The 119,336-nt window shown below is 39.0% G+C and overlaps 5 protein-coding genes, 6 non-coding genes and 2 pseudogenes across 13 annotated transcripts; 3 read left to right on the top strand and 10 right to left on the bottom strand.

Moving 5' to 3' along the window:
• The first annotated feature begins 5,602 nt into the window (after nt 1-5,602).
• On the top strand, nt 5,603-8,452 carry LOC143550839 (transcription factor bHLH63-like). The gene is made up of 7 exons (XM_077041422.1): nt 5,603-6,131; nt 6,247-6,450; nt 6,525-6,659; nt 7,004-7,075; nt 7,164-7,367; nt 7,491-7,593; nt 8,205-8,452. Exons 1-7 carry the CDS (start codon nt 5,835-5,837, stop codon nt 8,240-8,242), a joined length of 1,053 nt encoding a protein of 350 aa, XP_076897537.1. The 5' UTR covers nt 5,603-5,834; the 3' UTR covers nt 8,243-8,452.
• A 3,784-nt stretch (nt 8,453-12,236) lies between these two features.
• LOC143550814 (universal stress protein PHOS32-like) lies at nt 12,237-17,133 on the bottom strand. Its single transcript, XM_077041400.1, has 5 exons — nt 16,873-17,133; nt 16,267-16,346; nt 13,860-13,978; nt 13,648-13,724; nt 12,237-12,256 (listed from the first exon to the last, which is right to left on the bottom strand). Exons 1-5 carry the CDS (start codon nt 17,057-17,059, stop codon nt 12,252-12,254), a joined length of 468 nt encoding a protein of 155 aa, XP_076897515.1. The 5' UTR covers nt 17,060-17,133; the 3' UTR covers nt 12,237-12,251.
• A 1,459-nt stretch (nt 17,134-18,592) lies between these two features.
• On the top strand, nt 18,593-29,172 carry LOC143550815 (putative pinoresinol-lariciresinol reductase 3). Its single transcript, XM_077041401.1, has 5 exons — nt 18,593-18,904; nt 18,979-19,113; nt 27,385-27,622; nt 28,551-28,754; nt 28,840-29,172. The coding sequence occupies exons 1-5, from the start codon at nt 18,701-18,703 to the stop codon at nt 29,004-29,006; spliced, it is 948 nt and encodes a 315-aa protein (XP_076897516.1). The 5' UTR covers nt 18,593-18,700; the 3' UTR covers nt 29,007-29,172.
• Nucleotides 29,173-30,218: 1,046 nt separating this feature from the next.
• On the bottom strand, nt 30,219-45,762 carry LOC143550840 (adoMet-dependent rRNA methyltransferase spb1-like; annotated as a pseudogene). The gene is made up of 10 exons (XR_013138394.1): nt 45,299-45,762; nt 37,150-37,197; nt 36,902-37,084; nt 36,549-36,787; nt 36,251-36,446; nt 35,641-35,730; nt 35,428-35,567; nt 35,235-35,349; nt 34,861-35,147; nt 30,219-30,917 (listed from the first exon to the last, which is right to left on the bottom strand). The product of XR_013138394.1 is annotated as an adoMet-dependent rRNA methyltransferase spb1-like (transcript).
• A 1,041-nt stretch (nt 45,763-46,803) lies between these two features.
• On the bottom strand, nt 46,804-59,645 carry LOC143550817 (SNF1-related protein kinase regulatory subunit gamma-1-like; annotated as a pseudogene). The gene is made up of 7 exons (XR_013138390.1): nt 58,680-59,645; nt 57,741-57,925; nt 48,198-48,314; nt 47,933-48,086; nt 47,766-47,848; nt 47,499-47,690; nt 46,804-47,417 (listed from the first exon to the last, which is right to left on the bottom strand). The product of XR_013138390.1 is annotated as an SNF1-related protein kinase regulatory subunit gamma-1-like (transcript).
• Nucleotides 50,245-50,440, bottom strand: LOC143550853 (U2 spliceosomal RNA). Its single transcript, XR_013138400.1, has one exon. It is a non-coding gene; the product is annotated as a U2 spliceosomal RNA (small nuclear RNA).
• Nucleotides 51,180-51,375, bottom strand: LOC143550854 (U2 spliceosomal RNA). Its single transcript, XR_013138401.1, has one exon. It is a non-coding gene; the product is annotated as a U2 spliceosomal RNA (small nuclear RNA).
• On the bottom strand, nt 52,116-52,311 carry LOC143550855 (U2 spliceosomal RNA). The gene has a single exon (XR_013138402.1). It is a non-coding gene; the product is annotated as a U2 spliceosomal RNA (small nuclear RNA).
• On the bottom strand, nt 53,052-53,247 carry LOC143550856 (U2 spliceosomal RNA). The gene has a single exon (XR_013138403.1). It is a non-coding gene; the product is annotated as a U2 spliceosomal RNA (small nuclear RNA).
• LOC143550846 (U2 spliceosomal RNA) lies at nt 53,924-54,119 on the bottom strand. The gene has a single exon (XR_013138397.1). It is a non-coding gene; the product is annotated as a U2 spliceosomal RNA (small nuclear RNA).
• On the bottom strand, nt 56,499-56,694 carry LOC143550845 (U2 spliceosomal RNA). Its single transcript, XR_013138396.1, has one exon. It is a non-coding gene; the product is annotated as a U2 spliceosomal RNA (small nuclear RNA).
• A 4,727-nt stretch (nt 59,646-64,372) lies between the features above and the next one.
• Nucleotides 64,373-67,507, top strand: LOC143550818 (phosphatidylinositol/phosphatidylcholine transfer protein SFH12-like). Its single transcript, XM_077041402.1, has 13 exons — nt 64,373-64,463; nt 64,548-64,812; nt 64,892-64,991; nt 65,069-65,335; nt 65,453-65,530; nt 65,600-65,701; nt 65,823-65,872; nt 65,950-66,049; nt 66,137-66,199; nt 66,304-66,360; nt 66,449-66,551; nt 66,628-67,001; nt 67,172-67,507. Exons 1-13 carry the CDS (start codon nt 64,373-64,375, stop codon nt 67,265-67,267), a joined length of 1,746 nt encoding a protein of 581 aa, XP_076897517.1. The 3' UTR covers nt 67,268-67,507.
• A 432-nt stretch (nt 67,508-67,939) lies between these two features.
• LOC143550841 (phosphatidylinositol/phosphatidylcholine transfer protein SFH8-like) lies at nt 67,940-73,277 on the bottom strand. Its single transcript, XM_077041423.1, has 15 exons — nt 73,127-73,277; nt 72,955-73,040; nt 71,858-72,188; nt 71,614-71,713; nt 71,256-71,522; nt 71,108-71,185; nt 70,925-71,026; nt 70,793-70,836; nt 70,613-70,712; nt 70,432-70,530; nt 70,214-70,324; nt 70,002-70,131; nt 68,381-68,784; nt 68,188-68,262; nt 67,940-68,095 (listed from the first exon to the last, which is right to left on the bottom strand). Exons 2-15 carry the CDS (start codon nt 72,986-72,988, stop codon nt 68,072-68,074), a joined length of 1,899 nt encoding a protein of 632 aa, XP_076897538.1. The 5' UTR covers nt 72,989-73,040; nt 73,127-73,277; the 3' UTR covers nt 67,940-68,071.
• Between the last annotated feature and the right edge of the window lie 46,059 nt (nt 73,278-119,336).

Here is a 119,336-nt window from a genome sequence, read left to right on the forward strand (position 1 = left end):
CGCTAGAGTTGCATAGAATTTGGCCCCCATGAACCTAAGGATGTCAGCATGTCATTGAGATTTTGACTATCCAATCACCTACCATTGATTTTGTTTCACTATTATTGCTACAATTCTATGATTACATCCTTGATTCAAATTCACATTCATCACTTTATTGTTCAAATCTTTATTCTTGACCATTTTGAAAGAAAAAATGATTAGATAAAACACAAAGTTCATACATAATTAACGTGATTTAAGGAGAGAAAGATATTGATTAATAGTGGTTAAGGGTCATGTTTATGTCTTAAGTACATAGTATTACTTATTTACTTAAACCGATGGGTGTGTGTGGGGAACCTAAGCATAGCTGATGTGGCATGGAACACCGCTCCAATGTGCGTGTGCGAGTAGAACCATGCCCCTGGCCCCCCTTGGCTCCGTATGTGAGTGGTGTGGAAACGATTAGGCGTCTACGTGGTAATACGTTTCACATCCCATGAACCACACCGCATACCCCATAGTCTTAGTTCACATCATTTTTTTAAAGTTATTTTTGAATATATGTGTAGATTTTTTAATTCTTACCTTTTTTCACACTAGATTTTAGGGGTATTCCTAAGTCAAAGACCGAACCCGGTGTAGATCAGACTAGTTAGGTCTTGAACGCTTACAGTCAGGATTACGCTTAGAAGGTCCACTGACCTTTTCTATTTCGAGGTGAGCCATAAAGGTGGGGATGGTAGCTAAACAAGTACTGTTTTAATACATGAAGAATAGTGTTCATGAAAATAGTTTTTTTTTTTATTTATTTAAAAATATATTATAAAGTAGATATAATATATATAAAACCACTTTTAAAACGTAAAAGACTACAACTACTTAAAAATTGCATGCCTTTTTAAGTGCTTAAAATTTAGTTTTTTGACCTGATGAAATATAACCGAAAATATAATTTATATATGTACTAGAAACATTTGGTTAAAATCAAATACCGAGAATATAAATGAGAATCTGAATGATTATGCAGGAGAATGGGAATCTAAATGATTACTCATAACACATCATACATATCAAATCTATATTTTTACCATCCACGATTTTTATCATGCAATTGTTGGGAAATTATTGAGAAAAGAAGTTTGAAACTAGACGAAAATAAATAGTTGTACATGCATGTATAAATACCACGTGATATGATGTACACAAAGAATCACGTAACATGTTAATTTTTAAATGCTTAATTTTATAATGTATTTTCTTTAAAAGTATTAACATATGAAAATGTTATAATGGTTTGACTATTTTAATGTCGTCATTACCTTCTTTGTTTAACTATGAAGAGATGTAACATCCTAAAAGTTGTCAGTTATGACAACTTTAAAAGTTGGAGGGCCAATTGGTAATCATGCTAAAGTTAAAGTCCATGGTTTAAATTGAAAATAGACAACTTTTAGTTTAGATGAACCGTCTAAAAGGTTTGCGACGGGCCGTATTAGAGCACCCACAACGAGGCTCCGGTTGTTCTTATGTGGCCGCCTTGTTGGAAGAGAGAGGGATAGAGAGAGAGAGATTGAAGTCCGACAGAGCAAGCTTCTTCGTCCGACTGGTGTGACGGGAAGGAGTGAGAGAAATAAATAAAAAAGGAGGAGAGAGGTAGGCTGTGGCGGTGACATAGCAGTTCGGTTTCGCCGACACTATGGGCGCTCTTTTGACTTGGGTTAAAACTGAAAATAGGTAACTTAAGTCAATATGGTTAATTGAAGAGGTAGGTCCCAGCAGAGCCCAGTTGGACCCGCAAGACTCACCTCAAAGAGGGACGTCTGCGCAAAGGCTAAACTCGCAAGACTCACCTTGAAGAGAGACGTCTGCGCAGAAACCAACTGGATCCGCAGGACCCACCATGCTCAGAGACGTGACGTCCTTACGCGCTGTACGCAAGCTGTTCCCGCAGGAAAAGCCTCCCAATGGTCGACGTACTCCGCCTGTTCCCGCAGTAACGGATACTAGCCATCAGGGAAGGCTACCCGCGCAGCAAGGCTACACGCACAAGGCACTTAACTCTTAAATAATTCAGTAATGTCACCTGAAGAAGGAGTGAGCAAGCCGGGAACACTCCCGCCCAAAGCCGGGAATACTCCCGCCCAAATGAGCCAGTCCGTACGCTACTGGAGGACCTTTTGTACTGTACCTGACGAGGTATGGACAAAAGGTCTGACCAAAGCAGCGACAGCTCACTGTGACAAAGGAATAGTACACAGCCGGCCTGGTCACTATCAGCCGCTGCCTACTCACCAACCCCTGTCACTATTAGCCGCTGCCTACTCACCAACCTGTCGTAGCACGTGCATAGCCTGCAGTTGGTGGAAAAGAATAGTACACAGCCGGCCTGGTCACTATCAGCCGCTGCCTACCCACCAACTACCAGCATGGCATGTGCGTAGCCCACAGTTGGCAGAACAGGAATACTATTCAGCCGGCTGTACCTTCTTGGAAACCTACCTTCGGCTATAAATACTCCAACACCTTGGAATGGTATTGACACATTACATTATCTTACATTATCTGATATCTCATTATCTTATCTTCTCTAGCAATCTCTTAATATACACTTATATTCAAGAGCAATCTAGTCTGATTCTCACGCCGGAGGGTGGTCACAAGGAGGTACCCCCCCTTCTCAGTGACGAGCTCACGGTGTCTGTTTTGCAGGTCATCAGAAGAACCATCTTTGTCGGACCTAACCCCTCGTGGGAAACATCTATTTAACCCCCAGATTATCCGTAATCTGCCTGGGGTCTATTAGTGTTTCTTCATTAATGAAACCATTCTAGCGCCTTGACGTAAGAGCACCCACAACAAGCTACATTCTCTAAGATTTGAATGATATGACATGAGGCAAACTAGATGCTCGTATACTCCACCCATTATGGAGCAAAGTCTATAAGTTAAAGTTTGTTTTTGCAAACTTAATTCAAACCTCAACGGTGACCCCAAAGTCATCCCCTCTCACATAGTCACATACTTATATACATATATACTTTTAATAATTTTTATAAGGTTTGTGTATGTTTATTGCTGTGAAATAAAATAAGGTTTTAATAATAAAACTGATATGACGGTTTATAAGGTTTATCGTTGTGAAGGCTACGATGTTTGTTAGTTAAAGTTAGAAACAAGTACACGTAGCCATGAGAGAATCTGCAAGCAAATAACCACGAACCAATAATATTATGTACTTTTTTATAGTGTTTGACTGATATTGTATGAACTTCATATGCATCTTTAGTATTCTAGGAGATAGCATCCAAGCATGGATGCGTGTGGTGGAAGAAGCCGCAAAGGATGGCATCTTTCTTCTCAAAGATCATTCATCAGATACCATGTAATTAATCTAGCATCACCCACCAATATCCTTCTGCCACGTGTACATTAACCCTCGTCCCCCATGCTCCGGGTGACCCATGGACGTTGAGGAACCGGAGCCACCCGCCATCCTTTATGGGCCCACTTCCCCACAACTTTCACTTCACTTACCGGATATATTAACTTATTTTATATACTAGTTTACGGGTCTTTTTGATGGACTGCTTAATTATTTCTTTTTATTATAATATCTTTTTATATAAATAGCTATTATACATTTATTTATCTTTTTTCAAACGACAAGTTAGTTTACTCATGATAATACCACATCAGTTCTCCATAAAACTCGCTTACTCGAACACTTGACCTTTAAGATAGGGATATTTGTATGTAAATAATACTATACAAATTTCTACCACAAGACTCGAATCTCCACCGAGGAGTATATATTTAAGTAAAATTATCATTTTGGTATAGCTATAACAGTATGCATGAATGTCCTTTTTCAGTATTGCTAGTAAATTTTAATGAGATATTTACGGTCTTAAAATTCCTTTTTCTTAGTGACCAATATTTTCTTATGTATTTTCATTTAAAATATGGTTGCATTTAATTATTTTTAATATGTCTCATATAATTTTGGATAGTTTGTTTTGATATCTTATTTTTATCTATAATTTGATTTTTTTTATTATTTAACAAAACAAGACGTATCTGATGTAAAATATGTTGACAATACCACTTGGCTGTAGATTTATAACGGTATTGCCGAGTTCATATACATTTAAAGTTACAAGAGAACAAAAATATAACTTAGATTAAAAGAGTCTAAGAAAAAGTATGGGAAACAAAGCATTCACCAGATGAAGTCTAGGGTTGAAAGGGTTGCGTGAGAAGTCAGGAACACCATCACGACTGCCACCATCATGTTTGATGGGATCATTTGGTATCACTTCCGAGTACAAACCCGCTCTAGATGAGAGGAAAATAAGGAGAAAGGGAGCTGATTGTCTTGGGAAAGGTGGGGTGTTCAAAAGATGAGATGGAACACTACCACAAGTGTCAAGTAGTATGAGTTCGTTTGACTCACACGGGTTGGGATAAGGTGGCTACATCCTATTGATTGATGACAAGGTTCACAAGATGAGTTCTTTGAACGCTCCATTCTCCTTGGCCCCTTACATCAAAAGGTGCATTCGGTAATTTTAGGATTGTAAATAGCAAAGCCCATTTCATATGTCATATATATATATATCAACCTTTTTCCAGGTTAAATCATGGACTAAATAGTAAACACCAAAAGAAAAAAAAAACCCACAACTCTTTGAAAATAGATCTATCAAATCATAAAGTGTTCCATTATAACTTTATAAAAACAATAAAAGAGAAAATAAAAAGTGGCGTGAATCATGATATTATTGATAGCAATATATTACATAAGACTAACAAAATTTATAAATTTTAAATTTAAATTAATCATACCGTTACTTTATCCAAGTATATTTAATAATATATATATATATTCATGACTATCGTTTTTTTGGAACGACCAACAAACATAAAATGATTAGGTACTCTGTACGGGATGACTTAATGGCTAAAGGCCACCGTCAGCTGGCCAACCTAGCCTTACGGAACCATTAAGTGCCTCTAAGTTATCTCCAGTTACAGGGAAAACCACCCGCCCAAAGGCCCACTTGTGGTAAAACTCGGATGCCCTTAGAATCGAACTGAAAATCACAAAGATCTTAATATTAATTCATTGAACCACCCATGTCCCCCAAAATATTACAAGTGAGAATTAAGTTTGAGTCTTTATTGAGAAACCCAAACTCCCTACCATTACACCAGGTAATGGCAAATAAAGGGGTAATGTTGGGATTTGATGATAGGCGTATGAGTACACTATACACAACATTATTAATCTTATAGAAAACTAACATTATGAGCTCGGAAATTGATAATTTGAAACAGAAAAGAAATAAAGTGGTAGTGTTGGGATTTGATGATAGAAAAGGGGCAGTCTATCCAATATTTTTATAAAAAAAATAAAAAAATAAAGAAATAATGTGAGTGTTGGGCAGGACATACCCACGTGGCAGTCATGTCACAAAAGGGCCCACGGCCCATGGCCACTACATTCGATGGGCTTTGGTTTGTTTCTCTCTCATCTATCTATCTTATTTAATTAATTTATTTATATTTATTCCGGCCACTTGTGTCAGAGTCCGGCTCCTTCTATATATACTTATACCAACCCACCCCCACCCCCCCCTACCCCCCCTACTTATCCTTAGTAAGCAAAAAGAGTAAAAAGATATCACTTTGACGTACCAAAAGGTCTTTTTACATCAAATTAGAGAAGCAATCCCATTTTGGGTTGGGTTTTCATAGGACCTTCGGTTTGGCATGTGTTTGTACAATCCTACTTCTACCTAACATCCCTTAATATTATTATTATTATCATCATTATTATTAACACCACCATGAGTTCCCAGTTACCAAACACCCTACAACAACAACAACAATGTTTTTTCAACCAAGATGTTATTAGTGATCATATGTTCACAACCCATGTAGTGAAACCGGACCCCGGTATGGACGCGTATTGGGCCGGGCTAGACTCGGGTGCATTTAGTGATCAATTGAGTAATTATGGTTACATGAATATTCCAAACACGGGTTTGGAGTCTGATCAAGCATTGTTTCAACAAGGGAATTTAAATTCCGCTTCGGTTTCGGTTTCGGTTTCGCCTAAGAAGAGAAAGAGTCAAAGTCCACAGGTTTATTTTTTTATTTTATTTTATGCTGTTTTAATGTTAAGTTTCCTAAAAAGGACATAACTATAAGTTTTATTAATGTTTATTAATATTCATGTTTGATGTGTGACACTTTCAGGTTGTTACTGATAAGGAAAAGAAAGTAAAAGGGTGTTGTGATGGAGATTCTAAAATCACACATCAAAATAGTAGCAGCAAAGAAGCTTCTAACAACACTTCTTCTAAGGACAAGTCTAAGGTCTCCGAGGTTCAAAAACCGGATTATATTCATGTTCGGGCACGTCGCGGTCAAGCCACTGATAGTCATAGCCTAGCTGAAAGAGTACGTGACACAAATAACGGTTAAAATTTAATTATTTGTTTTGCTAAAAGATTAATGATTGTGATATTAAATAGGTGAGAAGGGAGAAAATTAGTGAGAGAATGAAGTACCTGCAGGATTTGGTACCTGGCTGTAATAAGATTACAGGGAAAGCTGGAATGCTTGATGAAATAATTAACTATGTTCAATCTCTCCAAAAACAAGTAGAGGTAATTAACACTTCAAATAATATGTTAATATATTAATATATCTTTTTATTAATATTTTTATTCGAAAAAATTACCAAAATAGCCATTTTAACCATTCACTTTGACAAAATGTCGTTTCGTTTTTTGGTTAAGAAAATGACTTCAAATGGCACATGCCGCGTTATTTTTTATTGGTAATTTTAAAAAAAGTTACGGTTATTTTGTTAATTATTTCGGACAAAATGGTTATTTTGATGATTTTCGCTTTTATATTAGATATTACTATTACTATTTCATGAGTTACCACCATTTATAGAATTAATAAATAATATACTGAACATTTGTATAATTTGGACTCTTTACAGTTTCTGTCCATGAAGCTTGCTACAATTAATCCAGAGCAAGATTTCAACTTCGATAATATACTCGCGAAAGAGGTGAGAAGATCGATAATTGAGTTTTGTAGGAATTTTAAGTCATTAGTAATATTAATAATAATGGAATTTATGGTGTTACTGTCATCAGATATTTCAATCCTCAACAAGTGACTTTCCAGCACTCGGGTGTTCTTCGGCTAATTCCGCATATTTTCAGTTAAATTCATTGGATCAAATGGTTTCATATTGCGGACTAGACATGGGAATTAACTCAGCAGAAATGGCAATAAGAAGAAGCATTAGTGCTCCATTATCGGTCCCGGAAACATATATCGATTCATCTTGTTTCAATGTAATTAATTTCTTCCCATTCTTTCAATTGTAACTTTTGTTGACTGTAAAAATTAAGTCAAATACATTATACATGTACTTTTGCATATGTCAATCAACTGTAACTTTATTTTTTTTGTTACAGCAACTCCAGTCAACTGTTAATTGGGATGCTGATTTACAGAATCTGTACAAAATGGGATATGAACAAGAAACATTGATACCATTTCAACCACATCAATTTACAGGTAAAGTGAACTGAACTAAAAATCTTAAAAGTCATGATAAAATGATACCAATACTAGTCTACTGCTAACAAGATAGTGACCATAGAGAGAGACCCACAAAAGTTGGAATGATTTTATAAAAGAATAAATGGGTCCAAAGCTCAATAGCCAATAAAGTTGCACAGTAGGTATCTTTCTTTATCCCTGTCTTCCACCAAAAATGATCAAAACATTTGGTACTTTAAATAACCATAAGTTACCCATTTTCATTTTTTTAGAAAAAAAAACTACTTAAAAGATAATGCACTTATTCAAGAAGTTGATTCATCTAGGGTTCATCTAGATCACTATCTAACACTTTATTTGCTAACTTAAAATGGATCCGAACGAGTGAACACCACTTGACCCAGCCCGCCAGTTTTGTCAGACTTATAGATTTTTGGTATTAGGGTTTATTTGTGTTTAGCCCACGAGCCAAGTTAGGTTTATCTAAGGTTTGTTTATGGTTATTTCCTAATATATTGAGGGTTTTCCTCTATTGAAGTTACGAGATTCGGTTAAAATGTAGTTTGTTATTTTTACATGATAAAGCAATATAACCTAAAGGAATATTACTTTTGTATGTTTTTCAGGTTCAAATGAAGGAATCAATATGAAGACAGAGACATGATTATTGGAAGGAAGTTGATTTATGTATCGAGTTGAAATGTTACCGATCCTTATTCTTTATGAATTGTGCAAGTATATATATCGTTTATGCAAGTACGGATACTGGCATTGTAGGAGCAATAACTAGAATATAGAATGTATATTACAAACAAGATTTCCACCTTATGTTGCAGAATATATTATGATATAGATAAGGTTTTTCCATATTTAATACATCAAGATCAAAGTCCAAAGATGGAAACACAGGCAGGGATAGACGTGTACAAAAAAACCGGTTCCGGAACCTAACCGGTGGAACCGAACCGGAACCGGTTCCAGTTCCAACCCGGTTGGAACAATACCCGGTTTGGGTATTTTTGTACCCGAAAATCGGGACCGGTTCTACTATATATATTTCAGTACCGGTTCCAACCCGGTTCCTACCCGGTTCTTATTTGGAACCGGTTCGGGTCGTACCCGGAAAAACCGGTTCCACCGGGTTTTTTTCAAGGGTCAAACAAAAAGTCAAACTAGCCGTTGGAACCGGTTTTTTAGACACCAAGTAGCCGTTGGAACCGGTTCCAACGGTAATATAGCCGTTGGAACCGGTTTTTGAGGCAATATATCCGTTGGAACCGGTTCCAACGGTAATATAGCCGTTGGAACCGGTTTTTGGGCCAAACCTATATATAACTTGTTTCCATTACTTGTTTCACCACCAAACTCAAAAACAAACTAAAATACTACTCCTTTAGCAAACCCGTTCCTTTACCCGACCATCCAACAAAATATTATTATGGCACCCATCAAAAAAACTAACAACAAGGCTAAGAAGGGTGTTTTTGTTGCCCCCGTTCCTGTTACGGAGGACCCAAGGGTTGTTATGGAAGAATTGGGATTTGATTGTGGATGACGAAGGTTATCAAAAGGCTCGTTGCAAACTATGTGGTTCAATATTAAAGCAGGATTCCAACTCTACTTTGAGAAAGCACATCGAGAAGCCATATTGCAAGGCGTTGAAAGGGATTGGCACGACCGATCAAATTGACTTGGGTAAAGATGGTACACTATTTCGTTACAACACGACTCAAGTTCAAGATAGAATGGCAAAGTTCGTTATTCAACGAGGTTTGCCGTTTAACCACTTTGATGACCCGGAGTTGACGTCGTTGATTCGCGAAACTCTACAACCGAGATACACACATGTAAGTCGTACTACCTTAAGACGTCATTGTGTCAAGTTGTGGGAGTGTGCTAAAAAAGAGTTAATCGAGTCTTTTCATTCTTTAGAAGCCATGGTTAGTTTAACTACCGATGTTTGGTCGGCACCACACGGGTTGCCCGAATCATACATATGTGTCACCGCTCATTGGGTTGATCCGGTGACATGGCAATTGATGAAACGCACCATCGCTTTTGAAAACTTCCCGTTCCCACATACCGCCGAAAAATTGTTTGAATTACTTGATGAAGTTATAACGACTTACAACTTGAGAAATAAAATATTTTCGATTTCGTTTGACAACGCTTCAAACAATACTAAGGCGGCTGAAAAATTTATCATTAAATATTCACCACCTTGTTTCGGGGATTTTTTTCATGTCCGATGTGTTGCACATATCATCAACTTGGTTGTTCAAGTAGGTCTTGACAATGAACACATTTGTGATGATTTAAAATACTTTAGACTTATGTTACAAGATGTCTTCAAAAGTGGTAAAAGAAGACATCTTGAATATAAGAACTATTGCAAGTCGGTGGAAAGAAAGTATTTGGGGCCGAATTGGGACGTTCCAACCCGTTGGAACTCAACTTGTCATATGTTAAAGTGTGCTTTTGGCCAACGCCAAACTTTACAAGCTTTTCATAACAATCTTGTTGAACAACGCGAGGCCGATATGTTTCCGGAAAGTGTTTGGGTCCAAGTCGGTTATATGTTGGAGTATCTTGACGTGTTCAAAAAGTCAACAACAAAATTATCGGGAGTCTATTACCCTACTAGTTGTTGGGTTTTGCAAGAATTGTACTATATGTCTTGTGTTTTTAAAAGCTTTGCGGAGAAGAACAAACTCTTCGAAAATATTGTTGCGGTGATGAAAGAAAAGTTCATAAAATATTTTGAAATCATACCGCCGGTCTTTACTTGTGCCGCCGCATTAAACCCTATTGGAATGTTAATGGGGTTGAAACAACGATTGAGGAAATATTCGACAACTTAGGTATGCACGAGATTGACCCGAAGTTGTCGACGGAAGCGAAGGACAAGTTCAACAAAAATCTTCAAGACCTTTATGACCACTATTTTCAAATGTACGGTCCAAGCACGAGATCGTCTTTTGTGAAAAAAACAACAAGTGGTAGGCCGTGCAATGACCCACTTATAAACTTGATGAATGGGATTCGTGAATCCGCATCTAAGAGGCAAAGAGGAAACACACAAAGTAGCGAACTTGGTCGATATAGTGGAGCAAACTATGTTGAGGGCGCAACGGTAGACGAAATTCGCAATATTGATTTATTGGCTTGGTGGAAAGGTAAACAAAACGAATTTCCCATTCTATCCGCCATGGCTCGTGATTTGCTTGCCGTACAAGCCTCAACGGTTGCTTCCGAATCGGTTTTTTCTCTTAGTGGGAGGGTGTTATCTATGCGAAGAACAAAACTAACTCCCGAGTCTCTAGAGGTTTGCATTTGCCTAAAGGACCATTTGGATGCGGTGGATCGTGTACAACACAAGTCGAACTTTGAAGACGAAATACCAATAGAGCGTCATATTCATGATGAGGAGGCGGAGGACGGGGTTTCTTCCGATAACGAAGACGAGGGTGAAGAGAATGAAGACGAAGAAGAGTTGTAATTATTTGTTTTGGTAAAATTATTTGTAACTTGTTCGACTAATTATTTGTTTTGGTAAAATTATTTGTTTCGACGAAGAAGAATTGTACTATTGTCTGTCAGTCACGTGTTTGAACGGTCAAACGGTCAAAAACGGTTAAAAAACCCTATTTATAGTTAAAAAACCGGTTCCAACGGTCAAAAACGGCTATATAGCCGTTGGAACCGGTTCCTAACGGCTCTAATTTATAAATTTCAAAAAAAACCGGTGGAACCGGTTTTTACGTAAAAACCGGTTCCGGTTCATACCCTACCCGGTTCTTAAAAGTTCGCATATCTGGGCACCGGTTCGGGTCGGGAACCGAACCGGTTCCTGACTGGAACCGATGTCATTCTCTACCCGGGTTGAAAAAAACCGGTTCCGAACCGGTTCGGGTTTTCAAGGTGTACCCGATTTGTGCAGCTCTAGGCAGGGACCAAGAAAATGACACACAATATGAATTAACTTCAACCATGATAATAACTATTCTAAATAAGGTGGTCCAATATCACAATTGGCCTACAAATATCAACTTGCAAAAACATAGAAGCAATTGACCACTCTCAATATTATACAAAAGTAGCCCATAATTGAATTAAGGTAGAATTGGTTAGTGGGTTTTATAATATAAACACATTCAATGTATTCAAAATGGGCTTCAAGTGCATTTGCCTAAGACCATCCTCTACGGTGAGGGGCTTCGAAGCCCCTCCAACGTGACACGTCAGCACCACGTAAGCACCGGGGGGCATCGAAGCCCACCCCGCTATGATTTAATGCCCCCAAAGGCGCCATCGTTTGTATATATGTGTGTGTATGTATGCATGTGTGTGTGTGAGAGAGGGGGACCCCCAAAGGCGCTCATCGTTTGGACGACCCTTGGGTCCGCGCCCCACCACCAAGGGCGCCCGCCACATCAGCTGACCACGCCCCATAGTGGGTGGTCTAAGTGTTGTTATTTTCAATTTATTTAATAAAAAAAGAATCTAGAATCATAAGTTCATAACCCTTAACCAGTCACCTATTAGCTATAACAACTCATCCAGAGGTCACAATTTCAGCCCATGTCCTCATGAATGAAATTCTTCGGGCTGTGTTGCATCTCCAACTTGCCGAATGAATCGAATCGGCTAAAGCACAGATGTTGTGAATGATTTTAACCTGTAAATTATAATTATGACTAGTTAATATCGAGAGTTTCCCCTTCACTGTAATCACAACTTACAACTATATTATTAGTTTCAGTCTCTTTTACATATTCAAAAACTAAGATGATCATATTTTTCATAATATAGTTTTTGTAACATAACTACTAGCCCATTTGACCACTCACGAAAACGATTCGTCTACTATAGTTTTTGCAACTAGCACATCTATTATTTAAATATAATAATGGACAAAACAGTGATAGGAGGCGAACTTACCCCACATAGCTCATTTGACCACTAACGAAAACGATTCGTCTCATCCTGAGCTTGTTTGCCCCGCTACTTAATCCGCACATCCAACCCCTACTCTCATCCATAGGGCCAGAGACTACAGGGCACCTAAATGCCTCTAGCCAACAATATGTCAAAACTAAGAGACAGAAACCAGCCAATAAACCACAAATGGGTAGGGCTTTTGGGACCGAAAGAGACGTGCCGTGCAATAAATAACAAGAAATCTCATTCTCATAGGGGCCACAAGTGTAACCACTCATTCTCCACTCTAACCAATCAACAACTTTCAAAATTAATTATCCCATAATTATCAGATCATTCTTACGTCAAACCGAATTACCCTACGCAAAAAATGTAGTTAGCAGCCGTGAGTATAACATTAAAGACGAATATCCTTCTTTTGTTTATTGTTAATTCCATTGCTTTTAAATCAATATAAAGACAAAGGGGACCATGAAAACTTCCTATGAGTTTCGCTACATATTTTGGTTTTAAGGCGTCTAAGAGCCGCAGCTTTCTTTCTTTTTCAAGCCATATGTAACAATGACGGGTGAATCCGGCCTCATCTACAACAAGATCTTGTTGATTTTGTTTGCCTCACCCCGATGGCGATATAAAATGCTACCTTTTTGCATTAGGCCCACTTCAAGCAGGCACTGATTTATTCTTTCTTAAAGCCCTTCAGTTTTCCACTTACAGCAAAATACATAAGAAGATTCTCTTGCCAAAATGTGGATATCAGTCAACCTCTTCAGAAAAAAAGATGCAGACAACCTAATCACTAATCACTTCCTAATGTTACTCAGTAATAAACTCATAATATAATACAGACATAGAGCAATAATTTATATATAGATCCTTAAATAATAATAGCATACATAATACATATAATTAAAATACTACACACATAATATACAAATGAAGTAAAACAATCAATTTCAGCAAGCAATCACCGTCTACTTCTAATCCATACAGACATATATTGCACTCTTCCCCAGATTCTACTGTTCTCGTATAATACATAAATTTAGAACACATTTATCTATGATTAATTTATAACAGAAAAAAAAATAAACAAATAAATAAATAAAGAAGATGCAGATTTCATACCTATTCCAGGAACAATTATGATAGGCGCTGCTTTGCAGTTGTGGAAGCAATACTCACTCACACTTCCTTGCAATACACTGAATACATGAAGCAAAAAAGAAAAGGATATAAGTAGACTAAGAGTGGGAAAAAGAATGTGTTACGGGTCAACCCGATCCAACATTGACCCGAATCCCTTACAAACCCACCCATTTAGTCACCTCTAAGAATACCTTTTCATCAAGCTCCGGCCTCTTGTACCCATCACAACTGCTATAGGCTTCACTTTTTCTGCTTCCTTGCAAATTGACTTACCCGCATCTCCTTCCACTATCCGTGTCACTATTTTTACCTGTTTTCAAGTAAAAGTATAAAATTTATTAACAAAGTCAGAAAATTGTCAAATTAGAATCAAGTGCTTTGAGGGTGGAACTAATTACTTGGTTAGAGAAATTAAATAACGTACTAACTCGGTTCATATACAACTCACATAGACACATAGTCTTCATGTAGCAAATTGTCTTATTCCAAAAATCTAAGTAAATTATACATTAGTTAACAACTTATATTTCTTAGTTACCACTAAGCCTTATTATCAGGACATGAGACTCTAATGAGTACAAAACACTCTTTGTTAAACAAAATTTATAATTAGACCCTGGAAATCAAGAACATATAACGTGACATGGGAGAAATTCCTTATATAGCTACAACAAATTTGTAAACCAAATTACCAAAGTCAACAAGAACATATAACCAGGGACATGGTACACTACTAGGTCATCAATATGCAGAATGGTCATTAGAAGTAGGGATGTCAAAGATGTTCTGGGCAAAATTTGTTAACCAGCAACCGGAGATAGAAGCAACGGTGGTGATGATGGCGGTGAGTAGCAGTGAGGTGGAAACGGCATGCCCATGTTGGTGGCGATGGAGTGATGACAACAACGATGGAGTAAGTAGTGGAGACAACAATGGTCATGGAGTTGTTAACCCATTTGGACTCTTTTTAAAGTTTTATAAAATCACCCGTTTTGACAGTTTGCCCCCATCACACCCTCTTCATACCCTATCAATAGCTTATGCTATGAGTGGAACTATACAGGGTATGTATGTTTGTTTGTTACCCATTTTAACAGTTGACTAATTTGAGCAGACCCAAATTGACTCGTTGACTAATTTGAGGTCGCCCAAATCAACCCAATATTCAAAGAATGTGTCACGATTGCCACCTCTAGTAAAGAGTCTTATTCAGAAACATTGTGTTCAAAATAATCTACAGTGGAGCAGGCTATGAAAGAATAGACAGGTTCACTACTTCACTTGAAAAGAAGCAGCCGTATTCAGGGTTTAAGAAGAGAATGATGGGAGCACTATTGTTATTTGAAGAAAATGCCATCCCTCTTACATTATAATTTTGTTGTATCATGATAACATGTTGATAGCAAAAGCAAACATGAAAAAAAAATCAACAGAATAAAGAGGCAATTATCACAGTATCTTGAAAAAAGACCTTTTGGGGCTGCAAGGAAGACACTTGACATGTGCGTCACCATAGAAAGAGCATAAGGTACTTTAAAGCTATCTCATGAAAAGTAAAATGGGAAAGTACTTGAGAACTTAGAAGATGCATGTCAAATTTCAGGCATGAGCCATGAAGAAGCATTAGGAGGCAGTTAAGTGGTTGTTACATTACTTGAAACTTGAAAGGAAAAGGAAACTCTAAAGTAGCATTATATTACAGACAAAAAAAAAGTTATCTTTGAAGGTTTCATTGATGCAGATTTGGGTGGTTATTGCAGAAGCAAGCGAAGTGCTTATTCCATTAAAAGTTTCCTATCAGAGTTAGGCAGAGAACAAAATAACAGTGTTTAATTATGACAAGTTGACAAGTAAAGTGCAACAGCCAACAAGATAACAAAGTTTCCTATCACACGTTTTCGTTTTCCCAACATTGATCACATTACACACTGTGTGAGGCACATAGTTCTATTAAAATGCACGCATATAAAACGTACATATGTGCCTCTGTATTCATTGTCTTTAGTAAAAAAATGCAATAAAGTCCATAAAATAGATCACATAGATTAAAAATAGACGGAATTGGCTTAAACTCTAGCCACGTACTTCAGAACTCCAAGGTTTGCAACAGGATAGTGTTCCAAGTCCCGAATCGATATGAAACACCAAAGAAAAACATGAACAAGAATTTACTGGATAATTCCTAGTATTATTATAAAAAAATTAAAACTCAAAAACCTTGATTACAACTCTCCTATGAATAGCCCTAGCTTACTAAACATATATTTATAGACTCATCCAAACCTGTTGAGCAAAGAAACTAAAAAAACGCAAATTACCCCCCATAAACTCTAAATCCACCTGTTATTACAGTTAAACAGACCCCGGCCCACCAACTTGTGAAGCATCAGGTAATTATACAGGACATATGGCCAACAGGTATCACATTTAAGCCTTGGAAAATACAGCTAGATAAAAGAGTGATTGTCAACTATTAATTTGTTATAACATTATATAAAAAGTATTTTTGGTTCACCAGAAGCTCATGAAGATCAAATTAAATAGAGAAAAAGCAGAATCATCTTGAGCATAAATAAAAAAAATAAATAAATAACTGACCTTAGAAACCTTCAAAGCCTCAGCAGATAGTTTATCCATGAGCGTCTGTGATGCATCACAAACAATATTGTTTTTTAAACCTAATTACAACGGAACCAGACCCGGCTATAAGGGAGGGCCGGGTGGTCGACGGACCCGGCCCGACACCTCGATAGGCCCGGATTTTATTTAAAAAAAAATTATATATATATTTTAATAAAAAACAATATCTATATATAATGTTTAAACTTAATATCACAACCGCTAGCTTGGTTTAGTGGTAAAGGGGTTGACTTTCAACCAAAACATTGTGGGTTCTAACCTCACTTGAGTCATTTTTACTATATTTTTATATAAAACCCTTTTTTACACGACCAAATCAAGCCCAAAAAATTAAGGCTTTTTAAAAAAATTAAATTGTAAACCCAACAAGATACCCCTTTTTTTTATTAAGACCCAAAAATTTTTTTTTGCCTTCGACACCAAAATTTTTAACCGTTCTCGGAACCGAGCCTGAACGGAACACGTATAAAATATATTATTATTATTATTATCTGAATAATAATAAAAATTATAATAACAGTGATCAATTGGTGCAGTATATTATTCAGCTTGAACGGAACATACTGGAGACAGAGTGCAGAAGATGAACGGTGTCACCGGGGCGGCAGAAGTGAAGGAGTGCCCAGTCGAAGGCGTGTTTGGATTTGGGGCCGTGATCGACGGCGATTAGGATTTCACGGCCGTCCGTGGAGTCCTTCTGCGTCCAGCTGTAGTCTTCTTCTTCGTTCAGAGTTTGCATTCGGAAACTCATTCTGTTGGTTTGGTACTTTGGTTGGATCTGTAGAGAAAGCGTGTTGGGTGGGTTTAGTTATATTTATATGACAGCACAACAGCCACATTGACTAACTGTAACTAGTTTATTCATTAATTTTGACCAACTGTGACTTGGTGACACCCCTAATTTTTATTTAAGATTCATATATGGTGCATGTGGTTTATAAATAATAAAAATTAAGGATCTTTGGATTCTCTAACACTAGACCACGTGGAGTCAATTCTATTCTTATCCTTTTGTAGTTGTTTAAAAGGAAGGTTAATGTCAAGGAACGTTTTTGACTTTCGAGTCATTTATATTTGACTTAAAAAGACACGGTTATTTTATGATTGAGTTTGAAAACAACTTATTAAAAAGTGTGTGGCAATAACAATAGTCTTTTTCTACTTTAATTTTTTGATAAGACTAAAAAGTTTTGTAAGACGCATAATCGTTTTTAAAATCCATCACGTCATATTTTTTGTGTTTAGAAAGCAATTGAGGAGTACATGTGAGGGTCAAGATTTCAAATATATGTAATTGTATTTAAAAGAAATTAAAATGTTAATTATATTAAAAACAACAAATAAAACTCACGTTACCACTCCACATTAACATAACAAAATATATATAATTTTTTTAATTGAAACAAAAACAAAACATTTAAAACATATAATTTAATAAAATATAAAATTTAAGTTACTTAATTGAAACATTTATTAAACTTAAATGACTTAATTAAAACACATTTGAAACTTAGTTATTATTCTACAAAATTACTATTTTTATGGGAAAATTTTTCAAAATAGTCAGTTTTGACCAACTTTTTTCAATTCTAGTCAGAGACCAAAACAAATTTCCAAACTAGCCATATTTTCCAGTTTGATCCAACAAAAGCACAAAGTGATCCGACGGAATTTTTAACCGGTCACGACGCACCATGTAGCCTCATATTTGGTCAGATCCGACATTTTAAGCTTTTGGCCGACCGATTAGCCGGGCAAACTGTCGGAGGAAAAGACAGTCGAATCCAACGGTTCAGTTCATGCTTCCATCGGATCCGAATGTTTAATTTGTCCGATGAATCCTAAATTTTTCAATTCGGGTGTTTTTTATTTTGAATTATATAGTGAAATTGAATACTATGGTTGTGTTCTTCTCGAGAAACCAAACGATTTACACTATTAAATTGCTTGATTTTGTGAAGAAATAAGAAAGATAGAGGTTTAGGGTTTGAGAGGTAGAAGATGAAAATTCAGTCGGATCCGACGAAATTTTAATAAATTCGGTCGGATCCACTAAAACATTGACAGGTGGCGCAATTTTAAAATTTCAAAAATTCAGTTGGATAAGAAACGGTTTTAGTCGAATCCGATGGAATTTTTTGACTAGTTTAAGTATTTTATTTGGTCTTGGGATATTTATGAAACACCATGGTTAAAAATAACTATTTTGAAAAATTTCCCTTTTTTAATGATTTTACGTGTCTAAAATTATATATAACCATTTTAGCTTTATGTAAATTGTTAATAGTATCTAGACATACCAAGATATTTATCTATCTGGATTACTTTATCAATCCCTAAGCAACCATAATTACACACCACCTCAGCTCGCCGCCGTAGACGTCAGTCAGAAATGGCAGACTCACCGGAACCAAATAACACAAAATCCAGCATACTAATAATCGGCGTAACCGGCAGATTAGGTTTCGAACTCGCCAAAGCTAGTCTCGAAGCATCTCACCCTACATTTTGCGTCGTCAGATCCTCCACCTTCTCCGACGCCGCCAAGTCCCGGAAGCTTCAAATTCTGACCGATTCCGGTGCAATTGTTGTCCACGTAAGCTCCACCACCACCGTCAGTCGATGCTGAGGTGTTTGAATGTGAAATTGTAATGATAATTTGATTTGTAGGGTTCGTTGCATGATGAAGGTAGTCTTGTTGAGGCGTTGAAGCAGGTGAAAGTTGTGATATGCGCTGTGAATTCGAGACAAGTACTTGATCAGAAGCCTCTAGTTTCGGCTATTAAGAAAGCTGGATGCATTCAGGTCTTATTATATTTTCATTTATATTGTTTATGTTGTGAATTCATGTATTTAATATAAGAAACTAGAGGCTTCTGATCAAGTACTTTTTATTAAGTTTGCTACGTGTCATAGTTTCATTGCACCTTCGATTTCTCTCTCTTCCGCATTAAATTCATCGCATTAATTGCGATTAGTATATAAAGGGGGAGAGGGTTCTTTGTAATCCACACTTTCACTCTTCTCTTCATCTTCAAAACGATTTCCGGCGAATACTCATCTTTTCAGTCGAGCATTCCCTTGAAATCGTTTTCTTCTTTCTGCAAGATGTCTTCACGTGATCTCGAATCTACAGCCGATGACAAGAGTACTGCTGGCGAGTGCCAGTGTGCTCTGCCTGTCGATCTGTATCAGTACATCGTCAGGAAGTTCATGCTCGAGTCTCTCGAGCCTGAGTTTCCTGAACCCCACCAGACGGTGTATGATGCCCCCAGAGGCAAGATCGGGGTTTATGCTGCATTCTTTGTCTATGGGAATCTTAGGTTCCCATTGACAAAGTTTGTTTACCGTGTCCTTGAGAGACACGGTGTGCACCTGACCGAGGTGCATCCGATGGCGATTGCCAAGGTTCGCCACTTCGAGTGGGTGTGCCGGATTCTGGGCATTGAGCCCTATGTCGACCGCCTGATGACCTTCTACACTTGGAGGTGCATCCAGGGGTGGTATACCCTGATAACCCGGATTAAGGGTTTGAAGATTTGCGCAACCGAGCGCAGTCTTCGCTCGTGGAAGCGGGAGTTCTTCTACATTTCCGCTCGCGCCATCCCCCTTGCCATGAAATTCAAGAATGGGCAAGCACTTCCCAGCCTTCACGCCTCCAACTATCAGGAAGCGGAATGGTTTTCGAAGATATCCCGAGTCCAATCTCCGGTTTACCGGTTTGCGGAGTCCGGGATGGTGATGTTGGGGATGAGCCGGGTGTGGAAGGATGCGGATGCGCAAAAGATCCCAATCGTCCTTGAATACGGTTCGAACTCTGTTCCTTACGGTATGCTTTGTTTCTTTTTGTTGATTTAGAATTTCTTCTAACTTCTTTCCTGTTTATTTCAGAGGGGAACGACTTGCAGTCGCTCATGTACCCGCGGGAGGCTGACGGTCCCGCTCGGATGGGTACTCGCGCTCTAGACGAGAACGAGTTGCCCATCCTAGAACAAACGGCGGATCGGTTCGTGGAGGTCTATCCGCTAGGCCACGAGATCCTTAGCGCCAGGCGGCCAGGTAAGGCGCTATTCGACCCTCGACCCCTCAATGTTGAAACCTCTGCTGGAATTCCTCTAATCGTATGTTCTGATGAGGAATCCGCAGATGGTCCTCCGTTGGTGCGGAAGAAGAAGGCTGTCGGAGGGAAGGGGAAGGAGAAGGTGGCCTCCACTGCCGATCCGGTGCCTCGGTCTGACTCGGAGACCGAGAGCGAAGAGGTGGCGGGGAATCCCGGTGGTGATAAGACCACCATTCCGGAGGCTGTGACAACTGTCACCGGAGAGCCCAGGATGACAATGGTGAGCGGCGTGAAGAGGCCGGCTCCATCGGGTTCATCCCCGCCTGTCCGTACATTTAGGCTCAAGAAAACCCGTAAGTACAAACTTCCTTTATCTTTAACTTCATAGCTTAATATCATTAACACTTATCTTCTTTGTGCAGGCGTGGATGTTGACGCATTCCAGGGTGGAGCGCAGAGTATCCTTCCGCCCATGACGGTAGGCTTGGTCAGCCTACCTGAGGCGACGACCCAGGCGCCTGCGCCTGCTTCCGCTGGTTCAGTTGCTCACTCCTTTGAGCCGACTGTTCCAGCTGTGATGACGTCACCGCCGGCCGTCAGTGCGATATTTACCGCATCTTTTACTGAGCCGGCGGTTACTTTTGCTGCGGATTCCGCGGCGGCGACCGCGGCGGCTTCTACCATGCCTCCGTCATCGGCAACGACGGCCGATCCGTCAGGTATGCATGGGGCTTTTCGCCAACCTCTGCCTCCTTCCCATCTGCCTGACCTCTTGGATGGATTTCCCTTGGGTTCAGGTGATGGGTTTGGCGGCTATCGGCCTGTTATTGACCCTACAGGTGCGTAGGGTTCTTTTGGCCTATTTTATATATTTTTATCATCTTTTCCTAACTGCTTTATGTTTTTTGCAGTGTCGGATTCCAATGAAGTGTATGTTCCACGATGGAACATCCGCCGAGGAACAACCCTTCGCACCCCTGTGGAGTGCGTGGAGTGGGCTCGTCACGCTGCTCCCAGTGGTGCGTTGGGGGAAGCCATGGCTAGCTACCAGGAGGGTAGGCTAACCAATGAGCTTCGGGTTCTCCTGGCCCGGATGCAGCCGCGCGTCGAGCTGCTTTGTCGTGAAAACAACAAGTTAAAAGCAGCTCGCATTAAAGAAGTAGCTCAGGCGCGGGCTGTCCGGGAGGAGAACCAAAGGCTTACCGCAGCTGCTGCGGAAAAGGAGAAGGCCTTCAAGGCCCTCGAGGTTGAAGTTCAGGCCCGGCTCGAGGCCCGTTCCAAGGCTGCCCAAGCTGTTAATGAACAGCTTCGGCTGGCTAAGGAAACTGCAAGGAACGCAACCGAGAGGGCCACCAAGGCTGAAGCTGTTGCTGAGCCTCTACGTGTGGAGAATGAAGAGCTTAAAGCCAAATTAGAGGCTCTCCAGCAGGCTCATGATGCCTTGGCGATGGAAGACGCCAAAAAGCTCCAGGAGATCTTGGACCAGAGGGGGGTGCTTGACCATACTGAGCGGAAGCTAAAGGGCGTCGAAGAGGCTGCGGCTAAAGAAGTGTTGCTTGCCAACCTCAACAAGAGTGAAGCCGAACGCGCCCGTAACGAAGCTCAAGCTGCCCTCCAAGAAGCTCTGGTTACCAAGGAATGGCTTCTTCGAGAAGCGTTGTCTCAGGTATGCTTTTCATGTCTTTACGCTTTTCTTTGTAAATAGAAAAGGTTCTGATACTTGTATATTTTCTTGTAGGTTGTGCATCGGGTCTTCTCAGAGACGTCTTATGATGATGCTATGAGCGCAGCCCTCAACGCTTCTCATGAGGATGGGGAAAAGGCCGGCTTCCTGCTTGGTCTAGGGTTCGTTGAGAAAGGCATCCCGCCTTCCAACTTCCCTTTGTATAATGTTGATACTGAAGCTGTTTACGACCAAGCAGTGAATCAGTATGCCGCCTTCCCGCATCCGGTGGTGGAGAAGGTGAACCAAGTTGCTGCTGCTGATGATGGGCTAGCTATCCTTAAAGTTTTCCTTGAACTGCCACGATCTACTGATGGTGCTGGTCCAAGTGGAAGTGGCCCTGAAGCTTGATCCTGAAGATCCCTTCCCACTGCTAGGATAGATTTAGCTTGTATAGATTTATTTTCTTGTAGGCGGGTAGTTACCCGGCCATTCTTGTAATGAATCATTGTGAAATATAAATCTTTGTGCGGGTAAGACCGCTACTTTCTCTGGATTCCTTGCTTTATAAACGTTATATGACTTGCATACTTTAGTTTAAATTAGCAATTTTCCAAGTGTAGAATAAGTTAACCTTTGAACGTGGTAGATAATAGGTTGAAGTTTTGCTTCCTCTTTCGTGATTGTGCGGGTAGGACCGTCACTTACACTTAGTAGGATGGCTAAACTTTACCTACATCTGACCTGCGTGGAGGTTTTCCTCATCTTTTTTGAAATTTCTAAGTGTTTAGGATAAGTTAACCTTTGAACGTGGTAGATAATAGGTTGAAGTTTTGCTTCCTCTTTCGTGATTGTGCGGGTAGGACCGTCACTTGCACTTAGTAGGATGGCTAAACTTTACCTACATCTGACCTGCGTGGAGGTTTTCCTCATCTTTTTTGAAATTTCTAAGTGTTTAGGATAAGTTAACCTTTGAACGTGGTAGATAATAGGTTGAAGTTTTGCTTCCTCTTTCGTGATTGTGCGGGTAGGACCGTCACTTGCACTTAGTAGGATGGCTAAACTTTACCTATATCTGACCTGCGTGTAGGTTTTCCTTATCCTTTTGTTAGAAATTCTGTTTTGAATAAGTTAACCGTTCGACGCGCGGTTGTCAATAGGTTAGTGTTCAGTTTCCTCTCATGATTCATGCGGATAGACCGGCACTTTCATTTAGTAGGATGACTGAACTTTTCCCCTTCAACTGACCTGCGTGAAGGTTTGCCGTTTTTTGGGTTTATGCGGGTTTTGCCGCCTTCCCCACGCAACGACTTTCCACGTAATTATGCGGTGAAAACCGGCATATCCGTGTTGAATAAATTAACCGTTCGACGCGCGGTTGTTAATAGGTTAGTGTTCAGTTTCCTCTATCATGATTCATGCGGATAGACCGGCACTTTCATTTAGTAGGATGACTGAACTTTTCCCCTTCAACTGACCTGCGTGAAGGTTTGCCGTTTTTTGGGTTTATGCGGGTTTTGCCGCCTTCCCCATGCAACGACTTTCACACTTATGTATGCGGTGAAAACCGGCATCAGTGTTGATAGTTCATAAAGTATAAATGTAAAATCATCAGCGTCGATGTTCTAAGGAGAATCATTTCCATTAGAAGTGGCTCTGGGCCTTTTCTTTACAAATTTGGAATTGATCTACATGCAAACTGTGTAATTGAGCTCCCTTCCATGTTGTTGGGATGGGAGTACCATCGAGCCGATATGCACCTGGTTCGGGATCTCGTTGTTTGCGCAGTATGTAGTCTCCAACATTGAAGCTGCAATTAAATTCGTGTTTTCCCCAACTGGGGTTCTACACGCATCAGCCTACTCAGCGTTCATTGCGCCACGAGGTGCGCGAGTGTCCCATCTCTGACAAATGCTTCGACCATGTCTTTTACGTCTGTGCATTCTTCAGTGTTGTGGCCTTTTGTCCTGTGAAAGTCGCAGTATTTGCTCCGATCAGCATTGGGACGATGTCGGATTATTGGAGCCTTTGGCCATGGGAGCTCCTCAGTGGCGAATATCTCGGTGACGCTTTTGGTGAGTGGCGTCCATCTGGAGTTCTGGTTCGACCGTACGTTGTCCCTTCCGCCTAACCGATGTTGCAAGCCGGATGAGGTGTCAAAGTTTACCCTTGACTGCCAAATGCCTAGCTTCCGCTTTTTGTTTAATCGGGCGGTAAGTACGTTGTCTTCTCTTGTTTTCTGGGTGTAGAGGTTTGTGCTCTGTGGGAGATCTCTACCCAGTTGCCTCTCAGTTTCCGCAAAGCGTTTTGCTGCTGTCATGATGGCATCCCATGTGGATGGCATGCCATCTTTACCCGTTAAGGTGCGGATGAGCTCTGGGTCGTTCGCGCCCTGAATAAAAGTAGCGCGAACAAGATCTTCGCTAATGTTACCCAGACTTAGCTTCTTTGAGTTGAAGCGAGTGATGAAGTCTGGCAAAGATTCATCTTCCTCTCGAATGCATTTGAGGATTGTCCATTGCTCCTCGGTATACTTTCGTTGTTGGCTGAAGTGTTGGCTAAACTTCTGTTGGAAGTCTGCCCAATCGTAGATGTGGTTGACCGGTAGACGATCGAACCACGCTCTAGCTGGCCCAACAAGCGTCATTTGGAACATGTAACACCACGTAGGTTCCGTCCAATTGCTGACGGTTGCCCCCGCTATGAATCTGTTCAAATGATCATCTGGGTCAGATATACCATCATATGTGCCTATGTTGGACATTTGTTTGGCACTTTTTGGGGCAATTGCTTCCGCAATGTCCCTTGCAAATTTGGACGTTCCCGCATTTGCAACAGTTGGTCTAAATGTTTTGGAGAAGTCACGTGGGCTTCCACCTGTGTTTTTTGGTTTGAAGGCTTCTCCAAAACGCCTTCTCGGTTGGGAGTCCGTTTCCTTACGCTTCCCTTTTGCCCTATGGCGAGGGTTCGCGTCGGTGTCGGATTCCTCCGAGTCATCGTCCAAGTATTCTTCGAATTCGTCAGCCTGTTGGACGGAACGCAAGCGTTCGTCCAACTCAGCTTGGAATTCCTTCTGACGTGCCTCCGCCCATGCCTTAACTTCATCGAGTGTTTGGCGGGGGAGTCTTGTTCGTTTCTCTAACTGGGTATCGGTGAATCCCAGTGAGCGATTATTTACTGCACTTGCCCCAGCTTGGGTAACTGGGGTAGTGTTCGTAAAATTTACTTCACTTGCCCCGGCTTGGGTAACCGGGGTAGTGTTTGTAAAGACTGTGTAGCCGGTATTCCCCCAGTAGCTGGGGTTGTGGTTACCGGAATTTCTTTAACCATATTTCCAGAAGTTTGAAAAAACTGAAAAGAAATGAAGTTCTAGCTTTATGCACGGATGGCGCCAATGAAGAAACACTAACCGGACCCCGGGCAGATTACGGGTAACCTGGGGGTTAGATAGATGTTTCCCACGAGGGGTTAGACCCGGTAAAGATGGTTCTTCTGATAACCTGCAAAACAGACACCGTGAGCTTGTCACTGAGAAGGGGGGGGGGGGTTCCTCCTTGTGACCATCCTCCGGCGTGAGAATCAGACTAGATTGCTCTTTAAATATAAATGTATATTAAGAGATTGCTAGAGCAGATATCAGGTATAATATGATGATAATGTGATAAGATATGATAAGATGAGATGATAATACCATTTGGGGTATTTATAGCCGAAGGTAGGTTTCCAAGGAGGTGTGGCCGGCTGAATAGTATTCCTGTTCCACCAACAGTGGCCTACGCACGTGCCCTGCTGGTAGTTGGTGGGTAGGCAGCGGCTGATAGTGACCAGGCCTGCTGTGTACTATTCCTTTTCCACCAACTGCCGGCTATGCACGTGGTATGACAGGAGTTGGTGAGTAGGCAGCGGCTAATAGTGACATACAGTACAGGAGCATGCTGCTCGCCATACTGTTGTCAATAAGCTGTCGTATCTTTAGTCAGATCTTTTGCCCATACCTCGTCAGGTACAGTACATAAGATCTTCCCGTATCGTACGGACTGGCTTATGGGCGGGAGTATTCCCCCTCCCGCCTTTGTGCGGGATTGTTCCCGGCTTTGCTCATTCCTTCAGGTGACACTGAGTGATTGAGAGCTAAGTGCCTTGTGCGTGTAGCCTTGCTGCGCGGGTGGCCTTCCCTGATGGCTTGTATCCGCAGCTGCGGGAACAGGCAGAGTCCTTCACCATTGGGAGGCATTTCCTGCGGGAACAGCTTGCGTACTGCGCGTAAGGACGTCACGTCTCTGAGCATGGTTGGTCCTGCGGATCCAGTTGGTTTCTGCGCAGACGTCCCTCTTCAAGGTGAGTCTTGCGGGTCCAACTGGGCTCTGCTGGGACCTACCTCTTCAATGATCAAATATATTTTATTCTTAACATGAAAACTGTGAAAACCAATATGCTGTTATTATTAGGTTTATTTTTATAGGTGTTTGCTATTATTTTTTGTTCGTATTCGCTAATTTTCGATTATGAGATGTTATAAGTATTTGCAGATTGATATTTTGTTGTTATTATTAGATTTTTTCTTTTGCTGTTATAAGTATTTGCTGTCATTATTTTGTTCTTGATTTTGATTCTTTTGTTGCAATTTTTAGGTTTTTTTCTTTGTTATTATAAATCATTGTTTATGTAGATTGGTATTGTAGTTGGTATTGTTTCTTACGTTCTCATTTTTTATAAATCAGTATTATTTTCTACGTTCTCATGTTAAGATTAAAATGTACATGAACCTTCCCCTTTAATATAATTTGACCATTGTTCTGAAAAGGGCAAATAATAATACTAATAATAAAATAGCAACCTACTTTCTGTTTTCTTACATTGTTTTAAGTTTGGAGAATAAATGTTTTCATTTTTTCAAATATGTATTAAGGATTAAGGATATACCTAAATCAACTAATTTATATCCATATTCACTATAGTGACTTGTGTAAAATGCATCAACCCGAACCCAAATAAACTTACAATTGTGTAACATGAACACGACATGTAAACATGCTTACATGTTGTAATAAGATGTAAACGGGTCATATACGGGTTGGCGATTTGACCATATAGAGGTTATTTTTTTTACTTTAATTTTAAACAGGTTGACAGATCGACCATATAAAGTTACTGTTTTTATTCCATATTTAATCAGGTTGACGGGTCGACTTGTTCCAATTAAAAAAGGTCAACCTAAACGTGACGTTTTTATTAAACATGTTAGACATGATAACCCAAAACATTGTTATTTTGTTTAGTGTTTTAATTATGTTGGGAACTGTCGCACCTAATGATAGCCACTTGTTACTAACAGTTTATATTATTGTTGTAGAGATTTATTCCTTCAGAATTTGGATTAGATCCGGATAAAACTCATATAACCGAAATGGATCAAGGGTTCTATTCAAGGAAATCTGAAATTAGACGACTTGTAGAAGCCGAGGGCATTCCTCACACATACGTTTCTTGCAACTTTTTCATGAGTTATTTGATTCCTTCTTTAGTTCAACCGGGCCTCAAGTCCCCTCCAAGGGATAAAGTCACCATATTTGGAGATGGAAATGTCAAAGGTATGTCTTTGGTCTCATTTTTCCTTGCAAATTAGAGGTGACAATTTCAGTACATTAACTTATAAACGGTAGCTAAAAAGGAAACTCATCAAATGAGTTGAAGGGGTCAAATCAAATCGCAACTCACTCAAAACTGTTTCTTTTGCCACATGCATGTTAACTTGCTTACAGTTTTTTAATAAGATATAATGCATAAGTTATTGGGGTAACTTTACGCAATAGTAACCAAGTTTCCCAAAAGTCACTTTTTGTTCCTCTAAGGTTACTCAATTTTCAGTTGGTATTACAATCTTGTGAAATTGTGTTATAAATGTTTACCTTTCTAAAATTAAGTGAGGCAATGAAACACATATGAATCTTGGTTACTATTTAGTGATTATTTTATCTTTTTCAATTTTCAATTTGACTTAGATTGAATACTTATGAAAGTTGGTTATTGTTTTGTGAGTTTTTCCTTTACTGTTACCTCCTACTTCAAATAAATTTGGAAAAAGAATCACTAAATAATAACTAGGATTCATATATGTTCCATTTAGGTCACTTTTTTATTTTTATTTTTTTTAAATCACAGGATTAGAATAGTTATTTTTTTTAAATCACAGGACTGTAAGTGGAACACTTGAAAAACTTGGTCACTATTGGGTGAAGTATTCCCTTAGTTTTAGTTAGTGATTTGTATTAAAATTTAAATAGTTGAACAAGAAAGGTTTACTAATTACTATAGTCAGACCCTTCAGCCAAATATCTATTAATAGGGGTGTCAAATGCTGTCATTTTAAGTAGTTTAAACTTGAAGTTTGTCACTTGTAGAGTATTTTTAGTGCATGTAGAAACAACACCTAGTTGAAAAGTTGTGGTTTATCATTGTCTATATTTCATGAATTAAACATATAAAAGAATTACACCCGTATTTTTATTAAATCTGTAGGTGTTTTCATAAAGGAAAGAGACGTTGCTGCATTCACAATTAGTACAGTGGATGACCCGCGCACTCTTAATAAGGTTTTATATTTGAGACCACCAGGAAACGTATACTCCATGAACGAGTTAGTTGAGATATGGGAACAGAAGATCGGGAAGAAGCTTGAGAAGATTTATGTTTCTGAAGAAGAACTTCTTACGAAGATTAAAGGTAATGCGATTCAAAAGAAGTTTATGCATGCTTTATGGGATTTAAAAGATTGTATGTAACCGAAAGTGTTGTGTTTTGTTTTTAGAAACGCCTTATCCAGAGAACATGGAAATGGTTTTCATATACGCGGCGTTTGTGAAAGGGTTTCAGACATGTTTTGAAGTGGAGGCAGCTGGTGGTGTTGAAGGGTCAGTGTTGTATCCGGAGTTGAGATATACTACTATAACCACCTATTTAGACACCCTATTATGATTATGATTCTGTTAATTTTAAGTGTCAGGTGGATTCTTAATATCAAAACATTGGGTCTTGAGCTTGAATACCATAGTTTTAAAACCCACCATTTGTTTGTTTATTCATGAACTAATGTATTGTATTGTTATCATTAGTGCTAATTCTGGCACGCAATTATAAATGCAAATTTTCTATTGAGGATAAGAAATAAGAATATGCGATGAAAATCTTACTTATAAGAGCATTCAAAATAGCATGTTTTTGAGGAGTTGTTTTTTTTTTCTGTCATTAGTTTTTGTCTATTGTGGGAGTCATTTGTAGTGCTTACTTTTCAAAGATGTTCTTAGACAAAAACCGGAAAAAAAGAGCGATTTGTGCATGTGGTGGGGGATGTTTTTAGGATTTCTTATTAGGTGAGTTTTGGATGGTTTTAAAGTATGGTATTTTGATGATGTGACAGTCGACTATAAATGTTTTTTTTTATGTTTTCGTGGCTCCTTATTGTTGATGCTCTAAGTGATTGTTCACGATCTATCGTTCTAATCTCCTAGGCTTAAAGCTATGAAAAATGACAACACTTTGATAAATCCATACACATGCCTTAAAACGTCCTTGTCATGATCTCCAGACGTTTTGTATATGCTTTAAAGTTACACATGTTTGCCTTAAATAGATTTAATCCAATTAAACAATATTTCATAGAACTCTGAAAGATACGTTTAAAAAATTAAAACAATAAAATATATTGTGACAGTCATTTTCAAATTAACACGACCGAGACATATTTGAAGTGACATGCACAATGTACTTGTCAGAATTTACGGAAGTGTACTTTTATTAATATTCATTCGAATCACTATTCATCCAGAAACTTAGTTGATTGTTTTAACTTACACCAGAACTATCAAGGATATACAAAGAGAAATTATGTATCATAAGTTGTTAAGATCAATATCATGTTATAATGTATCATCACAAATATAAAGAAACCAACTTCCATTTGTTAGATTTTAAATTGTAAAAAAAAAAAAAAAAACGAAAACCTATCTTGATATCCATCAAACAAAATTATCTCACAACCAAAATTTCAAATAAAGAATAATCTCCATGACTCAAAACCAAAACCATACCTTCGTTTACTTACAGCTTCACTTTCTTCCTGTTTTAGACTTTTGCAGGCGGTTCTTTTAGCGACGCTTTCTTCCCATTTTATACCTTAACCGGGCTGGATCACTTTCTTCCCATTTTACCCTTAGCCGAACCGAATCCTTTCCCTTTTCCTCACTTCATTTTCCCTTTTTCCGTATCCTTCTTCATCCCGTGTTTTCTTGCATCCTTTTTCATCCTCCTATCAACCAATACTTTCCCCTTACCCGGTTTCACTTGCACCCCTTTCTTTGCAACTACCAATTCTTTCTTCGGTCTCTGTGGGGTCGCCTTCTTATAAAGCGTATTAATCATTTTCATCTTAGACCGATCATTTATATCCTCTTGATCAGCAATACCGTTCGCCTTCTTTCTGACCTTCTCCATTTTCCCCATTGCAACCCGCTTCTTCCTGGCCTTCGCTTGGGCCACCTTCTTAGCAGGCCGGGCATTTATCTCTTTAAACCGGGCTTTCATTGCATTAACCTCTTCTTCGTTATGGGCTTATTCAGCTGCATGTGTTTCTTCTCTTCATATATGAACCATTTTGGTAACCCTTCATCATCATGAAACATGTATTTATTATAAGCATCATCATTCATTTGTTCCCTTTGTTTTTTCCTCAACATTTTCTTAGCACAAGCCAGAATTTCAGCTTTTGTTTCCACATCATCATCTAACGATGATGAATCATCACTCGAGTCGGTTTCCGGGGCTGGAATTACCTCAAAATCTTCAGTAGCAGCAGACTGAGTGAATTGAGGTTTCTTCGCAGGGGCGGATCTATAGAGGTCTCATGATACAGGATATCTCCTTATTTGAATATCAGATATTTAATATCTTTTATTATTCGTTTATAATTCAAGTTTCCTAATATTTATCTTTCTTGTTTAGTAAGATAGTCTTTAGTATAAATTGGATGTTATGGTTTATTGTTTTAATTAGTTTTTTGATTAAGTTTATATAAAAGAACATTGTTCTTGGAACCTATGGTTCAGTTTATCAGTCTTTGATTAACTAAAGTGTCATGAGCCATTTGAATGCTTCCGTTCCTGCATCATTTGGTATCATAGCTTTTGGTTCTCAAATGGCTCGACGTGAGGAAGAATACTTGTTTGCTCGTAGATTCGCCGCCCGAGGCAACGACACAAGTATGGCTGATTCACGCGCCCACGGTAGATATTGGCATTCTACTAGCAGAGTCGCCGCGAGAGGCAGCAGTGGAATCCATCCCGACCTGCGGGATCTTGAAGAGATCAAACGACTCCGACAACGAGTTCATGATCTTGAAGAAATCAAACGACTCCGACAACGAGTACGTGATCTTGAGGAGATCAAACGGCTCCGAAAACGAGTCCGCGATCTCGAGTTACAACGGGAGATGCGCAAGGCGGAAACCGAGTCGAGCACCGTCGTCTGGGACGAAGGTGGCGACGGAGAGCAGCATCCGTTTGGCCGTCATCCACCCCGGTTCTATGAACCGATCTATCCAGAGTGTTTATTAGAAGACGGACCGAGGCTCGATGAAGAGGGGTCGAGGTTTGATGAAGACGAGGTTGATTTTGATGATGATAACTGTTTATTTGCGTATCCATCCGGTAGTGATTTTAGCTGGGATTCGCCACCCGTGTTTGATAACTACGATGAAGAGGAAGAATATATGGTGGTTCTAGATGGTGCGGCGGCTACTATCGGATCTCAAAGTCCGTCCACGATGATGCCTATGGTGTTGTCTGATATCAAGGGAATTCAAATAGTAGGTAATTTGACTTTTGCTCCGATTTTAGTGGAAACTCAAAATCAAAGTGAAAAAAGGATTTCGATAATTGGTGATAAGGATTCTGATGTGGGTTTGCATGTCAATAAAATTTGTTTAAATAATACACAAGATATGGTGAGGCATATTACTAAAGTTGCATACATGGAAATAAAATCTAGATTGCATGAAAGTTCTGTACGGGAATTATTAAATGTAGGGTGTAAGAATAAAGTTGGAGCAAAACCATGGATTCAATATGGGTTCATCACAATAAAAATAACGGAAGTGGGAGCTGAACTATTTGAGCGAGTAACGTCGGCGGTGGATAGGACGCGAATCCACACTCCCTTTGACCCGGGTGGTACAAGTTTAAAGTTGGGCAATGCACTCCATCACGTTGGAATGTTTAAGTGGGTCGTGATAATAATAAAAATAGATGAGAAGCGGGTTGATGTTCCGTTTGACCCTGGAGGCAAAACTCGAGAACGAGTTTTTTCGAAGACGGGGAGTATGATACAGGATATCTCCTTATTTGAATATCAGATATTTAATATCTTTTATTATTCGTTTAAAATTTAAGTTTCCTAATATTTATCTTTCTTGTTTAGTAAGATAGTCTTTAGTATAAATTGGATGTTATGGTTTATTGTTTTAATTAGTTTTTTGATTAAGTTTATATAAAAGAACATTGTTCTTGGAACCTATGGTTCAGTTTATCGGTCTTTGATTAACTAAAGTGTCATAAGCCATTTGAATGCTTCCGTTCCCGCATCATCTCAGGGGTAACCCGGGTTACCCCTCAACTTTCTTGGTGAAGTGCAAAATTAGTGTATTTTTTTGTTTTTATTTGTTGTTTTATGTTATAGGATACCCCTGAGCAAATATTAGGTTACCCCTGCAAGAAAAAAGATGGAAACTGAAGAAATTTATTCGTATATTGACGACTTATTGTTTTCCGGTGGTGATAACTTGCAGCGGCTCTGTTTAGGTAAGAGATGACAGTGAAGATGCTTTTTTATTTGAAGGTCCTTTATTTATTTAATAGTTACTAAAAAGGACAACAACAATGCATTGTGCATTCATTCCAACCTTGCCTTTTATTTAAAAATTGAAGACAGAATTACAAATTTTGTCCTTTAAAATAAGACGAATTACGGTTCGTGTCCTTTTCTAAGTTTCCTTGCAGGCGGTGTACTTTAAACTTTTTTTTCCTACAAGTTTTGTCCTTTACGCTAACTGGGTTAGAAAAAATCAGTTAAATGCCCTCACGTGAGACGCATGTGAAGGCATTTTTGTCTTTTTGCCTACCCTTCTTCTTCCTCTTTTCTTCTTCCCCCTATCTCTCCTCTCATGTGCATCCACCATCACCACCCACCTTCTTCTTTCAACATCCAAAACCCCACCACCACCTGTTGCCGACTGCCACCACTACCCACCACCTACCGCCGCCACCATCACCTTCAATCTCACCCACAAAATCAAACCATCATCATCCCAATCCAAATTCATTTCAATTCAATCGAAAACCCTAAAAATGATCGGTTCCGATCACCACAAACAACAACCCTCAATCTACAACCGATCTTACACCATCAATTCAACCTCAGCCATCGATTACCCACTAAAACCCTCACCTAATTCCACCCTTAATCGCTCCGAATCCGTCAAGAAACCCTCCGATTCAATTTCAACCTGAAACCTGTTTTGACCTGGAAAAAAGAAAGAAAGAAGAAAACCCTAAAATCACAACCGTCTTGTAACCGCAACAATCGAAATCAGAACCACAATCGGACTACTGCCACCGTCACACCGCCGCCTAGGGTTTCCCAAAGATACCCGGCAACAGTAGATCAGATGGAAAATAGGCGATGATAGCCAGGCAAGATAACAGTGGTGGCTAGAGGTGCAAGATGACGGTACGGGGGACAAATACAGTTGTAACCCCGCATCAGTAGAATCGAAATCGATTAGGGTTTGTATGTTAAAACCATGCGATAGTAGAACCGGCGATGGTGGAGGCATCGATTAAGGTGATGGAGAAGAAGAGTGGGAGGTATGGTGATGAAATGTGTGTGTGTGTTAATAGAAGAAGAAGAAGAAGAAGAAGAAGAAGAAGAAGAAGAAGAAGGGTAGGCAAAAAGACAAAAATGCCCTCACATGCGTCTCACGTGAGGGCATTTAACTGACTTTTTCTAACCCAGTTAGCGTAAAGGACAAAACTTGTAGGAAAAAAAAGTTTAAAGTACACCGCCTGCAAGGAAACTTAGAAAAGGACACGAACCGTAATTCGTCTTATTTTAAAGGACAAAATTTGTAATTGGGTCAAAATTGAATACTATTAAATATTTGATTGACAGTCACCTTGGAATTATCACTTGCTAAAATTTATTAACTTTAGTTCGTTTTTATTTAATTATTACTTTTGCTTTATTATTGTATTTATTCATGTTTAAATTTGATAAATACAATATCAAAGATAAAAAGTATATAATATGGCACAACTAAAAGTTTTTGGTTACGACTCGTACACCCAAACAACATTAATCCTAGTCAACTACATATTTTATATATGTTTCATATTGTGCACAAGTATGTTATACAAGTAGTCTATTTTATACGTATAATTAGTTACATATTAAATTATATATAAAACTTATTCATATTTTATTGTCTATGTAAATCATTGGACTTTTACTTTTTGAATCTAGCCATGTCATCATGGTGCCCCTCACGATTGGCGTAATCTTGTTATCTATTTGGATTTGTAATACAATTTATTTTTATCTTTTGGTTATGTGATCCGACCCGATCTAGATGGGCCGAAAAATATTTATATATAGTGGTAGACAATTGACCTCTCAGACCTTCCAACCGCCATTTTAGAAGTTCCTCGACGGGGGCGCCACTTATCCGCTAGGTCCAAAAAAAAATTGGGTTACACCTGAAGTTTTTGTCTAGATCCGCCACTGTTTCTTCGGTTTGTGTTTTGAAGTCGAGTTTTTTGGGATCATGATTTGATCATCGGCTTTTTTATCCACTTGCATTTTGTCTTCATCGTCTTCACTTTCATCCATTTTTGACGTTTCGTGATCATCGTCATCAAACACGTCTTGACTAAACCATAGTGACGTAATTTGTGCCTCGGTTCGCTCTTCATCATCAAGCGGCATCATTAACGGATTGGATTCTTTATCATGATTATCATAGTCAGAATCTTCATCTGGATGGATATCATCATCAGCAACATCATCGCCCTATATGACAGAAGTAGATTATCAATTCATCATAACACATCCTAAATTGTTGAACATTATTATAACTATGTTAAAACCATAACAAACCTCGAGAAGTTCACCATCTTTAGAATGTTTTTGCTTCATTCGCTTTCTCTGCTTTGTACTACCTTCTTTCTTGGCTACATATTGTTCATAAGCTTCTTCCATTTTCTCATCATACCTGAAACCAATATGTTTAATAAATTATTACTCGTAATATCTTTTCATCTATAAAATATACAGAAAAAAACACACTCGCCTCCGGCGTTCTTCCTCAGAGTCCATGTCTATTTCATCATCTTCAGGATCCATTTGGCCTCCCTCATTATCACAGTCCATTACTTCATTATTTGCACCATCATCTTCAGTGTTGTCAACAACTTCCAGATCTTTCTTGCCCTGAATTATTATTAACAAAGCAAACTTAATAAAACTGCATATGAAAAATAGAGGTCATGAATGTCAATTTGACCTTGATAGATGATAGAGAGAATAGTTCAATATCCGTATATCCGTCATCCATTACATCACTCTGCATCCCAGTTGCTTTCCTTGCTTTATCCTAAAATTCCATTAAATAAGAAACAAGAAACCTTAATACATAATCTTTACAATTTAAAGACCTAGAATTAAAATATGGAGTAATCAAATTTATAACACACCTTCTAAGCAATAAATGTGGAAAATTATCGGTTATCGCAGTGAGATATCGGTAATTTTAATATCATGTAAAATTAATATATATAGCAATTTAACACTAATAATTCAATATAGTCTCATACCATTAACAAATTAACCTTTTGCAAATTCCAAAACACTAACAATCGTAGCAAGTAAGAATTGATTAACACTTAAAACACTAACATTCAACACTAAAAGTTGATAATTAAGACTTAAAACACTGATATCGGGAATATAGGTGATATAAAGGTCAAATATTAGTCCAATATTGGTCAAATATCAGTCAATATCGTCGATATTATCGGTACCGATATTCTTATTTATATATCGTTAAGGGACCGATAACTGATATATCACTGATATATCGGTGATATATCGGCGATATCGACTGCATATCACACCTTAGCTCGTCTTTTTGCAAGAATCTTTTTCGCCTGCTTTTTCTTCCTAAGCATATCATTTGTCAATTCCTCCATTTCTTTTAATCCATCTTCTTCTGCATCATTATTATCATCAACCTTACTCTGCGGTTCAACATCTTCAGGTTTAGAAGTTACCTTCTCCGGAGACAATGCCTTTCTGATATTAATCCGCCACCTAATACAACAAACGAAAAAACAAATTTTCAAGATCATGAAGCGTGTTTGTTTGTGCGTGTGTATATAACAATAAAGAAAAAGAAAACAGGGTGTTTCTTACTTCAACAGATGCTTAAAATCTTGCTTCCCTAGAACACGCAAGTCATCACATAATTCTTTAACTTCCTCAGTAGTCAACTCGTGATCTTTGATAGGCAGAGACGTGTCATCTTTAAAGTTTATAGATGTAACAGTGCCAAGAACATCAAGAGGCGCACTTGACCAAATAAAGTCAGTAGCTGAACATGTTTTCCTCAAAGTTGTGTCACCGTCTTCATACCCATCGCGATGTCTCTTCTGCTTTGTCCCTCTTAAGTACATCAATCACCTAAATTGCCCAATTCACACAACTCAAAGATCACATACAAAACTAGTTCTATAACAAAGTCCCTCCATATATGATAATGCACAAACTTGTATAAACAATATTAATTAAATTACCTTTGGAGGTTCTTTGCCTTCTTGGAACAGGTGTCTAATATCAAAAAGACAAGGATCAATCTTAGCAGGCGCTTTATACTTCAAGCAAACGATAAAAATCTCAGCAGACGTTGACCGACTTGCAGAAGGTTTATCCACCTCAACCTTTTCAAACAACTGCCAACAAATCCAAAGTTAACCCCTTAACCAATTCCATCACAATCAAAAACAAAATCCATTACCTGTCTTAGACAATACAGCACAGCACTGTAATCCCTAGACCTAAAAACCTGATACACAAAACAATATTATTATTAAGTTAAGGCTAAATGTTCATAGAGAAAGGATCATGAGAGAACTCATTCTTCATGACGGAACTAGAGAATTCCGTAAGTTATATATGCGGTATAATGAAATATATATACTACATCTATGCAGCATATGTGGTAGTATATACCACATATATATATGTAGTATAAACTACATATATGTAACATATACTACTGCATATGCTTCATAGATGTAGTATATATATGTTGGATTAATTTCTATTCCGGGTCACAAGTCGGTGAACCGGGCCTAGAGGTTTTAACAAGTCGGTTAAAGTCTAAGGGATATTATGAAACATTCCATATGCTTGGTGGCCAAGTTCACCTTGTTGGCCAAGTTGACCTTGTTGCCTGTAACATCCTAAAATATTATAATATTAAATAAAAGAAGATTTCGTTAAGTTGTCGAGCGTTAAATAATATTAGCTAGTGTTTAATAAAGAAAAAGGGTCATGGACTTGGAGTAATTAAGATGGATTAAAAGAGAGTAATGGGTCTTAGGTCCATGGGCTTTAAGGGATATAAATAACCCTTAAACTATCCTAAAACCCTAAATCCTCATTCTTACCATATTATTCTCTAACACACTCATAACACACACACACCCTACACCACCTTACGGCCGAGAGAGAAAGAGGGAAAGCGAGGTCGAGCGAACATTCGCTTTGGTGGATCTTGACTATTCAAGCCATACACGAGATTTATAGTTCATAAACAAGCTAGCCTAGGCCAAACGAAACGTAAAGGTATGATTTCGATCTTAAAGTTTATGTTTTTATAGACGGTTAGCCTTGAAAGTTGAGTCTAGAATAGATCGGGTATGAATGAAACGTAAAGTTGTAAACTTGATGTTAGAGACGAACTTAACGAACTTACGGCTGCTATGGCTCGTTAGAAATAAACCCTTAAACCTAGTATTGAACGTTTTAATCTAAAGGTCCAAGCTTTACGCACTTTCGGGTCGTGTTTTACCCAAAAACGGCTAAAGGAATGTTTGCGAGAATTATTAACATCTTATCGATATATTACACCTTGAAAACCGACTGGTTACAGAGGTTTTGGGACGAGCCGTAGCTGCTGCTGGGTAACTTCGCCCATAGCAAGTTCGCCCAGCAAGTTCGCTAAGCATACAAGTTCGCCTACTGTGAACTTCGCCTAGTATAAGTTCGCTTGTATAAGTTCGCCAAAGGCAAGTTCGCCGAACACTAACCTCGCTGAATGTTAAGTTCGCCGAATATTAAGTTCGCCAAAAGTTAAGTTCGTTTAGAAAATAAATTAAAATCCTAGTGAAAAATGTGTTACGACAGTTAAGGGAAATAAAATGTTTCCAGCTCGACCCCAGCCAGGGGCTCTACCCCTTGGACCCTGCTAGGGGCTGCCGCCCCTAGAACCCCGCTGCCAGGGGCGCTGCCCCCGGACCCCCGTTCGTTGTGGGGTATAGTTGAACTAGAGACGCAATATAGATAGCGATAGTTTATTGATACGTGTAATTGTTATACAGTTAGCCGTGCACAGCTCAAGAAGGGAATAACAATTAACGGTGAACGTAACCGTGTTCAGGTGAGTTTCTAGCCTCATTTCCTTGTTATGTTTTCGGGGCTGTGTGCATACTCGATGTGATTAGTTAATACACTTACCTCAAGTGGTAAGTGTATGCCCTATATGATTTATGTATGGATGAACGCTTGACGATGCATGAACGATCTTCGGATATTGCATGTGCCGTCAAGGGATAGTATAAAGATATGATGTATAGATAATGTATGGACGTATGAAAGTTATAATTATGAATGTATAGAAATGTACGAAAGGTATAGATAGAACGAGGGAACCGACCCTAATAATGTCGGCGAATGTAGGGAACCGACCCTAATAATGTCGGCGAATGTAGGGAACCGACCCTAATAATATCGGAGAATGTAGGGGACCGACCCTAATAATATCGGCGAAGGTTATAGGATGTAAGGCTCTTTGAAATGTATATGTATGAAATGAAAGTACGTATGTTATTATGAAAGAATGAATGAAAGTACGCAAATATGTAAGTATGTAAGATAGTAGGAAGGCATGTACCTTCGGGTGCATAGGTAAATATGTGAATGTGTTGTATGTTGCCTGATTAACTAGAACTCACTCAGCGTAGCTGACTTTTAGTATGCACGCAGGCTAATCAACTGAGACAGCTGGCTTGAGGGAGACACATGGCAATACTGAAGAGGCTGGCATCTAAAGATTTGCCGTGTTGTTTTAATACTATGTTTTATGTTATGCTTTTAAAAGACAAGTTATGGATGTTTGTAATGGATGGTTGACAGTCTATATTATTCCGCGAAAGTTTTTAATTAACTCTGATTTTAGAACTGCGTTCATGAGTAAATCCAACACCAAAGTAAGGCTACCGGTGACGGGGCCTTACATTGCCCAAGTTCACCTTGGTGTCCAAGTTGAGTGGTGACCACATATCATGCTTGGTGACCAAGTTGGGTCACTAGTATATATACATGCACAAAATTAGTGTTAGACACAACAACAACAACAACAAACACAACAATCACCACCATCACTAATTCACTACCAAAGTTATTGTAATCAGTTTTTTGAGTTATATTTTTTGGTTATAATATAAGTCGGTTATTTATAAGTTGTGCGTTAATTATCGTTTATCATTCTTGAATTGGTATCAGAGCTCGGTTCAAGAATGCGATAATTAACGGCCAAAAAGAAGGTGTCTCGATCGAACAAGTTGGTTTGATATCCTGAAGAAGTTGTTATCGTGGTTGACCGAACAAGTTGGTTTGATCTCCCAAAGAAGTTGTTGTCATTGTCGATAGCATAGTTCGTTCAATTGTTACTTTATTCAAACAAGTTGGGTTTGAGTAGCCATGGGTGACACGAATCCACCGCCGCCGCCAAAAGGGAAAGAGAACGGGCCATCCTCCGTTCAATGTCCAATGTTAACTGCAACGAACTATACCGTGTGGGCTATGAGGATGAAAGTAGTCCTAAGAGTTCACAAAGTTTGGGACACCATCAACTCGGGTGTCTCTGATGAAGACAAAAATGACATGGCTATGGCCTTGTTGTTTCAATCCATACCCGAAACCTTGATCATGCAAATTGGAGATTAAGAAACTGCTAAAGCCATGTAGGATTCAATTAAAACCCGACACTTAGGTGCCGAACGGGTTAGAGAAGTACGTCTCCAAACCTTGTCAATGGAATTTGACAATATGAAGATGAACGAGTCAGATTCCATAGATAACTTTGCGGGCAAGTTATCGAGCATTGCCTCGAAATCAGCGGCTCTCGGAGAAGTTATAGATGAAGCAAGGTTGGTAAAGATGTTTCTCAAAAGTCTCCCAAGATCGAAGTATATTCAAATGGTTGCTTCGCTTGAGCAAATGTTGGATCTCAATAAAACGGGATTTGAAGATGTTGTAGGCCGACTCTGAGCCTATGAGGAGCGAATCCGAGAAGAAGAAATTCAAGGGGGTGACCAAGGTAAACTTTTATTCGGTAAATATGATTCATTAAGTCATAGAAGTTTTGAATATAATGGGGGACGAGGACGAGGAGGTCGAGGTCGTTTCAATGGCCAATACCGAACCCCTAGTACCGAACAAGGGTCATCAAGTCGGGGAAAAACAAGGGTGAAGAAAGATCGGTCAAAGATTTTATGTTACCGATGTGACTAGTTTGGTCACTTTGCATCCGGTTGCCCGAACCGAGTTCAAAAGGGTCAAGAAGCAAACAAAACCGAAGCCCGTGAAAATTTTGATGATGCAGCGTATATGCATCAAGTTGTGTTCTTAAATGAACAAAACCTAATACCAAAGAAATACGAGACCGAGCGGGTCGAAGATGATGTATGGTATTTGGATAATGGGGAAAGTAATCATATGACGGGAAACCGGTCGTATTTTTTAGAGTTAAACGAGAACATAACCGGGACTGTTAAGTTCGGAGATGGGTCATTTGTTCAAATCAAGGGAAAAGGCTCAATTCTTTTCCAAGGAAAATCGAGTGACCAAGACTTGCTAACCGAGATTTATTATATTCCGGAGTTAACAAATAATATAATAAGTCTTGGTCAAGCAACGGAGTCCGGGTGTGACATTCGGATGAAACACGATCTTCTGACCATGTACGATGAGAACGGGAGGTTACTCATGAAGGTCAGCAGATCCGAAAACCGACTCTATAAAATACGAATGAAAATTGGAGCTCCCGTGTGTTTGCAATCAAAGATTGAATATGATGCATGGCGTTGGCACGCAAGACTTGGGCACATCAATTTCGAGTTAATGAAATCGATGGCTAAGAAGGATCTTGTACGAGGTTTACCACATGTTGAACACGAAAATCAGTTGTGTGAATCGTGTTTGGTGGGTAAACAAACGAGGCGTTCGTTTCCGGCTACATCCTCGTTTAGAGCATCTCAACCTTTGGAATTAGTTCATGGTGACTTGTGCGGTCCAATAACCCCATCCACTATCTCGGGTAATAGGTATGTCTTTGTTATTATAGACGATTACTCACGATATATGTGGACGTTTTTATTGAAAGAAAAATGTGAAGCGTTTGAAAGTTTTAAGAGGTTTAAAGCCCTAATCGAGATGGAGCCGGGTTTACCAATGAAACTCTCCGAACCGATAGGGGAGGAGAATTGATATAATGCTAAATATTTATATTTCCCGTGTATATTTTAATTAATATTTTATTAGTTTTTGTTCGTTTTTAGTCGAGATTTGTATACTACTAACGTTTTTTTGTTTCGTAGGTTCCGGGATTTGATCGTGATTAAAAAGGGCGAAAAACGAGCTAAAACGAGCCGAAACAGAGATCCGAAACGCGTCAGGAAGAACCAGAGCAGAGAACCGGTCTGGCCGGCCCCCATGGAGGAGTACGCCGCGCCGCGCGAAGGCAGAAGGCCAAAAGCCCTTGGCGCGGCGTCTAGGCACAACTGGGCTAGATTATTTTCGTTTTTTGCTTCTTGTCGGGCCTTGTTTTGGGTATTTAAACACCTTTAACTTAATCCTGATATAACCTGAAGCCACCATCCGATTTTGGGAGTCTTTGGAGCCATCTTACGAGTCTTGTGGTGATTTTGAAGGCAAGAGAACATCCGGTGAAGAGCTATACGTTTAAGATCGAAGAATACGGGTTTTATCGCCTTTAATCTTTCTTTCTTCATTATTTCACCATGTTTTCATTATTATTTGTTTTGTTTGATTTAGACTTTAAGATGCTAGGCTAGACTTCATGTCTACCTAGGTTTGATGAACATGTGTTGACATGATTCTTGCTTTGGATATTGTTTTGATTATGGATTTTGTTATTTAGTAGTAAAGACTTGATTTTGCTTTCATGATGCGTATGAGTATTTGTTATCTTGATTGATTGTTAACTATAGCTTCACATAGATCTTTTATCTTTTGATTGTGTTCTTTAGATTTAGGGTTTATGTTTAAATCATTACTTGGTGTTTTGATTATTGTGATTAAATGGGCCCGTTAGATCATAGAAGCTTGTTGATAGTTGGTTAAGGTTTTAAATGTTTTGCTAAATTCCAATAGCTGTAAGGTGAGGAGTTGTTCATGTGTCTTGGTCAATTGCATGCTAGGATAGTTAGTGACAATATTCTTGCTTATTGTGTTGATCCATGTTCATGATGTCATGTTAGCTTATCAAGTTATCTAGGGTTTAGTGTTTCGTAAGATTGCTTGCTTTAGATACTATTAATTAACCCTAATTGATTACTTTGCGGAAATCAATTCAACTGATTGCTTAATAATCTAATAATTGTTCTTCGGGATTTCATTTGATTTAGTCAAATGTCCTTAGGGTTTGTTAGATGAACACGTTTAGAAATCAATTTCCATAATCATGTTATTTGTCCATTGCTTGATGATTGTTGATGCATGGGATTCTTACCTAGGTAGATTCCTTCTCTGATTGGTTTCGATCTTGTGTTTAGTTGCTTGTTTTTCGTTAACTTGTTTATTTACTTTCTTAGTTTAATATTAGTTTAAAATCCCCCTTAAAACATTAATAATAAATAATCGTGTCGTAAGTCGAGTCTAATTAGTTAATTAACGTAATTTATAGAGTCCTGTGGGTTCGATATTCCGGACTTACTTAGCTTTAATACAATTGACCGGTTCACTTGCCGGTGTTTTGTTTAGTTGAGTCTTAGGTCTAGTTTTTATTACATGTTTAATTTAGTTAATATTTAATTGACTGTTTTCACTACATCAAGAATTCACTTCACGTGATTTCAATCAGTCCTGCGATGAAAGTTGAATTATTCGGCATTTAACCGCTCCGTACACGCCGCAACAAAATAGCGGGGTAGAAAGGCGAAACAGAACTTTAATGGGGATGGTGCGGAGTATTTTAAAGGCAATGCAGGTACCAAATTATATGTGGGGAGAAGCGGTCCGACATTCAACCTTTTTAATCAATCGGGTCCCAACCCGGGCCTTGGTTGATTAAACTCCATATGAACGGTTCAAGAAAAAGAAACCGATTATTGAACACGTTCGAGTATTTGGGTGCATGGCGTATGTTAAAGTTGATAGTGTACATCTAAAGAAACTTGATGATAGGTTAAGATAGCTCGTTTATCTCGGGTCGGAGACGGGTTCAAAAGCATACCGTCTTTTCGATCCGAACACCCGGAAAGTTGTTGTTAGTCGGGACGTTGTGTTTGACGAAAACAAATGGTGGAATTGGGTAAAGAAATTCGAGAAGAATGACTATGAGCCGGGTATGCTTTCTATTGTTTGGGGGGTGCGGTTGACAATGGAACTGGTCAAATCAAACCTACCATTGAAGAAACCTCTAGAAGCAACCCGGGTAGCCCAAGCTCTGAACCTGTATCATCGGTTCAACCCGAGTCCAACGACTCAACCGAACCAAGTCATATCGGGCCTAATTCCTCAACCTGCTCTCAAGTTCAGTCGACGAGTAGGTTATAGTGATAGTAGTCACAATATAGATGAGGATGATGGTACGGGAAGAACGGGTCTAAACGACTTGTAGGTTATAGTGATAGTAGTCACAATATAGATGAGGATGATGGTAGAAGTACCACTGGCCACGTGTTTTATTACGGGCAATCTCCAATTACATGGTGCTCACAAAAGCAAGCGACAATTGCTCTCTCGTCGTGTGAAGCTGAGTACATGGCGGCTTCAGCAGCCGCATGCCAAGCTGTATGGCTCCGAGAGTTGTTGAGTGAGTTGACTGGAGAAGTATTGCAGAAAGTTATGTTGAAAGTTGATAACACGTCCGCAATAGCCCTTGTGAAAAATCCGGTTTTTCACAACCGAACAAAGCATATAAAGTCTCGCTTTCATTTTATCCGAGATTGCTACAACGACGGCGAGGTCAATGTTGAGCACATTAGCGGGAAAGAGCAATGGGCTGATATCCTCACTAAAGCACTCGCAAGAATCAAGTTCACGGAGATGCGCGAGTTACTTGGAGTTGAAGACCTTTCTAATCTGAATCAGAAATTAGGGGGGTGAATGTTGGATTAATTTCTATTCCGGGTCACAAGTCGGTGAACCGGGCCTAAGAGGTTTTAACAAGTCGGTTAAAGTCTAAGGGGTATTATGAAACATTCCATATGCTTGGTGGCCAAATTCACCTTGTTGGCCAAGTTGACCTTGTTGCCCAAGTTCACCTTGGTGGCCAAGTTGAGTGGTGACCACATATTATGCTTGGTGACCAAGTTGGGTCACTAGTATATATACATGCACAAAGTTAGTGTTAGACACAACAATAACAACAAACACAACAATCACCACCATCACTACCAAAGTTATTGTAATCAGTTTTTTGAGTTATATTTTCTGGTTATAATATAAGTCGGTTATTTATAAGTTGTGCGTTAATTATCGTTTATCATTCTTGAATATATTCCATTATACTGCATATATAAAGTACGGAATTCTCTAGTTCTGTCACGAAGAATGAGTTCTCTTGCGATCCTATCCTCACGTAAATAATAATGATCATAATTCATAAATAAGTAAATTAGAGCATATGCTTATACTTTAGTAATAAATACGCCTTTCGGCGCTAACAACTCCGAAGCAAGCTTAACCGAATCAATAACCAACGCGTTCTGACTCATGGCCTCCTGCGCCCAGGCGCCACCGTGATTGGGAGAACCGTCATGAAGCACCACATCAAAAGCCTTAACTCCATATTCAGACATTATTCTTTTGACAGTGGATTTACATTTAGGCGTTGTAATATCTTCCTGAATGGTATTGGGCGGATAGGGTGAATGTCAACGCCGAGTACGAGGCTTCCGACTGGTACGCGTTCGACGGCGGCTTGCATCCAGCCGCCGGGAGCGGCGCAGAGGTCGAGAACGGCGTGGGAGGAGCCGAGGAAGGAGAATTTGGAGTCGAGCTGGAGGAGCTTCCATGCGGCGCGAGAGCGGTAGTTGTGTAGTTTGGCTAAGTTGTAGTATTCGTCTAAACGATGCTTTCCTTTGGCTTTTTTACCCATTGCTGCTGCTATGATTAGGGTTTATGCATGGGAGGTCTGTGTTTATGCTTTTATAGTTTGGGGTTGCTTATTTTAGCCCATTGTAGCTTGTTTGGGATTTGCTTTTAGTGTCATAAGTTAACGACATTTTGTAACTTATTAATATTAACTTATTGAAAAATTATATTACCTCCGTCTCATTAGAAGTTTCACATTTTCTTTTTTATTTGTCCTATTACAAACGTTCACTTTCATAATTCATTAGTCAATTTCCAATTTTACCCTTAAACACACACAACTAACATTAATAAACGATATTTATGGACCCAATTTTCAAGAGCATTATTGTCATTGGGTAAGCAAAAAAAAAACAATAATTAAATCTACCTTAAACTATGTGTTTTTCAAACTTAAACACTTTGACCGAGACGGAGGAAGTAATTCACCCCCAAAAACGGCTTTTTTATGCGCGAGACTTTTGGTTCTTTCTATGTTAACCAGAATTACAAGCACACACCTCACTCTCTTTTATTTATTTATTTTTAATTCCTTTGTTTAAAGATCAAGTGGGACCATTATATACATACTAAGGCTAAAAGTTATGGTTCATTTCCCTCATCATCCGACTTGTCAGCTTTTCATCCGTCGTTCAACCTTATCCCTTAACCCATGTTATGGTTCATTCCCCTCGTTATATTATTTAGTAGTAGAAACAACTGAAAAACAAAAAATAAAAAAAAAGTTATTGGCTCTCTTCCAAAATGAGGAGCGTGAGTATGATCAGTGAGATCATTATAGTTGTGAAATGAGGATGAGGGGGTGTTGTTCAAAGGGTCTCACGCGAGGGAGGTGTACCGTGTCGGAACAGTAGATGATACCCACTAATCCATATCGTTTATCATGTTTTGAGGCATAATTGTTTTTAGGTGTGCATGATTTTTGTGGTTATGGTTGTATTTGGTTTGGGCTCTTCTCCAGCAACCTGCTGGAGTATTGGCTTTTTGTTTTAATGAATTTCATAATTGCTTCTTGTTCAAAAAAAAAAAAAAAAAACTAATCCATACCCGTCTGCCTAAGTGTGAAAAGTGATCGCCTCTACTTAAGTGACGGTGGCATGACAACACTTTTTACTCACCTTAGTAATACCATTACACATAGCCTAAACTATGTTTTTTCTTTACAATTTTGTGTAGTTACAATCTTAAAAATTTGGATAAACTATAAAGCTCGGTTAGCTTGTCAAAACATACAAAAGATGGATTCGGATTCACCGATGGTCAACGGTTTAACCGTTTCATTTAAGTTGAACCATGGTCCCATCTTTAATGGCGCACCCAGACTCCTTCAAAGCCATGTCAAAGAAACTACCACCATCAATCCTAGAGTCCATACAAGGAGGAGCAAACTCCATAAGTATATCCCTTCATGTTATCATTCCTTTCACCCGTCCGCCCTTGTCTACAACAAAACTAAAGTTGCTCTTCTTTTCTGCTAACTTCTTCATCACTTGCTTCAATGTATCGGTTCCCATGTTTGTAACCGGCGAGTTCATTCTCGGTTCAAACTTATTGTTCAGTACAAGAGTCCCAGCTGATATAAGAGCCCCAAACTCATGGTTCACCTCATCGTTGGTTGTACCCGTATCTCTGTGTATGAACCGATCAACACTTGTATCCCTGTATATTAAAACACCAAAATGTTGTTATAAGTTATAACTTATAAATGGCTATAAATATTTGATAAGAATTAATGCATACTCTCGTTCATTAAATATGTGATCATCATCCAAAAGATGATGGATGTCACTGAGTCTAATGCATCCAATGAGCTTATCCGTTTGTCGGTCCACTACTGCAATTGCACAAACTTTGTTATTCCATAATACATCAACTGCTTCTGCAATGCTGTGATCATTGTAGACCGAAACAATTTGGCCGTTGTGTTCGAACCTAACAAGTCGCTTTCAAGATTAGCTTTTTGATGGTTTTAAAGTAAGTTAAGAATTTGCATATTGGATTCGGAACCTGAAATCGGACAATGGTTTATCTGCAATGCTGTCAAACCACTCGAGCCCGCTGGATTGTAAGAGTATATGATTTACTGAATGCTACATAAACAATTATGTGAACCTTAATATTATGAAAGAATTGGTACAGATGGACACATGCGGGTTGTGAAAATGATTAGTTACCTCGGTAACATAGCCAACAACCTTTGAGCTAAAAGACTCGGTCATGGGGACCACACTCAGGCTGTGTTTAGACAGCAACAAAAGAACATGGGCTTTGGTCCGGTTTTACAGGGAATACAGGATTCCATAAAAATAATGCGGCTAGTTCGCTTATCTGGACCACGTTAACAATATCAAATAAGCGTTGAATACATTTTAATAAGAAAACTTGCACATTCAAGTTCAAAGCAAAAAATGGATTATTTTTACAGTTGAGAGAGATCACCTTAGCCTCGGAAACAGAGGGTATTTTAGCAAGCAAAGAGAAGAATCCATGCGGCTTAATCTTCTTCAAACCTTTATCATGATCAATCTTGGTTCCTCTTTGATGTTTTTGAAATTCCTAGAATTGAATTCATTCATCTGTGAACACGTCTCAGATAAAAATCCATAACCATGATAGATGTTTAACGGGCATGTTTTAAGATTCATAAGATAACTAATTGGGAAGAGCTAAACAAACACCGTTAACAGACCATACAAACACCAGTGACATGTACGGGCCAGATGACATGGAGAAAATGGCCATATGATGTTTTTGACTGACAAAGTCATACGCCGTATGATGTGACAAGCTCTGATGTGCAGAGTTGGTTTGAAATCATAAAGGTCTATGATTTGACAGGAGCTCTGAGTATTAACAACAATCATCATCATAATTATATTTCAAATGTTGAAACTTCCAACTGAAAACTAATACGTCAAAATGGGTAATTTCTGTATGGCTCGGGTCAGGTTGACCCACAAAGGATTTTCTGTCCATGTCAGTTTTGTGGGTATTTGTATTACATATGATTTCGGTGTTATCGTAGAAGTAATCTACTAGAACCCTTTAGAAGGCTTAATGCTTTTGAAACTTGAATATACTTTGGTTGACTTTCAAACCATTCGACCCATGTGATCCGTTTCAAATTTAGCAAAGTGTTTTTAGTTTTACATGTTTAACTAACATGTAAAATCTCTGAAACCTTAAAAAAAATTCCCTTTTTTTGCAGGCATTAGAATTTGGGCTCATTAACGGAATACTCGACTTGATCGGTTCCGCTACCAACGAATGCAGAAATTATAGATGATTTGGCAATCACCACTTCAATGACATGGCATACGACCTGCCTGTGTTACCAATGTTGCAAGCTACTTTTAGCCAAATAGTTATCACTTAAATGATGATTCTATCTAGTGGATCTTTGTTCTCATTTTAGATTTTAATGTTAAAGGTGTTGTTCCTTGACATAATTTACTGACTGTTATTGATACCTATGATCATACAAAGGACAGCCATGGAGTAATGTGGTTTGTGATATACATTCGGCTCTTATTCTTTCAGATTATTTTCTCCATCAAAGGTTCGGGATGTAGGACCGGTTAGGAATGGTCCAGAACCATCCAGGACTGAGATCGGTTGGAACCTTGTCAGGACTATCAGACACAAAAGTAGCCTGCTAACTTCAAAGAAGCACCACCAAGATATTGGAAATTTGCTTTAACTCGACCACTCTTAAGATTTGAATTTGAAACAAAAACCAGTCGATCTAAATATTATACGTTATGAATATGCACAAAATGCCAAATGGTAACTTGCAAATAGAAGATTTTTGACATGAACTTAAAGTCAGACAAGTTGCGACTGATATACACAAGCTCCAGGAGTTTCAGTACTTCCTGCTAACTGCTAAGAGCCTAACAGTTAACTCTCCTAATCAGTATAACAACTGTTATGATTTAGATTATTTAGAAATACGACACTTTGTACGCTGCAGTAGTATATACAACACAGTATACCAAAGTTATTGTTTAGAACATTAAACCACAATTACCAATATACAACAAATTGAAGAATATAATTGGATCATAATTTTGGCTTCATCGGAAATGGTTTAGTGAAGATTACATGAATACGGATTGGATGTGAATACAACGGGTTCTTCACTGTTCAGGCCTAGACCACCAACCTCAATGAGTCTTACCTGTTCAGGCCTAGACCACCAACCTCAATGAGTCTTACCGCCAACCGCGAGATCATATTTTCACATCAAACGAGGTCTACTGCAGTCAACACCAAAGAGTCTTGTAGAAGAGAAAGTGTTGACTAATAAGAATTTTGTAGGAGTATAACTAATACATAAGGTACTTGGAGCTCAATTTTAAACTACCTTGAAACGAGTTTAATTAAACACTCTATTTATCTAAAAGTTTTATAATTTATACTATATAAAACTGCAATATTAACTGATATAAAACTGCAAAAGAAATTAAGCTTAGACTAAAGATTGGAGGGGTGCGCCAGGCCTTAGTGGTAGTGTAAGACCAAGGCGACGCATGAAGACCCAAGCAGCAAGCTACTTTTGTGGGTCTTCCCCCATAAAAAATAAGATTAATATCGAGTGAGCCGATGGCTCACATATCAGATATTAAACTGATAAGAACAGATACTACACTTGATCTTAGCCAAAAGGCCGAGAAAGGTATGCTTCTTCCATCCCAGGGCTTTCGCTTTTATACTAAAATCCCCTTGTCTGTAATTTCACTCAGCCGATGTGGGATACAGAAACCCATCCTTGTTTCTTGTAAACATCAATCTATCAATTTGATCTTTCTTATGAATAATCTATTCTGTATCTACTACCATATAATTATAGCAAATTTATTGGAGATTATAGACAATATACAACAAATTGAAGAATATAACTAGATCATATTTACAACAAATTGAAGAATATAATTGTGGTTTAGAACATTAAACCACAATTACCAATATACAACAAATTGAAGAATATAATTAGATCATATTTTTGGCTTCATCGGAAATGGTTTAGTGAAGATTACATGAATACGGATTGGATGTGAATACAACGGGTTCTTCACTGTTCAGGCCTAGACCACCAACCTCAATGAGTCTTACCTGTTCAGGCCTAGACCACCAACCTCAATGAGTCTTACCGCCAACCGCGAGATCATATTTTCACATCAAACGAGGTCTACTGCAGTCAACACCAAAGAGTCTTGTAGAAGAGAAAGTGTTGACTAATAAGAATTTTGTAGGAGTATAACTAATACATAAGGTACTTGGAGCTCAATTTTAAACTACCTTGAAACGAGTTTAATTAATCACTCTATTTATCTAAAAGTTTTATAATTTATACTATATAAAACTGCAATATAAACTGATATAAAACTGCAAAAGAAATTAAGCTTAGACTAAAGATTGGAGGGGTGCGCCAGGCCTTAGTGGTAGTGTAAGACCAAGGCGACGCATGAAGACCCAAGCAGCAAGCTACTTTTGTGGGTCTTCCCCCATAAAAAATAAGATTAATATCGAGTGAGCCGATGGCTCACATATCAGATATTAAACTGATAAGAACAGATACTACACTTGATCTTAGCCAAAAGGCCGAGAAAGGTATGCTTCTTTCATCCCAGGGCTTTCGCTTTTATACTAAAATCCCCCTTGTCTGTAATTTCACTCAGCCGATGTGGGATACAGAAACCCATCCTTGTTTCTTGTAAACATCAATCTATCAATTTGATCTTTCTTATGAATAATCTATTCTGTATCTACTACCATATAATTATAGCAAATTTATTGGAGATTATAGACAATATACAACAAATTGAAGAATATAACTAGATCATATTTACAACAAATTGAAGAATATAATTGTGGTTTAGAACATTAAACCACAATTACCAATATACAACAAATTGAAGAATATAATTAGATCATATTTTTGGCTTCATCGGAAATGGTTTAGTGAAGATTACATGAATACGGATTGGATGTGAATACAACGGGTTCTTCACTGTTCAGGCCTAGACCACCAACCTCAATGAGTCTTACCTGTTCAGGCCTAGACCACCAACCTCAATGAGTCTTACCGCCAACCGCGAGATCATATTTTCACATCAAACGAGGTCTACTGCAGTCAACACCAAAGAGTCTTGTAGAAGAGAAAGCGTTGACTAATAAGAATTTTGTAGGAGTATAACTAATACATAAGGTACTTGGAGCTCAATTTTAAACTACCTTGAAACGAGTTTAATTAAACACTCTATTTATCTAAAAGTTTTATAATTTATACTATATAAAACTGCAATATTAACTGATATAAAACTGCAAAAGAAATTAAGCTTAGACTAAAGATTGGAGGGGTGCGCCAGGCCTTAGTGGTAGTGTAAGACCAAGGCGACGCATGAAGACCCAAGCAGCAAGCTACTTTTGTGGGTCTTCCCCCATAAAAAATAAGATTAATATCGAGTGAGCCGATGGCTCACATATCAGATATTAAACTGATAAGAACAGATACTACACTTGATCTTAGCCAAAAGGCCGAGAAAGGTATGCTTCTTCCATCCCAGGGCTTTCGCTTTTATACTAAAATCCCCCTTGTCTGTAATTTCACTCAGCCGATGTGGGATACAGAAACCCATCCTTGTTTCTTGTAAACATCAATCTATCAATTTGATCTTTCTTATGAATAATCTATTCTGTATCTACTACCATATAATTATAGCAAATTTATTGGAGATTATAGACAATATACAACAAATTGAAGAATATAATTAGATCATATTTACAACAAATTGAAGAATATAATTGTGGTTTAGAACATTAAACCACAATTACCAATATACAACAAATTGAAGAATATAATTAGATCATATTTTTGGCTTCATCGGAAATGGTTTAGTGAAGATTACATGAATACGGATTGGATGTGAATACAACGGGTTCTCCACTGTTCAGGCCTAGACCACCAACCTCAATGAGTCTTACCTGTTCAGGCCTAGACCACCAACCTCAATGAGTCTTACCGCCAACCGCGAGATCATATTTTCACATCAAACGAGGTCTACTGCAGTCAACACCAAAGAGTCTTGTAGAAGAGAAAGTGTTGACTAATAAGAATTTTGTAGGAGTATAACTAATACATAAGGTACTTGGAGCTCAATTTTAAACTACCTTGAAACGAGTTTAATTAAACACTCTATTTATCTAAAAGTTTTATAATTTATACTATATAAAACTGCAATATTAACTGATATAAAACTGCAAAAGAAATTAAGCTTAGACTAAAGATTGGAGGGGTGCGCCAGGCCTTAGTGGTAGTGTAAGACCAAGGCGACGCATGAAGACCCAAGCAGCAAGCTACTTTTGTGGGTCTTCCCCCATAAAAAATAAGATTAATATCGAGTGAGCCGATGGCTCACATATCAGATATTAAACTGATAAGAACAGATACTACACTTGATCTTAGCCAAAAGGCCGAGAAAGGTATGCTTCTTCCATCCCAGGGCTTTCGCTTTTATACTAAAATCCCCCTTGTCTGTAATTTCACTCAGCCGATGTGGGATACAGAAACCCATCCTTGCATATCTTGGGTAAAAGATTGAACAATTTGGTTTCATTTTCTGTTGGGGAAACTAGTTTAAAAAATGAAGCATTTAATCTATATACTGTTATGTTCTAAATTTTGGTTCTAACGATAAAATTTAAAGTTGGTACGGTGTGATTTGGAGCTCTGCAAGTGAAGGGACACTTTTTCTTGCTGGTGTAGAGAAAGGCATGTGGGATATGGTTAAAATTTTATATTTCACAGATTGTTCAGTTCAAAGTCGAAACTGGATGGTTTTTGATGCTAGAATCAATTCTTATGTTGGTGAACTTTTTATAGGGTCATGTTGAAGACTGGTATGTGTACCAATATTTTTCACAGGTTCTTCACTTTTTAGGTTTGGGCTGCCAGAGACAAAACACCATTAAACTCAGTAGTAAAGCCTCCTAAGTATTTCATGCATGATTTACTTAAAGCCTCTATTTATTCCATACATGATTTGCTTAGAGCTATTGAACATATCTTGTTACTGTGTTCAGATCTTAGCATATTACTAATAACCATTTACTTGTTAGGGTAGGTTGTTTCCATAAGTACACTAAAGTTGGACAACATATTGGAGGGGTGCGCCAGGCCTTGGTGGTAGTGTAAGACCTAGGCAACGCGTGAAGACCCAACCAGCAAGCTACTTTGACGGGCCTTCCCCCATAAAAAATAAGATTAATATCGAGTGAGCCGATGGCTCACATATCAGATATTAAACTGATAAGAACAGATACTACACTTGATCTTAGCCAAAAGGCCGAGAAAGGTATGCTTCTTCTAGTCCAGGGCGTTTGTTTTTGTATTGTACTCGCCCCTTGTCTGTTAGTTCCCTTAGCCGATGTGGGATGCAAAAACCCACCCTTCCTTCTATCAATAGAATTAGCTGCCTTGTTTCTTCTGACCATCAATCACTCTCTCCATAATCAAGGCATATTTCTTGTTGATATAACCGCAGGAACGACACCATAATCTAACTAAATAATCCTGGATGAATGAATGTGCTTGGATCTTAAATCTATGCTTGCGAATTCAGAAATTAAATCAGGTACAGCTCCACAAAGGTAATCTATACCTATCAATGATTCTACCAACAATGTAGGACACACTTAAATTATATAAAACAGTAAGTACAGCAAACTTAGGAAACGGTCTTAATCATTAACCAGCTAGCAGCAGCTGTTTCTCAAAGGGGAAGTAGTCTTATGACACAATTATTCTGAAAATAATATTTTCTCAATTTTCGGTTGTTGATGTTTATTCTTTAATGTTTCAATTAAATTTCCGGGGTGTATCCTACTTGTGTAAAACATTGCAGCGTGGAAAATGTATATTGTAGTCAGTGTGTTACATGATTTTCATTTAACATTCTGTTGGTATATTTGCGTTATTAGTACAAGTGGACTTAGCATGCACTTTATTCATTGATTTCTTTTAACATATGGACTTGTTGGGTTTTATTTATTTATTTGTTTTGTTTTAATTATTATGCAGAAAATCGACATGATGTATGCGGCATTTACTGGCCAACCATTGGAGAAAGTGCAACAATACACCAAAAGGGATCGTTTCCTATCTGTTTCAGAGGTACCATTCAGTTGCATTTATAGATCTTGTCCCGGAAACAGATTCAACTTTATTTATAGAGCGCTTTAGAAGGTATAATTATAGAAAGCTTTAGAGGGTTTTATGCATTTGAATACACTTTGGTTGAATGTTTGGCATATGTGATCCGCTTCTATTTTAGCAAAGTGTTTTAGTTTTACGCATTTGACCCTTTAAAGATAACATATAGGTGTAACTAACAGCAACCAAAGCTCAGAGACCTTATATTTTTTCCCTTATTTTTGCAGACATTAGAGTTTGGGCTCATTGATGGAATACTTGAAACTGAATACTAGACTTGATTGGTTCCACTATCACCGCATGCCAGCAATTATAGATGATTTGGCAATCACCACTTTGATAACGTGACATGCAACCTGCCTGTGGTACCAATGTTGCGAGCCAGTTACAGTCGAATAGTTATCACTTAAATGATCATTCTATCTAGTGGATCTTTGTTCTCATTTTAGATTTTTTTTAATGCTAGATGTTTGACTGTTAATGATACCTATGATCTTATAAAGGACAGCCATGGAGTAATGTCAAATGTGGTTATATATTAGGCTCTTATTCGTTCAGATTGTTATCTCTATTAAATGTTAGGGATGTAGGACCGGTTAAGAATGATCCAGGACCATCTAGGACTTCCTGCTGCTAATTGCTAAAAAGCTTCCCATCATGACTGTCATTGTCAACGCCCGTAAACAGTGTAACTGTTATGATTTAGAGTGTTTAGAAACATCACACTCTGTACGCTGCAGTAGCATACAAGACAGTATAACAAAGTTATTATTCAGTTATATCCTAAAAGCCACAATTACCAATATACAAGAAAGGCATAGGTTATTCCCACACCATACAAATTATTTGGACACCATATGCGCCTATACGTATAGGGGCTATACGAGTTGTATAGGTGCAAAATTTTCTCATTTTGTGATTGAGAGTGTTAGATGTTTGAAACCTATACAGGCACGTATAGGGGCTATACGACCCGTATAGACTGGAAAAGTTGCAATCCTTACATTAGTTAGTCATGTGAGGGCTATACGACTCATATAGCCCCTATACGAACCGCATAAAGTTGTTAACACACCATGGAGGTGGTGTTTGAATATAACGACCCTACAAGAAATTGAAGAATTTAGTTATCTATATTATAGATCATGTTCATGGCTACATCGGAAATGGTTTAGAGGATTAGATGGATATGGATTGGATGTGAATACAACGGGTTCTTCACCGTTCAGGCCTGGGCTGCCAAAAACAAAAACACCACTAGTGGTTGTAGGAGGTCTCCTGCAGTAAGCCTGCAACATGAGATTATGTATTTCGTTTAAGAGTGTAACTACCATTAAGGGGTAGACAGTGGCATAAGATGATAGATTTGATGGATTGAAATATACTGTCCAAAAGGATAATTGATTGGAATCTCCAAGAACAATACTTTGATAAACAGTACACCTGTAATTAGGAATTCCATTTAACCATGAGACCAGTCTTAAGAATTCTAAACCACTTCAGTGCTAACTTTTAAATATATATTGGAGGGGTGCGCCAAGCCTTGGTGATAGTGTAAGACCAAGGCAACACATGAAGACCCAAGCAGCAAGCTACTTTGACAGGCCTTCCCCCATAAAAAATAGGATTAATATCGAGTGAGCCGATGGCTCACATATCAGATATTAAACTGATAAGAACAGATACTACACTTGATCTTAGCCAAAAGGCCGAGAAAGGTATGCTTCTTCCATTCCAGGGCTTTCGTTTTTATACTGAAATCCCCCTTGTATGTTATTTCACGCAGCTGATGTGGGATGCATAAAGCCTTTCTCTGTATTATAAAAATAAAACTAACAAACTCTTCATTCTCTCAATTTGATCTCCCCCCATTCATAACTTTTATTGAGTCTACTCTCCCTTTCTCTCTCTGTAGAAACACATTCATTGAAACATAATCCTCTCACTAAAACACAAAACGGTACCTTTTATTTCCTTGAAAATCATATACTTTTACTACCAGCTTGAACCGAAAAAGATAAAAGAAGAGTCTTTTGTTCTCAACTACCATGTTTAGAGTCTACCTTCATGGTTTGTAATTGATAAGTTGTGTTTTTTATTTCATAGAATATGACATACACTTAAACTGACTGTTCTTTCAGAATAACACAAGAAAAAAATTGTAACTTAATGGTGGTTTCGGCAATCTGGGAGTGTTTGGTGGTACCAATTTTCATTTTCATGAACTAATGAGTTTCTGAAGTGGGTTGAATATCTTTGTTGGCCAGCCAATCAACTCGCAGGTTGCTCAGCGAGTTATATCACTTGTATACTTATTTCTTATCCGTTTCAGAGGTATCATTCAGTTGCATTTGTAGATCTTGTTCAAGAAACATATTCAACCTTTTGTTCTCTTTGGTTCCATAAATTTAAATTTCAAATTTTAAAACTTTAACAGAAAATTAATGGATCAAAATGGGTAATTTCAGTAGGGGTCGGGTCAGGTTGACCCGCAAAGGATTGTTCGTTCATGTCTCTTTTGAGTCTTGTGAATAGTTATTGCGTTAATTTCGAGTACGATGTTATTACAGAAGTAATCTAACTTTAATTATTAGAAATTGCGCTTAATGATTCAAAGTAATAACCACCAATTTGCCATATATGTTAACTTTAATAAAATGAACAACTGATGCATGGAAATGTATATCATATAACTGGTAAATCAAACACAATGCATATACCTATCAAAAACACAAAAATCCAAAACCAAACAGAGGAGTTAAAATTACCTGGAGAGACCAAAGAACCATATTAGAAAAACTGATGAATCCAATATACGGATGGGAGAACGATGCAGTGAAACTGGTGGTTGGATCCGGTTCTGAACTATCATCAATAAGAGCTCCACTCACATTCTTTTCATACAGCATCTTAATCCCATCCTTCATACACGTATGCGTCTTCACCACCAAAACTGCCGTACATCCAATTCATCACGTCAATCATTACGCCACATATATGAAGTATATAATAAGGTCATCTGTAGCGGGGCATCAGCTCACTACCAACTATGACCCAAAACGCCTCAACACCGCTACGACACAGGCGCTTTTGGGCAGGGCATCGGCCAAAAACAACGTGCCATTTTCCACATTTTGTGGAACCATTACGGACAATGGCGAAGCTTGGACTAAGGCACCGCGGGGGGGGGGAGCTCAAAATTTCACAAAGGAGGGGGGCCGGCCTCAAATTTTCGGCCGGAAAAGGCTAAACTTACACTATGTATACAAAATTTCGGCCGAAAACGGATACATTTACACTGCTGTGCACAAAAACAGGGGGGCCGAGGCCAACCCGGACCCCAATTAAACTTCGCCAATGATTACGGATGCCCTAACTAAGGGTGTGCATTGGTCGGTTTTGGCCCAAAACCATAACCATAACCGAGATGTTGGTTAATGGATAACCATAAGATTCTGTTAATTGGCTTTGAAGGCTATAGCCGGTCAGTTAACCATGAATTTGAACTTAGCTAAAAGTAGCTCAATACAAGCCTTTATTTTGAGCATGAAAGTTTGGGCTTAAAACATTTTGAGCTTGGAATAAATTGTTACACGCATTTGTATATATTAACATATCATATAGTATTAAATATATTCATAATATTAAAAAAATACATATAATAATTTCAGTTCGGTTTCATCGAATGGCGATGGTCGAAATAGTACCTGTGGAAGGGGAATTGTGGATTCCAGGGATGGAGGAGATCGGAATGTGGTCGAGGAAGAGTTGGAGAGCGGTGGCGGAATCAACCGGCGGAGTCGGCGTCGGAATTGGAGAAGGTTGAGAGGATTGCGTCTTTCTTCTCAATGATCCCACCTTTGGAATCGTTCACTATTTCTTCAACCTTTCGAAGATCCATTTCTGTTCTGTTTTTTTATTATTTTCTTCTGGTCTTGGTGGTTTGGTGTTCCTTATGGAATGGTGTTCTTGGGGAAGAAGAAGAAGAAGGAGGAGGAGGTCCACGTGTACTTTTGTTTTGCCACGTGGCTTTCCAGGGATGTGTTTTGAGTTGTGACGCTATCAATTCTATTTTTTTAAAAAAAATTATTTATACTTAATAATAATAATAATCTACTTTTAAAACCATATAACCCGTCTAGTGTTTGATTTGAACTATCGCGTATTGACCTCCTAAGTTCTAAATTTCTAATAGAGAGAGCACGTATTACATCATCAGATAATCATATATCATCACGAGTCACGACAAATGTCTCATAACTTTTAAAGGTATTTAATTTAATTTACATTAATATATAGCTCGATAAAAACTCGCATGTGTATATCATAAATAACTTGGTTTTAATCCAAATCAAAATATAATATCCAGATAATGTAGCTTATAAAAAGGTTGGGGACGGAATCAAATAATGATCGATTATTCGGCAATAAATTGTTTATTGCTTTGTAATAAACATGAGTGGATTTGATGATTTTTTTTACCTCCATCGGTTTCAAAGTTCTTTTATTTGTTAAAAAATGTAATTTTAGTCAGATAATTTAAAATTTATGATTTAAGACCATGATCTTTTATTTTCATTGCAATTAACTTCAAGCCATCTAATTTAACTTCATTTACATATTTTGTTAGTGTTAAGTGAAATAAAACTAATGTAAAGCTTAATATATTTGTTAACAGTGACTGACTGGATGTCAGTGTGACAAACAAATATGTACAAAGTTTAGTTATAGTCAAATAACTAAATGATCTTTTAAGGGTCATGCTATAAACACGCCATTAACACGCTATACACACATCACTTTATTTGGTCTTAAGATTTGTTTAAAAAGTGAAATACAAGTTTAGCTTGATTTGCTAGAATTGTCAAAACTAAACGCTCATTAACTAAGATTTACGAAACTAAGGTACATTTAATAGGAATCGCCAAAACTAAACGCATGTTTAAGCGAAATCATTATAACTAAATGTCGTTTCAAAAGTAAATCAACTAATTATGTGAGCAAGTCCTAACTCCTACGGGTGGCATGGACTATAAACTAAAAAGTGGTGAATGTTATTGGGTTCGTAAGCCTTGTTTGGGCCCGAATTATTAGTTGAAGTCAAAAGAGGAGATGGGTACGAGACGACCGACCCTAATCCCAACTCGGTTGACCTTTTGTTGTTTAATAAGTTACAATATCTAGTTTAGTCTCAATATATATTAATTTATGCATTTGTAACCGTTGTCACTAGAGATGGCCAAAAAAACCGGTTGGGGAACCGGTTTACCGGTTTAAACCGGAAACCGGTTTTTACGAAAACCGGTTTTTTAAAAACCGGTTTGACCGGTTTAGAAACCGCCGGTTCGTCTTTCGGTTACAAGTTCTAGATCCAAAACCGGTTAACGAACCGGTTAATGGAAAAACCGGTTTTTTTTTATTAACCGGTTATGGAAAAACCGGTTAACCGGTTAATGGAAAAACCGGTTTTTTTTATTAACCGGTTATGGAAAAACCGGTTAACCGGTTTATAAAAAAACCGGTTTATAACGGCTATATGCCCGTTTTTTTTGTTTTTGGACCGTTTTTTTTTTTTACCATTTTACCCCCACAAACATCTATATATAGTTTAGTTGGGTATTGGTTAGATCACACTCGATTATACAACTCCAAACGCTCTAAACGTTTATTTCATACGCGATTATTTTGTTATCTCACGCTCAATTATACCACATTACCACTCCATACGCTCTTATTTCGTAGTCGTTTATTTCATACTCGAGTATACCACTCTTATTTCGTAGTCGATTATCATGGCCTCCCAAAGTGCTGCTTCATCCGTCAACATGGGTGCCTCGAACACGGGAGAAACGGTCGTTCGGGTCATCCCCACGAAACGAAACCATGATGTTTGGCAACATTTCGACCTATGCGAAATGTCTAACGGTAGCCAAAAAGCTCGATGCAAACATTGTTTGAAGTTTTATGGCAAAGATGCAAACTCCACTTTAAAAGCGCATGTACAAAGGCCCTTTTGCAAGGCCTTGAAGGACGATTCGGGAAGTAGTTCGCAGCCGGAGATGACGAATCAAGGAGCGGTGTTTACGTACGACGTTGAAGCGGCACGTCAACAGTTTTCAAACTTTGTGATTCAACAAACACTTCCTTTCAACCACTTCGACAACCCTCAATTCACGGAGATGATGCAAAACTATGTTCAACCACGCTACCAACACGTAAGTCGTTCGACCCTTAGAAGAGATTGTCTTAAAGCATGGAAAAACGCTAAATCCGAACTAATTTCATACTTTTCAAACTTACAAACTGGTGTAAACTTAACAACGGATGTGTGGTCGGTACCTCATGGTTCGCCCGACTCATACATTTGTGTGACGGCTCATTGGGTTGACCCCGAGTCGTGGCAAATGATGAAACGAACCGTTGCGTTTCAATTGTTTGATTACCCGCACACGGGTAGAAATATTTTTCAAATCTTGGATAAAGTCATTCGACAACACAAGATTGAACATAAAATCTTTTCAATTTCGTTTGATAACGCGTCCAACAATACGGCCGCGGTTGGCCATTTAAAATTAAAGTATAAACCTATTTGTGATGGAGCGTTTTTTCATAGCCGATGCATTGCACATATTATCAACTTGGCCGTGCAAGATGGGTTAAACGTGATCGAAACGCAAAGAAACAATTTTAAAAGAATGTTACGAGATGTTTTTAGCAACAATAAAACATTTTCAAGATACAAAAAATTTTGTGTAGAATCTAATTGTCAATGGTTGGGGCCAAATTGGGATTGTCCAACAAGATGGAACTCGACTTGTAATATGTTTGAGAAAGCCATCCAACAAAAAGAATCATTAAATGCGTTTCATCAAATTTTGTCAAGTAGGGGTAAATGTGCACCGTACGATCCTAGAAACTGGTTATTGATTGAGATCGTTACGGAGGTCCTTCAAATTTTTAAATCTTGCACAACTAGTTTATCCGGGGTTTACTATCCAACAAGCCCCATTGCTTTACCAAAAATTGTTGTCATGTGCACAAAGTTGAGTGAACTTCATTGTAGGGGTGCACCTTATTTTGATATGGGTGTAAAAATGAAAGAAAAATTTAGAAAATATTTTCAAGAACTACCCGCTGTTTTGACATGTGCTGCTGCGTTAAACCCTTGCATCAATGTTGGTGGTGTTGAAGCTTTAATAGAAAAAATTTGTGATGAGCTAGGGTTAAACGACGATCAAAACCCCTATTATAGCCAAACTTTAAAGAATGCTTTCAACACCACCTTGTCAAACATGTATGATGTCTACCTTACAAAATACGGGTCGTCTTCCCAAATTCATGACTCGTTAAGAGCTGTTGCCCAATCCCAATCCCAAACCGACCTTGAAATGGGGATGTACTACATGATTTGGGAAGACGCCGGTAAACGTCAAAAGGTAAACACCCCAAGCAGTGAACTTGGAAGGTATGGTGGTATTAACTTTGTGAAACACATGACTCCTGATGAATTTAGAAGTCTTGATTTGCTGGCTTGGTGGAGAGGTAAGGAGGATGAGTTTCCGATCCTCGCCGCCATGGCCAAAGATTTACTAACGGTCCAAGCTTCCACGGTAGCTTCGGAGTCTGCTTTTTCTGTTTCTGGCAGGGTTATATCGATTAGGAGGACTCGACTCACTGCACCAGCTATAGAGATGTCGATTTGCTACAAGGATTACTTGGACTCTATAGATAGGGCACAACATCAACGCTCACTCGAGGGGGAAATGGAGTATGAAGCGGGCTTGTATGAAGACGAGGTCAATGAAGGACACACTCAACCAATGACCGATGAAGAAGCCGCGTACGACGATTACCTAAGAAATAGCTCGGGATCGGGTAGCGAAGAAAATTAGTTAAAGAAACAGCAAACATGGAGGCAAATCATGAGTAAGAAACAGCAAGTTGTTCATGTAATCGTGTCTAAGCATTCTTTTTCCTAATATGTGCTCTTATTTACTTGTTGATTTGGATTTTTCTAATTTAGTTAAAGAAACAGCAAATATGGAGGCAAATCATGAACAAACTGCGATTGGGAACAACAGGAGCATCTGCTAGTTCACGATTTAATGTTTGTATTTTTGAGTTAAATCATGAACAACAGTTCTTGGCAGAGATTTCTTCAGTGTTAATGATTTAATGTTTGTATTTTTGAGTTACGAATATGCGATAACGATTTAATGTCTGTATTTTTAATGTAAAAACTATAAATGAAAGTTATGTGTTTTTAATCTTTGGTTTGTTGAAAACACATTCACCAACACACACTCATACTCATCTTCCAAGCAAAGAACCCTAACAACGAAAGCAAAGAATGGCTTCGGTCAGTCCGTTTTGCCTTGTAGTTACCGTTTTGCCTTGTAGTTACCGGTTTGTTTATACTGTGAAAAAATAATGGTCTTCATTAAGTACAAAATATAAAAAATAAATATTCGTATTTGAAACCGCGAAATTAAAAAAAAAAAAAAAAAAAAAAAAACCGGTTAATAAAAAAAACCGGTTAATAAAAAAACCGGTTTATTAACCGGTTCTAACCGGTTTCTAAACCGGTCCTAACCGGTTAGACCGGTTAGGGTTTTGACAGCAAAAAACCGGTTATTAACCGGTCCGGTTATTAACCGAACCGGTTTTTTTCCGGGCCAAAAAAACCGGTCCGGTTAATAACCGAACCGGTTTTTTTAAAAAAACCGGTTTGTGCACCTCTGGTTGTCACTTAATAAATAACACTTAGTTTGCCACATGTGAATGTAAAAGTCCATCTATTCAGACCAAATCACGTTAAATCTTCGTGTTCAGTTCATGTGTGTGGATCCTAAAAGATGTATATCGTAATTAACACACAATAAAAGTTAGTTAAGATATGGAGGGCTTATGTATACACCCTTTAGGCTGGCTGTTGACATAGACCTGGTCAAACCAATCCACCAAAAACTCATAATATTTAATGTGTGGTATTTAAAAAAATAAATAGAGGCATTCATTGTGGGCGGATGAAATCATGCACGTTTAAATCACCTTCCTCTTCTTCCATCCAAAAGGTCCTGCAACTTTTTTATTTTTGTCAATGGTAATTCATTCCTCCTTCATTTTCTTTCTTTTACCTGTTTGTAATAATGCCAATGCTAATTCTTCATGTTTTCTATCATCAATAAATGGTTCTTGCAATTTTTAATCAATATTTTTATTGTTTGTTGTTGATATGCGGATGGTTTTTTTTGCAGCAGCGCGCCTATGTAAACGCTCAGGTATGAATATCCGCCTATTCGGTTTATTTAGATTTCAGGGTTTGGTTCTTCTAATTTTGAAAATCTTATTTTGTAAGGTTTTTAAATATGTGTTTGCCAAAAGGTGTAGGCATTTGGCAATGACCATAAACTCGGTACCGGATTCTAAATCACAAGATGCAAAGATGAGTGACCATATGCACGGACCTTTTGACCGCTCTAATCGATCAAGTACGTGTTATTGAACCTAGAAGATGTTCAAATGCAAGGTTGATTAATAAAAACATGATTAACATTTGTTTTAATAATAAATAGGTATGGAAAAACTCGACCTTGAACACCATGAAGACGAAAAGAAGAGTAAACACAACTCTTTTAAAAAGAAGGCAATTAGTGCATCTAAAAGGTTTAAAACCTCACTCAAAAAGAAGGGAAGGAGGAACAGCAGGGTGATGTCCTCGGTCGTCGTTGAAGATATCCATGATGCTGAGGATTTGAAGGCAGTAGATGCTTTACGTCAAACGTTTATCTCAGAAGATTTATTGCCAGCAAAGCATGATGATTACCATACCATGTTAAGGTTAACATTTCTTTCATAAGTGGTATTATAATTCACTACGGGTGAGCTTAAAACATTCATCCTTTAACTTAAATTTCAGATTTTTGAAGGCCAGAAAATTTGATATTGAGAAGGCCAAGCAAATGTGGGCTGATATGCTCCACTGGAGAAAAGAGTTTGGTGCGGATACGATCATGGAGGTACTTTTTAAAACATATGCAACCGAAACATAATCCATTTTTTCATCTAAATGAAATTATTCACATTCTTTTTTAAGGATTTTGAGTTTAACGAAAAGGAACGTGTGATTGAATATTATCCACATGGACATCACGGGGTCGATAAGAATGGAAGACCTGTTTATATCGAGCTAATTGGTCAAGTTGATGCTACAAAGCTTTTGCAAGCGACGACCCTTGACCGTTATGTCAAATACCATGTAATGGAATTTGAAAGAATCTTTAGTGATAAGTTTCCCGCATGCTCAATCGCTGCTAAAAGACATATTGATCAGAGTACCACCATTCTTGACGTACAAGGAGTCGTAAGTTATACGAGTCCCACAACTTCCAACATCTAGTTCAACTGTTAAAGTTAATTTCAGTTTTTATTTATTTCTATAAGATAATTTAGTCAAAGTAGTTGACTGGTAATGAATCAGGGACTAAAAAGCATGAACAAAGCTTCTAGGGAACTTATACAAAGTCTACAGAGTATCGACGGTAGCAATTATCCTGAGGTATAATTGTGAGTTAATGATCTAAAAGTTTATTTTTACCTTTTAATTTATTTTCATTTCTTGTTGTAGACACTTAGTAGCATGTACATAATCAATGCTGGCTCTGGCTTTAGGATCTTGTGGAACACGGTAAAATCGTTTATTGACCCGAGGACTACTGCTAAGATTAATGTAAGTCGAACAGTTTGTACTAGAGGTGGAAATTTTGACCCGTTTGATAATGAATGGGTCAATGTCAGTCGTGTTTTACTTCTACATTTCCATGACAAATAAATGACATTGTGTTGACTAGGTTTTGGGCAATAAATACCAAGGCAAGCTCCTGGAAGTCATCGATGCCAGGTACTTTTTCGAAACAGTTGCCAGGTCATCAATGACATGTCACTTCAATTGTTACATTTCCTTATATATGTTGACAGTGAACTTCCAGAATTCTTGGGTGGTACTTGCACCTGTGCAGATAAAGGCGGTTGCATGCGATCCGATAGAGGTCCATGGCAAGATCCAGATATCATGAAGGTTGTCTTAATATTAATAATATTTGTTTCCATTACCTTTTAATCATGTATTATCTTTAAATATTCTTAAACCCAATTTGCGTGGCAGATGGTACGTAATGGTGAACACGTATGTACAAAACATTCAATCAAAGAAGAGAATTCTAACAAGGTATCCTCCTGAATTTAGAGAAAAAAAAGTTAATAAGTTAAATATAGATAAATATAAAACTACAGTAATAATAATATAAATTGTTGAATAAAATGATTTAGGAGGTTGTACGCATTGAAGAACACAGCAAGCTTGCACATCTGCCTCCTGTTGATGAAGAAGTAAGCTACTCGATATTCTTTAATTTGAAACAAATTCCGATTTTGCCATATGTTTTTTATTAGAATTTTGGTATATAACGATTTGCAGGATCATACAAACAAAAAAAATCCAAACGGAAACGAGCATGTGGTTGACAAAGCAGTTGATGCAACTTCTTGTAAACAAAACCAGAAGCTTTCTCTTTCTAAAGGTACAAAATTTAATGTAAAAAGACATATTATCAGTTATTTTTGGTTAAATAAACACTAACATTTTAATTTTCATAGATACGAATAGTAATGGCTGGAAGAAAGCTTCCGCAAGTAAGCTAACCAACCAGGTTGTTACATTTATGATGACATTGATGATGGAACTTACGACATTGGTTCGTATGACACGTAACATGCCTAAATTAATTACCAACGCCACGTCATACTCTACTGAATTTATAGAGGATTTGCTGGCTAATAAAAAGAAGCAAGCTTCCACTATATCAGCCGCTGAGTACCTAACATTGATGAACCGTTTAGCCGAATTGGAGGAAAAGATGATTGTTTTGGATAATAAACCAGCCGAGCTACCGCCCGAGAAAGAAGAGGTTCTTAGTAATGCTTTGAAACGTGTTGATGCGTTGGAAACAGAACTTGCTGCTGTCAAGAAGGTACCTTTAAGGCTTTAACATTCTTGTTTTTTGTCTGATTTTTTTAACATAATATGATATTATTGTTAAATAATATGATTTAGGCCGTTCTAACCATTTATATACACGTTAGGCGACTCTTTGACATGTTTCAACTATTTGAGTAAATAATTGATGTGATTATAATGCAGTCTCTTGATGAGTCTCTTACTCAACAACAACAGCTGGCGGCATATCTGGAAAAGCAGAAGAGGAGGAAGAGGAAAAAGAAATTCTTTGTTTTTTGAACTATATATGTATACACACAGACACCAGATATCATGACATATGATACCAAGACAAAAAAATGAAAATTGTTATGTGACTGTATAATACTACTCTCACTCACCTGCTGTAGCAACTCCTTATGCATTTGTGTTTGTCCACTTAATTAATGAAGTATGGCCTTAAACCTTTATCTTCAAATGTTCTTTGTGTTTATTTAGTGGTAGTTAATAGTAAAACTTAAGATTTTAGTTTAGTTAATCTTTTTAAGTAGTTTGATTGTGTTTAAATGTTGCACGTTTGACCTAATAATTATTTTATTGTAATCTGGTTCATGGCAAGAGCAAAGGGGTTTTAGTTAAGTTTTCTATACTTCCAAATTTCGAGTGTTAGGTTAAGGTTGACCTCATGTTAAGCAACTTTAGCTTGCTAATGACATGTAGGATTTGCCTAGCAGCCTAAGGTGCCACAAACAGTTCTTTTGTCGTCTTCCCCCATAAACTCAAAACGACGGTGTTATTCTACTATACTCATTGATTAATGAAGCGTGGCCTTAAACCTTTATCTTCAAATGTGCCTTGTGTTTATGTAGTAGTAATTATTAGCGTTGCCTTTTGTCCGACATTCAATATTAGTTTCCAATCATTCGTTAGAGTTATGTGTAAACTCGACATAAATAAGCAAACCCAAATATGTTACAAACGCACGCGTAATATTAGGGTTAAATAAACATAGAAATGTCACTTTTGGAAAAATATCCGTATACAGTATATTAAATAAAACATGAGAAATAAAAAGTTGCATACACATCCTTAATTCAACACTCTTCACCAGCATGATGTTTTCTTCTTCTGCAAACACATATACCAATAAATAAATAAAACTATTCTTTTATTTTCATTAAAAAAAATAAAAAAGGTGTTTAGATCTATTTTCAACTCACCCTGAACCTTTTCTCCTCTTGACTGTCAATGTAAGCCAGCAATTCCTCATGCCTCATCAAAGCTTCATGCAGGGCCTGCACATAGAGGGAAGAGTTTTTAATAAACTAGTATATCGAATCGAAAAAATTAAAAAATAAAAACTAATTATAAGGGCAAATTGGTCATGTTTTCCCTTGTTAATTAAAAGTTTACCTTTTTGGTAGCAATAAGTTCTGCTTCTAAAGCATCAACACGGCAAACAGCAGCATTTAGCAACTCCTCTTTCTCATAAGGCATCTCTGATGGTTTTGCTTTCAGTGTATCAACTTTTTCTTCAAGATCACCTAATCTTTTCAAAAGAGAATTGAAAATTTCGGATTCTTTAAACAAAGGAGTCGGTGATGGAGGCCGAAACTCCTCCTTATTTGACGCATCGAAACTGAACTCCGTGTTTTCAACAACTTCGGGTGCTGAGTTAGCAATCGCCTTCTTAGTTACACGACTCATTGCTGTATTGAACATGGTCAAAATAGTCATGAGGAAAGCCACAATCATCATCCATATATGAGTATGAAGTTTTTCTGGTCCCTTTTGAGCTTCCGGTTCAAAAAGTGTTCCTATACATATGTTTGAAATGTCAAATTCAACCAACATAATAACAAATTTCAATCGATTATCTTTACATGTTTTAAAATCTACTAGTCGTTCAAACTAATATATTGTTTACAAACAAAGTCGCTCAAAGTGTACTTAGTGCATAAAACACCTAAACTATGGCTGTAAACAAACCAAACCACACTGAACAAGACCTTGTTTGTGTTCGTGAATTTACAGGACAAACTAACGGTTCACGAACACATACTGAACAAAATTTCTTGTTCGTGTTCATTCACTAAAGAATTGAATTTGTTCGTGTTCGTTTGTGTTGGTTCGTTTAATTCCATAAACAATCACAAACAATATAAATGAACGAACGCAAACGAACAGAAACATAAATGAACACAGTCAACAAACACTAATAAACATATATACATTTGAGAAAAAAAATAGCCCTGCTTGCGGTGCGCACATATGATGTATATATGTGTGAACCCTCGGGTGGGCAAAAGTGAAATTGCACTAATTTTGACGTTATTTTACTAATCTCGTGAAAATAACGTTAAAAGTGACGGACGGTTAATCAGGCATCATGTAGTGGCGTTGATAGCCGAAAGACAAGGGTACATGCACCGATCAGCCGGTCCCGATGATTGAGTGCTATGTGCCTTATGTCCAAGGCTTGATGCAAAACTACTATCGAGCCGGGGGTCTCACCGGAAGCAGCCTCTCTATCCTTATGGGGTAGAGGTAAGGCTGTCTACATCTTACCCTCCTCAGACCCTACCATAGCTTTGCTATTGGTGGGATATACTGAGTACGATGATGATGATGATGATGATGACATTTGAGAAAAAAAACATTCCTAATCCCAAACATAATACATAACCAGTCAAAATATAAACAAAGTTAAGTACTTTGAAATAAATATCCAACCAAACGTAACACGTTATCCACGTTCACAAACACAATTGACCTCTGTTTATGTAACTTCAGTTAAAACGAAATTCCTTGTTCATGTTCGTTCATTTATTAAACGAACGACCAAACGATTCGCTGAACGTTCGGTTAGTTTACAACCTACCCAAATCTTACTCAACAAATTAAATTAATATTAAACTATCTTACATGTTACCAAATTAGAGACTAGTTATTTCTACTTTTATCATATTAAGAAAAAACACATACAAACGAACAAATGTGGGTCCTAACCGCCCATTTTGCCACATGTACTCACCTTTGGGATCATAAGGCTTAGGTGAAGGTTGTTTCTTCCAACCAGAATCAACAGCTTTATCAACCATGGGAACATATTCATCATATCCAGAAAACTGACCACCATAGCTTGTACCTCCAATCATCTTCGCCTATATATTATATAACTGCTATATAAATAATACCAACAAAACTGAGAAATTATTCATTAAAGATGAAAAGGTAAATACTCACTTCTTCACGAACAGGAGTTAACCGAAGATGTGAATAACTCCTCGTTGCTTTAGGGGATGCAATATCATCAGCTTCAGAGCCAGACTCAGCAGATGTATCACTGCTTCTTAGCTGCTCAATAATTACAAAATAATAAATTATCCAGCAGTTGTTGACTTATTGTGATCAACAAGTTGACCAAACCCAAACAAAACTGTGATAGTTTTGTCTTTTCATACCGCAGGAAGCTGAGGCTTAGCATATGCAACAATCTTTCCCTCGCTATTTAAAACTTTAACCACCTGTCTCGCGCGTCTTGCTTCACTATTGAGAGCCAACTGCAGTACAGTTAATTCAGTTAAATAAAAGACAAAAACTAGTTATTAGATAATATTAAAATGCTCTGAGGTCAACAATAACCTTCAAGATTTCAGGATTATTCCATGGTCCTTTATCAGATAGAAGACAACCGCCTTTATCTGCACACGTACATGTGCCACCTAAGAATTCTGGCAACTCACTGCACGAAACACCATTTTTTCATTTTCTAGTATTTAGACAATATTTTGTTTTGTTATGAATAATATGAAGAAGAATTACCTGGCATCAATTGTCTCAAGCAGTTTATTCTTGTTACCCAGAACCTGTGAGTTCAAAACAAAAGTAAATAATACAGTAAACTAGTGATTCTTATTAACACATCATGAAAAAAATATAATACACCATGCGTACATGAATCTTTGAAACCGTTTTGGGATCTAGAAATGACTTCACGGTACTCCAAAGCAGTCTAAAACCAGGACCAGCATTGATTATATACATTTGATGAAGTGTCTGAACAAATAAAATTAAGTTATAAACAGCAGGTATAAACAAAATATGACAAGCTTTCATTTGCAAACCGATTAATCTTACTTCAGGATAATTATCTCCATCGATTTTTTGTAACCGTGTAACGAGTTCACGAGCACTTTTACCAAAGTTCTTCAGCCCCTGAAACATTAATAATGGAAATAAGATATTGATACAGGCAATACAAATATTATTTTAACACATTACATACCACACCCTGAACATCCAAAATGGTTGTGCTCGAGTCTATGTGCCTTTTTGCAGCAATTGAACAGGCGGGAAACTTAAAAGCAAAGCTTTTTTCAAACTCACGAACGTGATAATTTATGTATCTCTCCATGGTTGTAACCTGCATGAGTTTGTTAGGATCAACTTTTCCCAATCTTTCAATGTAAACAGGTCTTCCCTCTTTATCAACTCCATGATTGCCTTGTGGATAATACTTCAAAACTTCATTTAATTCCGGAAAATCAAAGTCCTGATAACATTCAACAAAAGAAATATTAGTTTTGATGCTCTATACAAACACATTAGAATAATGCATGCAAAGTTGTATGGTAATTAATCACCTCGATAATTGTGTCAGCGCCAAATTCCTTTCTCCATTGAATCATATCAGCCCACATTTGCTTTGCCTTTTCAATATCAAATTTCCTTGCTTTCAGAAACCTAGAGCAAAATAACATCAAGTCATCAACCATATACTTGTAATCTTGTATAGATTGGCAAATCATGCTTTTAGGTCGTATATCAATCGATACACCTTGCATTGAAAATATCAAAACTATAACAGAAATCCAGAAGATAAAGTACCTCAACATCATATGATAATCATCAAGTTTCTCTGGTAGCAATTCCTCCAAAATGAGTGCTTGTCTGAACGCATCGACAGCTTGTAACTCCTTTACATCTCTAATATCCTCAATTGAAACCGAGCTGACTCGCCCGTCACCCTTTCTTCTATTGCTCTTTTTCTTGAGAGAATGTTTGAATTTGGTAGATGCATTTAATGCTTTCTTTTTCAGTGAACCAATTCTTGTTCTCCTTTCATCTTCTGAGTTTTCAAAATCTGATTTTCTTTCTCTTCTCTCTGATCTCTCTCTTCTCTCTGACCTCTCATCGTTGCCTGACGACCCCTCAAAGCCTATGAACAACAAATAGTCAAATACATGAAAAAATGTGCTTTTCATGCCTCGCTAACATATCCAAAAGTAACACCTTAGGGTTAAACATATAAGTATATAACATAATCAGAAATAAAAACAACAAACAAGATCTATAGTTAAGTGTGCAAAGTATAATTATTGATCTCAGTTATGTGTTACACACTTACACTTTTCACTTAACCAAATTCGAAAAACAAAACAACAGCTAATGGTATGAATTCTAAACAGCAAACAAGATCTATAGTTAAGTGTGTAAGGTACAATTATTGATCACAATTATGTGTTACACTTTATACCTAACTTAACCAGAAACAAAAACAACAGCTAACTGTATAAACTCTAAACAAAGAACAAGATCTATAGTTGAGTGTGTAAAGCATAATTATTGATCACAATTATATGTCACACTTTATACTTAATATAATCAGAAACAAAAACAACAGCTAACAATATAACTCTAAACAAAGAACAAGATCTATAGTTAAGTGTATAAACTATAATCATTACTAATCACAATTATGTATTACAATTTATACTCAAACCAATACTTTCAACAAACCACTACTTTCAACCACTAATAATGCATCATAACATCAAAATTCAATAAACAATACAAAAACACCTAATTAATTACACATTAATTCAGATTGTATAACAAAAATAGTAACCTAGCTATACTGAAACCCTAAAATCATAATAAATCATATCACAACAACAAATCAACTAACAAAATTAAACACTCACACGGCCTTGCAAATCGATCGAGCGGTCCAGACATCGAATCTCAGTAATCAACCTGACAGCTCAATCGCACAATTAAGCCACAAAATCTGCATCAAAATGTAAACAGAAGCTGAATTAATGAACAGACAGTCGTAATTGAGCAGTTAACATTGAATAATTCAATTAAACGCACCTCGAATTACGCGAAGAAGACCGGATAATCGGGCGGTGATGATGATATTGATCTGAAGAAAAAATATAAAAGATTATTATTATTGTTATTATTATTAGGGAAAAAAATATCGGGAAAATAGGAAGAGTCAAAAAGACGATGAGCGAGATGAAGGGTTATGAGGGTGGGGCCGGAACTGGTGAGTGGGGTAGGATGTGCCACGTGGCGGATTGAGTAATTTGGATAGATGGAGTCAAGACGAATATTAATATACCGTCTTTCTGTTTTGTTTGGCGCCTGCAAGAGCGGCATTATTCGGGTACAAGGCGGTGTGTGTGACATGGGATTCCAAAGTCAAATGTTTGAATCTTGACTTTTTTGTGGTTGTGTGTTCATTTGTTAATTTGTTTGTTTAAGAAAAAATTATGTATTACTTTCCTCAAGTTGACATATGTGTTCTATTATAGTCGTTTGAAATGGTTTTAGGTATAGATTTTATAAACACGATAGTGAGATTTGATGTAGTCTACTTTGATTTGAACGATGCAAGATACATTGTCAATATTAGCCACTTGAATAGTATCATTATTAAAGAAAATATATTATTTATGGTTTATTGTATAATTTTTGGCATAGTTAGAAATTTAGAATGCATGATCTGAAAAGGTTTTTATTTGTTATTGTTTTTATTATATTCCAATAAATAGTCGGGTGGTAATACACAAAAGTTACATTGTGTTCGTTATTTTATGGAATCATAGTGATTAAAATAGGATGCATGCAAGGATAAATATATAGTATTATAACAGTTTTATAACAGTCGTCTTTTATTAATTAGTAAAATTTTAAAATACATTACGGTTAAGGTTGACATTCTTATTATCTTTTTCTCATATTTTACTTATTTTATCAACTATTTGGATTTTATAATTCAAAAGCGATAAAATGTAACGTCATCAATATTTTTAATAATAAACCCATGACACATAATAACATTTAATAAAATCAACGAAATGTTAGATCACCTGATACATAATTTTTTGTTTTATTTAAATCATAGGGAAAGTATCTATATACTCGGTGGTTTCACTCATAATTTTAACGTCAAAATTGCTGGAATCATGATAAAAGGAAGCCTTTATGATTATTATAGATTATATAGAATCATGAACATTTTTTTGTTACTGGCAATTAACAAGTTACAAACTATCCACGTCGTGTTTCAAGCCCAATTACAATTTACAACTATCCACATCGTAGCCCAACTTTTTGTCTTATTAAAACGCAGTATCTATTTGTTTCTCTAAAGCCAGGCCCATCTTAAAAAAATTATGGCCCATATGCTACCAAAAATCGGCCCAGTTTCTCCCTTTCGGTTTGGTAGAATGTACTTGGTAATTGCCTAATTGGTATAACTATTATACCAAGTTGCATATAGGGTGTGTTGATTTATATATTATACCAAGTAGCTGTAAATATTATGGATGTATGCTAATTGATGGATTATACATATTACTTGTACACTATTACGGGTTTAGGTGTAGTTTGTGCTAACTATTATGTGTTTGCTTGTAACGTGTGCTAATTGATGTATTAAACTTATTAATTGCCTTTTGAGTTGAAGATTATGTTAGATCTTAGATTTTATGTTAAGTGTTACCGTTATGCCAATATATTGTTGTCTAAGCATTACAAAGTAAAACACTTGTTTTGATAGAATTTTAAGTCGGATTTTAGAAAGGAGTGGATGCGACTTTATTAAGCTTATTTTATATGATAATAAGACTATGAGAACCTACGGTTTTGAAAATAGAAATATAGGATGTCATTTCTTTTTCTTAAGTACCAAAAACAAACGAGTTAAGGTGCAAGGTAGGTAAAGATCACACCACTAATCGATTTATGATATAGAAATATGTATGCTTTATTTTGCATATACTTTACTAGCTTTTGAACCCGTGTATTACACGGAATTTATCAAATGATCGGAATTTAGGTATTTAATTATACGTAATTTAGGGGTTTTCTTTTGAATTTATAGATTAGTTTTAATATTATCACACACTTTAAATGTTACATATTTAAATTATACATTTTCTTAATATTGAAATAATGTTTCAATATGACATAAAATCAATTATTGGTACCTAAATATATTAAAGATGTTTTATACGATCAATACGAATGTAAGTTAAATAGTGTTTCAATTTGTAAGATTATAAATATTGTATTTATTCAACGAAATTTGATGTACACACGTAACTAAATATCTATTATACGATAATGGTCCGTAAATCTTTATTTAACTAATTTACTAATTCACTGTTTGATTTTAAACTTATTATATATATTCAATGGTTTATGGTTTATATGTTTTTTTAATAATGGGAAACTTTATATATCTGGTAGTAAAATTAGATTTAATGGGTTAGTAAAAGTTATTGTGATTTAAATTACATTAAATACCTTTTTTCATATGGGTTACAACTAATGAGTTATACCAATTAAACACATGATCCATGAATAGCTTTATTTAAGGAGAATGAAGATTAAAAAAGATTGAATGTGGTTAGTACACATCATCATTATTATTTTTGTTTATTAGTATAGGTAGATTTCCGACCTATAAGGTGAGTATAGATGAAAACTACACGTTTGGAAAGGACCATTTAATTACCTACTTAAAACTATTTACTTTATTTTTTAAAATATATATAAGACAACGGGGTGTGGTGGTGTGGTTCATGCCTCATAGGATGCGGAATACACTATGTGGACGTCACCTCATTTTCATACCATTTTCAGACAAAGCCAGAAAAGTGTGGCGTGGTTTCACTTTCCACACGTGCCATACCATTTATATTTTAATGAATATTTAATACGTTTATTTTCTATTAAGAGCTATTAGAACGTTTTATTAACTTTAATTAATAAAAATACATAATATAAGTTTTAAAACACTAGATAATGTAATTTTAAAACATTCTTTAAATTTTAAAGATACTAGTAAACCAAGACAAAAAAACAAACAAACAAAACTTGCTAATCGTGCGACCGGGTGTCTCGAACGTCTTCTTTTAGAACCACTACTGCCCACTTTAAACTATGTTAAAAAATATCTCGAACTAACACAAGTTTGAAAACTTGGTTGTATTTCCTGAAGTATGCTATTTGTGATTCATTAGGGATGTTGCGATCACTTTGTCTGTATTTGCGGTTGTTGAATTCATTATTATAAATAAATAATGAAACACCTTGGTGTATTTAAGAGCATATACATGTAAATCAAACAATTTATAATAGGTTTTAAGTGTATAATATTTTATTTGAATCCATATATGTATAAACGTTGTTGAGTTTTTATATATGTTATATAAAGAGTTGGTGAGGAAAAAAATACTTCAAGACTAAGGCAAAGCAAGTGACAAGGCGAATGTACATCACGTGTTCACTTGCACTAGTTGCAGGGACAAATTGTCACAACTTACCGTAAATATCAAAGATTGTATAAATTATTAATGTGTAATAAGAATCAAAACTAGTGTGTACATATAATATCATATCTAAAACATTGATGATCCAGTACTTTGAATTAATCATTTTATATATAATAGTTACTGTGTAAATATATATTTAATAAATTAAACAAAACTTATATAAATAAAAGACCGGTTTAGGATCGAGGGCCTGGCCATATGGAGCAAGTTCGGGTTCAAACTCGTTTATTAATAGAGCTCCAATATAAGCTCAACTGCTCAAGTTCAAGTTAGAACTCAGCTCAATCCTAACTTTTAACGAACCAACCTTAAGTAGCTTTTAACAAACCAATCTACTTACTGAAGAAACACTAAGTGAACCCACGGGCAGATTATAGATAATCTGGGGGTTAAGTAATGTTTCCCACGAGGATGAGGTCCAGCAGAGAAGGTTGTTCTTCAGGGGACCTGCAAAACAGACACCGTAAGCTCGTCACTGAGAAGGGGGGGTTCCTCCTTGTGACCACCCTCCGGCGTGAGAATCAGACTAGATTGCTCTGAATATAAGTGTATATTAAGAGATTGCTAGATAAAATTGAGATATCAGATGATATCCTTACCATTCCAAGGTGTTGGAGTATTTATAGCCGAAGGTAGGTTTCCTAGAAGGTACAGCCGGCTGAATAGTATTCCTGTTCTACCAACAGTGGACTACGCGCAGGCCATGCTGGTTGGTGGATAGGCTACGGCCAACAGTAAAGGTCGGCTGTATACTGTTCCTTTACTGCCGGCTACGCACTGTTCCACCAACTGTAGGCTGCGCGCGTTCCATCGTAAGGGTTGGTGAGTAGGCAGCAGCTAATAGTGACAAACAGTACTAGAGGGTGCTCCTCCTCGTATTGTTGTCGGTGAGCTGTCACCCTGTGATTGGTTCATGGGCTGCTCTGGTCAAATTGTCTGTTTCGCCCATACCTTAGTAGGTATAGTACGAAAGACCTTCCAGAAGCATACGGACTGCCTCATTTAGGCGGGAGTATTCCCGCCTTGCTCATTCCTTCATGTGACTACTGAAGTAGCGAATGCCTTGTGCGTGTAGCCTTGCTGTTAGTGCGGGTAGCCTTCCCTGATGGCTTGTATCCGCAGCTGCGGGAACAGGCGGGGTACTTCGCCATTGGGAGGCTTTCCCTGCGGGTACAGCTGGCGTACTGCGCGTAAGGTTCTCTGAGCATGGTGGGCCCTGCTGGAGCAGTTGGTTATTGCGCAGACGTCCCTATTCAAGGTGAGTCTTGCGGGTCCAACTGGGCTCTGCTGGGACCTACCTCTTCAAGTCCCCCCAGTCCAATGTTCTTTTCATGAATTATTAATAAGTGAGGTGAACTTTTGGACTTAGCAAGGAGTTTTTTGAAAAGGGTTTAGTTTTTCAGTTTTCCGTGGTGATTCTTCCCGCGGTTTTCCTGATGTCACGCAGAAATTCCCGACTTTTCTGCTTGATCTTTGGGTGTGAAGCGGGTAGGTTTGTAACCTCCTCGTACGTCAGGAGCGTTGAGTCCTACTTGTGTGGATTCTCCGTGGGGTTTTGGTAGTTTTCAACATACTGATCAATTATGCTAAAACCACCAATCCCATCATGGAGTTTCGAACAATATAGTTCTCGATGTTCCCGTCATGCGGGGATGTTATTCCCGTTCCCGCCAGCATGGCCCAGAAGATCCTTCTTGGTTTGAATTCCCTGCAGAGTGCTAAGTATGTGAAGGGTTTTGCCTTGACACTGTACCCGCACTTGTCTTACGGTTACTTTACTTCCAAGGTATTCCTGGCGTCAATTCCCTGCGGGTGCTAAGTATGTGAAGGGTTTTGCCTTAACACTGTACCCGCATCCGTCTTACGGTTACTTGGTTGCCGAGGAATTCTTTGCTTCAATTCCTTGCAGGTGCTAAGTTTGTGAAGGGTTTTGCCTTAACACTGTACCCGCACCTGTCTTACAGTTACTTGGTTGCCAAGGTAAGGGGTATTTTCCCGCTTACTTTTGAATCTTTTTGAATTTTGAATTTTGAAATTCGAAGAGTTGGTGGAAGGATAAGAACAGTCCAAACCTCTGACACGTCGTGCGACGGTTTCTTCTGACTGTGTCAGGACGTGCAGGAAGTTATGGTGACGTGACAGTACATGGTCATTCCAGACGCTTTTTCAGGCGCGTGGGCGCGATTTTTCGGGCGCGTGGCCGCGAAATTAATGGTATGCGTCCTGTCAACAGCTGTTGCCAGCTTGCTTTTTGCCACGTGTCATAGTTTCATTGCACCTTCGTTTTCTCTCTCTTCCGCATTAATTTCATCGCATTAATTGCGATTACTATATAAAGGGGGAGAGGGTTCTTTGTAATCCACACTTTCACTATTCTCTTCATCTTCTTTGCGATTTCCGGCGAATACTCACCTTTTCAGGCAAGCATTCTCCCGAAATCGTTTTCTTCTTCTTTTACAAGATGTCTCGTGATCTCGAATCTGCAGTCGATGACAAGAGTACTGCTGGCGAGTGCCAGTGTGCTCTGCCTGGCGATCTGTATCGGTACGTCGTCAGGAAGTTCATGCTCGAGTCTCTCGAGCCTGAGTTTCCTGAACCCCACCAGACGGTGTACGATGCCCCCAGAGGCAAGATCGGGGTATATGCTGCATTCTTTGTCTATGGGAATCTTAGGTTCCCATTGACAAAGTTTGTTTACCGTGTCCTTGAGAGGCACGGTGTTCATTTGACCGAGTTGCACCCCATGGCGATCGCCAAGATTCGCCACTTCGAGTGGGTGTGCCAGATTTTGGGCGTTGAGCCCTATGTTGACCGTCTGATGACCTTCTACACTTGGAGGTGCATCCAGGGGTGGTATACCCTGACAACCCGAATCAAGGGTTTAAATATCTGCGCGACCGAGCGCAGTCTTCGCTCCTGGAAGCGGGAGTTCTTCTTCATATCCGCTCGCGCCATCCCCATTGCCATGAAATTCAAGAATGGGCAAGCACTTCCCAGCCTTCACGCCTCCAACTACCAGGAGGCGGAATGGTTTGCGAAGATATCTCGGGTCCAATCTCCGGTTTACCGGTTTGCGGAGTCCGGGATGGTGATGCTGGGGATGAGCCGGGTGTGGAAGGATGCGGATGCGCATAAAATCCCAATCGTCCTCGAATACGGTTCGAACTCTGTTCCTTACGGTATGCTTTCTTTCTTTTTGTTGATTTAGAATTTCTTCTAACTTTTTTCCTGTTTATTTCAGAGGGGAACGACTTGCAGTCGCTCCTGAACCCGCGGGAGGCTGACGGTCCCGCACGGATGGGTACTCGCGCTCTAGATGAGAACGAGTTGCCCATCCTAGAACAAACAGCGGATCGGTTCGTGGAGGTCTATCCGCTAGGCCATGAGATCCTTAGCGCCCGTCGGCCAGGTAAGGCGCTCTTCGACCCTCGACCCCTCAATGTTGAAACCTCTGCTGGAATTCCTCTAATCGTATGTTCTGATGAGGAATCCGCAGATGGTCCTCCGTTGGTGCGGAAGAAGAAGGCTGCCGGCGGGAAGGGGAAGGAGAAGGTGGCCTCCACAACCGATCCAGCGCCTCGGTCTGACTCGGAGACCGAGAGCGAAGAGGTGGCGGGGAATCCCGGTGGTGACAAGATCACCATTCCGGAGGCTGTGACAACTGTCACCGAAGAGCCCAGTATGACAACGGTGACCGGCGTGAAGAGGCCGGCTCCATCGGGTTCATCCCCGCCCGTCCGTACTTTCAGGCTCAAGAAAACCCGTAAGTACAAATTTCCTTTAGCTTTTATCTTCATAGCTTAATATCATTTAACACTTTTCTTTGTGCAGGCGTGGATGTTGACGCATTCCAGGGTGGAGCGCAGAGGAGTACCTCCCCGCCAATGACGGTAGGCCCGGTCAGCCTACCTGAGGCGACGACCCAGGCGGCTGCGCCTGCGCCTGCTTCCACTGGTTCAGTTGCTCACTCCGTTGAGCCGACTGTTCCAGTTGTGATGACGTCACCGCCGGCTGTAAGTGCTATTTTTACAGCATCTTTCACCGAGCCGGCGGTAACTTTTGCTGCGGATTCCGCGGCGGCGACCGCGGCGGCTGCTACCATGCCCCCGCCATCGGCAACGACGGCCGATCTATCAGGTACGCATGGGGCTTCTCGCCAATCTCTGCCACCTTCCCATCTGCCTGACCTCTTGGATGGATTTCCGTTGGGTTCAGGTGATGGGTTCGGCGGCTATCGGCCTGTAATTGACCCTACAGGTGCGTAGGGTTCTTTTGGCCCATTTATATATATTTTTTCTTTATCATCTTTTCCTAACTGCTTTATGTTTTTTGCAGTGTCGGATTCCAATGAAGTGTATGTTCCACGATGGAACATTCGCCGAGGAACAACCCTTCGCACCCCTGTGGAGTGCGTGGAGTGGGCTCGTCACGCTGCTCCTAGTGGTGCGTTGGGGGAAGCCATGGCTAGCTACCAGGAGGGTAGGCTAAGCAATGAGCTTCGGGTTCTCCTGGCCCGGATGCAGCCGCGCGTCGAGCTGCTTTGTCGTGAAAACGACAAGTTAAAAGCAGCTCGCCTTCAGGAAGTAGCTCAGGCGCGGGCTGTCCGGGAGGAGAATAGGAGGCTTTCCGCCGCGGCGGCGGAGAAGGAGAAGGCGTTCAAGGCCCTTGAAGTCGAGGTTCAGGCCCGTCTCGAGGCTCGCTCCAAGGCTGCCCAAGCTGTTAATGAACAGCTTCGGCTGGCTAAGGAGACTGCTAGGAACGCGACTGAAAGAGCCACCAAGGCTGAAGCTGTTGCCGAGCCTCTACGCGTGGAGAACGAAGAGCTTAAAGCCAAATTAGAGGCTCTCCAGCAGGCTCATGATGCTTTGGCGATGGAGGACGCGAAGAAGCTTCAAGAGATCCTGGACCAGAGGGGTGTGCTTGACCACACTGAGCGGAAGCTAAAGGGCGTCGAAGAGGCTGCTGCAAAGGAAGTGTTGCTTGCCAACCTTAATAAAAGTGAAGCCGAACGCGCCTGTACCCAAGCTCAAGCCGCCCTCCAAGAAGCTCTGGTTGCCAAGGAATGGCTTCTTCGAGAAGCGTTGTCTCGGGTAAGTCTAGCTTCATGTCTTCACGCTTTTCTTTATAAATAGAAAAGGTTCTGATACTTGTATTTTTTCTTTGTAGGTTGTGCATCGGGTCTTCTCAGAGACGTCTTATGACGATGCTATGAGCGCAACCCTCAACGCTTCTCATGAGGATGGGGAAAAGGCCGGCTTCCTGCTTGGTCTAGGGTTCGTTGAGAAAGGCATCCCGCCTTCCAACTTCCCTTTGTACGATGTGGATACTGAAGCTATTTACGACCAAGCAGTGAACCAGTATGCCGCCTTCCCGCATCCTGTGGTGGAGAAGGTGAACGAAGTCGCTGCTGCTGATGATGGGCTAGCTATTCTTAAAGCCTTCCTTGAACCACCACGCTCTACTGATGGAGCGGGTCCAAGTGGAAGTGATCCTGAAGCCTGATTCTGAAGATCCCTTTCCACCATTAGCGTAGATTTTTGCTTTTGTATAGCTATCTTTGTAATGTTTGAATTTGATGAAATAAAGATTGTGTTTGTTCTTTGCCTTGTTTATTTTACGCATGTCTTGATCTAACTTAGTAATTTCTTTAGTACTTGGATAAGTTAACTTTTTAACGTGGTAAATTATAAGTTTGTTTCGCTTCCTCTTTCATGATTGTGCGGGTATGACCGTCACTTACACTTAGTAGGATGGCTTAACTTTACTTATATCTGACCTGCGTGGAAGTTTTCCTCATCTTTTCCTTTGAAATTTTCTAAGTGTTCAGAATAAATTAACCTTTGAACGTGGTAGATGATAGGTTGAAGTTTTGCTTCCTTGTTCGTGATTGTGCGGGTAAGACCGTCACTTGCACTTACAAGGATGGCTAAACTTTACTTACATCTGACCTGCGTGTAGGTTTTCCTTATTTTTAGCGTTGTGTTTATGCGGGTTTTGCCGCCTTCCACACGTAATGACTTACTTCTTCCCCCATTTATGCGGTGAATACCGGCACCAGTGTGGGAAGTTCATAAGTATAAATGTAAGGCTATCAACACACTGTGAAAGGAGAATCATTTCCATTAGAAGTGGCTCTAGGCCTTTTCTTTACAAATTTGGAATTGATCTACATATAACATTTGCGTAATTGAGCTCCATTCCATGTTCTTGGGATGGGAGTGCCATCGAGCCTTTCGAGCCGGTATGCGCCTTTTCCCAGGACTTCTTTGATAATGTATGGCCCTTCCCAGACTGGGGCCAGCTTTCCTGGGCGTTCTTGGTTCGAAGCCTCGTTGTTACGCAGTATGTAGTCTCCTTCATTGAAGTTGCAGAGTTTTACCCGCGTGTTGTAGTACTTTTGCATTTGTCGCTTGTAGTTCTCTTCACGCACTGCGGCTAAGTCTCTGCGTTCCTCGGTTAGCATAAGGTCCAACCGTCTTTCCGCATCATTGTCTTCTGGCTGAATCAAGACCCTTGGTGAGGGTAAACCAATTTCGACCGGGACCATGGCTTCAGTGCCATAAGTGAGACTGAACGGGGTTTCTCCCGTACTGGCCTTCTTCAGCGTTCTGTTTGCCCAAAGGACGTGCGGAAGCTCGTCCACCCAGCCGGATCTGTGTTCCAAGAGTCTTTTCTTTATGCCTTCGACGATGCTCTTATTTGCTCTTTCCACCTCACCATTACCTTGCGGGTGTGCCACTGAGGTAAAGGTGTGGGTGATTTGAAGTTCTTTCAGCCACTGCTGTAGCTTCTTGTCAGCAAAGTTGGTGCCGTTATCGCTCACCAAATTCTGTGGAAGTCCAAAACGACAAATAATAAATTCCCAAATAAATTTTTTGATATGTTTCGCGGTTGTTTGGGCTAAAGGTTTTGCTTCTATCCACTTGGTGAAGTAGTCGATGGCTACCACTAGGAACTGAACATTTCCTGCTGCTGTAGGAAATGGGCCTGTCACATCGATGGCCCACTTCTGAAATGGCCATGAAGAAGTGACTGGAACAAGTTCATTCTTCGGGCGGTGCGTGTTGGGTGCGTAAAGCTGGCAAGACCTGCATTTTATGATGTATGCCAGTGCATCCGTATGCATCCCCGGCCAAAAGTATCCCGCGTTGTTTAGCTTAGCTACAACAGCGCGGGGACCTGCGTGTACTCCACAGATGCCTTCGTGTACTTCCCTTAGGAGGTAGTCAGCATCTTGGTTGTCCACGCATCTTAAGAGTGGGCCAAGAAAGTTACGTCTGTAAAGGATGTCATCGATGAGTTGATAATTCAGTGCTTTACAGCGTAGTTTTCTTGCCTGTGTTTTGGACTCCGGTAGTGTACCTGCCGCAAGGTATTTTATTATTGGTGTCATCCACGTTTCCGTGCCGGTTTGGATGACACAAATTTCCTTGTGCGGGACCGATGGTGTCTCGAGGAGTTCAATGCGGATATCCTTTCCTAAGTGGGTGAAGGCTAATGATGCAAGCTTGCTTAACGCATCCGCAGATTTGTTTTCACTTCGCTTGACGTGTATGACTTTGCAGTCATTGAAATCGCGCATAAGGGATTTTGCTTGTGTGAGGTACAGGGCCATTGTGTCGTTCACGGCCGTGTACGTCCCGTTGATTTGATTGGCTACTAACATGGAATCCACGTGGGCTTTCAAGTTTTTCACTCCTATCTTACGCGCAATTCTCAGCCCAGCCAGGAATGCCTCATACTCGGCTTCGTTATTCGTACTTGGAAAATCCAATCGAATAGCGTAAGTGTATTCTTGGCCCGCTGGGTTGGTTAGCTTTAGCCCTGCGCCTGAACCCTCGTTATTGGCTGCCCCATCAGTGTGGAGTCGCCAGACATCATTGGTGTCTTGTGCTGGAGAGGGTTGAGTCTCTTCCTGGCACTCTTTTTCCCGCGATGCAGGCACTTCTGCAATAAAGTTGGCCAGAAACTGGCCTTTTATGGCTGGTCTTGGCTTATACTTTATCGCGTATTCCCCCAACTCAATTGCCCATTTGGCTAGGCGTCCCGATAACTCGGGTTTGCCTAGAACGTTTGCAAGTTTGAAGTTGGAGAGAATGGTGATTGGGTGACCCTGGAAATATCGTCTTAACCTGCGTGAAGCGTGTATAAGTGCTAAGACTAATTTTTCGAGGGTAGAGTACCGGGTTTCTACGTCTGTTAGGATACAGCTGACGTAATAGATTGGCATCTGGATGCCTTTTCGTTCTACTAGCAGGACTGCCCCGGTTGCTCTATCAGTTGCGGAAAGGTATAGGATTAACTCCTCTCCCGCTTTTGGTGCTGTCAGCGTTGGGAGTTCGATCAAGCGTGACCGAATCTCCTGAAAAGCTGCTTCCGCTTCTGGTGTCCAGCGGAAGTGCGTTTTCTTTAAACAGTTCCTCAATGTTAACACGAAGGGAAACGACTTATCCGCGTGGTTTGCCAAAAAGTTATTAAGTGCCACTAGTCGTCCATTCAGTGTCTGAGCCTGTTTGATGGTAGTAGGTGATTCCATTTTGATAATGGCTTCGACCTTTTCAGGGTTCGCTCTGAAGCCATCTTTAGTGACGATGACCCCCAAGAACTTCCCTTCTTCCATTCCAAATGCACACTTGCTCAGGTTGAGCTTCATGTTTATCTTCCTGAGCGTGTTGAAAGTTTCTTCGATGTCTTTCAACATCGCTTCTGGGTCAGGGCTTTTGATGACCAAGTCATCCATGTAGACTTCCAAGTTCCTCCCAATTTGGGCATGAAACTGGTTGTCCATCTGGCGTTGGTATGTGGACCCGGCATTCTTAAGTCCGAATGGCATCATTTGGTAACAAAATGTGCCATCGGGCGTCCGAAAAGCGGTTTTGTCCTAATCATCAACGGCCATGTGGATTTGGTGGTACCCCTTATACGCGTCCAGGAAGCATTTAAGGCGGAATGGTGCCAACGAGTCCACCTTAAGATCAATTTCAGGTAACGGATAACAATCTTTGGGGCATGCTTTGTTCAAGTCTTTGAAATCTATGCACATGCGCCATTGTTTGTTATTCTTCGGTACCATAACGGGATTTGCAACCCAAGTTTGATATCTACTAACGCGTACGATGCCTGCGTCAAGGAGTTCCTTGACTTGGGTTCTACACGCGTTAGTTTGTTCTGGCCCCATTACTCTGCGCTTTTGTACGATCGGCGTAACAGCCGGATCGCATTTGAGCTTATGCTCTGCCTTACTTCGGGGTACACCAGTCATGTCAGCTGGTGTCCACGCGAAGATGTCAGCGTTCTTTTGTAATAAGCGCTTAAGTAAGGTGCGTGTGGGATCAACAATTGTTGGGCCAATGGAGACGGCCTGGTCCGGGTACTTGCCGTTGAAGGCCCATCTTTCTGGTTTGGTGATGGTTGGTTTAGCCATCTTTGGTTTGGGTTTAGATGAGACAGATGCGATGCATACCTGGGGAATGCGGTGATCATCGCTACACCCTCAGCAGTTGGCCATCCCATCATGCCGTAGACTGAGGATACCACGGCGTTGAATCTTGCCATCCCGTCTCTCCCGAAGAGAATGTCGTATGTGTGGTGTGGCTTCCTCATCACGACAAAGTCCACATCTTCTGTGCGGGAGTGTTTCCCATCCGTAAGAGTGACGGGGAAAGATAGGATACCCAGGGGGGTGTTTGTGCTGCCATCAAACCCTTCCATCGAGGCGCAGATCGTTTCCAGGCGTTCCTTGTCTTCGTCATCTAGCTTGTCGAAGAACTGCCTGTACACCCAGGGGGGTGTTTGTGCTGCCATCAAACCCTCATCTTTGTTCTTTTCTGATAGACCAACAAAAAGGGTTACATTATATTAAATCAAAGATGTTACAAGCAAGATAAACACCTCAATAGATATACCATGGTGACATATTTATGTAACCCCGTTTACATAATAAAATTAAAACCCCTCCAACCCTCTCAAGTTAAACTCATATTCTTTGATTTATTTTTCACTCGCAAGAAGCAGAATGTTTTTATTTCACAATTGACACTATTAATATTGACCGGCTTTTATTCAAATACCAATGAATTCCTTGCTCTCCACAACCACCAAATTGTTGTAAGACATACCGCATGAAACACTTTTGCTTTATGTGGAGGTAACGAGGAAAACCTATGCAAGTCTAACACGTCTCAAGTCGAAACCACATAGATTGGAGGCACCTTGCACCGCAAAGAAATAATGTTTCATGTCGATTGAGCGAATTGACATGACGCAATCAAATGTTCCGCTAACTCAACCTCCTCCTCACAAATAAAAAGTTAAAACCTAGTTACGCATCTTCTTAAATAAATACACATGCATCCACACAATCAAACACGTAAATAACCATTTTATGCTGAAGAACAAAAGAATTTAACTTAAGCATTTTTAAAAAAACCTATTTGTTCTTTTTGTAACGACGTAAATGTTTGGAAAATATAATTATACAAAGATATTTTGTTTACCAATATCTTAAGTCGATCTCGGTTTCAGCTTTTTTAAACATGTTTTTTAGTGAAGATTTCCTCCTTTTACTTTTATTTAGGGATTCTTGCCGTGGGACCGTCGAGGTAGGAAACCATCGTGGAGGAAAAAGATTCTAACCAAGTAAAAATATGTAAATTCATGTATGTTTAAACACTTCCTGTCAAATGTTTTTTTAAGAAATATTATATATTTTTTTATTTCAAAAATTTGTTTAGATTTATTACTACTTTATTTCGTACATATTGTTTACCTATGTGAATGTGAATCTAAATCCTTAATATTTCTTTATGCTACATTTACTTTTTTAAAGCAGTTTTATAACCGGGTTTTGACTGTTCTTAAAAATGTGGTGTAGTAAAAAAACATGATTTTCTCAATGGATATCCACATTCAATCCCCACTTACAACATTCAATAAAAAACTTCTTTAATCTAGAGGAAAATAACTTTTATATAAATTAGTAATATAAAGTTGGCTTTTCTTAATCCTTATATAAACAAATTTTAGATTATAATCAAATATTTTGAAAATGAAAAAAATATTACAGTACAACTAAAACTCCAAAACTTGCAGGAAGTATGTAGAAATTTCACTGATTAAGCAAAAACAAACTTTGCTTTTGGCATATACATTGAAGTAAAGGCAAAGTATACAAGTGAATTTGCCCAGTGTACCACTAGTTATTAATCTATACAACTATTTCTTGGGCCGCTCTAGACGGTAATCAGTGTTTCGGGCCCCCATATGTCTCACCCCCATCCCATCTTTCTTTTCCTTCACCTTTTATTCCCTATTTATAAAGTTAAAATATTATTTTATTCATTTTTAAAATCTTTAAAAGCTTACTCATCGTATAAAGTAAAAAAGTTTCGTTTTATAATATTTTTCGTAATATATTTTTTTAACAAAAACTCAAACACCCAGGATAACCCTGACAAATAGACCATCATTCCATTTGATGAACAAAACAAGGTGATCCGGTCCACCCATACAGGATAAAACACACAACTAAGAAAACCCCATGACTTAACCCATAACAAATTACTTTATTTGAGACTCGAACCCACGACCTCTCATAAGGAAATTCATAAGCTACTAACAAAAGATCCCGTTCCGGAACTTGTTTTCACTGGTTTCCTATCATAACATTTTCAAAACCACACAGCGACAACATATGCTATACTTTATTAGTTTACTTGATTCCATTGGTTAGTGAGGTATTAACGAGTTCTCTCAAGTTTTTCTGTAAAAGGCTTTTCTAATAATAATAATAATAATAATAATAATAATAACAAATACCTTTTTGTTGATGGTCTATGAATTTTTCCTATAAATCCACCCACAATTCTTCCCAAGTTTCTTCCCCCTCTCCTTCTTCTCTTCCTTAGATCCTTAAGATCATCATCATCTTTCTGTTCTTCATCAATTGTTTTTATTTTCAATTGATATTCTGCAAACTCCCAAGTTTCTGTTCCTCCATCTTTTTTCCAATTTGTAATCTATCTCCTGTGTTGTGTTATTATTAAAAATCAACATTAATGTGCAACCTTTTGTTGTTAGTGTTTGAAATACATGTCTCAGATTCTAAGTGAATTGTTTCTTTCCGGGTTTATGATCAATTCCGCATATAGACGCAGGACACATTTAGTTCAATCATTTTCCGTTGTCTTCCTTTACTGGTTTTATTGCATTTCATGATTACGCTTTCTTATTTCACTAGATTAATATAAAACCATCTTTACAATTATTATAAGTCTTACAACTATATATATATTTCCATATATAATTAAAACTCCTAGTAATTTTCAATTTGTCACGTTCAAAATATTCTAATGGCAACCTCTAGCGGTTCTGGTTCTGGTTCTGGTTTACTGAGTTCAGGCTCAGAACAAGATCTTCAACAAATAATGGATCAGAGGAAGCGAAATCGAATGATGTCGAATCGTGAATCGGCAAGGCGATCTCGAAAGCGAAAGCAAAAGCATCTAGATGATCTCACGAGTCAGGTGAGTCAACTCATAAAAGAGAACAATGAGATCATGTCTAGTGTTAACATCACCAACCAGCTTTACATGAGTGTGGAGGCTGAGAATCATGTGTTAAGAGTCCAGGTGGCAGAGTTGAGTCACCATCTGCAGTCACTGAATGATATTATTGGTTTTATGCAGCCGCATGTGGACGAGACGTACGGGTGGGGTGGTGAGTTTGTGGACGAGTTTATGAACAACTCAGTGAGTTGTTTTTCGGCTAATCAGCCGATTCTTACTAATGCAAACATGTTCATGTAGTGGATTAATTGTTAATGTTGAAAGGTGTAGTGAGTGGTCCAGTTAATGTTATGATAATTAGAGGAATAAAGATTTGTGTACAAATGAAGTAGATCAAGATGGTGTGTTGGTGTTGGGTACAATGAGTTATGATTGTAATGGGGTAGATCTTCTTAATGATATTTTATTTTTATGGTTATGATTATGATTGCTATGTGTTTTTTTAATGAAATTGTGTTGATTTTATTTAAAGCAAATCTAGGAGTGATTGATTGATCATAGATGTTACTATGGTCATGTTTATTGGAATTAATGAATCTGTATGATGTATTTATAGATGGGTGCATTCTTTTCCGAATTAAAAATATATTGCATGATACACTTGTACATAGTGCATTATAAACAACCAAATGAGAGAGAGAGAAAGAGAGAGAGAGAGACGGGTATGTTACATAAATGCGTTTGTAAATGTCTTATGTATTACAATTAAAGCACTATGTAGAAGTGCATTATGCGGTTCTCACATCTTTTAACATTTTTTTTAATTTTCATATGAGCTTCTCTCTATTTGTAGACAAAGTTTTATTCACGTCAATTTAGAAAAAAATGCATGTCGTAATCGAATTGAATTCAAAATACGGATTAGAAATATTAAAATCAAGTTACATTCGTACCAAATTCCGAATTTAATTCTCCAAAGACTCTAGCATATATGATTTTTATAATATATATTTGTATTTTATGTTCTCTCACTCTCAGGCTGAGGGGTGTGGAGCGCGAGAAAGGGCGCAAGAGGACAGCCGTTCGCGCCCCGGGGCGCGAGCACCACACCACCGAGGCGCGAGAGGGGCGCGAGAGGGGCGCGAGCGCGGAAAAAGAGGCAGACGCGGATGGGCTAGCGGCTGAGAATGGCGTGAAGGTTTCTTGGGTTGCGTGAATAGAGCCGTTTGGGCTCGTTTTTTATTAAAAAAAAATTTTTTTTCCATACAATATTTCTCTATATATTAACCTATATCCAACACAAACCCACAACAATATAACATACAATCTTTTCTCTCTATTAACCTATATCAAACCCAAACCAACACCAATATCACATACCAATATCACATACCACACCCAAAACCCAAAATCACCCCATCTTCCAAACCTTTTTTTAAAAACATGGCTGGAAATTGGTACCCAAACCTAGAATCAGATTACAGTTACGACGATTTATGGTCGGCACCGGACCAAGCGATGTTTTATTCGGGGTCGCAACAACCATCCGGCTTTCAACCATCCAACATACAACCGTCTCCTAACTTTGTAGTTCCGGAGACACAAGAACCAGAAGGTGAAGCTGCGGGACAAAGAAGACGCGTCCACCGGAAAAAACAATTTGCAACGGACGGGTCGGGTTCGGCTTCGACCGGAAGGACGAAACGGAAAATCACTCCGTGGTCATCGGATGAGAAGGAAGCCCTGTGTCGGGCTTGGATAGTCACTTCTGAGGATCGGCGTTGCGGTAATTGTTTTAACGTTTTTAAAAATGATTTTTAATAAAAAAGTTAAATAAAAAAGTTAAATGACATACAAATTTATTTATGCATTTTGCAGCGGACTACCAAAAGAGCAAGGTCTTTTGGACAAAGGTTAGGGAGACGTTCTATTCGCTCGTTGGGAGTACAGAGCGGAACGCCGATATGATTTCGGGTCGGTGGACCGAAATCAGAAAATTTGTCGGCTTGTTTACTAATCTGTTCAACAGGAACGCCGGTCGTATGAGACCAAGTGGCAGTGACGATTTGGCGGTTTATAATTTCACTGTCGAAGAGTGGAGGCAGGAGTGCCTGCGGAGGTATGGGACGGTGAAGACGTGGGACGATGTAAAGGTGTGGGAGAGGTTGAGAAGGTGTTCTAAGTGGGTTGAGCTGGTGGCGCCGGACGTTGATGCGGAAGTAGGGCCGAAACGGACTAAAACTAGTTCGTCTGGAGCGTACAGCACTTCCGCCGGGTCGGATTGCCGGGTTGGATTCGACCTAAACGTTGCGGGGGAGGAAACGTCTTCACCGCCGAGGAGGCGGCCATTGGGAAGGGACGCCAGGGGCAAAAAACAGGCTGAGGGGGAAGCCGTAAACATCAACGATCTTGTTGAATCCCTCAATAAATTCAACAAAACCATGGAGGTGGTCTCTAATGACAAAAAGGAAAAAAAAAGAATGAGAGATTTGGAATTCCTTACAAGAGACTTCAGTAACCTAAATCCGGTTGACCAAATGCTGATGGAAAAACAAAAGGAACGTATCCGGAAGAGGTTGATCGAAGAAGACCAAGCCGAAGAATAAGAATAATGTTTTTTTTTAGTACTTTAATTTTTTTTAGATATTAATGTGTTTTTTTAATTAATGTGTGTTTTTTTAAATAATTTATGAGTTTTTTTAATAATACGTTTTTTTAATACATTTATAAAACAATAAAAAAAAAAACCTCTCGCGCCCCCTCTCGCGCCCCTCCACACCATGCCCCGGGGCGCGAGCACCACTACCAACACCCATCTTATCAAGTTTCTCTCTCTGCCACACGTCACAATATTATTGGCTGGCGCCCTCACTCGCGCCCCCTCTCGCGCCCCCCACACCCCTCAGCCTCACAAAAACTATGTTTTTTAAAAATAAAATTCAAGTAATACCATTTAGATAATAATCCGAAAAAATCAATTTGATAAACACCCTATATATTTCTAAAAGATAATTAATACCACCAAAAAATTATAAATAGATGTGCTCATTAATAATCCTGACATAATGACATAATATCAACCATCGTAACTTTTTAACAAACAAAAAGTTTGACACGTGATATCATCTTTTTATCTTTTCTCTTGAAATCTCTAGATTTCTTGCATACGCCATTGTCATAAATTAAAAGTACTATATACTATATCATGACTCATTTCAACATTTGATAAACCCAAACATTTGTAATATTTTATTATAATCACTGGAAAAGCCGAATGAAGTTGTTCTTAATTTTTTTTATTAATGTCACATGTTTCAAAAACTAAAACAAATATGATTGTTACATGTAGTATACAGAACAATATGTTCAAATTTCCTTTTTAGTAGCATCTTTTGGAGACGTTATCATGTAATCACAACTATTCGATCCGTCGTGATACTTTAAGTTCCTATAGCGGACTAATGTTTGTTTTCTAGTTTTAGTTATTTATTTAGGAAAAGACATTCTACTCTGATAAAAGACGTATCTTCAAGTCTAGAAATATGTTTGGAGCCGATATATGCACTTGATACGAACCATGATTTCTCTCCACCTTTCCCATACAACCCTGATAAACTAAACCCATGAGAGAATGAGAAAGAACGACATGTTGACTTGTTAAAAAGACCAAATCTTCTCATACAACCCATATAAACTAAACCCATGAAAGTATAAGAAAGAACGACATGTTGCCTTGTTAAAAAGACCAAATCTAACGTGGAGAGTTTGTATTGCCTCTTTACTTAAGAGATTAAATCAAGAGATGGAGACAACTATGTGTAGTTTTAATTGGTTATTTTATGGGATCATTGAGGGCATCAAAAAAATCTTGCAAAAATAGATCGAGAGAAATATGTAAACAAGGGATGTTCATCGAAATCCGAAATCTTAAAACATGGGTTAACAAGCGAAATCGCGAAATCGAGAGGAAGCAAGATGCATTGAGAGTGAGATGGAGAGATTTTTGTGCCGGATGGAATCATATACATAGATTATAGCTATCAGTTTTATAGACTTTTGCCGTAAATGACTAATACACGTTATATTGAAGCCTTGAAGGGGTGTGACATGGGGAGGGGTGTAGTTATTTTTCTATATATTTTTATTTTTTATTTGTTTTTTAGTTTATAAGGTGAAGAAACACTAATCGACCCCGGGCAGATTACGGATAATCTGGGGGTTAAATAGATGTTTCCCACGAGGGGTTAGATCCGGCAAAGATGGTTCTTCTGATAACCTGCAAAACAGACGCCGTGAGCTCGTCACTGAGAAGGGGGGTACCTCCTTGTGACCACCCTTCGGCGTGAGAATCAGACTAGATTGCTCTTGAATATAAGTGTATATTAAGAGATTGCTAGAGCAGATATCAGGTATAAGATATAAGATACAAGATAAGATAAGATGATCATACCATTTGGGGTATTTATAGCCGAAGGTAGGTTTCCAAGAAGGTATAGCCGGCTGAATAGTATTCCTGTTCTACCAACTGTGGCCTACGCACGTGCCATGCTGGTAGTTGGTGGGTAGGCAGCGGCTGACAGTGACCAGGCCTGCTGTGTACTATTCCTTTTCCACCAACTGCAAGCTATGCACGTGGTATGACAGGAGTTGGTGAGTAGGCAGCGGCTAATAGTGACATACAGTACAAGAGCATGCTGCTCGCCATACTGTTGTCAATGAGCTGTCGTATCTCTGGTCAGATCTTTTGCCCATACCTCGTCAGGTACAGTACAAAAGATCCTCCAGTATCGTACGGACTGGCTCATTTGGGCGGGAGTATTCCCCCTCCCGCCTTTGTGCGGGATTGTTCCCGGCTTTGCTCATTCCTTCTTCAGGTGACATTACTGAATTATTTTGAGAGCTAAGTGCCTTGTGTGTAGCCTTGCTGCGCGGGTGGCCTTCCCTGATGGCTTGTATCCGCAGCTGCGGGAACAGGCGGAGTACTTCACCATTGGGAGGCATTTCCTGCGGGAACAGCTTGCGTACTGCGCGTAAGGACGTCACGTCTCTGAGCATGGTGGGTCCTGCGGATCCAGTTGGTTTCCGCGCAGACGTCTCTCTTCAAGGTGAGTCCTGCGGGTCCAACTGGGCTCTGCTGGGACCTACCTCTTCAAGTCCCCCCAGTCCAATGTTCTTCTCATGAATGTTTAATAAGTGAGGTGAACTTTTAGACATAAGCAAAGGGTTTTGAAAAGGGTTTAGTTTTAAGGTTTTCCATGGGGATTCTTCCCGCGGAAGTCCTAATGTCACTTGCAGAAATTCCCGACTTTCCTGCTTGATCTTTGGGTATGATGCGGGTAGGTCTGTAACCTCCTCGCAAGTCAGGAGCGTTGAGTCCCACTTGTGTAGATTCTCCATGAGGTTTTGGTAGTTTTGAACATAGTGATCAATTATGTTAAAACCACCAATTCCATCTTGGAGCTTCAAACAATGTAGTTCTCGACGTTCCCGCTATGCGGGGATGTTATTCCCGTTTCCGCAAGCATGGCCCAGAAGATCCTTCTTGGTTTCAATTCCCTGCGGAGCGCTAGGTATGTGAAGGGTTTTACCTTGACACTGTACCCGCACTCGTCTTACGGTTACTTTACTTCCAAGGTATTCCTGGCGTCAATTCCCTGCGGGTGCTCAGTATTTGAAGGGTTTTGCCTTGACACTGTACCCGCACCCGTCTTATGGTTACTTGGTTGCCGAGGTATTATTGGCTTCAATTCCCTGCAGGTGCTAAGTATGTGAAAGGTTTTGCCTTAACACTGTACTCGCACCTGTCTTATAGTTACTTGGTTGCCAAGGTAAGGGGTATATTCCCGCTTACTTTTGAATCTTTTTGAAATTCGAAGAGTTGGTGAAAGGATAAGAACAGTCCAAACTGTTGAAACGTCGTCCGACGGTTTCTTCTGACTGTGTCAGGACGTGCAGGAAGTTATGGTGACGTGACAGTACATGGTCATTCCAGACGCTTTTTCAGGCGCGTGGGCGCGATTTTTCGGGCGCGTGGCCGCGAAATTAATGGCACGCGTCCTTTCAACAGCTGTTGCCAGCTTGCTCTTTGCCACGTGTCATAGTTTCATTACACCTGCGATTTCTCTATCTTCCGCATTAAATTCATCGCATTAATTGCGATGAGTATATAAAGGGGGAGAGGGTCCTTTGCAATCCACACTTTCACTTCTCTCTTCATCTTCTAAACGATTTCCGGCGAATACTCACTATTTCGTCGAGCATTCTTCTGAAATCGTTTTTCTGTTCATCAAAACATGTCTTCTTTTGCCGAGGAGTCTGACGTGTTCGTCGAGAATCTGTCGTCCACTTCTGATAAGGACGACAAGAGCACTGCTGGCGAGTGCCAGTGCGCTCTTCCTGCCGAGCTTTTTCAGTACATCGTCCGGAAGTTCATGCTCGAGCCGTTCGAGCCTGAGTTTCCGGAGCCACACCAGACGGTGTACGATGCCCCGAAGGGCAAGATAGGGGTGTACGCTGCATTCTTCGTTTATGGGAATCTCAGGTTCCCATTGACGAAGTTTGTATACCGTGTCTTGGAGAGGCACGGGGTGCATTTGACGGAGGTACACCCGATGGCGATCGCCAAGATCCGCCACTTTGAGTGGGTGTGCCTCATTCTGGGCGTGGAGCCCCATGTTGACCGGTTGATGACCTTCTATTCTTGGAGGTGCATCCAGGGGTGGTACACCTTGGTCAACCGGATCAAGGGGCTGAAGATCTGCGCAACCGAGCGCAGTCTTCGGTCGTGGAAGAGGGAGTTTTTTTATATCTCCGCTCGCGTCGTCCCGATAGCGATGACGTTTAAGAATGGGATAGCACTCCCCGCCCTTCACGCCCCAAACTACCAGGAGGCGGAATGGTTCGCCAAGATCTCCCGGATCCAGACTCCGGTGTACCGCTTTGCGGAGTCTGGGATGGTGATGCTTGGGATGAGCCGGGTGTGGAAGGAGGCGTCACAGGTTCCCATCGTCCTCGAATACGGTTTGAACTCTCTCCCTTACAGTATGCTTTGTCTTATTTGTTTATATAGGTTTGTCTTCTAACTGTTTCTTTTATTTCAGAGGGGAACGACTTGCAGTCTCTCCTGCAGCCGCGGGAGAGTGATGGTCCCGCTCGGATGGGTACTCGTGCTCTCGATGAGAACGAGTTGCCCATCTTGGAGCAAACGAGGGATCGGTTTGTGGAGGTCTACCCGCCAGGCCACCCTATTCTGAGCGCCACGCGGCCAGGTAAGGCGTTATTCAACCCTCGACCTCTCAATGCTGAAACCTCTGCTGGAATTCCTCTAATATTATCATCTTCTGATGAGGAATCCGCAGATGGTCCTCCGTTGGTGCGGAAGAAGAATGGGAAGGCGAAGGTTGCCTCCACTGCCGATCCGGTGCATCAGTCTGATTCAGAGACCGAAAGCGAGGAGGTGGCGGGGAACCCTGGTGGTGCTAAGACCACTGCTCCGGAGGCTGAGACGACCGTCACCTCCGAGCAGCCCAGGACAACGACGGTGAGCGGCGTGAAGAGGCCGGCTCCATCGGGTTCGTCCCCGCCTGTTCGCACTTTTAGGCTCAAGAAAACCCCGTAAGTACAAACTTCCTTTACCTTTTAACTTCATATCTTTCCGCCATTATACTTATATCTTCTTTGTGCAGGCGTGGATGCTACCGCATTCCAGGGTGGAGCGGGGAGGAGCACCTCCGGACCCATGACGGTAGGCTTGGTCAACCTACCTGAGGCGATGACCCAGGCGGCTGCGCCTGCTTCAGTTGGTTCAGTTGCTCACCCAGTTGAGCCAACTGTTCCAACTGTGATGACATCTCCGCCGGCTGTCAGTGCCATATTTACTGAATCTTTCACTGAGCCGGCGGTGACTATTTCTGCGGGTACTTCCGCAGCGGCGACCACGGTTGTGAGTTCACCTCCGGTGAGTTCACCTCCGTTGGTTTCTACCGCGGCGGCCTCCATGCCTCCTCCGACGTCGGCAGCTACGGCCGATCCTTCAGGTATGCTTGGGGCTTCTCGCCAACCTCTGCCTCCTTCCCATCTGCCTGACCTCTTGGATGGATTTCCCTTGGGTTCAGGTGATGGGTTTGGCGGCTATCGGCCTGTTGTCGACCCTACAGGTGCGTAGGGTTCTTTTGGCCTTTTTTTTATCATCTTTTCCTAACTGCTTTTTGTTTTTTGCAGTGTCGGATTCCAATGAAGTGTATGTTCCACGATGGAACATCCGCCGAGGAACAACCCTTCGCACGCCTGTGGAGTGCGTGGAGTGGGCTCGTCACGCAGCTCCCAGTGGTGCGTTGGGGGAAGCAATGGCTAGCTACCAGGAGGGTAGGCTAACCAACGAGCTTCGGATTCTCCTGGCCCGGATGCAGCCGCGCGTCGAGCTGCTCTGTCGTGAAAACGACAAGTTAAAAGCAGCTCGTATTCAAGAAGTAGCTCAGGCGCGGGCTGTCCCGGAGGAGAACAAGAGGCTTACCGCAGTGGCTGCGGAAAAGGAGAAGGCCTTCAAGGCCCTCGAGGTTGAAGTTCAGGCCCGGCTCGAGGCCCGTTCCAAGGCTGCCCAAGCTGTTAACGAACAGCTTCGGCTGGCTAAGGAAACTGCACGGAACGCAACTGAGAGGGCCACCAAGGCTGAAGCTGTTGCTGAGCCTCTACGCCTCGAGAATGAGGAACTTAAAGCCAAACTAGAGGCGCTCCAACAGGCTCATGATGCCTTGGCGATGGAAGACGCCAAGAAGCTCCAAGAGATCTTGGACCAGAGGGGGGTGCTTGACCACACTGAGCGGAAGCTAAAGGGCGTTGAAGAGGCTGCGGCTAAAGAAGTGTTGCTTGCCAACCTCAACAAAAGTGAAGCCGAACGCGCCCGTAACCAAGCTCAAGCTGCCCTCCAGGAAGCTCTGGTTACCAAGGAATGGCTTCTTCGAGAAGCGTTGTCGCAGGTAAGCTTAGCTTCATAATGTCTTCACGCTTTTCTTTGTAAATAGAAAAGGTTTTGATACTTGTATTTTTTCTTGTAGGTTGTGCATCGAGTCTTCACGGACACATCATACGACGATGCCATGAGCGCAGCCCTCAACGCTTCTCACGAGGATGGGGAAAAGGCCGGCTTCCTGCTTGGTCTAGGGTTCGTTGAGAAAGGCATCCCGCCTTCCAACTTCCCTTTATATGATGTTGATACTGAAGCTGTATATGACCAAGCAGTGAATCAGTATGCCGCCTTCCCGCATCCGGTGGTGGAGAAGGTGAACGAAGTTGCTGCTGCTGATGATGGGCTAGCCATTCTAAAGACCTTCCTTGAACCGCCACAGCCAACTGATGGTGCGGGTACAAGTGGGTTTGGAGGGAGTGGTCCTGAAGCTTGAACCTTAAGATCCCTTCCCACTGTTAGGATAGGTTTAGCTTGTATAGATTTATATTCTTGTAGGTGGGTAGTTACCCGGCCATTCTTGTAATGAATTATTATGAAATATAAATCTTTGTGCGGGTAAGACCGCTACTTCCACTGGATGACTTGCTTTATAAACGTTATATGACTTGCTCATGCATACTTTAGTTTAAATTAGCAATTTTCCAAGTGTTTAGAATAAGTTATCCTTTGAACGTGGTAGATAATAGGTTGAAGTTTTGCTTCCTCCTTCGTGATTGTGCGGGTAGGACCGTCACTTGCACTTAGTAGGATGGCTAAACTTTACCTTTATCTGACCTGCGTGGAGGTTTTCCTCATCTTTTTGTTAGAAATTTTCTAAGTGTTTAGAATAAGTTAACCTTTTCGAACGTGGTAGATAATAGGTTGAAGTTTTGCTTCCCCCTTCGTGATTGTGCGGGTGAAACCGTCACTTGCACTTGGTAGGATGGCTAAACTTCAACTATATCTGACCTGCGTGGAGGTTTTCCTCATCCTTCTGTTAGAAATTTTCTAAGTATTTTGAATAGGGTAACCGTTCGACGCGTGGTTGTCAATAGGTTAATTCGGTTTCTTCTATCATGATTTGTGCGGTTAAGACCGGCACTTTCATTTAGTGGGATCACCAAACTTTACCTATGACTGACCTGCGTGAAGGTTTGCCGTTTTTTGTGTTTATGCGGGTTTTGCCGCCTTTCACAAGCAACGATTTCTTTACACTTATTTATGCGGTGAAAACCGGCATCAGTGTTTTGAATAAATTAACCGTTCGACGCGCGGTTGTCAATAGGTTAGTTCGGTTTCCTCCATCATGATTTGTGCGGTTAGGACCGGCACTTTCATTTAGTGGGATGACCCAACTTTACCTATGACTGACCTGCGTGAAGGTTTGCCGTTTTTTGTGTTTATGCGGGTTTTGCCGCCTTCCACAAGCAACGATTTCTTTACACTTATTTATGCGGTGAAAACCGGCATATCAGTGTGGAAAGTTCATAAGTATAAATGTAAGATCATCAGCATCGATGTTCTAAGGAGAATCATTTCCATTAGAAGTGGCTCTGGGCCTTTTCTTTACAAATTTGGAATTGATCTACATGCAAACTGTGTAATTGAGCTCCCTTCCATGTTGGGATGGGAGTGCCATCGAGCCGATATGCACCTGGTTCGGGATCTCGTTGTTTACGCAGTATGTAGTCTCCAACATTGAAGCTGCAATTTTATTCGTGTTTTCCCCAACTGGGGTTCTACACGCATCAGCCTGCTCAGCGTTCGTTACGCCACGAGGTGCGCGAGCGTCCCATCTCTGACAAATGCTTCGACGATGTCCTTTACGTCTGTGCATTCTTCAGTGTTGTGGCCTTTTGTCCTGTGAAAGTCACAGTATTTGCTCCGATCAGCATTGTGACGATGTCGGGTTATTGGAGCCTTTGGCCATGGGAGCTCCTCAGTGGCGAATATCTCTGTGACGCTTTTGGTGAGTGGCGTCCATCTGGAGTTCTGGTTCGATTGTACGTTATCCCTTCTGCCTAACCGATGTTGCAAGCCGGATGAGGTGTCAAAGTTTACCCTTGACTGCCAAATGCCTAGCTTCCGCTTTTTGTTTAGTCGGGCGGTAAGGACGTTGTCTTCTCTTGTTTTCTGGGTGTAGAGGTTTGTGCTCTGGGGGAGATCTCTACCCAGTTGCTTTTCCGTTTCCGCAAAGCGTTTAGCTGCTGTCATGATGGCATCCCATGTGGATGGCATGCCATCTCTACCCGTTAAGGTGCGGATGAGCTCTGGGTCGTTCGTGCCCTGGATAAAAGCAGCGCGAACAAGATCTTCGCTAATATTACCCAGACTTAGCTTCTTTGAGTTGAAGCGAGTGATGAAGTCTGGCAAAGATTCATCTTCCTCTCGAATGCATTTGAGGATTGTCCATTGCTCTTCGGTATACTTTCTTTGTTGGTTGAAGTGTTGGCTAAACTTCTGTTGGAAGTCTGCCCAATCGTAGATGTGGTTGACCGGTAAACGATCGAACCACGCTCTAGCTGGCCCAACAAGCGTCATTTGGAACATGTAACACCACGTAGGTTCCGTCCAATTACTGACGGTTGCCCCCGCTATGAATCTGTTTAAATGATCGTCTGGATCAGATATACCATCGTAAGTGCCGATGTTGGACATCTGTTTGGCACTTTTCGGGGCGATTGCTTCCGCAATGTCCCTTGCAAATTTGGACGTTCCCGCATTTGCCGCAGTTGGTCTAAATGCTTTGGAGAAGTCACGTGGGTTTCCACCCGCGTTTTTTGGTTTGAAGGTTTCTCCAAAATGCCTTCTCGGTTGGGAATCCGTTTCCTTACGCTTCCCTTTCGCCTTATGACGAGGGTTTGCGTCACTATCGGATTCCTCCGAATCATCATCCAAGTACTCTATGAATTCCTCAGGCTGTTGGAGTGAACGTAAGCGTTCATCCAACTCAGCTTGGAATTCTTTTTGACGTGCCTCCGCCCACGCTTTAACTTCATCGAGTGTTTGGCGGGGGAGCCTCGTTCCTTGTCTCTCTAATTGGGTATCGGTGAATCCCAGTGAGAGATTATTTACTGCACTTGCCCCAGCTTGGGTAACTGGGGTAGTGTTCGTAAAATTTACTACACTTACCCCGGCTTGGGTAACCGTGGTAGTGTTCGTAAAAACTGTGTAGTCGTCGTTATTCCCCCCAGTAGCTGGGGTTGTGGTTACCGGAGTTTCTTTAACCATATTTCCAGAAGTTTTGAGAAAACTGAAAAAGAATTAAGTTCTAGCTTTTATGCACGGATGGCGCCAATGAAGAAACACTAATCGACCCCGGGCAGATTACGGATAATCTGGGGGTTAAATAGATGTTTCCCACGAGGGGTTAGATCCGGTAAAGATGGTTCTTCTGATAACCTGCAAAACAGACGCCGTGAGCTCGTCACTGAGAAGGGGGGGTACCTCCTTGTGACCACCCTCCGGCGTGAGAATCAGACTAGATTGCTCTTGAATATAAGTGTATATTAAGAGATTGCTAGAGCAGATATCAGGTATAAGATATAAGATACAAGATAAGATAAGATGATCATACCATTTGGGGTATTTATAGCCGAAGGTAGGTTTCCAAGAAGGTATAGCCGGCTGAATAGTATTCCTGTTCTACCAACTGTGGCCTACGCACATGCCATGCTGGTAGTTTGTGGGTAGGCAGCGGCTGACAGTGACCAGGCCTGCTGTGTACTATTCCTTTTCCACCAACTGCAGGCTATGCACGTGGTATGACAGGAGTTGGTGAGTAGGCAGCGGCTAATAGTGACATACAGTTAAAGAGCATGCTGCTCACCATACTGTTGTCAATGAGCTGTCGTATCTCTGGTCAGATCTTTTGCCCATACATCGTCAGGTACAGTACAAAAGATCCTCCAGTATCGTACGGACTGCCTCATTTGGGTGGTAGTATTCCCCCTCCCGCCTTTGTGCGGGATTGTTCCCGGCTTTGCTCATTCCTTCTTCAGGTGACATTACTGAATAATTTTTAGAGCTAAGTACCTTGTGCGTGTAGCCTTGCTGCGCGGGTGGCCTTCCCTGATGGCTTGTATCCGCAGCTGCGGGAACAGGCGGAGTACTTCACCATTGGGAGGCATTTCCTGCGGGAACAACTTGCGTACTGCGCGTAAGGACGTCACGTCTCTGAGCATGGTGGGTCCTGCGGATCCAGTTGGTTTCCGCGCAGACGTCTCTCTTCAAGGTGAGTCCTGCGGGTCCAGCTGGCCTCTGCTGGGACCTACCTCTTCATAAGATTATAATAAACATTTTACCAAACCTTAGACCAGCTTTTAACATAAGTTTGGTCAAAATAATGTTGAGTATAATGTTTGGTGAAACTTTTGAATATTTTGTCATAGAAACTACATTAAAAATAATGTTTGGCTTTACAAGAGTGGCGCGTGTAATCTACTACCGTCATTTTCTCTTATTTATTTGGTTGTAAAATTTACATGATAAAGATAAAATACAATAATCTCTTATCGTACATTATGTACGCGACATTCTCAACCATAGATTTCAAAATACATGCGGTGGCAAATTTGTAAATTATTTTAAATCGTTCCTATCTTGATTAACCGTTGCATCGATTCAACCATCTTCACCGGCGTCATTTGCAGGCACACACTTCAATTGATTTGAATTGAAATACCCCATTTGAAGAAACTCAGCTGCAGACGTTCCATATTTTGTTCATATGATCGAATCGATGATCAAATTCACGGTCGGTTGATAACTGTTTGATGATTACGAGATTATATGAAGTGATTTCAGTGTTCACTTTCATGTTACATGTGTTTAATTTTATATATGAACTTCTGAACGTTTGAAGGTGTTCGTTTAAAGGTGAACGTATAAGTGTTTCTAGACTTTTTTGTTAGTTTAGAAGTTCTGAACTTCTTTGAACATATTAGAACGTTTAAAGATGTTCATTTTTTGTCAAAACTTCTTTGAACGTATTAGAACGTTTTAAAGATGTTCTTTATTGGTCAGAACTTCTTTGAATGTATTAGAACGTTTAAAGGTCTTCAGTTTTGTTTTATAACGTTTAAACGTAATATTTTGAACCTTAATCAGAGCGTGATTGAGTGCATTATTTCTACAATTCCATAATCGATTGATGAATCTAAATACTTCTACACATCAATTCGATTGATTAAATTATCATTTTTTGATCAATTTTGAATATTTCTTTATGTTCAACGACGTTCGATTTTGATTTGGTTTTTTACTTTAGAGATTTCATACTTTAAGCTGTGATTAGAGTTTAAAAATTGGATTAGATTGAGCGACGAGTTCCGAATTTGAATCAGAGTCGATTTGTAATCGATGAATTTTGATCGCGAACTATTGTTGGGTTATTTACGAAATTGTCACCACGTGTTTTTTAATCTAACGCTCTAGAAGGTCGCGTACATAATGCACGATAAGCCATTATTGTACGTTATCACACCCCAAATTTACATAATCCTTCAATCTAGTAATCTAGCATAATACAATTACGGAATTTCCATACTACTAATTTGCAACATTCTTTTATCTCACATATAGTCACATAAACGCTATTCAATTTTGGTCGGCATTGATGGCCCTTATTCACTTCTTAGATTCATTCCATATATTTTTGTGGATGGAAAAAACAGAAAATATAATAAAAAAGAATAAATATGTATTATTTAACTTAATTAAAAATAAATTGAAGAAATCGGATGTAAAAGTTCTTTTTTTAAACAAACTAATTTTATGTAAAATGTGAATTTTAGTAAATTAATATGAATAAAAATAAGAGTTTAAATGTTAATGCTCTTATAATAGTAAATCACGCTAATATTATAAAACTGAATAAAATTTATGATTATTATTAGTGGACCTACTTTGGCTTAGGTTGGTCCTTAGAATTAAATCTTGCTCATATAAACATTTAATGCGACATCTTAAGGTGTACCGCATAATTCATATCTTATATCATCTTTGACTGATTTAAATGATACATACATACAACTATTAACAATTTAACATCACATAGTTGGTGACGTCCTCTAACAATAACAATATAATAAATGAAATGTATGTGCTAGACTGCTAGTTTTAAAAAGTATAAGACCTAAAATACTAAACTACACACCTAATGGGTAAGCAAACCTATCACAGTATTGCATACCAAAGGTAAAATGATTGATTTAAATTTAAAAGAGATGAGGCAAGAAAATAATATACAAAATTGAAGAATGTTTAAAAGATTCAGATAAGAAGATAACTATTCATAAGTGAATTATAAAAGGTGGAATGACTAGGATATTGATATTCCTTATGGAACTGCCTGGAAATTAATCAATAACAACACGTGAATTGCTAAGAAGGATGAAGACCGGTTAAGGTTAATCTCACCGGCTTTGAAACTTCAAACTCCCCGATTGATTATATTCTTCAATCCTCTCAATGTCCCTATATGTGTGACGGCTGCGGCCTTAAATAGACTCAAATCATGGCAACTCGATCCTTGCACGACCGGTGCAATGTAAGTGTATACGGCTGTGCATGTGCTTTTTGGGGTTTGACTTAGATTTCTTATGAACAATATCGATAATTAGTGCATGGGTAGTTAATGGGTGAACGTGAACGAATCATACGTTCCTAATTTTCCTTGATTTTATGATTCTTGATGCACATGACATCAAGAACTCATTTTCCATCAAACCTGTATATCACTCTCAAACACTCAATTACGTATCTATAAACATTAAATTTACAGTAAAACATTTATCAAATATAAGCTAATTACTTATAGAAACCACATGCTAATTCAAACACATCAATTGGCTAACTAAATTCAATACGAAAAATGCTCAATTTTTTTTAGAACCTAAAACGGATACTTTTTTTTTTATAAAAACATACTATTTTTTTATTCAAACACGTATAAATATAACACACGTTTTTGTATACGATTTTAAAATACACACAATCATACATATTAGAGTTGGTGTGAGTTTTAATGAAAAGAAAACTCTTAAAACTATACTATTTTTTTGTTCTTTTTATTAAAAACTAAAAATAAGAGCACATAAACATGAGGCTAAATCCCAACTTTTGTAAGTCGTTACATGTTTTTAAAAATACTTTGTTAAGTATTGGAAAGATGCCTAACATAAAAACACTATTTTAAAGCTTAATTAATAAAGGTATATAATGACGAATAACATGATAGCTAATCCATACAAGTTTACAAAAAGCATACTAAAAGGAACCAACATAATACGCTATCAAAAAAGTTTCTATACCGGTCTTTACATGTGAGGTTGGTATATTTTCATAACGATCACATGCTTGCAATAAAATGCGACACATTTATTTACCTAATGTGTTATTAGGTTTTAAGTTAGACGGCTAAACCAAATAGAATTTAGCTACTAGTAAGTCTAAAATGATGATATCCATTGTTATAGCCAGCAATCGGTTTTCATCATGATGCCGCTTGTATACGGCTATACGCATCCTTTTGGTGCATCAAGACAAGACTACTTGACTTTACAAGAATCGTTATAATATTTGTATACAAATTTAAGTTTGTCTTAGGCTTAACGTAGTGGGAGACAAAAGTGGAAAAAATGGGGCGATTTTGGGGGGGACACCGCCCCCCGGGCGATTTTAGGGCGAAATGGAGCGGGGGCGGGTGGGTTTTGTCGCCTGTAAGAAGTGAAAAAAAAGAATATAATATTTAATATGTGTTATATATATATATATATTACAATTTGTAGCCCTACACCATTACACCCAAAAAACAAATTCCCACCCCTTGTTGACTGGGCGTTACGTGTCGCAATTCGTCCCAATTTGTAGCCCTTCCACTACGCATAGCCTAATTAGGTCAGCTTGGTCGGATGAAATTGTATGTTATCATCTTTGGTTGAATTAGAATAAAAATGTAATCTTCCAAGTATACTGTTTGAAATATCTTTGTTTTTATGTTTTTTTTTTCAAAAACAACTATGGATTCATCTTTTAGAATATCATAAAATTTAAGAAAACTGGTCACGAATAAAAATAACTTAGATAAATTTTTTTTAAAATTTGATTATTTTCGTGTCGTGTACTCGTGTTTGGTTGCATCACATGCATCAAGATTCTTTGGTGTAGCTTTGTGGGGGAAATGTTTGTAACGTTTATATACAGTTTTGTAAATTACTTGCATTCAGTGACCCTTTTTTTCTGATCATAAAAAATAAGATTGTCGGCAGTACTTATGTTTGACCCACCATCCATTTCTAGGTGCCATACACGTGGTTGACATCTGGTGCACCAAGATTCTTAAGTTTTGCAAGAATTAACAAGAAAATCAAAGTTGTGTACACAGTTTATATGGCCCCTCCTGTTACCCTGTATCAAGAATTTTCTTGTTTCAATAATAATTACCAAATTTTTATACACACATATATTTTCTATGATTTTTGTGACTTTTAGATCATAAAAAAAGTTTACATTGTTGGTTCTTTAGAGATTTGGCCCACCATTCGTCTTTCTTGATCCACCAACACATGTATAATCAATTGGTTCATCAATATTTTGTAACAATATATCATCTTGAAAAGCCTTCACTACAAATCAAATCACTTACAACGGACACATATGACAGGAATGTGTCTGTCGTCGGTAATTTCTTAGTTAAGTCTGTGTGGAAAAATAAGGCGTGGATAGAGACTTCACCAATGGATCACCGAGAATAGAATTGTCAGTGATGGATCACTGACTGTATACTATTGTTGGAAAAACCGTAGGAAGAGTCACCAGTGGATCACGGACATATCGTTCACCAGCAGATTCCCCACTATTTACTTTCATCGCTAATTTCAACGGCAATTTACTCTGACCATCATTGACATAATCCCGTCATAAAATCCATCTATATCATTCATTATAATATGAAATGAAATTAGAAAATATATATTGTATTGAACTTAGACTGATTAATACGTCTGATCACTGACAGAAAGCGAGGTTTGTAATTTTTTTGTCAGTGAAAGCCGTTTTCCTAGTAGTGTTATACATTATCTCTTATAGATTTGTCGTGTACATTACTAGTTGTTTAGACACTAGTCCCACCACAGTGCTTGATGCCATTGCTATACTATATCGCAAGAATCGTCACGAAATCGCTCTAAAGAGTCTTTTTAGTAGGTTTTATAAAGTGACATTTTATAAACTTCTTTTATTACAAAATAGTAATATCATCGGTTGTTGAAAGCTCTTCTCACCACTAATGTATATTATAAGAAATTTCCAGTCAGAAGAAAAGAAAATTCGGTACCCTATACACTTTCATGTGAAGAAAGTGACAAAAGAACTTAGCAAATGGGGCTGCAACTTGATTTCCAATCAAGAAATATAAGTGATTAATTTCTTTGAATTCCTTTCATATTTTTCTTTATCCATCACAACCCAAGAAACAAACTAACAAACAACAAATTAATAATTATTAAAGAAAGGCAAATTATATTTAACAAGTTAACCTATGATGTATTAACCGATCAATAATAATCCATAAGATAATTTAACTGGTGACGCTTCTAAACTATTATGTTACTAAGGCAATCTCACGCGCATAATTATCATAGATGTACACTTGATTTACGCTTGATTTTCAATCACATGGTTCTTTTTTTTTTGGCTCATTATTACCCATGTGAGCGAAATAGAGTGAAGATCAAGTTTAAATGCACGATAATTATCAATTATATGAGTGGGTGATATTGCCCATAGCGGCGTAAGTTAAAGCTAGGATTAGTGCCAATCCTTAAATTATCGGCCAATGATTTATAGTTTAGACATGTTAGCGGCCAATGATTATAGCTGGGACTAGTCCCAAAATATAGATTTATAGTTCGGCCAATGATTTAGTTTGGACATGTCATCGCCGTAAGTTAAAGTTTGAACTAATCCCAAAATCTAGATAGTTATCTATCAATGATTTATGGTTTGTTTATTTATTGGCAATTTGCCTTGAAAATATTAATAATTGAACTTTTGTAATCAAAACCTAATTATTTGTTTTTCTGTTGGATGCCTTTGCCTTTGCCTTTCTTTTTCTTGATAAAGAAAACAAACATGACAAAGAGACAAGATCTGTCACATTCTACTCACGATCAAAGCGAAGAAAATAGGTTTCATATGTGACCAAGGCACTTAGTTTCCAATATATAAAGTTATTTAAGGATGATCTTGCTTACCTTAGTCAATGATCAAATATCACAAGCAACACATATAAGCAGCCAAACTTGAAATTACGCAAGTGTCCTCAAACCGGCATATCGAACTAGAGCATATTCAAGAAAGTGATATAATACTGAATGAATATAACATTACACATAGGTCCATTTACATGAAATTTTTTATTTTTGCAAGTACAAAGAGGGTTTGCTTATGTTAGATAGTTGTCAAATGCACAACCTAGAAAACACAATAATATGCTCTCCAGCCACAACTTCATGACTCCAAGTACTTGGATTTGTTTTAGTCCCCTCAGTAATTTTAAAGATTCCCTTAGGGAAAATGCCAAATCTTTGAAATTGACAGCAAATAACTAAATAAGTGTTTTACACTAAAAATGAATAATTTTGAGATCACTAGAATTTGAGGGAAATCTTTTGTGCTGAAACTGGAGCCCTAACTATGGCGTTTGCCACATGATCTAACTCGTCAAGACCTTTCTGTCTACTATTTATGAGCCCCGTAACTCTATTTATTGCTCAAGTTATGATTTTTTATGTTTGGGTCTTACATGCTTTGTTTTTCCTTGTCTAGTTTGTCCAAGTCAGAGTTTGCTAGCTTATGGATGTGTTTCATACCAGGAAGGGAAATATGGGAAACATGTGAAAAAGTTTTCGGTGCTTCGCTTAATCATAGAAAGATCATGAATTCAAAAGATAATAACAGTAGATTCAATGCATGGTTTGCATTTGACTAGTATAAATGGACCTCCATTAGTTAAGCATGCTGATCAGCAGTGTTTTACCATCTTTTAGTACAATATTTATGATATTAAAACAAAAAAGGTTATACCAAAGCTCAACCAAATAGGCTAATTAACTGAGTTCAAATCTTGCATTTGTGTATTATTTATCGAACTACAATAGGTACAACTAAAACATAAACTTAAAGAAGGTACATCATGGGCTCCTTGATCAACCATTAGCATGACGATAATGCCAAACACGCTAATTTTAACAACTAAAAAGCGTTAATATCCAAAGTATCCAAACCTACTCTAAATCGGTATGGCACATAACATAAGCATATTCAATCAACAAGGAGCCCTATAAAGTGATAAAGAATATAATGGTTCTTTGAATATATTCTTATTGAATGAATGACGTTTACAGACAGCCTTAATATATTTAATAATCAATAACAAATGTCATATATTATAATCACTAGATGCAAGGAAAGAAATGCATAAAATAAGCACATAAAGATGTGAGGAATTCATTAAAGAAAAGAAGAAAAAACAGTTAAGAATCTATCTCTATTCTAGAACACATGTAAATTCTTGTATACAAAAGCCTATACTATAAAACCACATGAGCTTGGTTTTCTATAGACAACTATAAGATTAGTTTTCAAGTTAAGAATCTATCTCTATTATAGAACCACACCAGACTGATGTAAATTAGATGCTTATCCCACATTGAACGGACGAAAACAAATAAATTTCACTTAAAAGTGAACAAATACATTTAGTTACGTTCTACGATTTCCATGATGCTTTTAATATAATGTAGTTATTTTAGTAACACGGTTATTGTTTACCGAAAAAGTATGAAAACTTAACAAAATAATGTTTGAGGCAGGGTCGACCAATCAACTTGACGCGTAATAAAAATCACTCGTGTTGACTAGTTACCTCACTCATCTACCACCTGTAAATTGTTGTGATGGTAAATTGACATGTACCAGCCATATTAAATTTGAGAAGTACAAGAATACAAGGTTATAATATATAGTTATTGGAGTACATATAATATATAAAAGAGTACAAAGACGATGATATCTCATGTATGGCTTATTTTTATTTAACTTTTAAGATCTTTGATTTTATAAAAGAAGGGAAACTACAATTTAGGGAATACTTTATATGTTTGTGGAGCATGTGGCCAGACATGATAATTCTAATGGTTCACATGTGTTCTGGAAAAAGTGTCCTTTTCTTGATTTGGTTTAGTGGGTGGTTACTTGTATATTTCTTAAAGTAATCCTGAACTAATTAAATTTATCATCATATGTTAACATAAACTTTATTTCCTAGATGAGATAGATTGCTAACAACTTGAAAAAAAATCTAATCTTGATAAAAATTAATCAAAACTTTTGATGTTTCAATCAAAGGATAAAATATCATGTTCTTGTAAGCCCGAAAGATCAAGAATCTTAAGAGTGGTTCGGGCTAAAACCGTAGAAATCAAATAATATTTGATTTAAATGTTATTAGATATGTATGCACGCGCACTCAACCTAATTATGAACAAGAAATTAAAGTAAAAAACTTAAAGAATTAATCATGGACCAAGGGAATTGTCTTATTAGTTGAAAATTAATTGATGGTGGATTATCATCTCTCTAATTAAAAGCATCAACTTAATCATCAATCATTTCGGTAAGAAATTGATACTAGCTACATGAGAAAGACAAGTTGTCTTTTCTGTTTTATTGTAACTGGGAGGTCCGTCCATTTAAGTTTGGTAAACTGCAATAACAACCCTTGATATATATTCATAGTTAAGTTACTTACAACCCCCCGAATCTATCGACATCAAATCAGATGATAGGTGCATTAGAAATGTTCGGTCTCAAATATCCCACCAATATATTTTGGATGCATTGGTTCTTGATGAGAGTAGTAGTGATGGAGCCAAGAATTTTTTCATCTGAGCCGGTTTTTCCAGTGCTTAGATGTTTCTTAACTTATGATCCAAAATGTCAGACCGTATATGTTGCAATGGCGTAAAATACTAAGATATACAATTATGTGTTTTAGGTAATCATGACCATGAAAAGGAATCCAACATTTGAAACCATCTAGAATACATAAATGATATATTTAATGGAACTTAATACTTTTTTTTTCATTTTGTTTTTCAAATGCAACACGTATAGCATGATCTTTTAAATAAATACGATATAAAAAACCCCATGGGTCGAAATTCAAAAAGATTGAGGGTCGGTCGAAAGACCATAATATACACACGTGAAATGAATTAATAAGCTACCAGGTCCGCCCAATCATCCAAAAATATGATAACTCCGTATTGAAAAGAATGAAAAGTACTCAACCAACCAAAAACAAATCTTTGGATTTCTTGTGACAAAACTGTCGAAGCACGAAATGAATCTTACCTGATCCATGACGATGTTTCCACGGATTTTCGAGATGAACGAACCACGTCTTGATCTTCTTCTTCAGCGGCTGCGCCTGTGACCTGCAATGGTTTCGGGGGTGTGGAGGCGACTGCTAAGATATCCTGAGGATTTCTTGTTCACAGACAAAAAAAGTGGTGGTGGCTCTTATTGAGCATGACCCATGATAAGGAGGTGGAGACCTCCTTATATAGAGTCTCATGGCCACCATCATGGTACCCTAATGGGCCTAGCCCAGTTAGGGTTACCTCCACAAAACCCCCTCGGCCCAATAACATTGTATTAGTCCATGCGATAAAATAGGCCAAACATAATAGATTTAGGGTCGTAGAACCGGGTTTTAGTACCATACCCCTACAAGCCCCCCCAAGTCCAGTGTTGCTCCTGGGCGCGCAAGCGTCTAGGTGGAGCGCTGGACTTTATAAGGTGTGAGGCGGTTTTTTCCCCTTTTCTTTGGCCTTGTCTTTATTGTCTGAGTTTTGAGAGGCTTTCTTCATGATGGTGACATGTTGTAATAAAAGCCTGCGCGCGAGGCGACTTACGAGCTATAATAATAATGAAGCTCGCGCGTGAGACGACTTACGAGCTATAATAATAATGGAGCTGGCGCGAGAAGCGACTTACGAGTTATAATAATAATGAAGCCGGCACGAGAAGCGACTTACGAGCTAAAATAATAATAATGCCTGCGCGCGAGAGGCGTCTTACGAGCTGTAGCATAATAAAGCCTGCGCGTGAGGCGTCTTACGAGCTAAGAATAATAAAAGCCTGCGCGCGAGAGGCGTCTTATGAGCTTTGAGAATAATAATTGAGCTGGCGCGTGAGGCGACTTACGAGCTGTGAAAGTAATAAAGCTTGCGCGCGAGAGGCGTCTTATGAGCTTTGAAAATAATAATTGAGCTGGCGCGTGAGGCGACTTACGAGCTGTGAAAGTAATAAAGCTTGCGCGCGAGAGGCGTCTTATGAGCTATAAGAATAATAATAATTGAGCTGGCGCGTGAGGCGACTTACGAGCTGTGAAAGTAAAAAAACTGGCGCGTGCGGCGACTTACGAGCCTGTAGAATAATGAGAGCCTGCGCGCATGGCGACTTACGAGCCTGTAGAATAATGAGAGCCTGCGCGCATGGCGACTTACGAGCTGTAATAATAAAGAAGCTGGCGCGCGAGGCGACTTACGAGCTGTAATAATAAAAAAGCTGGCGCGCGAGGCGACTTACGAGCTTGTAGAATAATGAAGCTGGCGCGTGAGGCGGCTTACAAGCTGTAAAATAATAAAGAAGCTGGCGCGCGAGGCGACTTACGAGCTTGTAGAATAATGAAGCTGGCGCGTGAGGCGGCTTACGAGCTTGTAGAATAATGAAGCTGGCGCGCAAGGCGACTTACGAGCTATAATAATAGAGCCTGCGCGAGTGGCGACTTACGAGCTAAGAATAATAAAGCCTGCGCGCGAGAGGCGTCTTACGAGCTGAGAATAATAAAAGCCTGCGCGCGAGAGGCGTCTTACGAGCTTTGAGAATAATAATGCCTGCGCGCGAGGCGTCTTATGAGCTGTGAATAATAAAGCCAGCGCGTGAGGCGACTTACGGGCTGTAAGAATAATAACAGCTTGCGCGCGAGGCGTCTTATGAGCTGTGAATAATAAAGGCCTGCGCGTGAGGCGACTTACGGGCCGTAAGAATAATAACAGCTTGCGCGCGAGGCGTCTTATGAGCTGTGTGAATAATAAAAGCCAGCGCGTGAGGCGACTTACGGGCTGTAAGAATAACAACAGCTTGCGCGCGAGGCGTCTTATGAGCTGTGAATAATAAAGGCCTGCGCGTGAGGCGACTTACGGGCTGTAAGAATAAAAACAGCTTGCGCGCGAGGCGTCTTATGAGCTGTGTGAATAATAAAAGCCTGCGCGTGAGGCGACTTACGGGCTGTAAGAATAATAACAGCTTGCGCGCGAGGCGTCTTATGAGCTGTGTGAATAATAAAGCCTGCGCGTGAGGCGACTTACGGGCTGTAAGAATAATAACAGCTTGCGCGCGAGGCGTCTTATGAGCTGTAATAATAGTGGAGCTTGCGCGTGAGGCGGCTTACGAGCTACTTTATGTCACGCGCCACGTGCAGATGTTGCATGCACGTGCGCGTAGACTTTGGTTTTGTGTTACGCGCCACGCGCAGATGTTGCGTGCGCGTGCGTGTAGACTGTGACATGTGCGAGCATGTGATGCGTAAGCATGTGATGCGTAGGCATGTGTAATATGCGTGAGCATATGTGATGCGTGAACATATGGTATGAGGATTCCCAACCCCTAAGTTTGGCGCGTAGCCATATGGGATATTATGGGGATTCCCAACCTTGAAGTTCGACGCGTAGCCATATGGGATATTAGGAGGATTCCCAACCTTGGCGCGTAGCCATATGGGATATTATGAGGATTCCCAACCTTGAAGTTTGGCGCGTAGCCATATGGGATATTAGGAGGATTCCCAACCTTGAAGTTTGGCGCGTAGCCATATGGGATATTATGAGGATTCCCATCCTTGGCGCGTAGCCATATGGGATATTATGAGGATTCCCAACCTTGAAGTTTGGCGCGTAGCCATATGGGATATTATGAGGATTCCCATCCTTGGCGCGTAGCCATATGGGATATTATGAGGATTCCCAACCTTGGCGCGTAGCCATATGGGATATTAGGATTCCCAACCTTGGCGCGTAGCCATATGGGATATTAGGAGGATTCCCAACCTTGCAGTTTGGCGCGTAGCCATATGGGATATTAGGAGGATTCCCAACCTTGAAGTTTGGCGCGTAGCCATATGGGATATTAGGAGGATTCCCAACCTTGCAGTTTGGTGCGTAGCATATGCGATATTAGGAGGATTCCCAACCTTGAAGTTTGGCGCGTAGCCATATGGGATACTATGAGGATTCCCAACCTTGCAGTTTGGCGCGTAGCCATATGGGATATTAGGATTCCCAACCTTGAAGTTTGGCGCGTAGCCTGATGCGCGCATGCACGGCGATAGAGTGGTGACTCGCGAGTGCGCGTGCATGGCGGAGGTCTCTTGCGCAAAAACCCAGATGGTGGTTTCCGCGGCGGCACATGCACGGCTGCGGAGTGAGAACCCACGGGCGTGCGTACATGGCGGCGGAAGTCTGGTAATTTCCGGATCTGCAATTTAAGAGTTAGATCTGCAACTTTAGACCTAAAATCCAGGTCTGTAATCTAGACCTAGATCTGTAAATCAGATCTGGACAGATCTGAAGCCCGGAGCAGATTTAAAACCATCACAGATTCGGAGATCTGATCATTCCAATCACGGATTTTCCTTCTTGCCCAGATCTGGAAGCCTCTTTTTAGATCTATGGATCTTTTTGAGCTTTAAATAGAACAAGCTTTGAAGCCTTTTTCTGTAAACTTCCAGATCTGCGTTTTTCTTGGGAGAGATCTGACAGCCGAGATGAAGATCGAAGGGCAGTTCGTTGCCGTCCCACGGATGGCGCCAATGTCGAAGCACGAAATGAATCTTACCTGATCCATGACGATGTTTCCACGGATTTTCGAGATGAACGAACCACGTCTTGATCTTCTTCTTCAGCGGCTGCGCCTGTGACCTGCAATGGTTTCGGGGGTGTGGAGGCGACTGCTAAGATATCCTGAGGATTTCTTGTTCACAGACACAAAAAGTGGTGGTGGCTCTTATTGAGCATGACCCATGATAAGGAGGTGGAGACCTCCTTATATAGAGTCTCATGGCCACCATCATGGTACCCTAATGGGCCTAGCCCAGTTAGGGTTACCTCCACAAAACCCCCTCGGCCCTATAACACTGTATTAGTCCATGCGATAAAATAGGCCAAACATAATAGATTTAGGATCGTAGAACCGGGTTTTAGTACCATACCCCTACAAAAACAAACAACAAAATCTTCCAGTCTGGTGTCTTTACATATGATGTGCTCATTTTGTTTCCCTTAATTAAGGTTTAAGTTAATTTCTTTTGTTATATATTTCGAATCCATTGACCATGGATTCATAGTATATTTTACAACCAAATATGAACATAAGTTATATTGTATCCAACAACGTTTGTGGAGGGGTATAATAGTCCTTTCCATCCTACCCTCGACGGAAAAGTGCTACCAAATTACCGAATGCAAACGAAAGATAAAAAGAACATGGAGGTGGTCTCTCTAACTTACCCTTAAAACCTAATTGTAGTAGTGGATGTGTCTTGATCACCTAATTATGGTAGTAGAAAAAGAAAAGAAAAGAAAAAGATAGAAAAGATTACGTATTGTCATATCTGGTAGCCGTATATATCGCACTTTCTTCGTAAGTGGGACACTTTATATCTTGGCCTACATGTACAAAGTTATTAGTATCTGGTTCCACATATACTTGGGAACTTTGAAACACCTACTTTATTATGTTTGTTTTCTTTATGTCAAATTATTAATGTCAACAACACTAGCTAGTTCTAGACATGTTAGCATCGACTAAACTTTTCAATAAGCCTTTATGTAATAACGACCCTGCAGGTTTAACCTTAGAAACCAAGCATATTGTAAACAATGAAGATGAAATGTAAATGGTTCAGGTTCACTTACAAATGTGTTTAATTAGAACTTGTTTTTAGTTTTTGGGTTATGGAGTCTCGATTGGTTTTGGGTCAGGTTTGTTTAAAAGACTAAATTAGTGGCAGGCGATTCGGTTTTAATTTATCTCTAGCTTGATAATGTTATTATTGTGGAACAAGTGATGTAACCCTAATATGCTTTATAAACGTGACTCTTTTACTTGTAATTAATTCATCATCACATGTGGTGAGAGGCATAAAGCAATAAAAATCTTAGTCGTAGCTGTGAATATATGATATGGTCCAAATTATATATAAACAATATAAATATTTCCTACACTTTTAATTGTTTTTGAGCTCATTTTTGTTAAATATTGCCCCTAGTGATTCGTATTTGAGGTTTAAAGGTTTCTTAAGATAACAAACTAAAATGAAATATTTATACCAAACTTGTGACAGATGAGTGTGGTTTCAAATGTCTTTAACAAACTATTCTTTCAACCTCAAGTTAATAAGTAATGAAGTTGTCGGGTCATTTAAATGTAACAATTAACGTTTATTATAAGAAGAAATAGATGCCACGAACAACTATTAATGAATGAGACGGTTATATTTGTTGAGTGCTTATTTGTGCTAAATGATTTTTAAATCCCACAAGAACTCTCAGTTTGTTTTCAAATGTTGTAGGATTTAATTGGAAGGGTCACAAGAAAGTCTCCAAGCCCATGTGAACTATTGGTTTTTTTAACCGGTTGTCACAAGAAACAAGGCCTGATGTCGGTGTTTAGAAATTAAATGTAAATAACCTAAGGCAATTATAAAAGGTATCTTAGAGAAAAATAACAAAACCTACAACCATCGAGTAAAAGAATATTAAATTCTTTGGCGGCGGAATTTTGTTTTACACGGAAGATTTGTGGTTTGGCGGGGGGATTTAATTTGTGCTACCTACGCAAGCATTATTATTTTGATACAGTGGTGTTAGTAGCTGCGGAGAAAAGACGAACGAAGGTTATTATTATTATACAACTGTGGCTGCTATTCAGAAGGTTAGAGTAAGGAAATAATTATAAAGCTTTAAGAATCTTTTGGTTTGGTCTCTTTTCTTTATGATTTTGGTTTGTTTTGAGTTTGGATCAGACATGAACATGCTTAATAATTTTGTGTCTTTGTCTATTATTATTGATATGAGTAGCTAAACTTATTAGAACTGCCTAGGTTTGATTGATTGACGATGTTTTGATGATTGTTTCGGGTTGAGTAATGAACATATAATTGATTTTCTAGTGTCAAGTTCATATTATTATGATTTTATTCTATGATTGCTATTGAGTTGTTCAATATTATATTAATTAAACCCCGTGTGATTTTATCTTTACATGAATTAGTTTCGTGTTTTGTTAGGATTGCATGTTAGACTAATTACTTGGTGTTTTTAGTTGTTTGTGGTAGACGTCATCATAGGGTTTGATTGGTAAAGTTGTTCATATCAATGGTTCATCTCCTTTTAGTTGGACCAAGACATTAGGAGTTGGTTTGTCTCTTTGGTCTATTCGATTTAGTTTGCCGTTGCGAGACCACGTGCGGTTTTCTAGCTGTTGATTATGTTAATTTGTAAGCCGAATTATTTAATCTTTAATATTGAATTACCCCTCATTCCTTAAGTTTGTTAAGATTACGAGTTTTAGAGGAATTTGTGATTTTGATACGGACCAAGTAATAAATCAATTGGGTACTTAGAAAATCAATTGTGCTTTATCTTCTTTTCTAGACGTTTTTAGGGGTCTTTAGTAAAACTGACCGTGGGGGGGACCTATTTTCCCTAATTATTGTCTAGTGAGATCATCTTTATAACCCGGTTTTATGTGTTCATTGTCACCTGAGCGTCGTTGATAGTCGTCAAGATACCTTACCTGGGTGGTTCACCTTCATCATATTTGAGAGCTCCGTTGTGCCGTTAAGTTTTTCTTGTCAGTTTCATTAACTTAAGTAAGTTAGTTAAAGTAATTAAAATAAAATATAAAAAAATAAAAGAATAATAATATCAATTAAATATTTTAAGGTAGGACTTGGATTGGGGTTTATAATCTGAGACGTTCTCACGTGTCTTCGAGTTCGATATCCGGACTTTCCTCATCTTTGCTATACGCGACCGGTACACTTGCCGTTTGTGTGAACTAGGATAGATTGTTTGGTTTTTTAAAGCTTAGTTGCGATTCGTGTTTTATTTATATATATATTTTCGCACATCAATATAGGTTTCTCATTGGAACCAAACCATATAAACGTGTGTTCCCGTGTTCTTTTATTTTTTATGTTTGGTCGTTAATTATGTGTTGTGCATATATAATAACACTAGTAACTCATACGGAACATGGTCTTGGTCTTTTGAGACATGAACAAGCCGCATAAACTTCATTGAAAATGTGTAGTTGAGACATGATTGATTCTTGTCAATCTTGTTTTCCTTCTAATATGTCATTAGTGGTGTTACTAATGTACGTATCGCAAAAGCCATCTTTAATTTTTTTTTTCTCGTGAAGCATTTTGAAGAATGAGCCAATCAAGTTATAGGAAATTGTTTAGTGAAGCAATTTCTTTTGATTAGATAGAAAGATAAACATAATGGAAGCTTCCCTTTATCTCTTTCAACAAATCCAACTACGTACGTAAAGGGGGCGCATCTTTCACATCGTCTCCAAAATAAGGCAGTGCCCCTTTGAGCGTCACCATAGTATCGGCGGAGGGGGATCACCATTGATTGCAACCCAATTAAATGGATCTAGGGTAGAGAGTGAGGGCGCCAATGGGAGTTGTAGAACACATGGCCAATAAACAGAGAAAATAATTTTAAAGAAAAAAGCTTTTTATTAGAATTTATGAATGATTAAGCCATTACAAGAGGCCTCTTTAATCAATATACATAGAATTCTAATTTTGGCAAGTATGCCAAAATTTCTAATTTACAAAATAATAATTAGAAATTCTAATAAAAATATTAAATGACGGCCTAAATTACTGATGATAGCTAAAAAACGCGTCAACGTATATATGGAAAGTTTAAATGTTGCTCTTGTACTAAAAGTCTTCTTGGCAAAAATTGGATGTTTACACTTTACATGATGGATTTTGGGCCTGACAACCAGGCCAAACAGCCTATGGCTTGGCTCAAGTTAAGCTTGGGCTCAAACTAGTTTTGGCTTGGCTCAGTTTAACACTTTAAGCTTTTAACCAATCGTTCTCAAGTAGCTCACTTACACTCGTGTACAGA

This window comes from Bidens hawaiensis, unplaced genomic scaffold (genome assembly GCF_021521415.1).
Source record: "Bidens hawaiensis isolate Kalapana, Puna unplaced genomic scaffold, B.hawaiensis_p1.1 tig00016189_1, whole genome shotgun sequence".
Lineage (NCBI taxonomy): Eukaryota > Viridiplantae > Streptophyta > Magnoliopsida > Asterales > Asteraceae > Bidens > Bidens hawaiensis.

Coding starts and splice junctions, on each gene's coding strand:
- LOC143550839 (XM_077041422.1), top strand. CDS start 5,835: ATGAGTTCCCAGTTACCAAACACCCTACAACAACAACAACAATGTTTT. Junction 6,451..6,524: donor GTCATAGCCTAGCTGAAAGA/GTACGTGACACA, acceptor GATATTAAATAG/GTGAGAAGGGAGAAAATTAG. Junction 7,368..7,490: donor TCGATTCATCTTGTTTCAAT/GTAATTAATTTC, acceptor TTTTTGTTACAG/CAACTCCAGTCAACTGTTAA.
- LOC143550814 (XM_077041400.1), bottom strand. CDS start 17,059: ATGAGTTTCCGAATGCAAACTCTGAACGAAGAAGAAGACTACAGCTGG. Junction 13,979..16,266: donor AGGCTTTGAAGGTTTCTAAG/GTCAGTTATTTA, acceptor ACTTGAAAACAG/GTAAAAATAGTGACACGGAT. Junction 13,725..13,859: donor GGCCGGAGCTTGATGAAAAG/GTATTCTTAGAG, acceptor TCATGTATTCAG/TGTATTGCAAGGAAGTGTGA.
- LOC143550815 (XM_077041401.1), top strand. CDS start 18,701: ATGGCAGACTCACCGGAACCAAATAACACAAAATCCAGCATACTAATA. Junction 18,905..18,978: donor CCGGTGCAATTGTTGTCCAC/GTAAGCTCCACC, acceptor TTTGATTTGTAG/GGTTCGTTGCATGATGAAGG. Junction 19,114..27,384: donor AGAAAGCTGGATGCATTCAG/GTCTTATTATAT, acceptor TTATTGTTGTAG/AGATTTATTCCTTCAGAATT.
- LOC143550818 (XM_077041402.1), top strand. CDS start 64,373: ATGACCATAAACTCGGTACCGGATTCTAAATCACAAGATGCAAAGATG. Junction 64,464..64,547: donor TGACCGCTCTAATCGATCAA/GTACGTGTTATT, acceptor AATAATAAATAG/GTATGGAAAAACTCGACCTT. Junction 64,813..64,891: donor GATTACCATACCATGTTAAG/GTTAACATTTCT, acceptor CTTAAATTTCAG/ATTTTTGAAGGCCAGAAAAT.
- LOC143550841 (XM_077041423.1), bottom strand. CDS start 72,988: ATGTCTGGACCGCTCGATCGATTTGCAAGGCCGT. Junction 71,523..71,613: donor GCGCTGACACAATTATCGAG/GTGATTAATTAC, acceptor GAATGTTATCAG/GACTTTGATTTTCCGGAATT. Junction 70,713..70,792: donor CTTGAGACAATTGATGCCAG/GTAATTCTTCTT, acceptor TGTTTCGTGCAG/TGAGTTGCCAGAATTCTTAG.